Source organism: Octopus sinensis, linkage group LG1 (assembly GCF_006345805.1).
Source record: "Octopus sinensis linkage group LG1, ASM634580v1, whole genome shotgun sequence".
Lineage (NCBI taxonomy): Eukaryota > Metazoa > Mollusca > Cephalopoda > Octopoda > Octopodidae > Octopus > Octopus sinensis.
In genome coordinates, this window is record NC_042997.1 from 176,586,156 (window position 1) to 176,696,557 (window position 110,402).

Sequence of the window (110,402 nt, forward strand, 5' to 3'; positions counted from 1 at the left end):
AGCTCACCTGTAATTCATACAGTATTTCCCTAAAATATTATTTTTATGACTGAATATTCTTCCTAATAACAAATTATTGTATGATAACACATGGCTGTTATACTTCTACTTCAGCTAATAATTTCTATAATGAATAATTTTCTGTGCCTATGGATACAATTAAATGTTGGTAGCTAGGTTTAAACCTTTGATATAAACAAAGTATCCAGCAGAGTCTCTGATGTTATCATCTCTTCTATCTTTCATAATTATTTGGTAAATATTTCAGGAATTCCCTGTTTCATGTAGAGAGTAGATTTTAAAGGTAGCAGATCATCATCATCATCATCATCATTTAACGTCCGCTTTCCATGCTAGCATGGGTTGGATGGTTCAACTGGGATCTGGGGAGCCCGAAGGCTGCACCAGGCCAGTCAGATCTGGCAGTGTTTCTACAGCTGGATGCCCTTCCTAACACCAACCACTCCGAGAGTGTAGTGGGTGATTTTATGTGCCACCGACACAGGTGCCAGACGAGGCTGGCGAACGGCCACGTTCGGATGGTTTTCTTATGTGCCACCGGCACTGGTACCACAAAGATACAAATTCCATTGATGTTCATCTATTTTGATTTGGTTTGATTTTGGTTTGATTTTTACTTGCCTCAACAGGTCTTCACAAGTGTCACAAGAAGGAAGGTATGCACAGGTGGACTGACTACACATATATACATGACGGGTTTCTTTCAATTTCCGTCTACCAAATTCACTCAGAAGGCTTTGGTTGCCTGAGGCTACAGCTGGAAACATTTGCTGAAGGTGATACACAATGGGACTGAACCCTGAACCATATGGTTAGGAAGCAAGCTTCTTATCACAGCCACACCTATGCCTGTATATATATATATCATCATCATCATCATCGTTTAACATCCGCTTTCCATGCTAGCATGGGTTGGACGGTTCAACTGGGGTCTGGGAAGCCCGAAGGCTGCACCAGACCAGTCAGATCTGGCAGTGTTTCTACAGCTGGATGCCCTTCCTAACGCCAACCACTCCGAGAGTGTAGTGGGTGATTTTATGTGCCACCGACACATAACATATATATGATATATATATATATATATGTATATATATATATATATATATATATATATATATATATATATATATATGTATATATATATATATATGTATATATATATCATCATCATTGTTTAGCGTCCGTTTTCCATGCTAGCATGGGTTGGACGGGTCAACTGGGGTCTGTGAAGCTGGAAGGCTTCGTCAGGCCCAGTCAGATCTGGCAGTGTTTCTACGGCTGGATGCCCTTCCCAACGCCAACCACTCCGCGAGTGTAGTGGGTGTTTTTTACGTGCCACCTGCACAGGTGCCAGACAGAACTGGCGAACGGCCACGAACGGATGGTGCTTTTACGTGTCACTGGCACGGGGCCAGGCGATGCTGGCAACGGACACGAACGGATGGTGCTTTTACGTGCCACCGACACGGGGCCAGACAGAGCTGGCAACCGGCCACGAACGGACGCGAACTGATGGTGCTTTTACGTGCCACCGACACGGTTGCCAGACAGAGCTGGCAAACGGCCACGAGCGGACGGTGCTTTTACATGTCACCGGCACGGGGGCCAGCCAGAGCTGGCAACGGACACGAACGGATGGTGCTTTTACGTGCCACCGACACGGGGCCAGACAGAGCTGGCAAACGGCCACAAACGGATGGTGCTTTTACGTGTCACCGGCACAGGGGCCAGCCGAGGCTGGCAACGGACGCGAACAGATGGTGCTTTTACATGCCACCGACACGGTTGCCAGACAGAGCTGGCAAATGGCCACGAGCGGACGGTGCTTTTACGTGTCACCGGCACGGGGGCCAGCCGAGGCTGGCAACGGACACAGACGGATGGTGCTTTTACGTTCCACCGACACGGGGCCAGACAGAGCTGGCAAACGGCCACGAACGGATGGTGCTTTTATGTGCCACCGACACGAGGCCAGACAGAGCTGGCCAACGGCCACGAACGGACGGTGCTTTTACGTGTCACCGGCACGGGGCCAGGCGAGGCTGGCAAACGGCCATGAGCGAATGGTGCTTTTACGTATCACCGGCACGGGTGCCAGACGAGGCTGACAGCGGACACGAACAGATGGGTCACTTAACCCCTGCTTTCTGATATATGATTTGATTTTGATTGTTCTCACTGGTCTTGCCGGGTCTTCTCACGCACAGCATACTTCCATAGGTCTCGGTCTCTGGTCATTTCCTTGGTGAGACCTAGAGTTCGAAGGTCGTGCTTCACCACCTCGACCCAGGTTTTCCTGGGTCTACCTCTTCCACAGGTCCCCTCAACTGCCAGGGTGTGGCACTTTTTCACACACCTATCTTCATCCATTCTCACCACATGACCATACCAGCGCAATCGTCTCTCTTGCACACAACATCTGATTCCTCTTAGGTCCAACTTTTCTCTCAAGGTACTTACACTCTGTCGACTATGAACACTGACATTACACATCCAACGGAGCATACTAGCTTCATTTCTCGCGAGCTTACGCATGTCCTCAGCAGTCACGGCCCATGTTTCACTGCCATGTAGCATGGCTGTTCGTACACATGCATCATACAGTCTGCCTTTTACTCTGAGCGAGAGGCCTTTAGTCACCAACAGAGGTAAGAGCTCCCTAAACTTTGCCCAGGCTATTCTTACTCTAGCCGTTACACTTTCAGCACACCCACCCCCACTACTGACTTGGTCACCAAGATAACGGAAGCTATCAACTACTTCTAGTTTTTCCCCCTGGAAAGTGACGGAAGTTGTTTTCTGCAGATTTTCAGAGGTTAATGCTCCCGAGCATCTGCCACATACAAAAACCATCTTCCTAGTTAGCCTTCCTATGACATTGCTGCACCGGAATAGTCAATTATATTAACCACCAGCATTTGAGATAAATTAGCAAAAGAAACACACAAAAAAACGTAGGTTTCCCTACACAGTTCAAAATGTTTTCCTTTTACAAGGAATATACATTCAAATCCCACCCCCGTCAGGAGGGAGGTAGAGCTCAAAGAAACCTGAAACGGCTTTATTTGAACTTAGAAAGTAAAAGGATGTAGCTAAATACTAAAAGTATTTTTTTGGTGATAGTCTTACAATTCTTCCAATCCCCCATCCTTAGTTCAATGATAATAATTTAAGTTCAATTTATACACACACACACACACACACACACACACACACACACACACATGTATATATATATATATATATATATATATATCTTAAAACCAAGGTGCTACATAAAAGCATTGATGTAAGTGAGTGCTGGTTCCACATAAAAAGCACTGGTGATAGTGCCACATAAAAAGCATCAAGTAACTCTGTGGAGTAGTTGGTATTAGGAAGGGCATCCAGCCATAGAAACCAAGCCAAAACAGATTATGGAACCTGGTGCAGCTTGTGACCTTACCAGTTCTTGTCAAACCATCCAATCCATGCCTGCATGGATAATGGACATTAAATGATGATGATGATGACAATGGTGATATACACACACATGCCCAGTACATGTTGTAAGGACATTGGCATTAGGAAGAGCATCCAGTCATAGAAACCATACCAAAGCAAACATTGGAACATGATGGGGTCCTTGATCCCATTGGACCCTCTTAAACCATCCAACCCATGCCAACATGAAGGTGATACATATATACAGTGTGTTTGGGTTAAATTTGATAATTTTTTATGTCCCATTTTTTCTAAAAAAGCTTGATATATTGGTGAACAGTCAATGCCACCGGAGAGCATAAAGATTAAAGATGTAGCTGAGAAAAAGTTAGTTGACATGTAGGGATGGAACATTGGAAAATATTTACCTGTATCATGATGATTTGCACTGTGTATCAAAATGCTGACATCATAATTGCTGCCGAGTACTCTGTGAACACTGTAAAGGCTGTATGAAATGACATGGACATCATGAAAACCAAGTTTCCCAAGACTGTGATGGTCTTTAGGTGTGTCTCCTGTGAAGGTGACATCATGCTATCCCATGTGGGGCATAATTGAGAAAGACATCAACCACTCTGCTTACAACATCAAGACCAAGCAGGCAGCCAAGATTAAGGTGCTTGAACGCAGTGAAGAATGCGTGTGCCAGATTCTGGAGCCATCTTAAGACTGAGATGGAAGCTGAGGGAGGCTGCTTTGAGTAACCTGTTATTGCCACAACATAATTTAGCTGATATTTTTTGATTTTTAAAAGTACTTTTATTTTTGATGAGATATTGTATTTTCTTTTCCTTTGATACTGACTGTCAAATTTAGCCCAAATACTGTGTGTGTGTGTGTGTGTGTGTGTGTTATGTATGTACACACACATATACATTATTAGCATACCATTAACAATATAATTTAATTTTTTTTCACATTGATTTGATTTTAATGAGTTTATTCTGTTGTTGGGTTAGTAAAAGAATAGTAACTTTTTCATCAGTAAGAATGGCAAGCTTGTCTAGTTACTTCCAACACTTTTGCTGTACCTTTCTTAGTATAGTTGCTTTTGCTTGGCCCCAGCTTATCTCTGATTAAGTAGACCTATAGTCAAAGGTAGTCCATCCATGAGCATTTGTCCTTTTCCCCAGACAGTGTTTTCAGGACCACGTTATCCCATGTGGTTTTCTTTTCTAAGACAGTAGAGTATGATTTGAGGGAGTTTTTACTGACATTTCAAGTAGATCAAGTAGCCATGTAAAGGGTTATTTCATTGGCTTGTTACTGTCATAGTAATCATGTAGCCAGTAAATTTACTTTAAGCACTAATATGGCAGTGGTATACACTGACACCTGATCAGATTCACCAATTAACAGGTTTTTTAAAATTCTTTATGAACTGTTGTGTGGAGGTGCAATGGCCTAGTGGTTAGGGTAGTGGACTCACGGTCGGAGGATTGCGGTTTCGATTCCCAGACCGGGTGTTGTGTGTGTTTATTGAGCGAAAACACCTAAAGCTCCACGAGGCTCTGGCAGGGGGTGGTGGCGACCCCTGTTGTACTCTTTCACCCCAACTTTCTCTCACTCTTTCTTCCTGTTTCTGGAGTAACACTGCAATGGACTGGTGTCCCGTCCAGCTGGGGGGAACACATATGCCACAGAAACTGGGAAACCACGTCCATGAACCTGGCTAAGCTTGAAAAGGGCGCATAAATAAATAAATGAACTGCTATACACAAAAAATACTTCATCAGCAGAAATTAAGCAAAAAGCGAAGTTCGTTATAAAGCTACCACAGTTGGGATTCATAAATAGTTCATCCTCTCTTCTACTCCTTTAACCCTTTAGCATTTAAACCAGCCACACCCAGCCCAAATATCCTACTGTTTTATGTTCAGACTAGCCAAATTTGGCCTCTCACACATGTACAGTCCCTTCTCTCTTTCTCTCAGAGAGGCACACGCACCTACACACACATATACACACACAGCAGTAACTTCCACCTACCAATTTCAATCACCAAGTATCAGTCGACTCGGAGCTATAGCAGAAGACATTTGCCCAAAGTGTCACACAGTGGGACTGAACCCAAAACCATGTAGCTAGGAAGCAAGCTCCCTAACCATACAGCCATGCTCACCCCTACTATGTCTTTGTAAAAATAAGTAATCACATCATTGAAATCTCAAAGCTTAGAAATTTCAAAGATAGAGATAATTCAAATAAGAATTACATTTGACAGAATAATCTGAATGCTTTAGGGTTAAACTTATACCTACTTACCTACCTACACAATCTTCTCATACTTCCACAAAATATACATGCATATGCATATGGGATCACAGTCATGTCTTAGACTTTTAACTAGACAACTGTACAATTAACTGCAAACCTACACCAACTTCTTTGAAATCTGGCTTCAAACAAGTAGACAAAATGGAGCTGTCACCAAATCTGTCTCCATTCTAACAGTGGTACTATAGATCAAATACTGCTGACCATCACACTCAAACAACAAAAACATAGTGTATGTGTGTGTGTGTTACTGTCTCTATCTTGACATCATGGGAAAACTGTAACGTAGGCAGTGTTTTTCTTTTTCCAATTTTTCATGAAAACATATCTGGTCATCAAAGAATATTACTTTACTTGGAAACAGGTAAGGTCTGGAAATAGGAAGGGTATCCAACTGTAGAAAATCTATCTAAAAAATTTGGACAAACCCATGAGCATAGATAAGCGGATGTTAAACAATGATGATGGTGGTAGTAATGGTGGTGGTGGTGGTGATGGTGATGACGATGATGATGGCGATGATGATGATAATGATGGCAATGGCAGTGGCAGTGATGGTTATGGTGATGATGTTGATGATAATGATGATGCTGTCAGATTATTCCACATTTAGTATATTCCAAATTTGGGCCCCATTTCTGACATTCTTGCTGGTCTGTAAGAATTTTCTAATAGATTAATACTTAAAATTATCTAATTCAAAAATTTTCATTAGAATATTATTTTATGTTTCCCTTTCAAGAAATTTAAGAAATGAAGTAACCAAAATTTGTGTTCTGTTTTTTTTCCCTCTACATATGTTTTTTAACTAAGAGAGGCAAATGACTAAAAAATGAGAGAGGGGAGGAAAAGCTCAGAGAGAGAGAGGTAGGATTTGGTTTCTGTCAGTTTGAAGGACAGCAATAAAATTAATTCCCATAGTCACTTAGAAAACAGGATAACCCTGTATGTGTGTAAGTATTTATGTATATATACATATAAGTGTGTATGTAAACATGTACATAAGCATGTATGCATATAAGTAACTTAAGTGTGTACATATGTAAATTAAATGGGGATGCAACCACAAAGGAGATATGAAAGAGAATCTACAGTAATTAAAAGATTGGAATCAAATCAACGTCTCATTGCTGATGTTATAGTGCATTAACCACTATGCTAGTTCCACTGACCTAAATTCAACAGCTAAGCAAACCATCTTTTGCTTACGTATTCAAGTACACTATTTTAACCATTTGGCTAAAATAACTGACTGATGCTACTACATTTAATAAGGTGGTATGATTCTTATAAGAAACAAATAGAAAAGGGTGTTTTGGGCAGCAGGCATGGCTGTGTGGTTAAGAAGGTCACTTTGCAACCATGTGGTTTGACGTCTGGTCCCATTGCACAGCTTGTGGCAAGTGTCTTCGACAATAGCCCTGAGCTGACCAGTGCCTTGTGAGTGAATTTGTTGACCAAAAACTATGTAGAAAGGTGTTGTGTGTGTGTGTGTGTGTGTGTTTGGGTATGTGTCTTGATGGTTGTCTCCCATCACTGCTTGATAACTGTTGTTGCTTTGCCTACAAGCCCAAAACTTTGTAGTTCATCAAAAGATACTGATAGTATAAGTACCAGACTTTTAAAAAAATAGGTACTGGGGTTGATTGCTACCTAGGGGACCCAATTAACAGTGGATGGGAGGATATACAGAAAGTGCAGTTGCTAGAATAAGAATAGGATGGAGAAAATCCAGAGAGCTTTTACCTCAGTTGGCAACCATAGGTCACTCTCTCCAAGTGAAAGGAAGATTGTATGATGTGTGTGTATGAACAGCAATGCTACATGGTAATGAGACACGGGCTCTGAATGCAGAGGAGATGCAAAGACTAGAAAGGAATGAGGATAGTATGCTCCACTGGATGTGCAATATCAGTGTACATGTGCAACAGAGTGTTAGAGTATTGAAAGAAAAGTTAAAGGAGTGGCTGTGTGGTAAGTAGCTTGCTTACCAACCACATGGTTCCGGGTTCAGTTCCACTGCGTGGCATCTTGGGCAAGTGTCTTCTGCTATAGCCCCGGGCCGACCATTACCTTGTGAGTGGATTTGGTAGACGGAAACTGAAAGAAGCCTGTCGTATATATGTATATATATGTGTATGTGTGTGTGTATATGTTTGTGTGTCTGTGTTTGTCCCCCCACCATCACTTGACAACCGATGCTGGTGTGTTTACGTCCCCGTCACTTAGCGGTTTGGCAAAAGAGACCAATAGAATAAGTACTGGGCTTACAAAGAATAAGTCCTGGGGGTCGATTTGCTTGACTAAAGGTGGTCCTCCAGCATGGCCGCAGTCAAATGACTGAAACAAGTAAAAGAGTAATAGGCATAGGAGTGGCTGTGTGGTAAGTAGCTTGCTTATCAACCACATGGTTCTGGGTTCAGTCCCACTGCGTGGCACCTTGGGCAAGTGTCTTCTACTATAGCCTCGGGTCAACCAAAGCCTTGTGAGTGGATTTGGTAGACAGAAACTGAAAGAAGCCCGTTGTATATATGTATATATATGTGTGTGTGTGTGTGTGTGTGTGTGTGTGTGTGTGTGTGTGTATGTTTGTGTGTCTGTGTTTGTCCCCACAACATGGCTTGACAACCGATGCTGGTGTGTTTACGTCCCTGTAAATTAGCAGTTCGGCAAAACAGACCGATAGAATAAGTACTAGGCTAACAAAGAATAAGTCCTGCGGTCAATTTGCTCGACTAAAGGTAGTGCTCCAGCATGGCCACAGTCAAATGACTGAAACAAGTAAAAGAGTATAAGAGGAATTAGATGCAGTGTGCAAGAGAGAAGACTGTGCTGAAGGGGATTTTGTCTAGCAAGTCATTCAGTAAGCCTGTCAGTGCCAGTGGTACACAAAAAGTTCTGCTACAGTTGCCTCATAAAAGGCACTGGTACTGGTGCCATGTGAAAAGCATCCAGTACACTCTGTAAAGTGTTTGGTATTAAGAAAGGCATCCAGCTATAAAAACCATGATAAAACAGACAAGGAGCTTAGTATGGCCCTTAGCCTTACCAGCTCCTATCAAACTGTCCAACCCATGCAAGTGTGGAAAATGATCATTAAATGATGATGATGATGATGATGATGATTGTGGTGATGGTGTTGTTGTTGTTGTTGTTGGTGGTGGTGGTGGTGGTGGTGGTGGTAGTGGTGGTGGTGGTGGTGGTGGTGATGATGGTGATGATGGTGATGATGGTGGTGATGATGATGATGATGATGATGATGATGATGATGAAGCAGATTTCTTCCAAGAATACCAAACATGTAAATGAATGTTAATATTTTTTTCCACACAAAATGATGGTGAAAGATGAGTGTACCAATAGAGCACTTGACCAATGATACAAAGGATTTCAATTTTCTATTTTATTCCATTTCGGTTAATTTTGCTTTTTCATTCACCATAGTCAATAAAATAAATTCATTCAGTATACTTCCCTCAAGCAAAAAATAGTTTTCATCTCAGTCAATGAATGTATTTAATGCCTTTCTGGGTAAGTTGTAACTGTTTACTATATTTCTCTCTTTACAGGGACATCGAATGTTTCGCTGGGTTTAAAAAGCATTTTTTGAGAGACTGAGTCATAAAAAAAAATTATTGAAGATATTTGTAAAACATGTAAGAATTTTTAATTTGTCCACTTTAGAATGAGTTATAATTTAGGATAATATCAGTATTATACTTCAACAAAAGAATGGATGGGACATTTGAAAATTTGTATGAATGTGAGGTGTAGTCATTCATTTTCCAGTTCATTATCTGTTTATTGTTAAAAGCTTGTCTAGGATGCAAATGTCCAAAGAAAAATAACAGAGCAGTGCTGGAGAGTTCTCTTTTCAATAATTGTAGTATGAGTGTTAAGAGTGAAGCAATAATATTTCAGTGAAAGAGATGATTGTGCTAGAGTTAGTGTAGACAGTTCTTTTTACAGTTCATCATCTTGACAGTTGTAATGGTGAAGACCTTGCCAAATACAGGAAAGGATAAATGGTTTGCAGAAAGAATGCAAAAAGCATAGCTTGTTTCCCTTACTGAAAATGTTATGAGAATACGGCAAATGATCTAGTCAAGTAAGCTGCATGATAAATTCAATAGCTGAAGGAAAGTAAAATAGTACAGTGTGAGCTGTTACTAGATGCAACATCAGACAAATAATATTAGAATTATGACTTATAGTTGACACAGGTCTAGAAACAATCACTGAAGGTGTTGAATGTACACAAGGCGGTGAGCTGGCAGAAATGTTAGCATGCCGGGCGAAATGCTTAGTGGTATTTCGTCTGCCGCTATGTTCTGAGTTCAAATTCCGCTGAGGTCAACTTTGCCTTTCATCCTTTCGGGGTCGATCAAATAAGTACCAGTTATGCACCGGGTTCGATGTAATCGACTTAATCTGTGTGCCTGTCCTTGTTTGTCCCCTCTGTGTTTAGCCCCTTGTGGGTAGTAAAGAAATAGGTATTTCGTCTGCTGCTATGTTCTTTGTTCAAATTCTGCCGAGGTCGACTTTGCCTTTCATTCTTTCGGGGTCGATTAAATAAGTACCAGTTATGCACTGGGGTCGATATAATCGGCTTAATCCGTTTGTCTGTCCTTGTTTGTCCCCTCTGTGTTTAGCCCCTTGTAAGTAGTAAAGAAATAGGTATTGAATTACACATGCTAGTGTGTTGCAACATCTCTTAAGCAAGAAAAAAAAAATTGCAGGAAACATTGAATACCCTGGGAAAATGAAAACATTCGTGCAAAAATACAGGTAAAGAAAACCAGAGAAAAGTGAAAAAACAATGTGTGAGTGTATGATGGATGATGTGTAAACAAAAGAAGAGAATAAGACAACATGAAAATGTGTATCTACCTGAATTGAATGCTAGCTGCATATGACTCTGCAGATTGTGAATGAGTCATTATACAAAAAGTGGACAGCAGGAATTTGTAAGTTTTATATACATGCTACTATGAGGTTAAGATGAAGTTTACAGGGTGAAAACTATTGTCAATATGAAATGTAAAAACCAGCTGATGTTTTTGCATTTGAAGTGTGCAGGTGACAGTGAATAAAAAAAATGTACAAAAAAAAAATAATGTGAGGACAAGTTAACATTTGTATTGGTGTATGAAGTAAAGAGTATTTATGTTCATGACAAAAGGGGTGTGGTGCACCTTAGCATTGTATGCAATAATTTTATTATTATAGTAAAGTAGGTGCAATGCAAAAACGAAGCAAAATCTTAAATTGCAAAAGAAAATGACATGCAAGGTAAACAAATGAAAGAAATGGGAATATTTGATGCTAGGAATAGCAGTTACAAAAGAAAACCAAGTGTAAGCAGTAAAAAATATTGCAAGAAATAACAGTGTACTATCTGGATTTCTCTTTCCCTTTCTCTTTTACTTGTTTCAGTCATTTGACTGCAGCCATGCTGGAGCACCGCCTTTTAATCGAGCAACTCGACCCCGGGACTTATTCTTTTGTAAGCCCAGTACTTATTCTATCAGTCTCTTTTGCTGATCCGCTAAGTAACGGGGACATAAACACACCAGCATCAGTTGTCAAGCAATGCTAAGGGGACAAACAAAGATACACACACGCATATATATATATATATACATATATACGACGGGCTTCTTTCAGTTTCCGTCTACCAAAGACATTCTTTTTTTTTTTTTTTTTTTGCTTGGTAAAATAAGTCTTTTATTTTTTACAATGAAAAATTTCATTTTAGTAAAATGCACTTGCAGGTAAAAGATTTGCAGGCAATTTATAGAATCAGTTACTTATTTTCTTTTGTATTTTCATTCTTTATCTTCTTTGTTATGCATCTAGCAAAAGGTTTCTGCGTGAAAAATATCAGGGGGGCATATTTTCCAGATACTGGATGTCATAAAGCATTGGATGTCACAAGCTTTGTGTTGTGTATTTACAGGGATGTAAGGCAGCTGCACAACTGCTTTTCAGGGAAGGTCATCAGTTTAGACATTTTATATGTTGTCAGCTGCACATTTTTTTCTACATCAAGATCATGTGTTGGAAACAGGGCTGCATAGTTTATTTCATGGGTGTCACCAATTTAACAAATCAAATGAAAGGAGTGTTTGAAAAGCTGGATGAATGATTAAAGTAGTGATTCATTTTTGATTCATTACCCATTTTATTATTAAAAACTTGTATTGGATATGATGGTCTAAAGAAAAATGACAGAGTAATGTGAGAAAGTCCTATTTATAGTAGTAGTAGTAGTAGTAGTAGTAGTAGTAGTGGTGGTGGTGGTGGTGGTGGTGGTGGTGGTGGTGGTGGTGGTGGTAGTAGTGGTTATAGTAGTGGTTATAGTAGTAGTGGTGGTGGTGGTAGTAGTAGTAGTAGTAGTAGTAGTAGTAGTGGTTATAGTAGTAGTGGTGGTAGTAGTAATGGTGGTTGTAGTAGTAGTAGTAGTAGTGGTGGTGGTGGTGGTAATAGTAGTAGTAGTAGTAGTAGTGGTGGTAATAGTAGTAGTGGTGGTTGTAGTAGTAGTAGTAGTGGTGGTGGTAGTAGTAGTAGTAGTAGTAGTATGTGTATTAAAAGAGAAGTAAGAATATTCCTGCGGAGTGTGCTAGTGCCAGGGTAAACAATTCCTTTTACAATTCAGCATTTTGATAGTCACAATGGTGGAGACCCTGTCAAACACATGAACTTACCTGCCTTTACACTTCACTGCTCACATCACTAAGCTCCTGTCTGTCTGCCTCTATAAATCTGGCCTCTTCTTATACTTTTCATAACAAATCTGACTAAATGAATCCACAGTGAAGTCATCCCTTGACAATTTAAAAGATGTTTACATTCGATTTTATAGGCCAAATTGTAGCTGGTATCATTACTCAATCTGCCCAAACTCTTGTTGTTTACAATGAATTTATCGGATTGAAAACAACAGATCTGGTATTTGAACCAACATGTAGACCTGTTACATTACATTGCATCACAATACTGCTATTTGATAATAACAGATACACTCTACTAATTTCCTACTTTTCATTTTTGCATGGCTTATGGTTATAAGAAGTGTGATATAATCAATCTGACAATACACAGTTCTTAAATGTTATTTGCAAATAGTTTAAAATCTGTCAAAGCAGGGAAAGAATATGAACTGCTGAATGTACAGTTGTGATAAAGACTGAGCAATATAAATGACTGAAAGGATGGCATTTCTCTTAGATAGAGTAACTTACATATAAAGTTTCACTTTTCTCTATGAAATTAGTATTTGAAGTCAGTGTTTCAAGTCGAGGAAACACTTTTCACTTTAGATATAAAAAAAATACTGACATTGTTTTTGTATTTAGTAAAGTTTACAAATAAATAAAAAATTCAATAAAAGTATTTTATATCTATGTTATTTGCTAAGGAAACATATACATCCTGCAACCAGTTTTGGTATCTGTTGCAGACTCTTGACCATAAATGCTTTATTCTCTTCTTTGCCCATGTATTGTAATTTTGTGTTGTTTTGTGTTCAAAATAAAATTATATTGATTGAATTTAATTAAATTGTATCATACTTAATGGAAATTATGAAATATTACATTATTAGACAAATCAACTTCTGCAATAAACTACTTTAAAAGTGCACTGTATTTCTAGATATATCAATTAAGTAGATACATTTCAAACAAAAAGTTTATACTGCCTCTAAAATATTTTGAACTTCAGACCTCACAAAAGCAAAAAGCAGGTTTTATGAAAATGGATATCCAAGCTGTAAGGCATCAAGCATGAATTACATAAGAAATTGCCTAATTTATCTAGAAAGATGCATTTGAAGACAGAAGGATTGCTAAAGTGCCATAAACCAATGTTGAAGAGAGAATTAAGGACAATGAAGAATGTGTGGTGGCCCAGGATATCCTCTATCAGTGGTGGACTGGGTCTAAAAACATTGGTTGCCAGGAGACTAAGGAGGTCACCCACAACAACAATGCTATCATTTAATTTTTTTTTTTTTTTTTGTTAAAAGTACTCTTTTCAGCTGTCTACAAACACAGCCAGGTTGAAATAATTAATGCATTCTTCTAGGAGTGAATAAAAAATTCTCAAACTTGAGGGGATGGACTCCTTAAATACTAACATGGGCCCCCATATATGGATTGTAATGGCGCAGGGGCCTACTTACCGTCAGGCAAGCTGGCAACTTGGCCACTCCACCACTGTCCCCCATATTGAACTTACCTTCAATAAATAAGAATCCCAAACTATGTATAATTTGTTAAAATAAATAGTTGGTCCTCACCAATTAACTTTCACTCCCCCTTCAAAGAGAGAGATTCATTTTGATCAGTGATGCTGAACATATTCTGAAGCATTGAATAGAGTATTTCACACACCTTTTTATAACCTACCCACAATAGAAGAGAATGTAGATTGTTATAGAAGACATTCTACAACACAGTGTATTGCAGAAAGAGGAAATGGATAGAAATTCTAACATAGGCGTAGGAGTGGCTGTGTGGTATGTAGCTTGCTTACGAACCACATGGTTCCGGATTCAGTTCCACTGTGTGGCACCTTGGGCAAATGTCTTCTACTATAGCCTTGGGCCGACCAAAGACTTGTGAGTGGATTTGGTTGACGGAAACTGAAAGAAGCCCATTGTATATATGCATATATATATATGTATGTGTGTGTATATGTCTGTATGCCTGTGTTTGTCCCCTCAACATCGCTTGACAACTGATGCTGGTGTGTGTTTACGTTCCCCGTAACTTAGTGGTTTGGCAAAAGAGACCGATAAGTACTAGGCTTACAAAGAATAAGTCCTGGGGTTGATTTACTCAACTAAAGGCGGTGCTCCAGCATGGCCGCAGTCAAATGACTGAAACAAATAAAAGAATAAAGAGTAAAAGACTATACAAAATATCAAGCGAATAGAAATTCTAACATAGAGAATACTAAAATTACCATTAAACAGATCAACTCAAGAAAGACTCCAGAAATTGATGGTATACCAGCTGAAGTTAGTAAGAATAATTGGGTTTGAAATTGATGATCTTGTTACTTTATAAATTGTCAATGTGTAGAATGTATCACCAGTTCCACAAAATTGCAGAAATGCAATAATGATTTTATTGTTCAAGGGAAAGGTGTCAAGTCATAAACTATAGTAACTTTCATGGTATTTCCTGGCTTGTAACTGTTGGAAAAATTTTTGCCTGATTTTTATTGAAGTTTGCAGACATAAGTGGCATCATTTCCACCAGAGTCTCAGTGTGAATTCATATCTAGTAGAGACATTACACACATGAACTACAGAAGGGGACAGTTACAGAAGAATTGCATTGGAACTCTCTCTTTATTAAATTTTTGTTGAACAGAAATGGTGAGCAGAAATACTCTGTGGAGAATCCTGAAAAAGTTAGAGGTTTTTTTGTGTGTGTGTATGGTGAGGTACCTATGTCAGTTGGTGGATTTGTCCAACTTCATACTGGTATAAGACCCTACTTCATCTGTAAAAGTGTTCTGTCAGAATCAATCTTTGTGGACAATAGTACAAGTAAGGGGATATATGCATACCAACTTAATTTTCCACATACTTTGTAGTTGTTTTGTTGTTATTGCCAATGCTTTTCTGGACCAAATTAGGTATCTTTGTATACTACCATAATTGAACAAGTAAGCTGTTAATCTGAATTATTTTAAACTTAAATCAGTGACCTTTGTAGCTTTAATTTCTGATTTATTGTTTGAAGTTGACTGTGACCTAGTGAGTCACTCAGAGTAAGATAATCAGAAAGTAATGAGCATCTGCTTTAGGGATTACAATAAACCTTAAGAAAACTAAGGGAATACTTACATCTGCTTCAGGTGAGCTGTATGGAAAACCAAATATACTTGTTCAAGGGACCAGATTTTTTTGTTCTTTGGAAGTTCTGTCTCAAGACATTTTTTGTGCATCTCAGCAGCTCTGTCTCTAAAGATAGATTCCTAGATTATGAGATCAACTTGAAGATTAAAGTTTCCACCAAGTTTTGCATCCATGGTGCTTCCATTATCACATTTCTGCTATATTCCTCTGCAACATGGAAACCATATTGATCCCATGTTAAAGTCCTTGAAAGTTTTCACCAGAAGTGTTTAAGGCATCTAAACATCAGTTGGAAATCTTTACAACAAACCTTAAAGTGCTGGAAAGGGTGAGCTGTCTTAGTATGGAAACTCACCTTACCAAGTATCATGTGAAATGTGGTTTATGTCATCTGTCATGATGAGTTTAGGTTTCTCAAGTAAAGACCTCATGGGAAAATAGTTCTCAGTAAGTGTCTCCAGAACAAAACCCTAAGTCTTTAAAAATTAACACTTTAATGAGTTTGAGAAAAATTTTAATTCTCATCAAATAGAGTAATGTAACACCTGAGAACTGAAGGCTGTTGAAGTTCTGAATGGTAGAGGGTATAGGGTGAGCTCATCTTCTCTGTCTATGATTGTATTACATTTTCAAAACAGTTGCATATCCAGAGACCAACATAAAATGTTTATGTGCACACAGTTCTATTAGATCTACCTGAGCACTGCTGTCACTTATGTTCAAAGGTGTGCTTATTTACTGCTGAGTCAAAAGTCTATTTAGGGTGAATGCACTAGTGTGGAGCTGCTGTTGACAAAGTTCTTGACCATATTCCAGGCTACATTTGTCATAGAAAATTTAAAACAAAGTGGGGACTATGTATTTATTTAGGGCTGATATCAGAAAAGCTAATATATCTGATACAAACTAATGATTGCAATTAAAAAGTGGTTAGACTTGAAGGTAAGTTGATAGCCATTATTGTAAGAGTAAAATTGATGTACAACATTTCATATACTAGTAAATACAGTTATTCAAAACTCTAGATTGAACTATCAAGAATGAATGTTTTACATCTTATACCTACTTTCAGACATTGTAGAGAAAGATCTCTACAAGATTGGTTTTAAATTTTGGCACAAGACCAGCAATTTGGGTGAGTGAGTAAGTTTATTACATTGACCCCAGTGCACAATTGATACTTATTTTACTGATTCCGAAAGTATGAAAGGCAAAGTAAACCTCAGTGCAATCTGAATTCAGAACATAAAGATGGACACATTCTCATTACACATGTTTTTAAGTGTCAGCTACTTAAAAAGTAATTTGCTCGCAGGATGATTTATTATATAGGCTACATATTAAATCCTGACTTCATTGTTAAACAGACAATTGTGCTAACATAGGATTCACTCTCCTTATTACATATCACTTTCAACTGGATGTTAGTAACAAGAACTATAATGTACTTATTGTTACTCTGGTTGTAACTCTCCTTTCTCTATTCTTCTAAGTTCATCTACTGTCCATACTTTAATATTAATCAACACTAGTTTGGCTAATCTCTTGTGCCTCAACAAGTCAGTTATTTTAGTGTCTTTAGTCACTCCTGATCTATCTAAGACAACTAAGAAGATGAGGAAACCATCCACATAAATGTCTCCCCATATGCAAATGCAGTCTAGACCCAATAACCCACATGCTTTGTATATAACTGCACAATATTTACACTAGCAGAGAACACTGTCCTCAACAAAAGGTGGAAACTACCCACATCACCACCTGAGTGACACCTGTCCATTGTTGCAATGCATGCACAACATCAATTGAAAGAGTAAAGAATTCTTTTTACTTCCCACAACCTGCAAACTTTCTTATATCCCAAATTACAACTGATCAGTGTAGTCCCTTGCCAAGAAAGTCTCTACAAACATGGCAATTTTCAACCTACATACTAATTTTCAACCTAAATGTCCCTGTAAGCACTATACCTGCAGTTTTGTTTCCAACTCCATACTGCGTAAACCCAGAAATACTTCTTCCAAATTCTTCTTAACTCCTGACTGTCCCATTATTGTATGTACCTGTTTGCTATATGCATAAGCTTCTGCAGTCACGATCCAATAAGGGAGCATCTATGCAGTTGTTTGACCAAGTAGAGATATCAGCCAAATCTCACTCAAACCACACCCAAGAAAAAGAACCCATTAGATAATGTGGTCTTCAGTATACTGTACTAGAAAAAGAAAGAAAAAAAGATGAATGGTCTAGACAGGAATGACTTTCATCATAGGTCAGCAACAAATTCTGTGGTCACTTTATATCTTAAAATTAACTGCTGTAATACTCTCTGCATCAAAATCAATGTTGTACTCTTGAGCTGGCGACCATTTGTACCAAACTTTCTATCTTTTTCTTTCAATGAAGTGTATCCCACCAATAAAAAGAATGATATCTCTGACTCTGCCAACTACTTGTTTTCTTTTACTGTCAATATCTCAAAAAATATTTTTTTAAATGTTGTATGCAATAGAAGCAATATTTCATTAAAATAGTCATCTGTATATCATCACAGTTTTCTATTCTGCTAGGTAGCTGTTCACAACACAAGTGACTCGTTATTTGCTGCTTTTCCCTTATTGATGGTAGCAAATTTCATTTAAGCATGTGGTTGGTTGTAAGTAGATGCTATTGACAACTCTTATTAAGGCAGAAATGTGCATCTAGCATTCTCACCAGTTGCTACTACTTGATTTTTATCTGTTTCTCATATAAATCTCTTCTAGCACTCCATCGGTTATGATGACATTAACGTGCAAGTGGCTGAGCATTCCACAGACATATATATCCTTTGTGTAGTTCTCAGGGTGATTCAGTGTGACAAGGCTGGCCCTTTGAAATACAGGTACTACTCATTTTTTTCATTTTTGCCAGCTGAATGGACTGGAGCAACATGAAATAAAGTGTCTTGCTCAAGGACACAATGTATCACGGAGAATTGAACACACGTCCTTATGATCATGAGGTGAATACCTTAACCGCTAAGCCATGTGCCTTCACTGCTTCTGATATTTTTTGTTCTGATATATCTTGTTTTTAAATGCAGTACATCCATAAGGGATATCTCTGGATGAATACTGCTGTAAATTTGCCTTTTCTGATGTATTTTATATTAAGTATGATACACAGATGGCTATTAAAATTAAAATATTTGCAAATAGCCATTTCTATTACCACTTTAAGATTTCTTTCCTTCTTTCAGTACAACTCTTGTTTTGATAAATCTAATACATACCTGCCTTTCTATATCACGCACATGTGGTTTCTCACAATTTTGAACTTTGGTGGAAGAGATTTTGCATCTAATGTCTGCAAAATGTTTGACAGCATCAAGTATGAGAACTTCTTAGCCTGGCTAAATTTCCTATCCAAAACATTCTTGCTAGACTGTTTCAATGTAACATGTATCAACTAGTCAACATCCTATCAACTCTGATGCACCAAACATTTTACTTATACCTTATGCATTCTTCATCCCCTACATTTTTTGACTTGCTGGTTAATTCTAACCAAATACTTCAATACAAATGATATCTTCTTCCACTATTCTGCAAACAGACATGCAACATACACACTCCATATAAATTTTCACTACTTTGGACATGTCTGGTAACAAAATTTAAGATAATCTTGTTTCTACCAACAATCCACAACATACAAATGATATGTATAAAGGAATCATTCAATCACTAGTCATGAACAGTGATCATCGTCACTATCAGCCAGTTAGGTAACTTGCTTGAACCAATGCAACTCTTCTATGCCAGATGTCATGATTTTGCATTGCAGTCTTCATATCCTCAGTCTAATATCCAGTGTTTTCCACAAGTTGCTCTTATTTCTTTATTGCTCTTCTTGTTTCTTTATTGCCCACAAGGAGCTAAACATAGAGGAGACAAACAATGATAGACAAAGGGATTAAGTCGATTACATCGCCCCCAGTGCATAACTAGTACTTTATTTATTGACCCTGAAAGGATGAAAGGCAAAGTTGACCTCAGTGGAATTTGAGCTCAAAACGTAACGGTAGACAAAATACCACTAAGCATTTCGCGCTAACGCTTCTGCCAGCTCGCTGCCTTAAGTGCTCTTCTAGGTCTGATGATATCTATATGTCCATGCATGGTTTTCCAGATGATATCACTGGATATTTCATCCTTGCTTCTCCAGCAGTGTGATGAACTATTCACTACTAAAACCTTTACATTCCCTGAAAATGCTTTGGCTTACAACATCTGATGACCTTTCATGGTAGGTTTACTTTCATAACAGAGCCAAAATTGCTTTCCAAAGATTAGACTCTTTCTCAGAGTCTGAAAGTACTCTAAATACTGTTCCCTTTAATTCTTATTGTGGGAGTTGCAGAAATTTGCAGAAATTTGATTGTGTGCAAGTTTTGTCTTTTTATGCAAAATATGTGCCCATTCACACAAGCAAACACCTACAATTACATATAAAATCTAATTCCATCTCAAAAGCCTTGTGTGCTCACATTTTTTCCTTTGTGCACTAGTTGTAAAACGTATGTGTGCATACAAAAGAATGCAGTTCAGAAGGAACATTGTCTCTGAACTGCTTATTCTCTACAAGACTCAAGAGCACCCTACCATTGGAGTTGTGTTTACATATTTGGATGGATGCAATTGTTGTCCACACAAACATGTTATAATGCATCCAATCAAAAAACAAGGCTGACTAATTAATCTTCATTCACCAACATGTATTGTTACAACAATTTCTGTTCCTCCAAAATATCAAGTTGTCTACCAGTCTACCAAAGCACATTCAGTCAACCCATCACTCATAATTTCCACTGTATCTCAGTTTCCAAATTTGATATTAAACACTTATTCTAGAACTTTCTCAGAAATACGACCCTCTAGAATTCTCACCCCCAATCCATTACCTCCTGAGAGATATCAGTTTAGAATGAATTGCACCAACCTCACTTATATTTGAGGACAAGTAAATTCTTTGAACACTGACTCTTCACAAAATCATATATATTTTGATCCTAGTTTTAAAATATTTTGAAAGCAATTCTGTATGATGTCTTTAGTTTGTTTTTAAATTTTTACATCATAAAACTGTAGAGGCTGGCTAAGTACAGGACACTTTTCACACTTTTACTTTGAATGAACGTTAAATTTACATAAACTAGGTATGATTCTTATGAGTGGAGCAAAATATCAAAAAGAAACTCTGTCTCAAACAAGTAATTTTCAATTTTCTAATTCAAAGTATATGAAACAGATACCAAACAAATCCTTGCACACATACTTTTGAATCAAAACACTAACAAGACTACTGTTATATTAAATTACAATGAAAATCATTACTACTTTTTAAAACTATTTCTCTCTCATTAAGATCGTTTTCACCGCATCTCTATTTAAAGCAATTGTTTAATTGGAAAATACTAATCCCGTACAAAACAGAGCTATTTAGTTGACGACAACAATCGGTAGATTCTTATCAAATTACACACTAACTACATTCCTATGTACATATTATTTTAGTTTATTGTAATTGTTTTCTCTTTTTATAAAGTATATACATATCAACTCGTAGAGATTGTACTAACCTACTATATCTAATGGAAAGTAGAAACTATATTATTATTCTAAAACATTCGGTGAGTGTTTTTTGTCCTTAAGGGAGGTAATATTTATTTGTTATTTTTACTAAGGAGTTATTTCTCTTGCAGCTATGGCAGTCTCCTTCCGACGAAATAAAATTGTTGAAAAAGTATTCGATGGAAAATAGAAGATCCACTTAGCGATAAACTGTTGATAAATAGTTTATTTTAATAATAAATTCTCAGAGGAAAATAATAATAACATATCTCACGAATCATTTCCATTACGAATCGATATTATTAAAAGTTGGGAAGATTTCGTAGTTCGCTGTCAATTCCTGAATTTAGATACAACCAAGCAGTACAGCTCCTTGTTCAGGAAAGTCAATATGGCTTCTACCAGCACCGTTGAAGGTAAGCATTTCAACTTTAATTCTTTTTCTCTTTCGTAAATTCTTGTTTTCCTTAAATATAGTACATAAAAACTAGTTTATTTTATTTCATTTATTATTCTCACATATGTTTCGAAAGCTGGCATATAACTCTCTTATTGTTGTCGTATTGTTTGTAGGCGCCATTTTCTCTATTATTTCAACTTGTATATTTTGTCTCTTATCATCATCATCATCACCCCCTTTACCGTATTGAAAATTACATTTTATTTACCAGTTTTTAGCTTTAATTCTTTTTATATAGTAAATACGTAATAAAACGGACGTGTTTTTTTCCGTTTTCACCCTCGCAATCTTTTAAACATGGCTTTTAGTCCAGTACAAGCTCTTCAGGAACATTTTCTCCGAAAGGAACGTTTAAAAAATTCCTAATTGACAAAAGGGTAATCGTGTCTGTTACCCATTTCTTTTTAAACTACGTACTTAGCTCTTTATGATGTTTGTTTATTGAGTGACTAACACCAGTTCAATGTTTCACATGTTGCATTTAACAAAACACTATGCTCCGAGGTTTTACAAATTTTTTTTAACCTAATTGCTCATTATTGATTTTCGTATGACCAGTCTTCTAGTACATCTGTCATTTACAGAAGGCGACATTTCACCGTCGACAGTCCATCCTTAATTATTTTTCCTCATCTAGAAGACTTTCCGAACGTTGTTCTTCCTCTGCAGTATTGTGGGTGACGATATTATAGGAAAAAATTGTAATTTCAGTCTATTTGGTCGTTGTTATTTTCCCCCATTTCTCTGTATCTTGTGTGTAAATCAATGACCAACGTTCATGTTTTTTTTTCCATCCCTTATTAATAGAAAATTGAGATATTTTAATATTCTCCAACTTCAACATCGGCAGTCCTTTTTTTGCCCGGGAGAAGGGATACATGTCATATTTCCTTGTTTTATTTGTTTAGTATCCTGAAACCCATTGTTACATACCTTTGTTACTGTGTTTTTATTAAACTCTCTCCATCCATCTATCTATACTCTTAGTTGTTTCTAATAGTTGTCAGTGATATAATGGTTTTAGTACCCTTTCGTTTTAGGACTACTTTACAAAGACATTTCTCTGAATTCTATTGTTTTTATCTATTTTCATACAACAACTCATTCTCTCTCTCACACACACACAAGCTTTTTGGGAAATATCTACTCCGTTCTAAATGGCCTCGGCTGCCTTGATGAAACAACGTTGCTGAAAAACATTAACATTTCTGTGTATGTCTACAAATCATCTCTTTCACAACAGTCGCTGTTTTCTAGAATGTTTCAGGCTTGGTGGGTCCACTTACTAGGGAACTTAATATTTTTTACTTCACTCTCGAAAACGCATTAAACACACCAGCCTGGAAATTTATAAAACAGGGGGAAAACAGCAGAAACAAAAAAAAAAAAAAAGCAAACCACACACAAAACAAAATATTACTCACACACATGCACATATGTGTGTGTGTGTTTGACTTTTTATTCGTAACAGTGAATGATCAGAATAAAAATTTGTGCAAATTCGGAAATTGATAATGGCTCACATGATTTAAATAGGTTGTCAGTACAAAATATTAATCTAACTTGGTCTTAGCTTCACAAATTTAAAAAAAAAAGTGTAACTGCGAAGAGAACTGAAATGTAAAACATTTAAATATTTTCATATTCTCCTATAGCCTTGAAATAACTTTCAAGTATTTTAGAAACAATTCTTAAGAACGGCTAATTCAGTGTAGTGTTTGTGTGTTTATACACATACGCATCTACGTATACAAACACTTCCTACTTTGTAAAATAATTTTAGTATTTTATTAAAGTACGTAAGCATTTTTTTTAAATGCGATAATCATTTCTATATTCCCTACTTTGATTTTAGTTTTCGTTCTGTTTCTTAAATTTTGTATTGACATTTGCGTATTTTTCTAGTAATTTCGAAATAACAGCTTTCTCATAATTTCGATACACCGAATATTTTTACCACCTTGAAATTATTTTAAAAAAAAAGTATTTTTTTGAATTCTGTCTGTTTCCAGATGGAGGAAGATTTCATTAAAGAAATTATGCCTTATGTTTATAAACATCGCTTAAGTGACCTTCATTTATTTCCCAGTTCATCATTGTCTAATGATTTGATTAAATAAATGTTCTCTAGATCATTCGCTGTATTTCATTTATATTAAAAAGAGAAGGAAAAGAACGAATTGTGGATAAACGGCTAAACAAAATTGCTGTTTCGAATAGGAATGCTTTTCTCCAGTTCAAAATTTGGTTCGTTTAAAGTGATTATTCTGCTTTTTATTACATATTTTCGATTATTGAAATTTACTGATAAAAAGATAAAGCAGACAAAACACGTCAGAGAATTATAATCAACGCTGTAACATTTGGGTTTGGGGTTCAACTCTTATACGTAGTTATCGTTTAGTTATTCCTTCTCGTGATATTTTAAAAACTAATTTGTTTTTGTTTTAAATTTTTTTAATATATTTATCCTAATTAACGGGAGGTATCGTTAAGAGTTCTTTACTTGCTGAGAACAAGTCGGTTCTTACGTTACTTAACTTTAAAATACAGTATTACTTATGGCTTATATATTAATTTTCATTGTTCACTTATATCTTAATTCATTGGAGATTTCTTCACCCTCACTGATCCTCAGTTTTGTTTACGCCTTTTATAAATAAGTAGCATTCTCTGTAGTTTCACCTTGGATAAAGTCTTATTTCAGAATTAGAAACCACTTTCAGTTGTTAAATTAGTGCTAATAAAAGGGTTACAAAATAACTTGCTTCGTAGTTGCAAAAAGTAACAGTACATTTGTCAACATGAGACTTACAACATCCGAAGTTGGTTTACATCAAATGGCTAGGCTCTCGTGACAGTGTTTCAAACTTCAGTCGTTGAACGATAGGTTGTAATCACCATATTTGCAAAATTAGCCGCTTATGATTTAGCCAAAAGTGTCTTGGATCTATGTACTGTGTTCTGGCTCTGTTGTTGAAGCAACAGAATAATTTGTACTTGAATTGTTTCTATCTGAATTACAAAACATGTCATTTCGCAATTTTACCTGATCTGCTTGTTGTTTATTGATACTACCATCTTCTAAGTTCATTTCATTCATTTTCTGAACCAATGCTTCATTAGATCAAAAGTTCATTTCTCCAGATAACCTTGAAAAGATTCAGTTTGTAGAGATATATTGATTTAAAATTTTGGCACAAGGCCAGCAATTTCGAGGAAGGGGATAAGTTGAGTACATTGACCCCAGTGTTCAGTTGGTATATATTTTATTGACCTCAAAAGAATGAAAGGCAAAATCGACCTTGCTAGAATTTGAACTCATAACTCAGACGGAATGGTGCTAAGCATTTTGCTCCGCCTGCTACCAATTCTGCTAGTTTGCTGCTTTATACTGCAATGTTTTTCTTTAGTAATTTGGTGGGACTGTATCACAATAAGCTTCATTTCCATACCATTATTAAAAATTATCTTCAAATCTGTTATAATTGATTGAAATTAGTGATATCATGAGATTTTTTTATGTGTAGATGTTTTTTGCAAGTCCACTAGTAATTGTAGATGACATGGTGCAGGGAAAGGTAACTGATACTTTCTAAATATTCTTTTCTTTTTACGAAATGCAGATTGCTGCTAAAAAAATTTCTTAGATTGACCATTCTTGATGAATGTTTCAGCAGCAAATGCAGTGTACCCTTGTCTAAACCATGATGGTAGCTGAAAAGCAATGGTATTATCATTAGCTACATTAAGGCAATTACCACTTGTCTAACTTCTAGCATCACATTAATAGCCATGTAAAATTTGAGAGGTTTGGCTTTCCCTCATCCTCGCATAATCTGTCACTCAAAAAAGCAAAGGGAATACTTTTCTGTACTAAAAAGTTTGGTTAATACCAAATTTAAATGCAGAATTGGTGCAAAACTTTTCTAACCATTTAGAATAAAAAGAAAACAACAGTTAAAAGATTGTTTTCTTAGCTAAAGCATATCTGTATTGATCTCAGATCATCAGCTAACTGTTAGCAATTTCATTTTATTAGTTTTGTTGTTAAACACTGCCATAACCTAGATATGTTTCATGATAAAGCCAACAGACGTCAGAATGTAAGTTTGTACTCTAGTAAGTGTAAATGTGATCTACTTTTTAAAGATGTATTCATTGACCTGAGGAGAAACAACTGTTCATATATTGCTTTTCATCAGTCTTGGTTATGTAATCTACAAACTTGTGGCCCATCCAGCATTGACCGTGAATGCTAAATGATGTTGTTTGTTTGTTTGTGTGTGTGTGTGTGTTTATATACACATACATGCTTACATGATAGATTCATTGCATTTAATCAATCATCTGAGAGCTTTCTCTCTATCAAACTAAATTCTGAAACCTTGGGAGACAATTCTGTTGCATTAAAACATAAATATTGATGACAGCTAGAGAAAGAAGCATTTCGATTGATGAGTGAAGGCTTAACATATGGCTTTAAGATGCTGTATGGAAGAGAATATTGTTTTCAAGATGATATAGTGAAGAAAATTTTAGACTAACACAGTACTTTAAACTTACTGAAAAAGAGCTGAAGGAAATGTCCACTAATGGCATTAAAAGTATCAGTAGTGAAAGGAGTTTGGTAAAGTTCAGAAATGAGGATTTTAATATTATAATGTAGTTCTGTTCAAATTGTTTAGCTTCCATATAAGAAAGCAAAACATTAGGAAATATCAAACACCTGATATACAGCTTGTATCTGATGATCTGGTCAATCTTTGTATCATTGGTGAATGGAAAACTTGAGTGGCTGTGAGATTCCATCTGCAAAGTTCTGAAGTTATTAATAAAACTTTGCAAAAAAATGTTATTTACCAATGAATTTACCTTTCAAAGTATAACCAGGCCCAGGTTGCAAGAGTTGCCAGAGTGTGTTATTTTGAGTGTACACCTAGTTGAACTCTTGTATGATAAGTGGTTGATGTTAGGAAGGATATACTGCTGTAGAAACCATACCAAAGCAGACATTGGGACTTGATGCAGTCCTCAGGCTCATCTATTCATATTGAACTGCTCAACCCATGTCAGGATGAAAAAAATGAACATTATCTTTTACTTGTTTTTATCATTAGACTGCAGCCATGGTGGAGCAATTCTTTGAAGAACTTTAGGCAAATAAATTGACCACTAGTACTTATTCTTTAAAGCCTGGTACTTGTTCTATCAGTTTCTTTTGCTGAACCACTAAGTTATAGGAATGTAAGCACTAACACTGGTTATCAAGTGTTGTTGGGGGACAGATTTATATATTATGTCATCATTTAATGTCCATCTTGGATGGTTTGACAGGAGCTGGTAAGCCAGAGAACTATGCCAAGCTCCACTGTCTGCTTTGGCATGGTTTTACAGCTGGATACCCTTCCTAATGCCAACCACTGTACAGAGTAGACTTGGTGCATTCCACATGGCACTGATGAGGTGCTATGTGAAAAGTAATTTGCAACACAAAAATCCCTTAATTGAGAGAGGGAGGTGGCTTTGTGTTAGGTAATGATAGATTGGAATATGACAAAAGGACAAAAACAAGTGTCTTATTGTAAAAGAGATACATGGTTACTTGAGTTAGAGGAAGAGAGAAGGAGATACATGACTAGTAAGAGATGGTGATGTGCCAGAGCATATTCTCGAGGTACAAGGATGTGAATATAAATGGACTGGTAGAGGAATGAGTTGGGGGGTTCATGAAAGTGCAAAAAAGAGAGGAGGGAATATATATATTGGGTCATCCCATAAATAATGCAGTTTTTTTAATACTAATTTTATTTTTCAAAATTAAGATAAAGTTCTTTTTTAATCTAAAATATACTCTCTTTCATTTTCTACATTGCTCTTCCATTTATCTGGTAGACTTGCAAGGCTCCTTCCAAAATTCACTTGTCCATCACGAAAAATACTCCTCCAGTACTGTTCTGATGTTGTCTACAGAATTAATATTTTTCCCAGCCAAATGATTTTGAAGACTGGAATAAATAATAATCAAATGGTGAATATGGTAGGTGGGGCATCATTTCCCATTCAAACTGCTCCAGCTTTTAGAATGTCATCCTTGCTGTATGTGGGTGAACATTATCCTGATGGAAGAATACCTTTGGTCTTGAAACCAAAGATGGTTGTTTTTCTTCTAGCAGCTGACTTAAGCTGCTCACAGATCTCCTTTGTTATCATATGGTTTGGGTTTAAAAGTTCAAAGTGGATTAATCATTTCATATCCCACCAAACGCAGCAACACCTTACTTGGGCAAAGACCTTCTTTACCCTGGGATGCTGGTGTTTCGCCTTTCCTTACCCACTGTCTTTGGTGCTTGAGATTTTTATAGAGAACCCATTTCTCATCACCAGTCATGATTCAGTCCAAAAACAGTTCATTTGTGAGACATGACAGCAAAAGAGAGCACACATTCACTCTCTGTACACGATTTGACTTGGGCAGTTTGTGAGGAACTCATTGACTCAATTTACTGACTTTTCCGATGGCACGCAGGTGTTGACGACTGGTTGAATGACCAAATCCAAGCTTCTCTGCTAGTTCCACCAAGGTTTGCAGGACATCCTCATCATACTCTACAGATTTTCCAGGATGAGGCTCATCTTTTAGGCTGTAGTTTCCGTCTAGGAATTTCTGGAACCACCATTGACACCGGTTTACACTTATTGTCTGATCCCCATATACTGCATTAATATTCCTCACACTTTCCATTGCATTGTTGCCTTTATTGAACTCAAAGCAAATTATGCCAAATATGCTCCTTTGTCACTTCCATTATAGCTTTGAAAAAATAACTTTAAAATGAACTGCACTCTTCAAAACTTGCACTAAGAAATAAGGTAAAATTACTACCTGCTTGTATAGCAAGTTGATGCAATTTTCATGCAATTGAAAAAAAAAACTGCATTATTTATGGGATGACTCAATCTTATGAGTTTCTTGCAGTTTCTACCTATCAAATCCTCTCACAAGGCTTTGGTTAGCCCAAGGCTCTATTAGAAGATACTTGCCCTACATACCATGCAGTGGGACTGGACCCAGAACCATGTGACTGAGAGAAATAAAACCATAAAATACAAAAAGAAGGAATTTTAGTAAATGTGTAAAATGTTAGATCAATATAAGACCCTGGGCAGTTTTTGTATTCCCTACTGATGAATTTTTGGTTAAAAAATTGTCATCATCATCGTTGTCCTTCTTAACACCAACCACTCTGTGAGTGTAGTGGGTGCTTTTTATGTGCCACCGGCACAGGGGCTAGAGGAAGCTGGCAACGGCCACAATCGGTTGGTGCTTTTTATGTTCCACTGGCACAGACGCCAGTCAAGGCGGCACTGGCATCAGCCACATTTGGATGGTGCTTTTTATGTGCCACTGGCACGAGTATCACAACTGCAATTTCCATTTAATTTTTATTTTGATGTTGATGTACTTGACTCAATAGGTCTCCTCAAGCACAGCAGGTTGCAGGGAGCCATGAACTCCATTTGTTGGGTCTTCGCAAGGTCAAAACTCAACCAGAAAGAACATTGAACAGTGTCTACTTTCTTTAGGCAACCTGTGTTCAAAGCAATTCATGTTAGGATCTGGGTCTGAAGAAACTCATAAGCTTGAAGAAGTAGTTGTAAAGATTAGGACAAATTTCATGAGATTGTTGGATTTCTGTGTAAAAATATCTAAACAATTGTTTTAGACTTTTAAATTTTAATGGCAAATGCTCATCACTTAATGATAATTGTTATTGAGTCTAAGGAAAATATGTTCTAAAAATAAAGCAATATCTCTGAGGTAGTTCTGAAAAGCATACAAGCTCTCCCACTCCCAATACTTGAATATTTTAAATAATTGATAATAATATGCATAATAATATGATGCATTTACTGGAAATGGTGAAAATATCTTTTCACACACCATAAAGAAAAATAGTAAAACACTGAATTAATAAAAAAAACCCAAACAAAATGCTAACATTGTAGAAAGTAGTCTTACAGTATATTTCCAATTTTAAAATGTATTTCATAAATACGCTGGCTTTATTTATAAATTGGTGTATATAGCTGGATGCCTTTCCTTAAAGCAATCTCTGAATTTATGGGGACAGAATTTTTATATTAGGTTGTTGTGAAAATAATGGCCAATTTCAGAAACCTAATTTTATTCTGGAAAAATTAACAATAGAAATGTTTTGATTAGTCAAAGTATGAGCCGTGAACATCTATGCATCTCTGCCATCAATCAATGAAATTATTTATGCCTTGTTGATAAAAATTGTTGAAGAGAAAAATGATGAATACATTTTTGCTCCACAGAAGGTTACAGTGAGGTCATTACAACCTGCTTGAGATAAATCTCTCTTGAATTACGCTACAATAAGGAGAAGACACATTAGACAATGTAGTGCTACAAACTTTTGAAAATGACAGAAATCAGGGTTCACTTAGTGCTAAACAACAATGACAGCTGGCCAATATAGAGAAGTATAATTTTGAATGTAATTAGGGAATCAACTCTACCTTACCTCTGTTGGCTTTGTGCCTGATTAAAAGGAGGAAATATATTGAATGCTTTTTTTTTTTTTGTTGCAAAAAACTTGTTTTGCTAAATATAAATTGTTTTTAATCTGCTTAGTCAAATGACCATTAGAAAATAATTTTTGAGTTAATTAGTAAAATATATATTTTTATATTTGAATTTATAAAATACATTTTTATTGTTTGGTTATTATATTTGTTTTAGAACAACTTTTGTTTTCTATTTTATTTTATAATGATTTATCTTTATTTAATGTAGTAAACAGGAAAGTAATTAGCAGATGGAAAAACAACATGGGGTAGAGAAGACCTTTTGGTCTTGTTGGAAACAAAAGTGCTGATGTCAATGAAATGCATCCATTTACACTCTGTAAAGTAAATTAAGTGATAGATAGAAAAGGCACTCAACCATTAAAACCATGTCAAAAAAATGGAATATGCAAGCAAGATGGAGATCTGTGATGACCCATCCAATCCTTAACCAGCTTGGGAAGCAGATGTAAAATGATGATGATGACAAAGTTTTGTCTTCAGTATATTTCTAATTTTAAAATGTATTTCATAAATACGGTGGCTTTATTTTATAAATTGGTGTATATAGCTGGATGCCTTTCTTTAAAGCAATCTCTTTGAATTTATGGGGACAATTTTTATATTAAGTTGTTCTGAAAATAATGGCCAATTTCAGAAACAATTTTATTCTGGAAAAATTAACACTAGAAATGTTTTGATTACTCAAAGTATGAGCCGTGAACATCTATGCATCTCTGCCATCAATCAATGAGATTATTTATGTCTTGTTGATAAAAATTTATTGGCTTTGATGCTAAGAAATCTTTGAAAGCTGATTTCACCTCTGGTTTGGACCTGAAAGTTTTATCACTTAAAAACTTGTTTGAATGCTTAAAAAAATGGTAGTCAGTGGGTGAAAGATCAGGAGAATATGGAGGATGTGTCTTGTATCCCAAGTCTGTGAGTTTCTGCAACGTCATTCTGGCAACATGTGACTTTGCATTTTCGTGGAGCAGAATTGGGCCATACTGATTCACCATTGCATTTTTTTAAAGTGAGCATGCATTTCAGCAGATTGCAATAAAACTCTGTTGTAATGCTCTGATTGGCTTCCAGAAAACTGTAATGGACAACACCAATTGCAGACCACCAGACAGTTACCATAATCTTTTGCTGATGCAACTTTGGCTTTGGGAAATGCTTAGGGGGACTCATTACAGTCAACCCATTGAAATGATTGTTTGTGGTTATCATAAAGGATCCACTTTTCATCGCAAGTGACTATTCGGTCAAGAATAGGATCATTGGTGTTTCGGAGAGAGAGCATCAAGCACATTTCAAAACGCGGAACTTTATTTTCATTGAGCTCATGTGGTACCCATTTATCAAGCTTTTTCACCTTACCAATCTTCTGCAGATTGCATGAGACCGTTGCAATACCGATACCAAGTGCCTGAGACATTTCTCTGACACACTTTGATGTGGGTTTGGTTCAACAATTGCTTTCAATTGTTCATTGTCAAGACTGCATGACCATCCTATATCTTCTTCATCTTCAAGGCTCTCATCACAACTTTGGAATTTCTGAAACCACCTTTATACTGTGCGATCACTTGTGGATCCCTCTCCCTATGCTCTGGCAGCAGTTTTGGAAGCATTGTGCACAAGCTTGAACTCATGCAAGAAAATAAGCGAAGGTCCTTATTTGCCATGTTCATAATTAAGGGCGCTTATGCTTCAAGTATGTTTTCTGTTTGAAATAAGTAGAAAATTGTTGAAGAGCATACATCAATTATTAAGTATGTTGAAATTCACCTAAAATATAATTAAAATACTATGATAAAATTGTGTTTCAAACACAATACTTACAGCAGCCATTATTTTCAGAACAATCTAATAATAAAACAGTTCTGTCATTTAAAGTCATTATATGAACCTAGCACCCAGTACTCTAACTTGCAGACAAAACGTATTAGTGTGGCTACTGTTTTCAAATCTTTTTGTGGCATGCAATTTTTTTGTCCTGTAAAAAAAGCAAGCAACCATTCCTTTGTTTTAGTCAGTAATTCTAATATTTGGCAATTGGTTTCATCTCTACTGAACCAATTTAATTCATTTAGGATTTTGCCTGGATTACATATTTTACACTAACTGCATGTTTTAAAATTAATTTTATTTGAATTGAAACACACTGCTACTGCATATGCAGAATTAAATGCTATACAAACCTTTTGTGGGTGTTAATATTGTGGTATTGTAGTTTTCAAATAAAACACAGAAAACATATCTCTCTCACTCTCTCTCTCTCTATATATATATAACAATTTATGGAATACACTCAAAGATAACTAGTATTTCAAACAAAAGAACTGTAACACTTATTGATAAAGTTTTGCCGATTAATTGAGTTTATGTTTTAATTCAGGAAATGTTTTTCACTGTGTATACAAAGCTTTGAGAAACAACATAAATTTTTTCAAGTTAAAATAAGAGAGAATTTTATAGTGACCATTATTGAGTTACATTCAGTGTGTTCAACCTGTGGGCAATAAAAACAGGACTATTTTATTCCAAGATCATCATTTCTTACTATAATAGTGTTTAGTAAATTCATTGAGAGGAATTTCATCATGAAGTAATTATATCGTGAGCTCATGCAAGTACATCATCAGGTGTTTTGTCTGCAGAGTGAATGAATCTCTTGACCTTAAAGCTTTTATTCACAGGGAAAATAAGTTACATTTCATAAGCAATAGAAAAAGTCATTCAAAGATTAAAACTGGTCCAATTTATTCAATATAACCTCATTTAACAATCTGCTTGTCCATGCCTGCATGAGTTAGAATTTGTTGAGGCAAATTTTGTATGGTTGGATGCTCTTCCTGTCACCAACCATCATGTTTCCAAGCAGAGTAATATTTTCCATGGCCAGACATGTTTTCTGCAGAAGATTGGAAACAAACATCATTGTTAGTGTGACAGTGATGTTCACTTAAAACTATCCACTGATGGCAATACAAGAGTATACACACACACATACATGGCAGGCTTTTTTTTCAGTTTCTGCCTACCAAGTCTACTAAATAAGACTTTAACCTTTTAGCATTCAGATTACTTTGCCAAATGCAATGCTTATTCATTCATGTTGTTTTGAATTGATTATGCACTATCTCATAGTTTTGGGACTTTGATGATGTGATTATTTATTTTTAAAATGACATTGTAGGATACCTGTGAGAAGCCAGATCTGGCTGATTTGAAGATAAAACAGGTAAAATATTTTGGCTGGATATTGCTGGTTTGAATGCTAAAGGGTTAATCAGTCTAGGGCTACAATGTGCCACAAGGTGGGACTGAATGGTGAACCATGTGATTAGGAAGCAAGCTTTTAAGCCACATAACTATGCCTGCATTTATACATTAAAAATGTCAGTTCATCATCATCATCATTATTCAGTGTCTTGTTTTCATGCTGGCATGGGTCAGATGGTTTGGCAGGAGCTGGCAAGGCTGGGAGTCACAGTATGTTCCATTGTCTGCTTTGGCATTGTTTCTACAGCTGGATGTCCTTCCTAATACCAACCACTTTACAGAGTGTACTCGGTGCTTTTTATGTGGCTCAGCACCAGTGTTTCTTAAGTGGCACCATCACCAGTGTTTTTTAATGTGGCACCATCACTACAGCTTTTTATGTAGCATCAGTACCAACTGGGCATTGAGGGTGATAGCAGGAAGCAAGGTGTTGATGATAGAGGGCAGTACAGGGAGGTGAGAGAAGGCACTCAAAGGAGGTGATTATTGGAGACAGGAGGTGGGGGTAGCAAGGTAACTGGATAGGGAGGTAGAAGTAACTGAAAAAAACCAGGGGATGTAGTATGTGCCTATTATGCTTTCAGATAAAGTGATGGGTGTTAGATGATGAAATGTGGGAGAGGGAGATGGTTGACAGGTGGTTTTAGGATATCAGTTTTGTTGTGGTGGACAGGTCTTGACAAAGCACCAGATATCTTGCTCCTTTGTAAAGCACAGTGTCTTGAGATTGGCTTTCAGTACTTCAACCCATATCTTTCTGGGTCTCCCTTTTCCATGAGTTCCATCCACTTCAAGATTGACGCTTTATGCAGTTGTCCACATCCATACGCATTACATGACTAAACCATTGCATTCTTGTCTTGCACACTGCATCTAATTCTACTTATGCCTAACTTCCCTCTCAATACTCTAGCACTCTTTTGCACATGTATACTGACATTGCACATCCAGCAGAGCATACCAGCTTCATGCCTCTCTAATGTTTGCATGTCCTCTGCATTCAGAGCCCACATCTCATTACCATGTAGCATTGCTGTTCATACATACACATCATGCAATCTTCCTTTTACTCTCAGGGAGAGAGAGACCTTTGGTTGCCAACTGAGGTAAAATCTCTCTTCAAATTTTTCCATCCTATTCTTAATCTAGCAATAACACTTTGAGAGTAGAGTCTTGTCCGATTTCTTGCTTACTAGGACCTTAGTCTTTGCTAAGTTAACTTTAAGGCCATTTGATTCCAGGTTTTTTTCCACACCAGGAATTTCTTTTCTAATTCTATTACAGAATCTGGTATGAGAACAAGATCATCAGCATATAATAGTTCTCTTGGACTTCCAGTTTTAAAATTCCTGTTATGGTCTGAAGGTTGATGAATAAGCAGGGTGTTGAGGATTGTGCCTTGGTGAACACTTACCTGTGCATTAAATTCATCAATATACTCATGGCAAATTCTTACCTTACTAACAGCACCCCTGTGCATGGCCTGTTCTGCTTTCACAAGCCTTTCATTTTCCTTTTCTTCAGAGACCACCATGTCAAAGGCTTTCTCCAGATCAACAAATACCATGTACAATGGCTTATTTTTAGCTAAATACTTCTTGTAAATAATGTAAAAGTATTTTGTTTGAAGGAAAAGAAGAAACATTCTAAAAATCCTTATGAACAGTGCATCTTAAATGATCTAATATTTCATGATTTTGAAATTCATGATATATTGAACTTTCATCACTGCACTTCCCACAACACAATTTTTGTGTTGTAGAAAAATCTGCACTAGTGATGTATTGTTTCTTTTTCAAGATTTCTAAGAATTTCCAAATCATAGGATGGAATTTTTTTTGTCTTTGAATTGTTCTCATTGTTAATGAAATACCATGTATTCACTTAGTGAATAAAAAGCACTATGAATTTACTTATGATGTATTGTCTTATCTGACAGTGATGGATGTATCTACAGCAAACTTTATATTAGAGCATGATATTGAAACTAATAGAAGTTATCCGTACTGGAGATTTTCTGTCATTTAGTTTGTTGCTTCTCTAGTTTTTAGTTCACATGCTGTCTTGTCATTGGCCATACTCATCATCATCATCATCGTCGTTTAACGTCCGTTCTCCATGCTAGCATGGGTTGGACGGTTCGACCGGGGTTCTGGGAAGCCAGAAGGCTGCGCCAGGCTCCAGTCTAATTTGGCAATGTTTCTACAGCTGGATGCCCTTCCTAACGCCAACCACTCCGTGAATGTAGTGGGTGCTTTTTACGTGCCACCTGCACAGGTGCCAGGCGGGGCAATTGAAAAAATAAAATGAGCTAAAAGAAATGATTTAACCCTTTATTGTTTAAACCGGCCATACCCGGCCAAAATATTCTACCTATTTTATGTTCAAACTAGTCAGATATGGTCATTCATAGCTACCTTATTGTGTCATTTTAAAAATAAACAATCACATCATTGAAATCTCAAAGCTATGAAATGATGCAAGATTAATTTTACATGGTGTGAATACATAAGCTTTACATTTGACAGAATAATCTGAATGCTAAAGGGTTAAATAACTGATTGACCTGATCCTGGATAAGTTAAGGGTTGATGTAATGAATGCCAAGCTGAAGAGATTTTTAATTCAAATTTTGTTTTTAGTTGGTGAAAGAAAAAGGTGAACAAAAAAAATCTAACACCAATTATTAAGGACTTTTAAAAGGGAAGCTAGTTTCAAGAAATTGAGAATTTCTCTCTCATTTAATGCTAGGTTTGAATACTAATGGAAAAGTCTGATTTTTGTATGCAGTGAGGATAGTAGCTGACAGCTATTTATACTATACATAAATTCAGAAGTAAATTTACTTGATCTAATTTGCATAACAGTACAATCATTAGCAATGAGTATTAATTAATAGGAGCACAACATGGTGCTGGGGTAAATAGAGATGTGTGATAGACTTACACTGTATTATAATTGTGCTCCTATAATTGATACACTGCCAATGATTGCACTATTATGTGAAAGAACTAAACTGGTCTGCCCAAATTTGTAAATTATGGCAGACTAATTTAAGTTTATTCCAGTTTGTGTGTATCATAAATAGCTAGAAGCTACTATTCTCCCTGTAGTTAGGAAAATGATTAACAGACCTGGTGATATAGTAAAACACTGAAACCTGTCAGAGAAAAATGGTTTATTAAAGCATATTATCACAAGTTTATCTTAAATCCCTATTAAAGTAACATTATCCTTAGAGAAACTAGTCTTGTACATGAAGTAATCAATATGTTGAATTAATTTCTTAGTTTTGTGAATTAAGTTGAATTTGCTTTGATATGCTTATCTGCATAGGCAAGAGCTCAATCTCTTGGGTCATTCGCAAAGTATATGCTTCACTTAAAGCTTTCTTGTTTTATGAGCAATTTTCATAGTTCATAGATTGTGACTTGTTTCTTAAGTGAAATTATGTAGTTTTCTATGTTAATATGAAATAATATATATTGATGTGATATGCTCTAACAAAAATATTTTATAATATAGTATAGTATAGGAAGGACAACATCTGAGACAAGTCCTCTACCATAGCCTTGAGTAAACCAAAGTTTTGCAAGTGAATTTATCTAGACAGAAACTATGTAGAAGCCTGTCTGATGAATAATATTTGTTCTTAATCCTACAATCATTTTAATACTATCACCTGACCCTTGAGTGTCCACTAATAGTAAGATCCATGTGCACTAACAGTAAGAAGCTAGCTAATTTTTTTCTTGTATTCATTGCATATCCTTCATATTCAATACCCTTGTTTTACTACTATGCTGTATCTTATATTGTACATGAGCATCATGAAATCTGCCCTTTAATCAAAGAAGAAAGTTATTTGTTGCTAACAAGTAATATTTCGCTGTCCTTACTCTGTGCAGCATCCATCTCCACTGTTGAGATAAAAAGCTGTCAACTATTTCTAGTGAGCCTTCTGGGCAGTTGAAAGAATTCATGGGTGCTGTTACTACTAATTACTTCTATGTATCTGCCCTATATGAAGTCTGTTTCTGCCAGCCTGCCTGTGATCCTACTGCATCTTTTATTCATCTTTAAGTTACATTTGCTACACAGTATAGAATTCCTACTGGTTCCTTTTCTGTGCATTGAGCATATCCAATCTCTGTATTCTTTCTTGCTTACTGAAACTTTTGTCTTTGCTAGGTTTACTTTTAGGTTTTTTAATTTTAGTTCTATTGTTCAAACTTTTTGTCTAATTCTTCAACTGATTCAACAAGATGAACTAAATTGTCAGCACACAGGAAATCCCATGGACAATTGGTCTTGAACTTTTAAAATTCCTCTGTTATGGTCTGGAGGTTGATGAATAAGGGAGTGCTGAGGACTGTGCCTTGGTGAACACTTACATGTGCATTAAATTTATCAATATACTCATGGCAAACTCTTACCTTACTAACAACACCCCTGTGCATGGCCTGGAGTAAGCTCAGAACTGTACTCTGATGGACATTTATCTGCACACTAAATGCCTCATTGAACTTGTAACTCTCACCTTGCTAACAACACTCTAATATGTGGCTTACTCCCAGAAGTCATTCATCTGCATTCAATTTTTTATATCAAATCTCTCTCTCTCTCTCTGAAAGGCTTCACTGGGTTAAAGAGTGCTAGGTATAGTAGCTTGTTTTTGGCTATGAAATTCTCTTATAACTGCCTTTATATGAAAAGGGCATCAATGGTTTTCCATCCTGGCATAAACCCAAACTGTATCTCACCTAAGCAAGTTATCCTAATTATTTGTGCAAATTAGTTGCTCCTTTCTGGAGCATACTTTTGTAACAATTGATGCTACTGCTGTGTTGCCAGACAATTTTAATAGTTGTTTCTTTGTTGGGTTATTTACACTGACCTATTGCTTCATAGTCTTGGACACTTCTCATTTTTGATTCTTACAATGCAGAAGGGTATACTTGTCATCTCGCTACCTGGTATTGTTCTTTGATAAACACTATTACATCTCACAACTTCTCCAACCTTAAAGACCATAGAATAAACCAATTTCTTATGTAGTAGAAAGGGCTGGAGCTCTTTCTGTAATAGTATTTATGGTTATGATGAGGTTACAAAGAATGAAGGCGTATCAAGTTTCTTGGAATTCGGTGACAGATTCAGAGTATGGCTCCATTTTCTTCCTTATCTAATAAATGTTGCCTAGTATTGTATTCATTTGCATTTACACACAAGAGAGATTTTTCAGCTCTATACCTTCCTTTTTTTTTCTATTTTATTTTTGAGATTCTTTAGCACTTATCCTGAAGTCACTAATCATAAGTCAGTACTGAAGGGTACATTCTTTATGTTTAGTGTTCATAATCTGTTGTTTATCTGACTTGCATATTCACCGGAGTGGTTGGTGATCAAGTGGTTGTCCATTTAAAAAAAAATTAAAATTGCTACAGATGATTAGGCCATACTGTATTGCACAATTCAAGGAAACTTGACTTCCCTCTATTCTTTGCATCTTGTCTATAGTTATAAACAAACATATTAAAGAAACTGCTGAGTTTCACTCTGTTGAGTGAAAAAGAAACAGGTTGATTTCTATTGTCTTTGAAGTTGTGAAAGCTTGGAAATGTGATACAGCAACATGTGATCAACAGTTAGGAATGCTGCTGAAGTTAAGCAGAAATGGATGTGTGTGTGTGATGAGTGTATTCTGGGTTGGCAGGAAAAACAATTTGGAAGTTCATAAAATTTATGTGTAGAATGTGAAAAAGATTTAAATGGTACTTTTACCTCTTTCAAAGATAATGAGTGCTCCAGTTGGTGTTCATTAATGAGGTATTTGTATTTTAACTTTTTTTTCATACTTCAGAGTCTTTATATCATGGACTATAAAATTGCTTTTGTCATATGAAGCAATTTTATTTATATAAATTTGATGTAGAAACTAGTTGAAAAATCCTGAATATGTTCAACGAAAGGCATATCTAAATGGCATGGTTGTGGCTACATTGTTATTGAAATACTCTGGACATCTTAATTTGAAGTTTTGAGGTTAATGTGCTACATTATCAAGTAAAATGTTCATGAACTTAAGTATAATTACAGCATTTTCTTGTGCTTAAGTCTTCAGAGTTGGTCGTTTCATGGAAGGAAAATTTTTCTCTGTAGGATAAAAAAAAAATCAGTCCTGAACTATTGCTATGGATTAATGATTCTGAATTATACTACTCAATTGTTTACTGCTCATACATATATGAGGTGTACATATATACACATTACACCCAAGGAGAAACTACTTGATAAGCAAGTTCCCATTTGTCTCTCAAAATGACCCACATTTGAACAGTGTTCCTATCTTACTCCTCAAATTGGTCTGTATGACTGGATCTCTTCCTATCACCAAGTACTTCATAGAGTGTACTGGGTGCATTTTCTTGTGACACCAACACTAGAGAAGTTAAGTCCTCATTGTGACAGAACTAAAAGGCTTCACAGTCCTTAACTTTCTCTTCTCATTTATGTACTGGGTACATATTTCATGGTGTCAGCATTACAGAGGTTGTCTTATTCAAAAGGAAGCACAATAATGGTGGGTGTCTTAATGTGATTGCACCAGCACAAGAGGAGTATGCCTTGTACACAATAAATGTGAAATCTGCTGGGGAGTGGTTGGCAAAAGCAGAGATGGATAAAGTAAGAGTTAGCAGTGGGTGGCTAACTATCCAAATTAGAGCTACGTATGCATTTCTTGCAAACTTGTACACTTCCATTTAAACCAGGAGTTCTCAAACTAGGGTGCATAAATCCCTAGAGGTATACAAAAGAAATTACATAGGTGTATGAGATTTGTTAAAACTGAAATTTTCAAGGAATCACCTACAACTATATTTCATTGTTGCAACCTCAGGTTTAGTAAATAGTATCATGAAGAATACATTGACAAATGTGTTGTTTGAAGGTCTTGACTTCCAGATATAATTAATAGCAAATAATACATTGTTTTATGGTGTCTATAAAATCACACTTACTATTGTTGGTTTTATAGCATCCAGCTTTTTAACATATTCTTCACAAGGAGTACTCCATTACTGCCAGGTGTGATGAATGGGTTCACAGGGAGAAAAGTTTAAGAACCTCTGATTTAAATGAAACCTCTTGACATTTTAAATTATTTTTCTAAACTTTTTATTGTAAAAAATATTTCAGAATAACACTATAATTCATTATTTAACTGTACAATTTTTCTCTCATCTATCTTGCTTGAAAGATTAGCCTTAGGGATCATCATCATCATCGTTTAGCGTCCGTTTTCCATGCTAGCATGGGTTGGACGGTTCTACTGGGGTCTGTGAAGCCAGAAGGCTTCATCAGGCCCAGTCAAATCTGGCAGTGTTTCTACGGCTGGATGCCCTTCCTAACGCCAACCACTCCGTGAGTGTAGTGGGTGCTTTTTACGTGCCACCCGCACGGGATAAAAGATGATAATCTGGAAATTTTCAGAGTTTGGTTTTTTTCTTAATAAAATCATGCATATCTTTGTAAAACATATTTTACTCCTAAAGTTACAGTTAGTAACTGATATTGCAATGTTTGGATTAAATAACCTATATAAATACTACATTTTAATATGCCAAATTTATGAAAGACTTGTTTGGCTCTTTTTTTTTTTCTTAAATATCCAAGAATGTCTGTTTCCCATGCTGGCATGGTCAGGACAGTTTAACAGCATCTGATGAATCTGGGAGTAGTGTGAAATTCCTGTCTACTCTGCCACGCTTTTCTATGGCTGAATGCTGTTCCTAATGCCAACCACTTTACTGTGTACTGAATACTTTTTCATGGCACCAGCTTTAGTGAGGTAACCCTAACCACTTTAGTATTACTACAGTGCAGAACTAGAGGATGATTATGTTGGCAGGGGATGTCAATAAACATCAGTTTTTAGCTCATCACTTTTCATGTAAAGCAAGATATATAAACATTTACACATATGACTGGCTTCCTTACAGTTTCTGTTTATCAGTTTCACTTGTAAGGCATCAACTGACTTGGGGCTTTGTGTATACATGTATTCATATAAATGTGAAACCATATGCACATGTAGTAAATCAAGTTTTAGTTACTCATTTTAAAATTTCTCTGTATTTTGGAAGCCATTTTTCTTAGATAGGAATGCTTTTCATTTTTGAACTTTGGTAGTTTCTCATTTTAAAATTTCTCTGTATTTTCGAAGCCTTTTTACTTTTGATTTTTGAACTTGGATATATTTTCATTTAAATCTTTTGAATTGCTTCACTAAAATGTTCCATTAAAGTCAGTACTTTTTTTTGCTTGGTATACAAATTATTAAAAAAATATCTTTTAATGTATATATATATATATATATTCCATCTCTTTGTTTTGAATTTAATGAGTACAATTTGATAATTGTTCTTATTGTTATTTAGTTCCTAGAAATTTCCGGCTACTTGAGGAATATGAAGAAGGCCAGTCAGGTGTAGGTGAGGGAATAAGCTGGGGATTGGAATCAGATGATGATCTTTTATTTGTCCATTGGAACGGGACCATTGTAGGTCCAACTAAGGTGAGCTAATATGTTCATTTCTGTATTAATAATTGATTACTTGTTTTTAGAGTAATTTAAAATCTTTTTTCTAATATGTAATATTTTTATTTGGAAAAATTAATCAATGTGATTTCACATACACACACGTTATTATTTTTATAAAGGCAACAAGCTGGCAGAATTGTTAGTGTGCCAGGCAAAATGCTTAGTGGCATTTCATTTGTCTTTATGTTCTGAGTTCAAATTCCACTGGGGTCGATGTAATCAACTATCCCCCTCCCCAAAATTTCAGGCCTTGTAGAGAGGATTGTTATTATTATTATTATTTCTTTCATTATTTTCTTTGGATAAATTACTGAAATCTTACCATTTAAAGTCAGAAAATGGGTTCTTGTTTTTAGATAAATGAAAATTATTAAGAAATCTGTCTTCATATTATTCTTTAGACAGTCTAATATAACTCTACATTGAAAACCTCTGTGGTTAATTCATGCATAATCCTTCAAAATTTAAGGTAAAATGGAAAAAAAAAAAAATACAGGAGCAATAACTTTTGCATATTTTTAAGAAGTTTTCTCTCTCTAAATGTCTCCATTATGAGAGCTCTCTTTTGCATTGCAAGCTGCAAGGTAAACCCACTAGTGATGATGCCACAAATAGCACTCAGTAGGCATATGTTATGTTTTTATGCATGTTTTTCCATGATTGTATGGACTAGGTGAATATATTATTATGGAATTGTTTTCCTGTTGCCAACACCTTTATCTCTTTTTCAAGTAATAAATTTTATTTTTCACACTTTCGAAAGTACAAAGCAAGGTGATTTGATAGTTACAACACCACCACCACTTGTAGCTTGTGACTTGTATAGAATGCAAATGTAAACAACATGGATAGGGGAAACACACATGTTATGTATATGTGTGTGACAAATTTCTCTTTTACTTGTTTCAGTCACTTGACCGTGACCATCCTGGAGCACCACCTTTAGTCGAGCAAATCGACCCCAGGACTTATTCCTTGTAAGCCTAGTACTTATTCTATCAGTCTCTTTTGCCAGACTGCTAAGTTATGGGGATGTAAACACACCAGCATCGGTTGTCAAGCAATGTTGGGGGGATACAGATACTCAAACATATACACACACGTACATATATATACATGCATAAATATATACGACGGGCTTCTTTCAGTTCCCGTCTACCAAATACACTCACAAGGCTTTGGTCGGCTCGAGGCTATAGTAGAAGACACTTGCCCAAGATGCTGTGCACTAGGACTTGAAACAAGACTTGTTTCAAGTCCTAGTGCACAGCATCTTGGGCAAGTGTCTTCTACTATAGCCTCGGGCCAACCAAAGCCTTGTGAGTGGATTTGGTAGACGGAAACACTAATCTACCTTCATGAACTTTACAATTTTTGCATTATATGTGTGTGTGAGACACATCAGGACTCGGTTTCATATCTAGGGGTCTAGGATTTTGAAATATCAAAAACACCTATGAATTGTTTTCTTATGAAGTTTTTAGTATTGCATTCTGCATTTGAAGATCTGATAAGAAACGTAACTCATTACATATCGATTTTTTCATTGTTTGAAGTAAGTTATTTCCCTTAGGTTGATTAAAATATATTTCAAGTTAGACTTACAAAGTATGGCATGGTTAAGGGAGGTGTTTCTGTAACTGCGATGTAGTAAAAAGTAAGAAATATAATGAACTACAAGATAAGTGAATTGCTGGCAAGGATTGACACTATAAGACTATAGGTAAAGTAAATGAGATAACAATATGTGGGTATAATTGAAGAAAATTTGAACAAAGATTTGTCAACTATACTTTTTCCTTCAGAAATTTAGCAAAGAGAAATGCAAGCAAACTATCCTATTACATCTGTTGTTTGAATGGAGTAGCGTTCTACTCCATTCTTCAAGAGCTGCAGACAAAACAAATAGTACAAAAAGCTGTGTGTTATGCACTGCTTAAAAGAGCCTCAGGATATGTGGATTTAAGATTCTTGAATATCTGTCAGCTCAGAGATCATCACCAAATGTTGCCACTTTAGTAAATATTTTATCACAAGGCTTTGGTTGGCCCAGCATTATAGTAAAAGATACTTGCTCAAGGTTCTGTGCAGTAGGACTGAACTTGAAATATCTACACTATCGTATATACAATACTGAAAAGAATTGGAATTTTGCATATTGATGGAGGATAAGGGACTATGAAATTCTGTTTTCTGCTTATCAAATATTGTGAAGAGGTATTACTACATTTATAGTTATTGTTATCTGAGTTCCAGTATATGTGCAATAAGGCTTGTTTATGTAATTTTATATCCGCAGCTGGTAAACAGTGCTTATTGGACCTCCAGGAGATCAAACACCAGTACTTATTGCAAATCCACGTGGAACTTCATAAAGCATTAGTTTTTCAGTTACCTTACAGATATACACCTGTATAGTCTCTATCTACCAGATTCCACTTACAAGGTATTGGTCAACTCAAGGCTATAGTATGTGCTGCACAGTGGATTCAAATTCAGAATCACTTCTTGTGAAGTAAATTTCTTGACCACAGAGTCATACATGTAAACATTGATTTTTGACTGATGAATTTAAGGGTCATTATAGTTATATTATAGTCTGATTTGACAGTTTATTGAAATATCATTTAATGTTAATTGGTTCATACATTATCTGTGCTACACATCATCTCTTCAGTATACAGTTTGATTCCACTGGTTAGAAAGTGTTCTTACAATAGACTATTATCATTTGCTTTCTTCTCTTTTACCTATTCTGGTTTGGTTATACCTTAAGAAATTTGTTTTGCCTTGAGATACTCTATCGTCTTGTAATTATCTTGATAAGTAGGTGTTTCCACTGTTTACATCAGAAATCACAATGAAATGGGGATAATGAAAAATATTACCAGTTAGCTCACATTATACAACAATTGCAACATGGAAGGTGTTTATAAGCCATTTAAAACACACACAAAAACCGTTAGATTCACTTCCACATATTTAATTTGCCGAAATATTTTTGTGTGTTTTATATGGCTTATAAACATCTTCCACACTGCAATTGTTTTTGTTTCAGCACACGATCTCCGATCAGGTGACGTGCTATGCAAGTGCATCACATACAGCAATTGAAGAAACAAGGGAGGCAACTCGAAACGTTTTTATTTATTAAGCTTCATTAGCAGATGTATTGTTGCTATTGCATCTGGTTTGCTCTCCAAAATGTTCATAAAAAAAAAAAATTCTATATAGCAATGATATTAATTGGATATTTCATTATAAAAGGGGCACTGATCATATATTTAAGTAAACGGGAAAAGGTGTATTATCTGAACTGATTCTTTTTCTTTTTTCAATTCCCCCACACATTTCTCTCAATAGATGGTTAGTAATAGTGTTGATGGTGGCTGCATTGAAACTAGTTGGTTCTGAAACAATCTTGCAGTCCCATATATTTGACATTAATATATAAAATTGTTTGTATTGGCTTTATTTAGTTGAATGTTTACTTTTTTTTGCCTTCTACACATGCAGTGAAGATTATAGCAGCAATCACTACCGAGAGAGCTAATTAAGTATGAGTGCATTAAAGATTTTGTTTCTTTTGTAATTTTAAAAAATTGTATGGAAAATAGTATGTGGATTAACTTTCATAGTTTTAATATTTTATATTTAATTAAAATAAGTTGCTCAGTTGGATTTGGTTTAAAATATTTCAGTTTAGTGATTAAATACCAAAATACCAAGTGATCATTTCAAACTATACACATTGAAAAACAGTTCATTTCATAAAAATAATAATCCGTTGCCAAAAAGCTTAAAATACTTTTTCCAAATGTGTCATTTTCTAGACTTGGGCTAATGTATTGGGCTGGTGCATAATTATTGTGGCTTTTTTCTGCAAATTTTATTCAACAAAAGCAATAATATTTAACAAAAACATCTTTAAATGACGGTCTGACCGTCTGCCAAGCAAATGGGAAGCAGTAATTGAAGTAGATGGTGAATATGTTCTGGAATAATCATTAAAAGATGTTTTTGTTACATGTTGTTTTTGTTGAATAAAATTTGTTGAAAAAAGCTTGGATAATTTGTTTACCTTCTCCATAATTTAGGTGGCAGCTCCTCTGTAGTCTCTCTGTTGAGATATTATCTATACCATAATACTGTTCTCTTCTTTTGTAGCTTTAGAGCCTTTAGTATCTTAAGTACTGAATACATTTTTGTAAGGAATAAATGCTTAATCGCAAAGAAAATTCTTAAAATAGTCACTTAGTTTTTTAAAATATTAAGATATAATCTTATGGTAAATTAGAGATTCCTGTGGTAAGGCAAGCTTGAGGAAGAATCAGAATATCAGGTATTATTATATCAAGTCTTCTAAATAGTTGCGTTTATTATATTACTCATCAATTACTAATTGGGCTCTGTTCATTAATTGTGGAGAATTGAGATTTTTAATGTTGCGAGGACTTAATTGTCAAAAAAGATCACATTTTATTTTGAAATTCTTGTGTGTTAAGTGATTTTGCTCATTTTCTACAACTACAGGTTTAATTTGTCCAACACTTTGTATTTCTTCAATTTGTTGATTTTGTAAACTGCTGTAGTCAATCCATCTGCCTTTTATGCTGCCGTCATGTCTTGTCATGCTCTTATTACTAAAAATAACTTTCTGTAATGTTTTGTTGTTGCATGTTTTCCAGGTCTTGCACTGTGCCAAGATATAATTTATAAAAAAAGGTTGGGGCGGGAAGCATAGGACATAATATATTAGTGAAAATGTAATTGAAAATAGAATGTGGCAGATATTTGGCATCTCTTATTCTGCGACTATTGAGATGTTTCCTTTTGAATTAACACTTTAAATCTAAATAACATTATCCTACTACAACCACATCACAAGGAGTAAAACATAGTTTAAAACACATTAAGTGCTGCAATATAGAAGTTTATGGGGATGGGGAGGTGAAATGGTCAAAGTATTGGATAAATATCTCAGGCATTGAGCATCATCTTCATGTTAATTTGTCTCACCTTTTACTGTTGAAAAAATGACTGATTTATAAAATTACATGTTCTTTTAGTGGTTTCAGTCATTAGACTGTAGCCATACTAGGGTACCACCTTCAAGGGTTTTAGCTTATCACATCAATCTCATATTTGTATCAATTTGTATTTACTGAATCACTAAGTTGCAATTTTTTAACACATTACCAACAAACAGATGCACTTCTTCACTGTAATTTGTTTACTGAATTCTGCCTACAAGATATTGTTCAGTCTGAGACTATAGTAGATCACATAGCCAAGGTGCCACACAATAGAATTCCACTTGGAACCACATAGTTACAAGGTGAATCTTTTAACTATATGGCTATGTTAATATATATATATATATATATATATATATATATATGCATGCATGCACATAGATGTTTTTAGGGAATATTTACTTCTCTATAGTCATGGACTTATTTACATTGTTTCTGACCATGGCTAATTAGCTTATACAATTTGTAATATTTGATATAAAACTAAATTGTGATGTTTTTGTTTGCATGATTCTTATTGATTGAAATTGATTGACATGGAATGTGGCTTTTTTTTAATATATATATATTTTTTTTCCCTTTCAGACTCCCTATGAGGGTAGAATATATAATTTGAAGATAGAATGTAGTCCTAAATACCCAGAAGAACCTCCTAATATTAAATTTCTCACAAGAATTAAGATAAATGGTGTTAATGATACAAATGGAGTTGTAAGTTTAAATTCTTTTTCACTAATATTCTTTATGCTGTTCTTTGATTGTGATATAATGACCAGTTAAGCATTGCTTATTATTTTGTAAAATGTTGTTTGTGTACTATTAGGTCAGCTCTGATTGAGCAGGCTTAAGTAGTTGGCTGCACAACTAGATTGCAATCTACAGATCTAGAGCTTTGACTATTCCCTACCACTGCATGAGGTATGGCATGTATGAGGGTCTTGCTGCACATTCTGACATGCAGGTGTTAATTGTACTTGGTGCAGTATTGCAGTATGGGCAGCTTGTGTCTAGTGTGTTTCTGTATGTTTAGATTCTGGTGGCTACCACACTAGATAGCAGTAAGCTGAAGTCTGTCTGTTTGTCTGGCAAGTGTCTTCTACTATAGCCTCGGACTGACCAAAGCCTTGTGAGTGGATTTGGTAGGTGGAAACTGAAAGAAGCCCGTCACATATATATATATATATATATATGTGTGTGTGTGTCTGTGTTTGTCCCCCCAACATTGCTTGACAACTGATGCTGGTGTCTTGATACTTAACACTGGTGCCTATCAGCAGAGTATATGGGGCTAATGAAGCTGTTGATGCTATTTTTTAATCTTTTTCCTGTCTTATTACTATGTGAGCGAAATAGGGTTCTAAGAATGATGTTATAGATATTTTTGCTTGTTTGGGAGTGTTGTAGCAGGGGCAGTGAAGGTTGGATCTCAGAGCTCACATAACCAAGTCTTCTATTTTTAGTATTTTTGTTTTGTTGTGCAGGTAGTTGGTTCTTGAGAAAATGAACTGTAGCTATGTCGGGTCACTGCCTTGAAGGGTTTAATTGAATAAATTGACACAGTACTTATTTTTTAAGTCTGCTACATATTCTATCAGTCTCTTTAGCTTAACCATTAAGTTAGGACGTAAACAAACCAACACCAGTTGGGGTACAAAAACAAAGACATGCACACATGAATACACACACACACACACATGATGGGTTTTTCTCAGTTTGCCTCTAACAAATCCACTCACAAAGCTTTGGTCAATCCAGGGCTATAGTAGAAGACTCTTGCCAAAAGTGCTGTGCAGTGGAACTGAACCCAAGACCACATGGTTGGGAAGTAAGTTTCTTAACCACACAGCCACACCTGTGCCTGTATGTTTAATTTTTTTTAGTTTCGTTTAAGTGGTGAATATTTTTTTGTTGCCATTGTGTGTATAAATTCACTGTAGAACTGCTAATGTTTGAAGGGAGATAATGGTAGCACTTCTGGCTTTTTATGGTCTAGGTTCATTTGTGTGTTTTGATATTTTGTGTGCATGTGTGTGTTGTTGGGTTGTAGTTTCATTTCAAAATAGTTTTTGTTTCATGCAGAGCCATCATGTGTTTGATGTATAATTGTATGGTTTTTTCATGTTCAACTGCTATGACTTTCTGTGATAAATCTTTAACCACTAATCAGCCATCTAGCTGTGACCATACCATCTTTTCTGGTATATTATATCCAGGACTGCATTATCTTGTAATTGCAGTCATTTTAAATACATTTGGATGAAGTTTGAAGGAAATTCAGCTTCTCTTTCTCATAGGTCAAAGGACTACACAAGGGCTTCCTCATTGACTCGTATAAAAATATTTTATGAAATGTAGGCAAGTTTTATCATTTAAGAACTAACTAATGTAAAAATTATTGCTTGTGATTGCATAAGATTTTACACTAAATGTATTTGTAACCCTTTAAGCTCTGATCTCAAGATTCCTGATAGCAACTAAAATATTTTTGTGACTTAATATAAAGTGATTAACTGGTGCAAGAAAAATGCTTGTTAGTAGCAATCCTGTGATTGTACTTTTCCTTGCAAAACTTATACTTCTTTTGTTTTATATATTTGATTGTTATGGAAATCTTTTCATCTTTATCAGTCAAAAAATGCAGTTAGGATGTGAAAGAACCTTTTAAAAACACTCAAAGCTGTGTTAGTTCCACATAAAATTTATTTGAGGTGTCAAAATTTTTGTCACATAATTGTAGATTTGATCATTGACACAGTTCCATCATCTGTGTCAGTGACTAGTTCACAGTTGTACGATGAAAATTTTCATATCACATTGATTATATTTAAATTTAAAAGGATTTTTTAACTGCTTTGTGACTCCTTAAATGACTCCTTCACTACATAGTTGCTTCAGTTTCAACACAATCTCAGATCAAGTCACTTGTTAGTCAGGTATAACTCAGAAACATTATTTTACAATTTTTAATTAATTTTTATCTAAATGTGGAAATTTCAAACTTTTAGTAGGTTATTGTTTTATTAAAAAATATTCCACCAGTTCTTTTAATTTCGTTGTCTTCTCATTTGCCCTCGTTTTGCAGGTTGATCGGAAAAAAGTGTGTGTTCTTAATTGCTGGCAGAAAAACTACACAATCAAACATTTACTAACTGAAATAAGACAATTGATGTACATGAAGGAGAATCAGAAGTTATCACAGCCTCAAGATGGTTCTATGTTCCAGAATTAGCAATTTTTCTCTACCTCTCTTTTTACAAATCTAGCAGTGGGCTGAACGAAAATCTATTTCTACTACTATTACACAACACCTATTATTTTTCTTTTCTTTCCCCCCAGCTGCAACCAACATCACTTAGCCTATCCACTTCCCCTCTGTTTCTTTCTCTTTCTCTGTCCAGTTGACTGATGTAGTTATGGTCACATTCCTGTTCCCTCTATCTTTACCAATCCTTTATTACCCCCTTTTTTTGAGGACCCATGACTAAAATTAAGTCTCTATTTGTTCCCTCTTTCAATAATGCCAAGAAAAGAAATTCTGTTAACATTATGGCTTGTCTCCATTATTATATGTCTAATTATTGCTTCTTTCTGGAGAATTTAATGAATTTATGTGCATAATTACTGTGCACTAGGCAAACCAGTTTCAATATACGAGTAAAGTTTAAAAGATTAGAAGAAATATCTGAGTGTAACTATGACAATCTTTATCTACAACAAAGTAATAATCCTCTTTCTCTTGATTTAAAAACAAAATCCTTTGTTCTTTCTTTAATCTAGTGATTCTGTTAAAGGCAGTGATCGGTAATTCTTGTGTAGGCTTTCTTTTTTTAAATTCTGAGCATTGCACACTCTGGATCACTTTAATCTTTTCTGGAATTTCTGGTCTTTAAAATGAAAGCAACTCTATAAGATAATCCATTAAAAAAAAAAAAATTTGTGAAAGATACTCTGAAAAGAAAAAAAAAATTTTTTTTTTTATATTTTATATTTTGCAAATAACAATAGAAAAGTGTGAGGGCTGGATGAAAGCAAACCTTATTTTGTGAATATGTGCTTCAATTGCTTTAGAGATGGCTTACATTTTTTAGAGCCTAAAAACAGCACATTCACTCTGGGAAAAATGAAGTTAATGAAATAAATTCAACTTTTCAAAGATAGTGGTTCGTTATATAAGTTATAATTAAAGATAGAAATATTTTTCTTTCTCTTCTTCTTCCTCTAATCAGCTTAGTTGTTGAAAAACACATAACTCCTGGACATTGTTATTCTGGACAAAAAGGAAGAAAGTCAAAACAGTTCTTTTATTTGTCCAATAATCTGAATCAATAAATTTGGTATAATAATAACTAATGAAAAGGAAAAAATCATTTTCTTTCAATAAAAATGGTTTACTGTTACTTCAGATTTAAATGAAAAAAATATATTTTCCCTAACATTAATTTTGGCATTCATCTTTTCCTCTTGCTAATGCATTTTTGTGTTAAGTTCCAGGTGTTGACTTGGCAATCTCTGTACAAGTGGATAATAGCTGATGTAATTCTCAAATTAAAAATTATGAAGCATATAATCTCATGAGAATGTAAACGATTATAACATTGACATGTATATCTCCATAAACACTTTTTAATGCATATGAATGCATGTCCTAATGTGTAGATTTTCAATGCAGGAGTATTGCTTGTGTAGACGTGTAAATACACATCTTTAGAAACATTAAATATATAGCCCTGTGCACTCTTCCATTTGTCAGCATTGATGTACATTTGTAAACTATATTGTTTGCCAAGGTGATTCATTTTATTGAGGATGTAGTAAGATCTAGAAAAATGTCATTTGTAACAGCTAAGTTAAAATGATTTCCTTTTTTTTTTTTTTTTCCATTTGTTTCCTAAAAAGAATACTAGGTTGGTCTGTTGGTTTCATATTTTATCTGAATGGACCTGTTAAAAGATATTTTTGCTTCGCTATCAAAAAAGCCACTGCAAATTTGGAGAACACTACCAAGACTCTTCTTCACTATGTTGGACTTGGCTTTTAGTAATTTTGATTACTCTTCCAAATAAAGCTTAAAAGAACTAAGTTTTGTACCTCATGTGTCAGTTTTTATCAAAATGTATCCTTGGTACGGCTACAACAGTTCTACCTACTTTTCAAGTTTAACTTTTTAGTTCTTACTATCTTAGTTTTTTTTTTTTTTTTAACGATTAAGCAAGCTTTTTTTTTTTTTTAAATTAGATTTGTTTTGAATAAATTTATTTCTAGGTTTTCAAGAAATAAAATGTATGTCTTATAATTTGGAATAAACATACTGATAGTATTCTATAATGACTCTTGAGTGAAGCAATCTACTACTGTTTCCCAGCTTTCTGTTTCTGTATGATGATGTTTTATTGAACATGTCATTTGATTAATTAAAACCTGTTGTTAAGCATTTTCTGTAGTTTGCATATTTAAAATTATCCTTTAAGGCAATATAATAAAAATACAGTAAAAATATCAGGTTTTAATGTATGCATGTATGGCACTCTGTATGGGACTTGTTTAACTGTCTTTTCTGTAGCCTTATTTTATTTTTGCTTTAGATTGTCAAGTATTTCATTTATTTGAATAGCTAAATCTAATTTTTGTTGATTTTTTTTTTTATTTATAATAATCTTAGTTATCTATTATGGTTTCTAAAATCAGGTTGCTTGATATAAAGAGTTGTGATTTATTGGAAATGGTCATTTGATGAATGACATCAAAATAAACATAGGAACTTTTTCAATCTCCTTGTTTTCTGATAGTTTTTTTTTTTATTACACTTGTCATATAATACAAGTATATACATCATTACAAAGAAATATGTTGTCATTACTTCCTAGTCCTTTCAATGAATTTTTTCGCAACTGTTCTCTAATTGAATCTTAGATGTTCAGTTGGCCAAATGAATCATCTGTAAGTAGTCGAGCTGCATAGATATTATATAACTAACATAGGAATTATGCCATTGTTCAGTATCCTGAAATCTATTTATGTCTTTGCTTATTTTGGAAAGTATACAGTTTCATTGGTTTGATGTTTTATTATACTCTACTATCAAAACTTAAATTATTACCTTAAATATAATATATACTAATCAGATGAAACGTTTTATAGATATTTTGCTGTATGTAGCAAAATCTTGATGATTGACTTATTGTGTGAGGAGTTGTGGGTGATGTCTGTATTCCTCAATTGAATGTTTGTAGAGATGAGTTTGGGAATTCTGGTGTTAGATTTTGATTGATATCAATGATCCCGTGTTAATTTATTTGGAAAATGACATCTTTACATACCTGCTATTGTAAATTGACTTCTAATTTTTAAAAACTATTCCTTACCAACTTAACCCTCATATCGTGTTTACTATTTCAATATTTTGCTTTGATTTGCAAGTTATGTACAGGGTGTCTCAAAGGTCACTGAAGGGTTAAAATTTTTTAATAACTTCCTTAACTTTACAAATAAATGCATGAACTTTTGATACAATATAAAGGACATAATGGCAATTAATATGCACAAGTCAAATTTTGCAACACCACTACATCACATGAAAATGACATTGCTTAGATGGTAGCCATTTTTGGCTTCACATGCCTGTACTCTTTCCAAAACTTGCACCATAACACCCTCAAAAGTTTGACCTCACTTCTCTGATTTCTTTATTGATGTTCTTCAGTTGCACCAGGGTCTCTGGTTTGTTGACATAAACCCTCTCTTTCAGGCATCCCCACAAGAAAAAATCCAGACTAGTTAAGTCTGGGGAACATGAAGGCTAGTTGACATTGACATAGAGGGAGATTTTTCTCTTGCCAAAGCACTGCTGTAACAACTACATTGTTTCTCTTGAGGTATGAGAAGTTCTACTTTACTGGAACCATGTGTGAGGTCTACTTTGAATGACCTTCACATTCCCCAGACTTGACTAGTCTTGCTTATTTCTTGTTGGGATACCTGAAAGAGAGGGTTTACCTGAGATCCTGGTGCAACTGGAGAACATCAATAGAAAAATCAGAAGTGGGGTCTGAAACTCTTGAGGGTGTTATGGTGCAAGTTTTGGAAAGAGTATGGGTGTGCGAAGCAGAAAATGTGATGTAATGGTGTTGCAGAATGACTTGTGCATATTAATTTCCATTATGTTCTTTATACTGTATCAAAATTTCATGCATTTATTTGTAAAGTTAAGGAAGTTATTAAAAATTGAAACCTATCAGTGACTTTTGGAACACCCTGCAGATAATAAGTCATATGCTATTTGTATCCTCTAATTCTGTCTAGTTTATCTTCCAGCTTTAATAATCTGTTCTACGAACAAGGCTAGTCCTAGTAGGGATGCTAGAATTGTCAGACCAAGCAATTTAAAATGGCACCATTATTAAAAATATACCAGTATCTAAAAACATCAGCTGTTACCATTATTACTGACTACTATGCTTCTCTGTATGAAACAGCAAGTGATTTTGTATGCAAGTTACACATAGTATTAGATAATTGTGAACTGAGATTTCAAACTCTTTAAGGTCATAGTAGTTTGATAGTTTTGGAAAGCTAACTTTGGTGTTTTTGTTTTTTTTTAAGACCTTATGTCTATACTGAACTAGTCATATCTTCATGTAATGGTATTGTGACAGTGGTTAATTTATTGGGCTGCTGACTTCATCCATTTTAGTGGGAAATGATTTAATGTGGGCACTGTAAGTCTTTCCCCGTGCTGGTGGGTTGGTTACCATATTACACAGCCATCACTTTTTGTGGCCAGATATGACAGGTTTTAAACAACTTATTGCATCCTGGACCATAATTTCTCTGAACAGAATGAAAGCATAATGCTTTTTACGTATTGGAAACCAAATTTGCTCTTTGGAATAACCATAAAATTCATATTATTTAGAATTCATACCTACCTGCTGTGTTTATCTTTTGTTCAGCTTACTTGCTAACCCTAACCCTTATCTTGTGCTATGGAGGTTCCTCCCTACCATCATTTAAATAGTTTCATTCTTAGCCATCTGCATTTAGCTCATAAAGACTAATTTTGGCAAACTTCAGTCTCAAATGAGACAAGCTAGTAGTTATATATCCTACACCGAGGAAATGTCACACCACAGTACCCGAAGCATGATCAGTAAAGGAAATCAGGTCACTTTATTCAGAATGTCTACCTACATAAATTCTCACCCTATCATCACACTGAGTACCTTCAGAAGAATGATGCCAGGATGAGGGACTTGACAACAACCTTCTGGGAAAGCAGTAACTTTAAACACAATGCTTCATGGGACAATGGACTCTGCAGGCTAGGTTGGTAACTTAAATGGACATATTGGGAATATTGTAATGATTATTCTGATGTATATGGTGGCTATAGTTATAGTACATAAAATGAAAAGGGATCAAGGTTCATGGAGTTCTGTGACATTAACCCTTTAGTATTTAAACCGGCCATATCTGGCCAAAATATTTAATCTGTTTTATGTCAAAACAGACCAGGTCCAGGCTCTCACACCTACCCTACAATGTTATTCTACATTAAGTAATTACACCATCAAGATCTTGAAGATATGAGATAATGCATGATTAATTCAAATCAATAGACATTATGTTTGATTGAATAATCTGAACACTAAAGGGTTAAACACCTACTATTTGCAAGACTAACTTCAAAAAATCAGCCAATCATGATAGGAGAATACCATAAATCAGATGAACTTTCAAATGCCTCATGAAATGGAAAAGACATGTGAATACCGTCTTTTGTTCACTATCATTCCCCATAGATTTGTGATGGTACTTGTCCTTACTGATGTCAAAGAAGCACAGACATGTTACCACAGATCACTAAGAAAACCTAACCATTTGAATCCTGTGCCTGGTCTCTTGAGCCATTTGTGCTTGGTTTTGACAGGGATTAGTGGCATGGCATATATGATACAATTTACAAACTCAGTTGGCTTAGACTTGCCATTTATGCTAGGCCTGTGCTGATTGTATCTGCATTGTCTTTGCTGGAATTTAGTTTTGTAGTGCCATTGCTGGATTCATTATCTGAATCATTTTTGCTGTCACTCACTGCCTTCGCTTCCTATACTGTACCTCTCGTTGTCATGAACAGATTTCAAGTCACTATCCAGGTAATCTGCATCATTTTCAGTGTCTAATTCACTCCAATATTTCAAGCAGTGTATGGCTTCTGGCTCTTGCATTTTGATCTTGACAGCCCTTGCTCATGTTCACACTGGGACTCATTTCATTGTGAAACTTCTTATTTTTACAAGAACATACTGCCAAAACAATTGCACAGGGTGCAGATATATCTTATTTTTGGGTATAACATGTTCTGATTGGTCAATCAAAACAGGGTTAAAACCTGCATAATCAAACACCTGTGGCACTCAATGATCCTGCACAATTTTACTGGTGCTATGGTATGTGCAGGCCTACGATTATCATAGCTATACCAGTGTTACAGGTTCTAAGGATTAAATGAAGATAACTTGTTCAGTTCTCAGAAATCATTTTTGTACAGATATGCTGTTAGCAAGGTGAATCATCTGTAAAGAATTTTGGAATGTAGGTTGGCATCTATAAGGGCCCAGTTCTGGTTGTAAGCTGACGTAGTTTCCATTGCAAAATCATTTAGAGAATTAGGGAAGTCATAAATGTGGAAGTAAAACCTAGGATTGAGAGATCTTAAAGGAAATCTAGCAAAGACAGAAGTCATACTCAGAAAAGACTGGAATTTATTGCCATCTTGAAAGTGGCCATGCTCGATGTGCAGTAAAAGAATTGGTAGAAGTTCCATGTATGGGTGTAGTGGAACAACAAGCAAACTCATAGAGTATGTAGTAGATGCACAGGAGTAAAAGTAGTTAGCAATGAGGGCACCCATGAAATGCTTGGAGGGTCCTCCAGCAGTTGAATCTTCTGTTAGGTGATCTAATTGACAGTGGTTGAGAACATTTTGAAAGCCTTGTGGTCTAACAATATAATAGAGAAAGTTCAGCAAACTATTACCTCTTTAGCATGATGACATAGGGTGGATGTGTCATCCTGGTGAGTCCACAGAGTTATTGCCTGCCAGGATGAAATGGAGGACTGTGTGTAACTTGTATGTTCCATTTTTTTTAATGGCTTCTATTGCTGGGTGCCCTTCTAACATCAGCCATTTAGCTATATACTGCATCATCATTAGAGAGGTTATGATGCCCCAAGGAGTCCTTGATCCTTCATTTGTATACCATTTACTTAACAGATTGTACTGGGTACATTTTATTATGACACCAAGCACTAGTGAGGCTGCCTTATATTGGGTTCACTAAGAAAATTTTTTTCTCATATATTTAATGCTTTATCAAAAATTTTAAATCATTGATACATTCTCCATTGTTCATGACTTTTCGCCCTTGTTCCACTAGCTTGTCAATTGCAATGGTAGAAATCACAGGGTTTTGACTCAGAGAATTTATGGAGGCACATTTTCCTCACTGACTTTTGGAGAGCAACTGAAAGGTGTTAATTGAAGGTGCTATATCAGGAGAATACAGTGGATGTAGTAGAACTTTCCCACTAAGAACTTGAATAGCAGTTTTGATCAAATTAGCAACATGGGGTTTATTGTTACTATGTTGAAGAAGCATGCAATGTTCTTGGTCAGGTTGTTTCAGCTGGATTGCCTTGTTGAGCCAGTGCATTTGCTGAACATATTGACCATGTGATTGTTTTTGAGTATTTCGTAACAAATAAATATCAAATGGCAATTGTAGTTGTGTTACCTGTGTCGGTGGCACGTAAAAAGCACCATCCGAACATGGCCGATGCCAGCGCTGCTTTGACTAGCTTCTGTGCCAGTGGCACATAAAAGAGCACCAACCGATCGTGGCCGCTGCCAGCCTCCCCTGGCACGTAAAAACCACCCACTACACTCGCGGAGTGGTTGGTGTTAGGGAGGGCATCCAGCTGTAGAAACACTGCCAGATCAGCCTGGTGCTGCCTCCTGGTTTTCCCAGACCCCGGTCGAACTGTCCAACCCGTGCTAGCATGGAAAACGGACGTTAAACGATGATGATGATTATCCCTTCCTAATCCTACCAAACACAGACAATTGCCTTGTGTGGATGCAGCTCTGGTTTGGCTTGCTTTTCTGTCATTTTATCATCTACTTCATATTGACATAGATGCAGTTTTTCATTGCCAGTGATGTGGTAAAGAAATCTGTGTGTACAAGTAACCAGCTGTTGAGCGAGCAAATTGGTGATAAGAGAGCACTGGAATTTGTCTCGTTCAGAGTGTGTGGTACCCATCTACAGAGTTTTGGAGCCTTACTCTGAGTGAAGGTGAAGGGTGATGTTAACATGAGATCATCCCATATGCTGGGCCACTTCACTAGTGAATTGGTATGGATCCTTGTGGATGAACTTATTCGATTAACCTTCATTGAAGTGAGCAAGTCAGCTGCAATGTAGAGTACTTGAGATCAAATTTCTGTAATAGTACCTTCTCTGTATGCAACACAAATATCTTGAGTGACTTTGGCAGGTTTGGAACCTTGATTCGAAGAGAAGAGAAGCAGGTGTTGGAAATGATATTTTTTTTTTTTTTTTACTTGGCACTCTATTATCATGTCTAAAAAGAGGTAAAATTTATTCAACTTTTCAAAAATGATTAATAAGTGTTGTAGAGGAAGAACTGAGCTACAAAGAAATCTATAAAACACTGATAATAAAAAAAAAAATTGTATTTATTCAAACAATGCTAAGAAACAAACCATTTTATCTGATAAGTCAATATCTTCTAAGACTAAAGTGTACTCTTCTGCACTGTTATGGCCTTTGCACAGTGGTTCCCAATTCTTTTATTTAAATGAGTTTTTCCATGGACCCCTTTTAATATGCTTATCCTTATGTATATATATGAAATTTTGAATTTAGTTTACAGACCCCCTTTGTGGACCATCAGGGGTCAGCAGACCCCAGGTTGAGAACCACTGACCTAGAGGATGGATAGCCAACTATGATGAGTGTGATAGGAAAGATAGAGTAATTGGAGTGAGAGAATGATGGCTAACAGTAGAGAAGGGTGATGATTCGGTGTATCAAAAACAATCTCATATTACATGTAGAAGGGTATTACCTAAATCTCAGTTGATGGGTAATCAAATAATGAAGACAAAAGACTTGGAGTGAATAGCTTACGATCTATATCAGCAAAGTCCCAAGGTCAACATGCACAATTAATAATGATGGTAAGCTTGATGGTGAAGAACTAAATTTCATGATGAGCAAGGTCAGTTCAATAGTTTGAGAAGATGAAACAATGAGTTATGTTATGGTGCAAAGTATACTTCGCAATAGTATTTGTATGACCTGTTGTATGAATTGGAGGCTTTAATGTAACACTGCAAACATTAAAAAAAAAATGAAAACTGCACACATTCATGCTGAGGTGTTAGGGGCAGATCATGAAAATCACTTGAAAAGACAACGTCAACAATTCCATTATTCTAAAGAAAGCCAAACTCCCTTGCATGGAAGAAGTATTGGGTGGAATGAAACCTGCTGGTTTGGAGTTATCCAAAGAATGGCCAAAATACTCTTTTTACACTGGATTAGGAGTATGAAAGAGCAGAATAGACTCTAACTGAGAAACAAGAATGTATTTAAACACACCATGAGGAGATTGAAGATTTGAATTTCTACAGCTGAACCACAATGGTTCAGAAAAGAAACTTGTGGAGGAGAGTGATCAATTTTTGGCACTCAGACTCATAACTATATATTAGTCATAAGGTGGTGAGCTGCCAGAAACATTAGCATGCCGGGCGACATGCTTAGCAGTATTATGTCTGCCTTTACGTTCTGAGTTCAAATTCCGTAGATAAATTAAGTACCAATTACGCACTGGGGTCGATATAATCGACTTAATCCGTTTTTCCCCTCTGTGTGTAGCCTCTTGTGGGCAGTAAAGTAATAGATATTTCGTCTGCCTCTACGCTCTGAGTTCAAATTCTGTCAAGGTTGACTTTGCCTTTCATCCTTTTGTGGTCGATAAATTAAGTACCAGTTATGCACTGGGGTCGATGTAATCGACTTAATCCCTTTGTTTGTCCCCTCTTTGTTTAACCCCTTGTGGGCAGTAAAGAAATATGTATATATTAGTCATTATCATTGACAGCCTATGATGATTGATTTCACTAGTTTGGAACATGACAAAATGCTTCTTGCATACAATTATGATGGAAATTCTTAATTTACATACAGAACATGTTAAATTTGAATAAATATTCACAGCACCAAATGTATGCTATGAACTCATAAGAGATGCAGTAGAATCACAGTTAGATTAACAGATGAGGTCACCTTTGTGTGTGGCTTATGTGCAGGAACAATAAGCATAAGAGCACATGGGACTTGAACTCTCAAATGTCCAGGAGGCTCTCTTGAGGTAGTAGAGTTTCTTGTTACCTAGGTGACCAAATTAGCAATGGGAGTGGATGCTCTGGAAGTATTGTTTCTAGAGCAGCTGGTCTTGGTCACTGTATGCATTAATGATCAATAATATATATGATATGATATAATACATGCACAAATGAGAGAGCATAAATGAAAGAAACTGGCATTCAATACATCAGATAGGAGTTATATATATTTTAAGCAAGTTTTACTCAGTTCCATATGAATAGGATGGAAAAAGTGTGCAGAGAGCTACTACCTCTGTTGGCAACAAAAGGACTTTCTCTTAGAGTGAAAGGTAGACTGTATGATGCTTATGTACAAATGGCTATACTCCATGGTAGAGAGACATGGGCTTTGAATGCAGAGGACATGCATAGACTAGAGAGGAATGAAGGTAGTATCCTCTGCTGGATGTGCATGAATGACAGCATAAATGTGTTGAGAGATAAGTTGGGCATAAGACGAATCAAATGCAGCATGCGCGAAGAGACATGATGTGTATGAATGAAGACAGCTGTATAAAGAAGTGTTAGTCACTGAAAGTGGATGGCACCTGCGGAGGAGGGAGACCCAGAAAGACATGGAATCGAATGTTGAGGACTGATCTGAGGGTGTTGGGGCTCATGAAGGAAATGACAATGGACTGAGATGTCTGGCAATATGAGGTTTGAGAGAAGACCTGCCCACATCAGCAAACCTGAGCTCTAGAAGCATTGTGTTCCACCCACACATCACAATAAAAATTTTCACACACCCTACCGCAACAAACCAAACTCCTTTCATGCTGGCACGGGTCGGACGGTTTGACAGGAGCTGGCCAGGCAAGCTCCTGCATCATGCCAAAACAGGCACAGAAGCATGATGCAGGGGCCTGCCTGGCCAGCTTCTGTCAAACCATCCAACCTGTGCCAGCATGAAAAGAGGATGTTAAACGATGATGATGATATATTGTGTTGAAAGCTTCAATTGTATCTAAGGAAAGTAAAATTGAAATAACCAGTTGCCAAATATTCTTTATTTTGTTTGATAAATTCCATGATATTTTGATAATCTAAATGTGAAAACCTAAAAGAAAATTTTGGTTGATATTAAACTTCCTATGCTGAAATAATTTCTTTGCTTGTTGGGACAAGGAATTATCAACATTAACCCTTTCATTACCAACCCGGCTGAAACTGGCTCTGGCTCTGAGTACAAATGAGTTTTCATAAGTTTTGAATTAAAATTCCCCACCAAAACTTAGTTGCAATTTATGTTCCTAACACTAACTTAATGATAACTAAGTTATTTTACTAAATTCTTTGTTATAGTAATTGAAAGAAACACAGAGCATCTCAAAATAAATACAGTAACAAAAGGGTTAAAACTGTTAATCTTAATTCAAAAATATCTAAAATATGAAAGAAGTGAAGAAGTATTCAATGTTTTATTGACTGGTGTACAGTTTTAGTAAAACAAATTAAGAGTCAAAAAAAGTTAGTTACAATAATAAAATGCTTGACGAACTTGAACAGGGAATTACTTGAGTGATAGTCATTGCATACACATTCAAGTAAAAATACACCAAAAGCCAGTGTTCTTTTCTTTATAAAAATTCCAAAAAGAAAGGTTTTTGTGTTAAAAAAAAAAAATGTAAATAAAAAGGAAAACACATTCTTTTAGCAACCAATATCCTAACAGAAGCAAGAAACAAATTAAACCCTTGCTTAATTGTTTTAGAAGTGTAGATGTGAAGATTAAAAAATTTAAAAAGAAAAAAGTTAATTTATTTTTTTAGTGCACTTGGGAAGTGGAGGTTCTCAAGGAAAGGTTTAAAAATCACTGTTAAAACATAAAGTGATATTGAAATCTTGCAAACGGAATAAATTTAAAGCAGCTTTACTCTGATAAAGTTGGCATTTTCAAAATAAACAATTCTTTATAGTAACAGCTTTAAAAAAAGTGAAGATATTACAAAGTGTATAAAATAGATTCAATATTTAAAGAACCTCATCAGTAAGTAAAAGCAAGCTGTCGTAATAATCAATGTTATTCAAAGACTCTTTAGTAATGTAGCTGCCATACAAAAGATGATTACAATTTAAGAGTCAATATCAAGAAATATTTTTCTTTATATAAGTAGAGATTGTTTATCACATAACCAGAGTCATCATATCTTTGATAGGTTCTTCAATAATATAGCTGTCAAAGAAGCAAAGAACAACAAGGAATCAACAGTGTTGTTGAATATTTTTTTTTCTTAATCCCCATTCTAATGTCAATATGAAAGATCAATACTATAGCTGTCAGTGAAGTTTAAAAGAAAATTATTTACATGTTCATTTGTTGGCAGCTCTGCTAACTGCAGACAGCATGGTTTAATAGGTAACATAGATAAATTAAATTGGAAAGATTTAAATCATAGATCATAGTACAACCATCAGCAGTCCTAAAGTTTTCCCAGAGAAGGGTTGAGCAGTTAAGACATTATTTTTCAAAATATAAAGTGTAATCAGTTTGGTGCCTCACCACCACCTACATGAGGAAAATAAAATTTTCATACAATCAATTACATTTTATAAAATACAGGGTGACTTGCTTATGGCCTTTGCTGGCCTTCTAGACTGAAGTTGATGCAATCAATGTGCCTCTTCCACCTTTTGAAAGTCAACACTTGTGGGGAAAGATATGAGCTGGGAAGGAATTCCAGAGGGCTAACATTCTTTGGAAGAAAGGGTCGGGTATAGTGATTAAAGTGAGGCCTGTTGGAAGGAGCACAAACCCAGCCCTGCCCAGGTCTTGTTTTAATCACTGCACCCAGATTTGTTCGTTCCTTCTCGAGCCATGCCTGGCTCATTAGGGCCGGTTTCATTGGTGTATAGGTTCCCCACTTGGACGGGGCACCGGTCCGTTGCAGGTGAACTGCAAGATGCAGGAGGAAAGAGTGAGTGAAAATTGTGGTGAAAGAGTTAGCAGAAGTTCGCCATTACCTTCTGCTGGAGCCGCGTGGAGCTTGGGTGTTTCACTCATAAACACACACATCGCCTGGTCTGAGATTCGAACCTGCGAGTCCGCTGCTCTAACCACTAGGCCATGTGCCACCACACTGCACCTAGATGAGAAGAGACAGACAAGTAGGATGGGAATATTTGAATGGAGGTGGCATGTGGTTAGCTAGATCCAAGGAGCAGAGGTTATTATAGTAGTAGCAGAAAAGGCAGAGATAGGAGACAGCAGGATTGTGGACCAGTAGCTGGAATATATCTATGAGAGACTTCAGGCCGATTAGTTGAGTAGCTCTTTTCTGGATGCAGTCGCTTGGGCAACCCTGATGGCTCATCTTGGTCAAGTACCTTTACCAAACCTTGTGAATGAATCAAGAGTAGAGCAAAACTGTGAAGAAGCTCATCAGATGGACTATATCTATAATTCAAACAGTCCAGCCTAGTCATACTGTATCATACTGATTCCATTTGTGCATTAGAATAAGTGTACATATGTCTGGGATAGACTAAGCCACTTCACATGCTAATTTTCAATAAGTAGGTTCTTTAGTTGATTGAACAACTGGCCACTCACATATCAAAATTAACATCATCATCATTTTTTTAATGAAATTTTTTTAATCTTGGATGATTTGACTGAGGACTAACGAACCAGATGGCAGCACTAGGCTCCAATCTTGATCTGGCAGAGTTTCTACAGCTGGATGCCTTTCCTACCGCCAACCACTCCGAGAGTGTAGTGGGTGCTTTTACGTGCCACCGGCACGAGGGCTAGTAAGGCGGTACTGGCAACAGCCAAGTTCAAATGGTATTTTTTATGTGCCACCTGCACAGGAGCCAGTCCAGCGGCACTGGCAACGACCTCGCTTGAATGTTTTTTCATGTGGCCAGTCAGGCGGTACTGGCAACAGCCATGTTCAAATGGTGTTTTTTACGTGTCACCTGCACAGGAGCCAGTCCTAGCGGCACTGGCAACGATCTCACTCAAATATGAAAGTATATATTTATTTTTTTTTTACTTGCTAGCAAAAGTTAGATGGGAAGGTAGTAGAAGTAAGAATTTTATGGAATGCTATTCCTGTCACCAACCCTTACCTGTGTTTCAAATAAAGAAAAAAAATTTCTATTTCAGAACAATTTCAAAGCAAGGAGTTAACAAATGATTTGTTGTCGGAAAATGTCAACAAAAGTCTCCAGTTGCAGTCTAGCCACAAATGGTGACATCATCATCTACAGCTCAGCCGCAAATCATGAAGTCAACATATGTTGCATAACTAAGGTCTGTAAATATTTGTAGACACATATATGTAAAAATACTTGATTCAAAGAGAAAGGGGACCAAAAATAAATATGTACAATACAATGGTATAATTATGCGTACGCACAACTGGCAGACTTCTTTCAGTTTCCATCTGCCAAATTCCATCACAAGGCATTATTTAGCCAAAGGCTATGGGACTGAACTTGAAGTCACATAACTGAGAAGTAAACAATATATGCATGCATATAGATACACATACACACATCTGAAAACAAAATCGTCATTTCATGCCTATTGTTCAAGCTGGCAGGGATCAGGTGGTCTGATTTGGCATAGTTTCTATGGCTGGATGCTTTTATGTGGCAAACAGAAGGAATGGTCTTAAAACTTTTGCTGTGGAGTATGATATATATATATATATATATATACACACACACACACATGCAAAAACAATCATCATAGTTAGCTGAACTTACAGTGCACTGGGAGAAAAGACCTGACATTTCTCACCAGCTGAAGGAAACCAAATTTCAGGACTTGGTTCATGAGACACTAGTTAAGGGATGGCATGCAGCCTCATTCCCTACTGAAGTCAGCTACTGCAGCTTTCTAGCTGCATTGGTGCACTATTTCCTGCAGAAGATTGGTCTGGGATCCTGACAAATAAAGAAAGCCACCAAGGGGAGAGGCATGGCAGCTGAAACCAGCTGTGATTAAACAAGAGACCACAAGAGAAATCTTCCAAAAGCAAAGACTAATTCAGTCCCCACTGCCCCTTTCAAGCAAAGCATACAAGTTAAAGAGTAAAACTCTTGTGGTCCTGAGATACCTGCTGATGATACAGAAGAGTTTCCAACACTGATAGATTCAGAGAAGGTTGCAAAGCATCTCTGATGTTTTTTTCCACCTGTATATATATTAATATATTAGAGTGTTTGTAAAATAATTGTGTTTTTTCACCATTATGAAATACGAATCAACCATTCACATCAGAACCATGGTCAAGATGGGCGGGTGCTGTCTAGAAATAGTATATCATCTCTTCTATTCGGCAGTTTGTCATTCATAATCATTTCGGTAATTAATCCCATGGAGGATAAGAACTTTATGAAACAAAAGTACTGTTACAGAAGCAATGAAAAACATTTGTGAAGTGTATCTGAATGCAGTGAAATCTCATACATGTCAGCTGTGGTTTAAAGATAGTGATTGTGGCATATCCAACAAACTTTGCTCTGTTACACGATCATTAGGACGGGAAGTTCTTCTACATCTTCCATGCTCACCTGACTTAGTACCTATGGATTTCCATCTGTTCTGATCACTAGAACCATTTTATAAAAGGCAAAATATTCAGAATGAGGAAGTTGAAAACAGACTTTCAGACTTTTTTCAGGAAAAGAAATAGGTTTCTTTGAATGTGACATAAAAAAGTTACTTTCCCACTGGGCTGTGGTCATTGCAAACAATGGTGATTACATTCTTGATTAAAACTATTCAGATAAATGTAGTTTACATTTGTCCTTTCTGGTAAAACAAACTACTTTCCGAACACCCTAATACATACATACATATGTCCACTATAATTTCAGAAAGATCCCGCACACAATATAATATTTACTGAAGTTGGAAAATATCCTATTTAAATGTTGTACCATATAAACATTTCCCAAAAATACATAAAAGATTGGATAACATTAGAAAGTTAAACAAAATTCTCCATAAAAATTATAAACAAACAATGCAGGTGGATTGTGAAAGAAATACTGTTCCTAACAAATGAAAGTAATAGCCTTAGGCATTGACTTAGACATTTATTAGTGAAGCAGACAATTTGACAGAAGTGATGGCCAATATGAATTTATAATCCAGATAACATACAAACATGAAATTTTAAAAATCAATTCCTAGTCATGAGTGAAGAACACACAATGTATGCATTTTGAACAAATATTGTACAGCTTTATCACATAGTAAAAAATATAATCTCTTATTTGAAGTTTCTCTAAAATTAAACAACCAGATAATTTGTCAGGACTGAAAGCAGAAAGGTGTGTCCTGCTTGCGCACACAGACAGAGGGTCTGGCAGGAAAATCTAATGATTTTTAAAAGGTAATAAATTTAATTGACTGTGATTGGTGTTTGCAAGCTTGGTGATGTCGAGCAGCAAAAATCACACCATTTCAATAGCTGTTAAACAATGGAATGCATACTGTCATGCCTCTGTGATTGAGATATAAATTTTAAGAGTGGTAACTCAGTTACTCAAATGCAACAAAATTTTTATTTGTATTTCAATACGAGTCATCACGGATAATTGTGTAGTGGGAATATAATACCGTTGTTGTTGGTAAAAATATCAGGAAGAGGTCCAGCTTTGATTTAAAAACCCCTACATCTACTTTGTGCAAGTTCCTCAGACTCTTTGGGAGAATATTAAAAAACTGTGGGCCCTTGAAACTCAGGCTGTTGCAGTAACTGGTCTTGAAGCGTGATGGCATTGCTGGGACCTTTGGCACTATGCAGTGTCGTCCCGTTCTGGCATTGGTGTAGCTTTCAATGCTAAAATTTGGCACAATTCCTTCCAGGATCTTCCAGATATATATTACTGCATACCTCTCCCATCAAATATAGTTAAGCTGTGTACCTATTGCATAACTTCTTTCCTCCAGAACTAAATAGATGTGGTATTAGTATCATTCCAACATGTGGTATTAGTATCATTCCAACAACATGGTATCACCACCTATACAACAAGAACTCCCATGGCTTCCATACAGCTACAGCTCCTAATTCCAGATAGGAAAACATTACAAAGTTATATTCAAATTCTCTATAAAAATTACAGATAGGTAATGCAGGAAGATTGTGAAAGCCATTGTGATTAAAAGAAAGAATTACTGTCTCTAACAGGTGATGGCAATATTTTTATGCATTAAAGTTGACCATCACCATCAACATCACGATTGTCATCATCTTCCTCCTTTAACATATTTTCCATGCTGGCATGGGTCAGACGGTTTGACCACAGTTGGCAAACCAGAGAGCTGCACCAGGTTCAAGTCTGACTTGGCCTGAATTCTATGGTTGGATGTCCTTTATAACTTCCTAATGCCACCCAATGCTGGGTGCTTTTAACGTGGCTTCAGCATGAACAGTAAACATCAAAGAACGTCTATAATTTTCATGGACTTTATAAAGAAATTTTTACTAAGCTTGTAATTTTCCAGTGTTGCAAAATAATCCTAGACTTTTGTGAATATTTCCTTTGGGGTTACCTCAAAGAGAGAGTCTTTATCAATGAAAGAGATGGACTGAGCAAACTATTATAAATTTCAGCAAAGGTATAAGAATGTATGTGAAACAAGGCAGGCATCTGGATGATATCTCTATATATATAAATGGCAAAATGTCTGTGTGCGTGTCCTTTATACAAATCCACAATTTTTCAGTTAGAGGGCTCGCACTTTCTATGGTCATTCAAAACTGTCCAAGGGTGGTCATGCACATCTTTACATTTCCCCAGTCACCCTGCAAAGCCATTAAAAAATCAATAGAAGTGACTTTTTTTTGTGAATTTTCTATCCAAAACCCAAACAAAATGCCCGAAACTTGATACGCCAATTGAATGCCAGCCAGCTGTATGTGATTGGTGGGAGATTTGGACAGTACTCGCGTGTATGTGCGCATGCACGCAGCTGTATATGCATGCACTAGCACTATGACCCGGCAACGCCGGGTCATAGTGCTAGTATTTAGACTAAATGAGTAGTTACTTATGTATTCCCTACACGTTTATAAATGGCAGACACCATTCTGTACCTTCAGACAACAAAGGTTGTCAAAATCTATTGGATCTTCTTGCTGGACCATATGTATGTATGTGTGGTAAGAAGTTTGCTTCCCAATCACAAGAGTCTGGGTTCAGTCCCACAGCATGGCACCTTGGGCAAGTGTCTTATTTACTATAGCCTAAGGCCAACCGAAGCCTTATAAGTGGATTTAGTAGACGGAAACTGAAAGAAGGTCATTATATGTGTGTGTGTGTGCATGTCCCCCACCATCACTTGACAACTGATGTCGGTGTATTTACATCCTCATAACTTAGTGGTTCAGCAAAAGAGACTGATAGAATAAGTACCAGGCTTAAAAAAAAAAATAAGTGCTGGAGTAATTCATTCAACTAAAATTCTTAAAGGCAGTGCCCCAGCATGGTCAGTCATTAGATTGTGGCCATGCTGGGGCATAAGTAAAAGATATATCATCATCATCGTTTAACGTCCACTTTCCATGCTAGTATGGGTTGGATGATTTAACTGAGGTCTGGCGAACCAGATGGCTGCACCAGGCTCCAATCTGATCTGGCAGAGTTTCTACAGCTGGATGCCCTTCCTAACGCCAACCACTCCAAGAGAGTAGCGGCTGCTTTTGTGTGCCACTGGCACGAGGGCTGGTCAGGTGCTACTGGCAATGGCCGCGCTCAAATGGTGCTTTTTAAGTGTTACCTGCACAGGAGCTAGTCCAGTGGGGCTGGCAACGACCTCGCTCGAATGTTTTTTCCCGTGTCACCAGTCACCAGCACAGATGCCAGTAAAGCAACGCTGGTAACGATCACGCTTGAATGGTGTTTTTTACGTGCTACTGGCATGGAAGCCAGTCTGTTGCTCTGGCAACGATCACGCTCGGATGGTACTCTTAGCGCTCCACTAGCACGGATGCTAGTCATCAAATTTGATTTCGATATATATATATATACACACACAAACACATATATACATTTATATACACATAAATACATACATGTCTTATTCTTTACATCTGCTTATATATATATGTAACACCTATAAGATATATAAATATATATATAATTCTGGTTCATTCCCACTGCGTACACCTTAGACACGTATCTTCTGCTGTAGCCTTGGGTTAACCAAAATTTTATTTGTGAGTGGATATGGTAGATAGAAACTGAAAGAAAACTATCACATACACACACACACGTATATATGTATGTTTATATATTTGTACATACATATATGTGTGTATTTGTGTGTGTGCATAAATGTATATAGGTAAACGTGTGTTTGAGGCTCTTTGGATAGTTGTAAATGTGTATCACAATCATATAATTTGGTCATTCATTTTCACTGATCTGTGAGTAACCTATTTGGAAGTAATACTCATTCTTGAAAATAAATGAGGTTTGGCAACAGGAACAGCATCTAGTTGTAGAAAAATCTGACTCAATGAATTTTGCCTGACCCTTGCAAACATGGCACAAGTACATGCTAAAACAATGAGGACGATAATATATAATTAGTAATAATAACAAACTGAAACAAGAACTCATTACCATTTTTTCAGGTGAGTAATAGAATTGGCTGAGAGAGAAATGTGGGATTAAAAAGAATAAGGGCCGGGGGATAGATATGAGAGTATGTCTTTGAAGGTATAAATCAGTAGATTCAGCCTCTGTAGACCAATAAATAAAGCTTGAAAGGATCAATGAGATATGTAACAAAAACCATTTACCTGTATGTATATATGTGGAATTAGTTAATCCTTAATCATCTAAATTAATCATTTAGATGATTAAGGATCATTTTGTAAAACTTGATTCTTGGAGGGTAGGCAATAGCAAGCAGCAATACCTGTGTGTGTGTGGTGAGAGAGAGTATGTGAGAGTGACATTGTTAAGTTCAGATACTGAACTTTTCAAAAGTCTTGTAGAATATTACTTGTCCACTGATTAACAATGGACATGAGTAAATTTTTTTCTTAACACATACTCACACATATAATGTATGTATGTATGCATATACACAGATATGTATGTATGTGGAGAAATACAACAATACAGATATTGGAGAGTATAAAAGTAGTTAATTGCTCGTATTGAATATATCTGTCACAAACACTCTTTCAGTGGAGAATACTGCATGTCTCTTTGTTGGCCTGGTATACGGAATCCACTAGAACAAGCACTGTTATTACCATCATCAAATTCCTGGTTATTCATATCAATGAATCTGATGCCAGCTTGGTCATCTTTCCGTTGATTTCTGTTGAGTCGTTTGACTTTGGTACAAATACGATGGTAGTATAAACAGACAGAAAGGAAAACTAACAGGAAACAGACAAGAACAATAAGAAAAATCAATGTGCCACTCAGTTTCTGAGATTCCACAGATGTCTTTTTTTTACCAAATCCTGAAAAAAATTAATATAAAGGATATCAAAAAATTCCACTGTTAGAGAAATATCAGAATGAAAAAAAGCAGAAAAGTTATACATTTTTTCTTTTGTTTAATATTAAATAATATAGGCGCAGGAGCAGCTGTGTGGTAAGTAGCTTGTTTACCAACCACATGGTTCCGGGTTCAGTCCCACTGCATGGCACCTTGGGCAAGTGTCTTCTACTATAGCCTCGGGCCGACCAAAGCCTTTGAGTGGATTTGGTAGACGGAAACTGAAAGAAGCCCGTCGTATATATATGTATATATATATGCGTGTGTGTGTTTGTGTGTCTGTGTTTGCCCCCTAGCATTGCTTGACAACCGATGCTGGTGTGTTTATGTCCCCATTACTTAGCGGTTCGGCAAAAGAGACCGATAGATTAAGTACTGGGCTTACAAAAGAATAAGTCCCGGGGTCGAGTTGCTCGATTAAAGGTGGTGCTCCAGCATGGCCGTGGTCAGATGACTGAAACAAGTAAAGAGAGTATTGTAATTTTCATCAACTATATTGGCACAGGTATAACTCTGTACTTAAGAAATTTACTTCCCAATTTTACCAAAATCTGGGTAATCTATATGAAAAAAAACAACAAAAAAAGCCCAACTTCTTTGTTTTTCTTTTTTTTTACAATATCCAGTTTCATACTCTGACCAAGAATTAACTAGGTATAAATGATCATACATCATGGTTTCAAAATTAATGTTAATTTTAAAATTGCCCCATGAAGTTTGATACCTACACTATACACTGTGTAACAAAAGTTTCATTTTCTTTTTATCTTTGATCAGTAAGTGTTATATCTTATTTGCTTCTATCTAGAAATCAAAGGAAATGACTACTATTCCCTTCAAACTTTGCTTTTGTGACCCGGACATCAATGTTTTGAAACTGACCTATTTTCCATTGCAGTTCAGACGGGTTCAGCATTGAGTTGCTGAGGCAGAAATATCATTATAGCAAATATTCTGCTCAATACCAGAGATTTGCTTGTCAGTTACTTGACCTTAACCTCTTGAGCATTTCCCTTAGTGGCTGACAGTAAGTGCACCTCTGATCATGTGCAGGCGTAGTAGGGGAGCATTATAGTCATGTGCCAAGAGGGATTCTTTGGGGTTTGAATAAATGTAACAAAAGCAAATTTTGAAGGAAATATTAGCTATTTTTCATACTTTCTAAGGGTAAGCAAATAGGAAAAAAAGCTGCTACCCAAGGACGAAAATTGTGTTATGCTGTGTTATAGAGGTGAAACATAGATTAGAATTAAAAATAAAGAAAGAACTCAAACAATAATAATTCACCTTCATATGTGCAGTTCTTGTGTAGAATTGGGTCACCAACAAAACCAGGAAGGCAGTCATCACAAGCAAAACCAGTAGTATTACGAAGGCAATGCATACATGCACCTAAAGAAATATAAAACACAGATATTTTCTTTTCACCTTCAAAGACTGTAGAAAGGAAATGACTACTATTCCCTCCAAAGTTTGCTTATCACTTGGTCAGGATGTATGAGCTTTTAATAACGTTTAACACAATAGATTTGGACCAGGCTGAATTTAACTATGTGGCTGCAAAACCACTTTAGCCAATCTTCTGACAAACCATCAGTGTGTCAGTCTGTTCTACAAGGCTTTATGTTTGGTTCACTTTTATTCTATGTTTTTGTACATTATTTTGTCAACACTCGTGAAAAATCTGTTGAAAACATGTGTTATTTGTAAAACTAAAAGTGAGCGAGTGATTTTAAGATAGACTGTTTGAACTAAAACAATATCAGGATGAAAGCTTGGTTGAATATCAGATACAGAGGAAGAGTTACAACAAAATTCCTAAATTATAAGAATATTAATAGAGATGCAGCACGAAGTTTTGTCAGTGAACAGGTCGCGGTCTCAAAGCGACGAAAATATTTTGACAAATTAAATTTAAATGTTGAAGTGAATCTAACGGTTTTTGTGTGTTTCTTAAATGGCTTATAAACACCTTCCACGCTGCAATTGCTTTCGTTCCAGCACACAATCTCAGATCAAGTCACTTGCTATGCAAGTACATCTCTATAAGAATATTATATGTCAGAAAATACAAACATTGCCAATAGTAACAAAGGTGAAAAGCTTAAAACCTTACCAGTGCGGGGATCGCAAATCTCGGGGGAGTTAAGGTCAACATTGTCATTGCAAATGCACTTGGCACACTTGTCATAATACGAGAAGTAGCCATTGTCACAAACTTCACAATTTTTACCATTATAACCCTTCTTACAGTAGCAAGTAGCTACTTCTCCCACTGAAAGAAAAATAAGTTAAAAAATAATAAGTAGTGTAAGAAAAATTAAAGCAATATAATAAAAAAAAATCCATTTTAAGACAAAAAGATTATTATTATAAAAGTTCATTCTTTTAGTTGTTTCAGTCATTTGACTGCAGCCATGTTGAAGCACCGCTTTGAAGGGTTTTAACTGAACAAATTGACCCCAGGACTTATCTTTTAAAGCCTAGTCTCTTTTGCCTAAATGCTGAGTTACAGGAAGGTAAACACACCAACACTGGTTGTCAAATGGCGATGGGAGGACAAACACAGATACAAAGACACACACACATATATATACATGTGCCGGTGGCATGTAAAACGCACCAACCGATCGTGTCCGCTGCCAGCCTGCCCTGGTACCTGTGCCGGTGGCACATAAAAAGCACCCACTACACTCACTGAGTGGTTGACATTAGGAAGGGCATCCAGCTGTAGAAACACTGCCAGATCAGACTGGAGCCTGGTGCAGTCTCCTGGCTTCCTAGACCCCGGTCGAACCATCCAACCCATGCTAGCACAGAAAACGAACGTTAAACGATGATGATGGTGATGATGGGCTTCTTTCAGTTTCTGTCCACCGAATTCACTTGCTTTGGTTGACCTGAGGCTATAGTAGAAGATACTTGTCCAAGGTGCCATGCAGTGGGACTGAACCTGGATCCATGTGGTTAGGAAGCAAGCTTCTTATCACACTGCCACGCCTTTACCTATGTGCTCGTGTGGTAGTATTTTACCAAATTAAAGTCTAGACTTGGAAAACAAAAAAGGCTTGAAAATATAGTCAAGTGGGCAAGTGTTTTCATAACATTGAGTTGACCGATGCCTTGGGAGATAAATTTAGCAGGTGGAAACTCTGTGGAAGCTCATCCTGAATGTGTGTGCGTGTAAATTGGTCCACTGAACAATAGCTTGAAATATCTAAGTGATGAGTAAGTGGTGAGCTGACAGAATTTTAAAAGCACCAGCAAAATGCTAATGGCATTTCATCCACCTCTATGTTCTGAGTTCAAATTCTGCTGAGGTCGACTTTGCCTTTTTATCCTTTTGGGGCCGATAAAATAAGTATCAATTGAGCACTGGGGTTGATGTAATCAACTGGCTCTCTCCACCAAAATCATTGGCCGTGTGCCAAAACGTGAACCCAACATTTAAGTAACAAGTTATGTCCCTTTATGATATTCATTAAATATAGATAGATATACCAAAGTACAAGGAACAATGTAATCAATCATAACAGTTGACAGTGGTGCTCCAGCTTGGTTACAGTCCAAAGACTGAAATCTGTACAAGAATAAAAAAGAAATATAACAAAATTATCTCTGTTGTTGTTAGCAATTTATCTAGTCACATTCATTTCCATTCTGAGTTCAACTTGCACTGAAATCAAGTTTTGTCTTATATCCTTCTTTAGTGTCAACCAAATAGGGTATTAGTCAAACACAGATGTAGATTAAATCACCTTATACCCTCCCACAAAATCTGCTCACATGTCTGTATAAGAAATCATTGTAATATTTAGTGTTCAAATTACACAGGGGTTGAGAGCCTGCTTTCTTTATTTCCAGAGTCGACATACAGGAGTAGATTCAGTTGATTAGATACTCCCTACAAATTTATAATTTTGCCCCAAAGTATGAAATCATTATTATAAAAGGTGCTAGAACAACAAATTATAGGAAGTCAGATTAATATTCAGTTGTGTCCCTTTTTTGTTTTGTGTTTAAAATTCTGTTTCATTCCTCGTACCTCAGCAAATAATAATTACTATCATATCAGGCACAACAATAATAATTCTTTCTACTATAAGCACAAGTACTTATTTTATTGATCCAGAAATTTGAACTCAGGGTACATAGCTGGAAGAATCGTTGGCATTCTATCCAGCATGCCAACAATTCTTCCACAAGATATTTTTTGCCAAGCTAGCAGAATCATTAGCACAATTGATACTTGATGAAAAGCAAAATCAACTTCAGCGGAATTTGAACTCAGAACGCAAAGACAGACAAAATACCACTAGGCATTTTGCCTGGCATACTAACGTTTCTACCAGCTCACTGCCTTCTGAAGCATAAATATTGTTATAGCAAATATTCTGCTCAATACCACAGACCTGCTTGTCACTTGCTTGACCGTAACCACTTCAGCATTTCCCTTCGTGGTTGACAATATGTGTGTCTCTGATCATGAGCAGGAGTAGTGGGGGAGCATCATAGCCGTGTGTAGAGAAGGATTCTTTGGGGTTTGAATAAATATAACAAAAGTAAAGTTTGAAGGAAATATTAGCTATTTTCCAAATTTTTCTAGGAGTAAGCTAATAGGAAATAACAGTTGCTACCCAAGGACAAAAATCATATTACACTGTGTAACGGACAGATTAACAGATTTGGTTATGTCATTGCTGAAGAAGAAAACTGATATAAAAAAATGGACTTACCTAAGGTACAAAAGAAACTCGAGTCTGATTTGCAAGGGCAGGACAGGCAATGGCCATCTTTTTCATAGAAAAAGTGCTTACATTGATGACAAAACAAACCAGTGTATCCTTCCCGACAGTGACATATATCTAAGGAATTCAGGTCACATTTCTCATCGCCAGGTTTAACTCCAGGAGGGTGACAAGAACAAACTGAAATATTAGACAATGTCAGATTTTGAAATAAGAGCAATTGTGTAAAAGTGAATGCCAAACAAAGAAATATATAAAAAAAAAGAAAGAAAAAACTTCAGAAATAAAGAAGAAATGTGTAATTATTAAGTATTTGGCTTACTGACAAATTACTAGAAACAAGCCTTATATTTGGCCACATCATATCTTGACCAATTTCTCTAAGATATTATATCTATAGTTTTAAAATGAATAAGGTTGTTTCCAAATAAGGCAATATTTACCCATGACCAGACATATAATTCAACGAAATTATCCCTAAGTCAGCTTCTACATGCCAGGATCAGATGATTCCTGTTTGTGCCACCTACCACAGCAGCTCCCAGACAGTCCTTGGAACAGTAAGGCTAAAGTCAACCCCCCACCAACAATTCCACACTCTAGAGGATTCAAATCAGGAGAGTAAGAGAGTCAAATGATCATAGAGAATATTGTGATCTTGGATTTAATTTGCCCTCTCCTCATAACATAACATTTGTATTAGATGTCCCTATGCACCACAAGTGAAAAAGTGAACTTCACAAACTTGATCTGTTTAGTAATGGCTTTCATTAACCCGCTGGAGTCATTGTTAATGATATCCTGGGCTTACTGGATGAACCCAGCCATCCTGGAGACATCTGGCCATTGAGAATGCTTCTTTCTTTTGGCCTTGATAACACATTCTCATCAGAGGTTCCCAGCTCTTTTCTCACCCTGAACACACAAGACTTAGCCACATTGAAAAACCAGTGATCTCCAAAGGACTGTAATCAGTAGCTAGTGTCATGAGTATAGTGTACCTTTTTATTTCTCAGTTAAGATCGAAATCTGCCATATTTATGATGTTTATATGTTTGTAAGTGAGAAAGTCAAATTTGACACACACCATGTAACATTACATCAGACGATCTTCCATTTATGGCCTATAAATTCGTTCACAAGTACTTATAACATTCTGCATAATTTACTGCATGTTCAAGATGCCATACTGCAGATTATTGGTAAGTTCCCAACAAGCTAGGTCTGTGATACTATTTCTACTTTCATTTATGCCGCATGTTTAATTTCTGGCTGTAATGATGGGCTTTGGCCTTGGCACATTATATGAAAATGAAGTCTTAAGTGGTGTGATCCAATGAGCTTTTAGGATTTATAAGCAGCCTTTTGTTTTACACCTTTGAAATCGTTTGGTAATCGGTAGCAGCTTTACTAATAATTTCCCCATATATCTTTTATGGTGATTCCTCCAGAAAAGATTGTAAAAATATATACATGGTTCTACCACATGTTGATAAGAACACAGGAAATTGCTCTCAAGACAATTTAGTTATTGTATAGAAAACTTTTAGTTTCCTACATTTGAATTTAAGCTGCCTTTCTTCCAAATCTTGTCATTTTCTCAATATCCATGTTGTGCTTCAAAAATATGCAAATATTTTTTTTCAATTTGTGTTAGTTAAATGCTATTTAACCCCAAGTTCACACTGGTTGAACAGCCTACAATTAAAGCTGTCCTATCAATGACTTTCCCATCAATTCATATATATATTTAGCACTATATTGTCCAACATTTCCTTTAATTTTTAAGGCAGTTGGCTGTAATTTTAAGATTTGGTTGCTAGATCTAGCAGGTTGACCATGTATAGACTGCTCTACCCTCATCACCACTATCTTTTTAGTAGGCTTAAATCTGAGCTTGGCACCAGATATGTTGTGCATGGTGCCTGAGAAACTGGCAATCCAGCCATATGCTCTTTACAAAGTAATATGGACTAACCGTTATGCTAAACTAGCCAGAACTGGCCTCTCACACCTACCCTACAACGTCATTCTAAGAATAAACAATCACATCATTAAAGTCTTGAAGTTCCAAGATAATGCATGATTAATTCAAAACAATGAATAAATAAGGATTGCATTTAACAGAGTAACCAGAATTTGGTTTATTTTTACTAGGTACAAGGATGATCCATGCAGAGAAAGAGGTTCAGTTTATCAGGTTGAGAATTTTTCCTAAAGACCAACTTAAATTATCTATTTGAACATTTAAATTCAGAATCATAGAACTCATATCATCAAACAAAGAATTTGATAAAAAATGAAAAAATAAAATAAAACAAACAAACAAATACAAAATAAACAAAAATTAAAAGCTCTACCATTTGTTTTACTTGAATTATTTTCATCTGTGTACAACAGGAATTCTGCTGACCGAAAAGAGGAAGTGGAATAGTTGGCTGATACATATATAGAGTAAAATGTGTGATTGAGAAGACCTTCAAGGCAAAACCACGTGACATCTGCTTTCACAGTTCTTTTGATGCTGGCTGAAATTGATAAAGAAAATTCCAAGATTGATAAAAACGCAATTTTATTGCTTGTGTGTGTGTGTGTGAGATAATATATATATATATATATATATATATATATATATATAGAGAGAGAGAGAGAGAGAGAGAGAGATGTATTTGATAAACTTTGTGAATGGATTTGGTAGACAGAAATTGAAAGAAGCCTTTCATATATATATATATATATATATATATGTGTGTGTGTGTGTGTATGCATGCATGTCTCCTTGCCATGACATTATACAACAGTCGTAAACAAGTGTCACTGTTGTGCGAGTGGTGTCCCTTCATTTCCAATTCCCTGTCTCTGGTCATGAGGAAATTTTAACATGTCTGGAAACAAGGTACAGTTGGCAAAAGGTGGGGCAACCAGCCATAGAAAATCTGCTTCAAGAAAATTCTGCCTGACCGATATGAACATGGAAAACTGGACATTAATCTGATGAGGATGATGATATGATCATCCTACCCTGTATTTAGGAAGTTGAGGCAAACATTGTCATGTTTTTTTCTAAACATTGTTATAGGTGCAGACATGGCTGTGTAGTAAGAACTTGCTTCCCAACCACATGGTTTCATGTTCAGTCTCACTGCAAGGCATCTTGAGCAAGTGTCTTCTACTATAGCCTCAAACCGACCAAAGCCATGTGATATTGGATATGGTAGACGAAAACTGAAAGATTGTTGTGCATATATATATATATATATATATATATATATATGTATGTATGTCTTTGTGCCCCTCACCCATCACTGCTTGACAACCAATGTCGGTGTGTTTACGTCCCCCTGTAACTTAGTGGTTAGGCAAAAGAGACTGACAGAATAAGTACTAGGTTTAAAAAATAGTCCTGGGTTTAATTTGTTTGACTAAAACACCTCAAGGTGGTACTCCAGTATGGCTGTAGTCAAATGACTGAAATAAGTAATATAACAATAAAATTAACAGAATTAAGAGTTTGAAATATTAAATTAAAAACTCAATGTTTTTGTTCAGTGTAGGTTTTCCAAAATACTCATTTATAACTTAAGCATTATCTACCAAATTTGGGGGAAGGTTATAATCAATTATCCCAATTCTAATACTTGACTGACATTTTATCTACCCTAGAGGGATAAAAGGTAATAATGATGTTGGTAGTATTAAAACTCAGAATGTAAAAGATTATAAGTAAATACTTCATGGGATTTTGTCTGATGTTCAAATGATTCTGCTACACCAATGCCCTAAATATAAATGATCCAAAATTATTTTGATATAGTTGGAAGATTTGGACATAGAAGCAAAAACATCTAAATGTTTGAATGAATTGCCACTAACCGCGAAGTTCTTATCATCGTTAGGAGCTCGTTCATCAATGTGTCAGGTGATACATCCTTCAAAACTTCCACGCTTCTTGAGATTCGCCAACACTACACCTGATTTTCTCCCCTCCATACACACGCAAACATGTATCTGACTCATACACTGTTCACTTTCCAGACATTTGTACATTACTGCATATGCTTTATACACACTTTTGACAAGTTGTGGTGCACCTGAGCACTGTATACAATAATTTCATTATTATTATTATTATTATTATTATTATAAGATTATCAATCTCATTCTAATAAATGAAAGGTTATTTTCAATTTATTCAAGCTCAGTGGTTGAATGGACAGTTTACCTTGAAATAAAGTTCCTAGTTTGAATCTAGAACATATCAAAAAGTAAGAGCCCTGATGATGATTGTAGATCAAATTAATGTAAATTTTGAAAAACCACTTTCATTTCTAAAGATGAGGTAAAACAAAACAAAACAAAACACTGCCATCTTGCTGGAACAGGAACATCAGGTACCAAATTAGATTCTAAAAATCCTTTATCCAAATTTACTGTAACCAGCATAATCTTCAGCAATCAAGTCAGCTTAGATTAAAACAAAATATTTTACCTTCTTCTGAATCCTTTTGTTTGTATTCAATTATATATTCATGTATATCACCAAATAAACCAATTTTGTTATTAATCTTTCCATGGTGGGCTTTGTATGAGAATCCCTTGTTTACAGAATTCGTACTGTTTTCAATTGATTGTTGTTCATTTTTTCTAAAGTTAACAGGTTTATTTTCTGCTGTTTGATATGATTGATTTGGTTGACTTTCTTCTGGTAATGGAATAGTAAGCTGGTGCAGTAATAAATCATTGGCATCTTTGTCAATGTTTGCATGGCTAATATAATTGCTAGGTAGAAAGTACACAGGACGTTCCCAGATGAGGTAGTATTTATTTGAGGAATCGTTCTCATTGGAAAATTGGAATGCTTCAAGTTCAAATGGAGCCAAGGCAGATGATATAGCTGTAAAGAAGAATAAAGAATTAACAAAAATGAGACAAGTGAAATCTAACAATGTTCTTTTTAGAAAAAAAGAAAAGATATTTACTTCAGAAAATAAGATTACTAGATTGATTGCTCCTGTTATGCCAAGAACACTAGATTTAATACAAGTTTATTACCCAGTATTGTACATGTTGGTCAGTTTTGCTATAACAAGTTCATGTCTTTGAGATTCTTTCACCACTTGCAACGTAGCAAGTAGAACTTTTCTTATTAAGTTGCCAAAATATATTGTAGTCCCTATATATATATATATACACACACACACAAAGTAAGATAGGGGTTATGGGTGTAACCCACTATGGGATAGTATTTATCCAATATAAAGTACCCAGATTCTTAATACATAAATGTTTTTAATTGCAATGCAATTAACTCATTTATTGTATTAAATGGGTGAAGGTAAAGAAATATTTTTACCGTAAATTTATAATACAAATAAGAAAATGGAGAAACAAATTTAGTTTGTTCATCAACTTTCGGATATTAGAATGTTGGATTATTTATTCATTCAACAAAATGGGAACCTTAATATTATACATATATATCTTATAATTCCATACATATATATATATATGTATAGTTCAAATTTACAGAAAATAAAAGATGAAGACAGGTGAGGGAACAACAAGATGCATTAGTTTAATGCTTGGGAAGAATGGAAAAGTCTTTGATGTTCCAAGCCTACACTCTTCGACAGAAAGGATTGAGAAGAAGAAAAGGAGAGAGAACAAAAAAAAAGTGTAGGAATCAATGGTTTAATATGATGAAACGAACCCCTATACAGTTATCACAAGCATATTTTCCTTTCCTTTTTTGCCTAATGAACATTCTTATTATTATCAATCCCCCCTGTGTATACTACAAAGTACTTATTTTGCTAACACAAGAGAGCAAAACAATCACATAATAATAAATGTAGCATTCAAACTCAAGAGTTGCGATCTGGAGTAATTTGTCAATTATATAAATCTGCTCAAGTGTTTGACATTTAGGTGTGTTGTGTTGTCTTGTATTATAATCTCATTCAAATTTCAAGTTTACAGTAATATAAATCAACTCAGTACTTAATTGGTGTTACTTTATTGACCTCAGAAGAATGAAAAGCAAATTTGACCTTGATGGAATTTTGAACAACAAATGTAAAAAACTTTAACTAAATACAATATGGTATTTTGTCCGATGCTCACATAATTCTGGTGTATGGCATTTTACTAACATTCTAACAATGTCTATACTATGTATGTTAGACTTCGAGCTGTAGATTTTAGCATTATTGTGGGGCTTCTGATAGACCAAAAAGGGGAAAACAATAAAAGAGTATGATGGTATTAATGCGAGATGGCAGAATCGTTGGCACGCCAGGCGAAATGCTTAGCGGTATTTCGTCTGCCTTTACGTTGTGAGTTCAAATTCCGCCGAGGTCGACTTTGCCTTTCATCTTTTCAGGGTCGATTAAATAAGTACCAGTTACGTACTGGGGTCGATATAATCGATTTAATCCGTTAGTCTCCTCTGTGTTTAGCCCCTTGTGGGTAGTAAAGAAATAGGTATTAATGCAATTAATATGAAATTTGCAGTCAGTGCATTCTAAAAATACATGGTGGAAAGAGGGTCCTAGGAATAAAGGATTGCATATATTAAATGCAGAATTTATGGCAATAAATGCTAGCAAGTGTAAGGTGAGAGAGACAGAGAAAGAGAGAGACTGGGGGGAAGGAGATAGAGAGGGAGAACAGTAGTTTTTAAAATGAAGATTTGATCACTATAAACTAGTCAAGCAACTTATATTTTGATGGTTCAACATTTTCGTTTGAATAAGATAACACTTCTAATTTTTCACATATGTATAGTTCCCCAGACAAACTCGATTACTAATAAAAACTAATTATGTACTAATTATAGAAGTGGTTCCCAATCTTTATGACTGTCATATACTGAAAATGAAACAAAAAAGCATTACTGGTAAACTTCATATGGGGTTTAGGCATGGCTGTGTAGTTAAGAAGCCTGCTTGGCAACCACGTAGTTCTGGGTTGAGTCCCAATACATGACACCTTTGGCAAGTGTCTTCTTCAAAAGCCCCAGGTCGACCAATTGCTTGTGAGTGAATTTGGTAGATGGCAACTGTGAAAGCCTGTTGTGTGTGCATATATGTGTTGGTATTTGTCTCCACTTTCACTGTTTGACAACCAGTGTTGGTTTGTTTACACCATATAACATAACGGTTTAACAAAAGAAACTGACAGAATAAGCACCAGACTTAAAAAAAAAAAAGAACTGGGTGTTAATTGGTTTGACTAAAAACCCTTGAAGCCAGCGCCCTAGCATGGCCAGTATCTAATAACTGAAACAAGTAAAAGATAAAAAGTAAGGTGAAAAATAGAAAACTGTTGTTTATATATTGTTTTGTTAATTCTAACAAAATTCTTGTAATATAGAATTCAATATGTTATCTTATTTCCTTATTGCCCACAAGGGGCTAAACATAGAGGGGGACAGACAAAGGGATTAAGTTGATTACATCGATCCCAGTGTGTAACTGGAATTTATCAACCCTGAAAGAATGAAAGGCAAAGTTGACCTTGGTGGAATTTGAACTCAGAACGTAACGGCAGAAGAAATACCTATTTCTTTACTACCCACAAGGGGATAAACACAGAGAGGATAAACAAGGACAGACAAGCGGATTAAGTAGATTATATCGACCCCAGTGCGTAACTGGTACTTATTTAATCGACCCCGAAAGGATGAAAGCAGAATGTAATAGCAGAAGAAATACCGCTAAGCATTTCGCCCAGCGTGCTAATGTTTCTGTTAGCTTGCCACCTTAATTCAATGTGTTATCTATCCATATTATGAATATGAATTTTCTAGTTTAACCCTTTAGTGTTCAGATTATTCTATCAAACGTAATGCTTATTGATTCACATTAATTTGAATTAATCATACATTATCTCATATCTTCAAGATCTTGATGGTGTAATTACTTAATGTATAATAGCATTGTAGGGTAGGTGTGAGAGCCTGGATCTGGTCAGTTTGAACATAAAACTGATTAAATATTTTGGCCGGATATGGCCGGTTTAAATACTAAAGGGTTAAATTATATTATTAAAAATCTACAGTGCACCAGGATAACTTTTGTGACGTGTGGAATACAAAAACATTTCTGTTTGACAAACTTGGTTAACCTTTTCAAATATAATTTCATTCAAAACACATTGATGTGCAGGTATAATTTCAATGATGCCACATCACACACATACACCATTACTACATTTGTTATTCTTATGTGACATAGAGCACTTAGTGAAAATCAGGATATAATTGTAATGCAACATGTCAAATAAAACTCAAGGTAAAGGTAAACAAAACAGCTTTTATAAACACACAGGCTTTATATACATACAGCCATGCACAAGATAGACACTTATTAAAACTGGAGCTAAAAGGAGCGCCTCTATGTAGTCAGTCTGCAAGAAAGAGAAGCTAAATCTTCCTTAAATCATACACTGTTATCTTAGAAAAGGATACATTCCATGTGTTCCTAGGTTCTTTGCTCATAGGAAGACTGGATGTTGCCAGCTGGAATGCCATGGATTATAGATCTGCCCCCCACCCATTCTTGACCTCTGGTACAAAATGAAGCAAAAAGAAGTAATCTAAACATGCAACAAAAACAACAAAAAATTCTTTCTTATATGACAACATAATGTCTGTTCACATACAGGCAGACACACATATATACACATACATACACATGTATATATATATATATAAATACATAGTAAAAGAATACAAATAGTGTGGAAATGCTCAAATCCTGCTACACATGTTTTCATATTGTGGCTATTAATTTGTTCATTAATGTATCACACAACCAAAATATTTTGTCTAGCATTTTGAATAACTGACAGGTAAAACTGGTCTATATACATACATACACACACACACACGTTCTTTTATTCTTTTACTTGTTTCAGTCATATGACTGCGGCCATGCTGGACCACCACCTTAAAGAATTTTTTAATCAAAGAAATCGATTTCAGGACTTATTCTTTGCAGTCTCTTTTGCTGAACTGCTAAATTATGGTGACGTAAACACATCAACATCTGTGGTCAAGCGATGGTGGGAAGACAAACACAGACACAAAGACACACACACACACAAATATATATATATATATATATATATATATATATACACAGGGGTTGGACAATATAATGGAAACACCTAGCATCATAATTTTGAAATATCTATAAAACCATCAAAAGCTTCGTCATTTTTATGTTTTTGATTTATTATTAGTGTTGCTTAATACGTCTTGCTAAAATTGCTGTTTCTTTGCAGTTATCATCAGAAAAAGGTAATTAAAATTCATTAAAATGACAGATCTATTGGACTTTCAAAGAGATCAAATTGTTGGTGCTAGTATGGCAGGTATTAGTGTAACGAAAACAGCCAAAATATATCTGTTAAAACGAGAGGTCATGGTTATTTTTATTTTTGCATAATTTAGACAATTTATTCACTGCACCCTGTATATATATATATATATATATATATATATATATAAAAGATAAAATAAAAAAGCAAGCTGAGTGTTGAATATAGCAGGCCCTTACTTCAATACTAAACTTGTCTCTGAATTCATTACTGATTTTCATCTTGCTGACTGCATCTCTGTACATGGCTTGTAATGGCTCTCAAAAGCCACTCATCTACACTTAGTTCCCTTATTGACCACCTTTTCCAGGTCAACAAAAGTTAAGTATAGTGGCTCGGTCTTAATTAAGTACTTCCCATGTAGGTGGTGCCTCTGCTATGTATAAATATAGTCAAACTACATTTCATTTGGGCTAATTCTCAACCTAATTAGTTGAGCTATAACTCTTTCTGTAATTTTCATAACTTAGTCCAATAGTCAGATACCGCTGTAATTACCTCTCTTTAACTCTTTAGTATTTAAACCGGCCATATCCGGCCAAAATATCTAATCTGTTTTATGTTCAAACTGACCAGATCCAGGCTCTCACACCTACCCTACAATGTTAATCTACATTAGGTAATTACACCATCAAGATCTTGAAGATATGAGATAATGCATGATTAATTCAAATCAATGTGAATCAATAAGCATTATGTTTGATAGAATAATCAGAACACTAAAGGGTTAAAGCATCACTATTGCTTTTGCAGCAGTTGATGATGATACTGGTATACCAGTCATTGGCTAATTCCATTCCTAATCAAATGTGCTATGATTTTTTCTCAATAACATTCATGATGCAGTCCAACACTATGATGTCTCTGTAATTGCCTCTTACTACTGCATTCCTTTTGATCTTGTAGCACTTTACAATGATACTTATTTCTTTACTACCCACAAGGGGCTAAACACAGAGAGGACAGACAAGGACAGACAAATGGATTAAGTCGATTATATCGACCCCTGTGCGTAATTGGTGGAATTTGAACTCAGAACGTAACGGCAGACGAAATATGGCTACGCATTTTGCCTGGCATGCTAACGTTTCTGCCAGCTCGCCGCCTTACAATGATACTGCTACACCAACCATTTGCTATGATACATCCTGCATTAGCTGATTTACCATTTCAGTGAGTCGCACACACCCTACTTTGCCATTTATTTTCGGTATATCAGCCACTATTCCTAATAGACAAGCAGCTCCCCAACCACATTGCTGTCAACTTGGATGCTTGTTTGTCTACATCAGAAGTTCTCAATGAATTTTTACCTATGGACCCCTCTGATTCCTATTTTGCTCAGGTGAAACATCATAACCATTCAATGTTTAAAAAATCTTATCATATTTTCATAATCAAACATTAGGAATTGTATTTTAAAAATGTTAAAATATTTTGTGTGTTGTGGAAGTATAACCAGTTCATCGCACAAAAACTTTAACAACAATATCTTATATGGACCCTGGTCGAAAACCACTAGTCTGCATGATATAGGCCAGGCATGAGCACTTATGTATGTGATATAGCCCATCATCAAACAGGTCAGATGACTGTAAAAATTCAAGGTAATTTTTTGTTAGGTGCGTGCGTACTCGACAGAGTGTAAGTACCTTGAGAGAAAAGTTGGACCTAAGAAGCATCAGATGTGGTGTGCAAGAGAGACGACTACGCTGGTATGGTCATGTGGCAAGAATGGATGAGGATAGCTGTGTGAAAAAGTGCCACACCCTAACGTTTGAGGGAACCTGTGGAAGAGGTAGACCCAGGAAGACCCGAGATGAGGTGGCGAAGCATGACCTTTGAACATTGGGCCCCACCGAGGCAATGACTAGTGACCAGGACCTTTGGAAATATGCTGTGCTTGAGAAGACTAGGCAAGTCAAGTGAGACCATAACCTCATGGCCTATGCCAAGGGTGTAACCAGCCTACTTATGCATACCTTTCCTTCATTAGACACTAAACTCTGCTTGCGAAGACCTGTTGAGGCAAGTGAAATCGAAATAAAATTCGATGACTGGCATCCATGCTAGTGGAGCACTAAGAGCACCATCCGAGCGTGATCATTGCCAGAGCAACAAACTGGCTTCAGTGCCGGAGGTATGTAAAAAGCACCATTTGAGCGTGGCTGTTGCCAGTACCACCTAACTGGCCCTCATGCCAGTGGCACATAAAAGCACCCACTACACTCTCGGAGTGGTTGGCATTAGGAAGAGCATCCAGCTGTAGAAACTCTGCCAGATCAGATTGGAGCCTGGTGCAGCTGTCTGGTTCGCCAGACCTCAGTCGAACCGTCCAACCCATGCTAGCATGGAAAGCAGACGTTAAACGATGATGAATTCAAAATAGTGTGAATAAATAAGTAATACATTTGACAGAGTAAACTGAATGCTAAAGGGTTAAAAGTGAGAATACATTGACCAGTCTCAATACATTCCCTCCTCACTGGCACCTTAGTTTTTATTTTTATTTTTAAGGCACACTGTCTTACGATCCAGGAAATCACATGATCTTCATATTGCAGAACATGTGCAAATCTGTTTACTGCTTCTCCCTCAATTGAGAGACAAACATATAGAGAGAGTGGGGTAGAAAGTAACAATACACATGCTTTGGACAAAGACAAAACAATGTCCATACATATACAGACATACACATGAAAATACAAAGACAGAACTACACACAGACAAAAAAACACACACACAGGTACAGAGACATATACATATATATATATGACAGAAACAGGTATACACATATACATACACACAGGCACAAATATACCCTGACACTCACATGCACAAACGCACTTAGATACATACACATAAACATACTTACATATACATGTACATACCGATGCATACACAAAAATAGCACACACATACAAGCTTATACACAGACAAATACATATGCTGAAGACTCCTACAGTTTACATTCTTCATCATCAAGCTGGTTGTTGTTTTTTCTAACCACAGTGCCTCCTATAGAAATGAACATTAACAGGCTTTGTCTGCAAACAAGTTTAGTACTTCTTGCCAAATATACATTTTGCCATTTCCATTGAATAGAAACTGGCCCTTTGGATAAGGATAAATATCCAAGTTTCACTTTCCTTCTGCTATGAAATCAATATAGCCAATCAAGCTTTGATGGACAAATGCAATCTTCAAAGGTCAAGCAGTTGATATTGCCTATCACATAGTCAGTGCATTGAAGAAACAAATCTCAAAGTAAACAGAAGCGATGCCATCAGACATATGGAATGGTAGGTAGTGTATATACGAATACAGAAAGAATGTAAATATTTTGTCTTAAGTGGGGATAAGGTATTTGAAATTATAATCATTTGTTCTAAACTAAGGGAAAAATAGATCAATGGTTTCTCTCTTTTTTTTTTTTTGCATTTGTTATTACCCAATCAAGGAGACCTATGACCTGAAGATGAACAGTTGGGGGTCATCCTAATTTTCTAAATAACTAGAAGATTTTTTAATAATAATAGTAAATATAATGGTACCAAATTTTGCCACAAGGGCAGCAATTTTGGGGAGTGTTCAAATGGTGCTTATTTTTTTGACCCCGAAAAGATGAAAGGCAAAGTGGACCTTGGCAGAATTTGAACTCAGAATGTAGTGATGGGCAATATACTGCTAAGCATTTCGTCCAGCGCACTAACGATTGTACTAGCTTGCCACCTTAATCATAATAATAATGATTTCATTTATTTGCCACAAGGGTGAAGGATGAGGGGGACAATATAAAGACAAAGTGAGAGGGGTTTACATATAATGAAATTTAAAAAAAGGGGGGGGAAATGGAAAGAAAGAAATTCAGTATACACTGAAAAAGAAGGGACATATTCATAACATATAAAGGTTAAAAAAAAAGTAGCAGGGAGGATGATAGAGATGTGACCCTTCCTGATACAGGAAGGTCTCTAGGGATAATGGAGGAACCCCACTGTCCGAGATTTCCCTGAAACTCCCAAGAGCAAGTGCCCTCTCCAATTCCTTCTCCCCAACTCACAGGTCTACACTTAGAGAGGTACCATCCACTCTTACGATTTTTGCAACTTTCACCTACCTTTCAATAAACTCACTCGAGGACAGTACTTCCCTCTCCACTCTCAATTTCCTTTTCAAGTGAAACTTGAAGAAGTCAATGAGAGCTCTACTAATGAGGGATGTATCTGTCCTCATGCCTTTCAGTCTTGTCCACCAAACAACCTCTTTTGCCACAGCTATCAAGCAAAGGAAAACTGCCTTGCTTGCCTGATTGAAGGAGGGCCGCAGTGCGATCATCACTAGACTTGGCTGATAGACGGATCTGTCCCACACATGACAACAACTGTTCAACATAACCCCACAAGTCAGCAATGCCCAGACACTGAACGAGGGCATGCAGAATAGTTTCGACACTCTGCATGCACCTTGGACAAGCCTGTCTGTCAGCACATCTGTGCCTGTAGAGTTTACCTCGAACCAGTAGTGCCTCCTGGTAGAACTGCCAGGCCAAGCACATCTGGAAATTATCCATGATAGTTCCCAACTGGAAAGTCCTCCGGAACAGACTAACCAGTTCATTCCAGTAATGTGAAATGGGCTACTCAACCTGAAAAAAATTCTAACTGGGCCCTACCTGCAAAGTCATGCACTGTTTATCTTGATATGAGATCACCATGTTGCGCACATATGGATGTAATGCATGGTGTACCCTTATCAGATGGGTAGTTATGATGGGTACATTGGGCTCCATATATTTGTACCCTAGTGTCACTTGGATGGCATGTGCTGCTCTCTTTCACTCAATAATAATCATCATCGTTTTAAATATCTGCTTTTCCATGCTTGCATGGGTTGGATGGAATTTGTTAGAGATGGATTTTCCAAAAGCAGGATGCCCTTCTTGTGCTGCCAACCCACTTCCGTTTCCAAGTAAGTTAATATTCCCTATAACCAAACATGTTTTCAAGGGAAACAGGAGACAAAAGTTACTGTTAGCATTGCATGATGGTAGTGCCATGCAGTGGAAATTAACCCAAGATTATGTGGCTGGGAAGCAAACTTCTTACTACATAGCTGCATCTACACCTATAAGTTCTCTTTTTTTTTTTTGAAAAGTAAGGTATGATTTAAAGTAGATTTGGTTGGTATTGCTAGCAGATGAAGTTACTGTGTTGAGTTTTGCTAGTTGGGTCATAGACAATGGACAGCCACAGCAAATAATCAAACTCAAATAACAATTTTCCTAGATTGGCACAAGGCTACAAATATGTAAAGCAAAGGTGAGCTAGCAGAAACGTTAGCACGCCAGGCGAAATGCTTTGCGGTATTTCATTTGCTGCTATACGTTCTGAGTTCAAATTCCGCCAAGGTCGACTTTGCCTTTCATCCTTTCGGGGTCGATTAAATAAATACCAGTTACAAACTGGAGTCGATATAATCAACTTAATCCATTTGTCTGTCCTTGTTTGTCCCCTCTGTGTGTAGCCCTTTGTGGGCAGAAAAGACATTAAAAAAATATGTAAAGCAAAGGTTATAGTTAAATGAATCGACTTCAGTACAAGACTGATATGAATGAATGAATGAATGTCAAAGTCAACACTGGGTGAAAAGTGGACTTTTCATAACCATTTTCTTCTGAACTTGCTTCAAGCCAGACTCCTCCTTTCTTCACTTTCGAAAGGGCGAAACTTGAAATATTACAATCTACATATATCTACAACTGACCATATGAAACTGAAGATTAGCCAGATTTGAACTAAGAATGTAGGAGACAAAATGAAATACAAGCTATTTTGGTGTGGTGTTCTTATATTTTCTGTCACTATTTTTCTCTTTCTCCTCCTCCTCCTCTTCCTACTATTAATGTCGACAATTTGCTTCTAACAAAAGCACAAGGCGTGAAATTTTAGAAGATGAGCTTAGTTGTTTATCATCCTCAGAGGGATAAAAGGTAAAACTAACTCCAGTGAAATTTGAATCTGGAATGTAAAGAGTTGAAAAATTACACTAACATGTTAACCTTCTCCAGCAGTCTCTATACTCTTCCCTGTCACCATTAACCCTTTCGTTACTGTATTTATTTTAAGATGCTCTGTGCTTCTTTCAATTACTTTAAATATAACAAAGAATTTAGCAAAATAACTTAGTTATCATTAAGCTAGTGTTAGGAATGTAAATTGTGACTAAGGTTTGGTGGAAGATTTTAATCCAAAACTTATGAAAACAAGGCATTTGTACTCAGAGCCAGAGCCAGTTTGGTAACGAAAAGGTTAAGTAAACTACTTGAACTACGGCCATCTATGACTAGACTTGGGATGACTATGGGAAAGGTTTTTGGTTGTCTTCTCCAAGCAGGTGGGATTTGAACTCAGAATGTAGAGAGCCGGAAAATATACCTGAAAGCATTTCTGCCAGTGCATCAATGACTCTGGCACCCTTCCACCCACTAGAGCAATGTGAAATGAAATGTTTTTGCTCAAGAACACAACATACTACCCAGCCCAGGAATTGAACCCATGGTCTAAAGAACACCCTAACCACTAAGTCACTTGCCTTCACAATACAAATAATAATAATAATAATGATAATTTCTAACATTTACACAAGGCCACCTTGTTGGTGTGGGCTAGCCAAGGGTTTGGAATGCAGTAAATATGTTTCTTTATTAACCACACAGGGCTGCACATGGACGGGACAGATTACAAAGTAGAGATTTTCTTTTTTGGGAAAGAGAGAAAAAAAAAAAGTGGGATAGGTTTTCGATCAAAAGGGATCGTAAAAGGGAAAGAAGAAAGAACAGAAAAAGGAAAAGAAACAAAAGAAAAAAAAACGATCAACAGGGATCGTGTATCACAGTGTCATGATGTAAAGTGTAAAGGGAGAAGCAGATAAGGTTTATCCATGGGAAAAAAAGCCTATGGAAAAATCCACGGTAACCTCGGTCAATATTGTTACATGTTACCACATTTGTTTGCAAGTAGGTGGTAACCCTCTGTTTTAAATTTTCCGGGATCATAGGATTATGCTCTTGTCTAGAGCCTGAGTTCTCTTTTCTTTGATGTCCAGTATCTATCTTAAAAGGCTTTATAAATTTAAAAAGAATTTGCCATAGACTTGTATTTTTATGCATTTGGTAATACATTCAGTCGTGTTGTTACTCAGAGAAATATACAGAAATGAAGTAAATGTTCATGGCGCTTTCATTCTTCACAATATTTTGTATTACTAACATAAAGGCGTATAATTTGAACTATCCTTTGATACTTTTGGCATTCACATAATTTAATTTTAATGAGACAAGCAGCAGTGAAACTATTGAAAGTACAAACTTTAATAAATCTTCTTTGGAATTCTGTATAATTTACCCAGCATAACTGAAGCTCTAAGCAAACAGTCATGTTCATTTTTATGGAGTATAAAAAATAAAAAAAAAAGTAAAAATGAAGAATTGAACTTTTGCAAAAGCATTTCATGCTTGAATTTCTCTCTCTCTTTAAACTTTTCTACAAAGATATTGTCAGTAAATCTAATTTCAAAATTGCATTTCTTCAATTTTTTCTTTTTTCTTATTCTCCCTTTATATATTTTGACATTTCGTTGAATGTCAATGAAAAATTCTGACATATAGGAATTAGAATATCAAAATGAACTTTCTATCTTTTAACATTCCTCATTGGGTTATAAGTCTATATTCGTAAAAATGAAGCTTCTTTTGAATAGATACGAAGATTTAATTAAGAAGTAAGTCAACTGAACTAATAACCCTAACTTTAATAAGCTTTTGGTTTTTAATTTATTTATCCAGGAGTGACAGCATGGAAAACGTCTAGAGCTGGACAAAATATCTTTTATTATCTATGTGGCTATGCAGAAACGAAATTTGCTTAGTGGGTACAAACCCAGGTCCAAAATTTCTCTTAGAATCAAGGTCGATTTTTCCAACCTTCGTATCAAAAACAAACACAGGAATAATAATAATAACTATTATTATTATATTTGTACATTAATCAAATCATATAAATCCAATTATGGAAAAGTAATGATTCAAATCAGATCAAAAACGTTTTCACTACCCCACAAAAATTTTCGAAGGTGCTTCAGTACCCGCTGTGTTTTCGAGCCAATGATCGATGTGGACAGAATTTGAACTAAGAAACATGGGACACAAATTAAAGAGTAAATAATAAATATGTAGTCTTGTTTTCAAACTCCACCAAAGTCTATTGAATCGGAGTTAAATAACAAAATAGGGCAGATATACAGTCTAATTATACTATCTTCATTATTTACACTCCTGTTCAAATAAATGTTGTATAGAAACACAGTTTGAATAGCTTTTAGTTAAGTAGTACCTAGTTTCACGTGCTTTTCTATTTGTTGAACATCTGTCTACTTGCGAACAAATAAGAGCACTCTGGGAGTATAACGTACCATTCAAATTTTCACAGAAACTTTTCGCCCTCAACCTCTAAAACATAGATATTGTAGTTGCCGGGCATTTGAAAAGAATAATGTTGATATAGCTAAATATTATTAAGAATTGTATTAAGATTGTTAAAATATTTTCTGCATTGTCTAAGTATAACCAACTTATTGCACATAAATTAACAACATCTTATAATGATACGGTTAAGAACTAAGCATCATCAATATTTGTGGAACTTGGTGGTGGGGTGTTAAATTTTACGAGAGAATGAAAACGGTATGTCATGCTCCGTTAAAAAAAAATTCTTTTTGCATATTCATAATCTCTGACATCTAAAACATAGAAATCCGAAAATTCGTTTAAAAAAAAAATGTATTTTCAAGGAGAGGTGCGAAACTGCATTAGCACCGGAGATTTGGCTGCTATTTCTACCAGATGGAGCAACAATATAGAAGCTCCTTCGTTGGTGTTTAACTCCAAATCCGCCTTGTCGAAAGCCCTATAATTAAACGTCCAGCCATGACTATCCTGTTTCATATAATTTAGGACTGCATTCTCCTATGTGGCATTTACTTTTTGAGAGAGTAGCCGTGTAGTTTGTGCGAAGGGTGTTCGGACTAGCAGGTCGAGCGACTGCGTAGGGTAGCTAAGATACTTTCTCGGTGGTCCGATTTATAGTTTCAGTTATAAATAAATGTGCAGGTAGTACTTGAGATAATAATGATAAACAATTGCAGCGTGGAAGGTATTTATAAGCCATTTAAGAAACACACAAATCCGTTAGATTCACTTCAACATTTAAATTTAATTTGCCAAAATATTTTCGTCGCTTTGAGACCGCGACAAAACTCCGTGTTTTTGTCAGTGAACAGGTTGCGGTCTCAAAGCGACGAGATATTTTGGCAAATTAAATTTCAATGTTGAAGTGAATCTAACGGATATTGTGTGTTTCTTAAATGGCTTATAAACACCTTTCACGCTGCAATTGTTTTCGTTCCAGCACACGATCTCAGATCAGGTCACTTGCTAAGCAAGTACACCTCCGCAAATAATAATAATAATTTCAAATTTTGGTACAACACCAGCAATTTGCGGAGAGGGGATAAGTCCATTACGGCGGAGATAAAGACAATGGACCGCATCCCCTTTTCGCATGTTTTTTTTTTTTTTTTTAAAGGAACCCACTTTATCGAGTGCGGAGATTCCGAATCTGCATTTCAAAATTTAAATCACCACTACCACCACCACTAATTTCTTCAATTTTCACATTAAAGAAAATTTCTTTTCTGGCGAAATACGTAGAAAAATACGAAGATTATGATTCTGAAAAAAAATTTTTGTAAAATTTCAATTTTTCAAAAAATAAATAAATACCCACCCCTCCACCCTTTGACAAGAAGTGAAATTAAAGTTCCTGACGAACATAATAACCCAACATGTTGTCAGGGGCTTTGGGAATTAAGAGAAGTATGTAAAAATTAGATTTTTTGTTCACATAAACACAACAAAATGACATTAAATTTTTTTTTCTCTTTCGGTAATTCGTATTTAGAAAGTTGATCCTTGGTTTGGCTGTTGTTTCTAGCTTGTCTTTTTCTTTGGTAATTCGTATTAAAATTTTGAAAACGTGTTTCTCGCATTTCAGCTTTTCTGTTTAGACACTTTTTTGCGTCTGCTAGATAACACTTTCATTTCATTTCTTGTCATAGGGCGGAGGGGAGGGGCGTTTATTTATTTATTTATTTTTGAGAAATTGAATTTTACATAATTTTTTTTTCAGAATCATAATCTCCGTATATTTCTACGTATTTCACCAAAATTTTTTTTAAAGTTAAAATTTAAGAAATTCGGGAGGGGGGAATTAAAATTTTGAAATGCAGATTTTTTTTTGCAGATTCGGAATATCTGCACTCGATATAGTGGGTTCCTGTAAACAAAACAAAAAACAAAACAAGAAAAACCACCCCAAAGGGGATGCAGTCCATTATCTTTACCTCCGCCGTCGATTACATCAACTCCAGTGCTCAACTGGTAATTTATTTTATCGACACCGATAGAGCTCTAATCGACTGTGCGAACACTTGGATCCATAACAGAGTGGATAAAGCAAAGATATATATATATATATATATATAGAAATATATAAGCAGTCATGAAAGATTACATCGGTATAGAAATCAACAGAAATGTTACCAGGGAAAATACCAAAATATAACTGAAAATTTGGCGATCTTTAGTAGTATCACCAAAAATGTTCAGACAAGTTCATAATAAATTACAAACTTACTGTACACAAGACACTACTGTGTATATATATATATATATGTATGTATATATTGTATACCTCTGTGTGTGTGTGTGTGTGTGTGTATATGTGTATATATATATATATATATATATGTATATATTGTATACGTGTGTGTGTGTCTGTCTATCTAATTTAATGTCAAAATTACATAACGTTTATTCCAGCTGCAAAACTATAAAGAGGGTATCTATCGTGGCAAGTGCGCGCACCGGGATCGCTTTTCTTAAGTAGTACCTTATATATTTAGATTGTATATGTTTTCTCTCCCCCATTAGTCACTTTAACACAGTCTATTGATATTAATCAAATGACATCGTGTAAATGTCTTTAAAACAATGCTGGCTTCGTCTGAGGATTAAGTGATATAACAAACTTCAGTTGCTCAGTAAAGAGAACACTGTAACATGCTCTCCCATGTTAATTATTTAGCAAAATAAAAGATCCAGTAGCTTCGTAGTGAACAAGACTCGTTAAAAATTATACTCACTGATAAATATATAAATATATATCTATAACACTATTTGAAGGTTTTAAACAATATCTGCCTTATGTGTATACAAAACGTAAACACCATTTTTTTTCCATGCATACAAACATACACACGTACATATTATGTATGTACAGTTTTATTTCCCGTTGCATCAAGAGATAAAACCACTATGAATATTTGCTGTCAAATGTGTGGAATGCCTTTTCCGATTAGCAGTGCATTATAATAAAAAATATCTTTATATATATATAAGTAAAATTCCGCTAGTATTAAAACCGAGACAAAGGGGGGGGGGAATTAAACACGTGGAGGCACAATATCTATCAAATGGAAAAAAGCACAGTTTTCTTCCTTTTAAAATATTTTTATGTTGTTCAGTCAGACTTAGGGTAAAAAGTGCAAAAGCGTTCCAGCCGTGACAATCTCGTCTTTTTTTTTCAGGCCTTGGATATTTTAGATTACATTTTTCAATGGGCATCTCCTTTTTTCAAGATGGTAGGGTGTAATTTAAAGGATATTTGGCTGTAGTTTCTAACCTTTTAGACATAGAAGTTCCATCGTTGGTTCGATAATTTCTGTAAAGCTAAACAGAAGCAGTCGCCCATTTATTCAGACACATAATAAATAGAGATTATATAAAGTATCCCTTCCTTTACCTAAAAAGTTTTTCCAGGCAAAATAAATTATTAATATTGTTGAAAAACATTAATTCCACCTTAAGGATTTTTGATTCATAGAACGTAATGTTGCTAAATAGAATCTCACAAATAAATAATAATTTAATATTTATATATATAATTTGATTACATATTACTTTAATTACGAAATTTCTATAGCTTCAATAACAATAACATTTCGTAAGTAATACACAAAACAGCAACAGTAGTCCGATATAAAAAGAAAAGACAATCATACCTGCATTTTGTGCTTTGTAGCAAGATATACAGCAGAGATATAGTAGAGAAATGACAAAGTTCATGGATATAAGAATATTAGACATGGTTGCGGTAGTAGTTTCCACCGACTTGCAGAATGAAATGGATCGACGATCCTGACGGCTGGTTCAAGTTTGGTTAGCAGGTGATAGTGATTTGCCCTTGATTTAGTAAGACAGTGAAAAAGACGACTGGGATACATGTGATGCACTCTATGTCTTAATGTTCTGTTTGCAATTTCATTTCGCTCACTGTTCTCGTTGTTCAGAGAGATTTGTGTAGAAAATAATGGTTTTATTGTGTAACCCCTCACCGCAATTTGAACGTGATGTATCTCTTAAAGCTGCCACTGCTTGATAATTTGCATTCTTGATTGAATTCGTTAATGAAAGAAGAGACAATATATTTTATTTATACGTTTCCTTGGGTATCATTCACAGACAATTTCAAACCAATAATTTTTTTTGTTACATAAGCGTAATACCTCAGATTTATTGCAAGGTGCGCTATGAAGACGCAACATTTGCATATTTCCCATGGCTAATGATTGAAACTGATTCTCAGCGTTAGCTCGTCGGACATAATCCCCAACACCCAACTAAATAACCTACAACCTCACACATTGTTTACGAAGGTTATATAAGGATCAAGGCAGCAGTATGCGGTTATTGTATTTTATTTGGATAATTTAGCATTTTTTTTTTCTTTTGCTTTAGCGTGTTGAACTTTCTCTTTCAGAAGTTGCGACGTCACTGGTGTTAAGCCGTATCAGCTTTTGCCTTTCCCTTACACAAAATTGGTGGCGCGGAATGGGGAGAGCGGTATGCATGGGCGACTGCTGCTTTTCTACTAACAATTTGCTGGGACTCGTGCCTCAGAGGGAAACTTTATAGGTGTAATTTCATGGTCATTCGTGACCGAAGTGGGTCTTTACTTACACACACACACGCATATATATATATATTTTTCATTACCCACAAGGAGCTAAACATAGAGGGGACGAACAAGGACAGACAAAGGGATTAAGTCGATTACATCAACCCCAGTGCGTAATTCGTATTTAATTTATCGACCCCGAAAGGATGAAAGGCAAAGTCGACCTCGGCGGAATTTGAACGGCAGACGAAATACGGCTACGCATTTCGCCCGGCGTGCTAACGTTTCTGCCAGCTCGCCGCCTTTGACATATATATATATAACGTATGTATGTATAATTGATAGATAATTGCTTCATCTTGAGGGATAATAGCCGTCCCATCAACACACACACCACAGTACAATCACTCCTTTGATGGGCCCTTAGATAACTTTTAAGACGAGCTGCTGACTGACACTTGAATAATATCTGTCACTTGAGTTTAAAACACAAGTGACAGATATTATTCAAGTTTCTTCTATAACTTTGCTCGCTGGGCAAAGTTATAGAAGTTATATATATCGTTTGTAGAAAAACAAACCCGGATAAGAAGCACACTCTAAGATGTATTGCCTTTAATATATTATAACCGGCCTCCTCCAATTTAATATATATATATATTCTTTTATTATAATCTTTTACTTGTTTCAGTCATTTGGTTGCGACAGTTTTAAAAAACCGTTAGTTTCACTTCACAATTTTCATTTGTGTCAAAATATTTTCGTCGCTTTGAAACCACAACCGTAAAGGTTCTTTAGAGGTCCTGGGCTCACTAAAAAAATAATGTCACCAGTAATTGAACAAAGATTCAGTGGAGATTACCAATCGTATCTCAATTGTAATGAGTAAATAAATAAACAAATGGGTTTTCTTTAATCAAATGGCAGTCAGTAAAACTATTGTTTGCAGAATTAGTCATGCGCTTCGGTGAGCAGTGTGACCTGAGGAAATAAGAGAGTTGCACGACGAAAGTTTGTTGACTCAAGAAATAAACATTTAAGTTTCTTCCCATTCATTTTGTTTCATATATCCTTTTTTTTAAAAATAAACTTTAAAAAACATTAAACTTCAAGATTTTCTATATATATATATATATATATATATATATATATATATATATATATATATATTGGCAGAGCAAGACTGCTAGGTAGTCGGCCGTATGCTAGAAATAGATCATTAACGATCAAACTACAAAGAAAGTTCTCTTTTACACTGAACGATTGTACTGATGAGGCCACGGACATTTGAATTATGTTAGTAATTCTTTTGTTAAAGGCCGAAACCGAGGTATGCTTTAATTCTGTTTTTTTATATAAATTTTCATCTGTCCTGCCCGCCAAATTTGGTTCTGGTGTTCACTGAATTTTTCCTCTAGAGAACTTTCTTTGTAGTTTGATCGTTGATGATCTATTTCTAGCATACGGCCGACTACCTAGCAGTCTTGCCCTGCCAATAAACACATATATTAGAATTTTCTCTGATTTCTCAGATTTTTTGTATGCTAGACTACTGGTTTTAAATTGATATTGAAATTAATATTAATTTATCTCCCTCATTATATATATATATATATATATATATATATATGCGATTTTATCGCATTTTGAATTTGTTTACATATTTCTCGATAAATTTTGAGCGTTAGACTATATACCAGAAATCCCTAGTTTGTCGGGTTCGTTCTGCGTCTGCGCAGTGATCTGATTAGTTAGAAAGAGCAAATTAGTAGACGCACATGTGTCTATCGAGTTGCGCTTCATAATAACAGGAATCTTACTGAAGAGCCTACCTGAGTAAATAAATATTATTTTTATTGCTGAAAAAGGTGAAACTGCAGTCTAAGATGAACAGAGTTAGTAAAAGTTTTTATTTTCACTTCACTAAATTTATCAAGCTTCTGTGTTTCTAGTACATACTTCGCCTTTAATGTACTTATATATGAATAATATATGACCTGTGCTAGAAACACCAGCAATAACAATTAATTTGATTTTATCGCATTTTGAATTTGTGTATATATATATATTTATATATATATATATATATATATAAAATAAATTCGCCATGATAGATAGATAGCCACCACACATACTTTATTTTCTCTCTTTGTTTCTTTCTGTGTTCCTTTCTGTGGAAGAGCGTAGGCTCGAAACGTTAAAGACTTTTTCACTTCTCGGGCGTTAAATTAATACATCTGTTTGTTGTCCACACCACCTGTCTTCGTCTTTTTTTTTGTGTGAATTCTTCCTATATATATATATGTATCAAATGAAATCAAAAACAGAGCACAAAGGATGTCGCGGTACACGTGTTTCAAGCTTTATAAACGACCTATTCTTACATCAGTGAATAATAGACATAAAGAATGGTTTAAAGCTCTCTTCAGCTGCATGCAATTGTTATTCCAAAGAGTTACATCACACTATGAAAAATCCGAAAGGTACATTTAGTATTATTCATAATGATAGGTATATCATGTCTCCCTGAGAGAGTGTATTTGTAAAATTTCATAACCAAATAGGCGTGTAGGGTATCATTGGATTTCGAAAATCTGTCCACCAGTCAACATAGAGTGAATGTTAAATATTGAACTTCAAGATTTTCTTTTATATATATATATATATATATATATATATATATATATATATATATATATATATATATATATATATAAGGAAGCCATGTCAGAAAGACAGTAGTCTTCCTTCAAGTGTGGACGGCTTTCCTGTCTCTCTCTCGCCGTCCTCAAAAGCGTTCATAATATTTTTTCTTTCGTTTTGGCTTAACAGCTCTCAATGTCTGTGTTACTGTTATTCTCCTTGTCATGTCTTTTACTGTTTATATTTTGTACTGTCTTTACTGTCCAGTTTTTGTTACCATTTTTACTCCTCCACAAAAAAATCTTTTGCGGGAAGGATTGTTTCAACGGAGTCGTGTCTCGCCTTTACCTTCGTAACGCGGAGTAAATGAAACAGAGGCGGCTGAAGAAGGGGAATTTTCCTTGTGTTGTATGTCTTGTACCCTATTTTTTCGTTGTTTAAGAAAAATGTCCATTTCCTTGGTTTTGTGTTTATGTTTTCGTTTCTCATTGTGTTCGACGTTTTTTTGGTGTCCTGTACCCATATATGCATGTATATATACATATAGATGTAGGTACGTACATATATGTGTGTATATATGCATATGTTTTATTTATTAATTTGTTATTATATGACGGAACGCACGCATCCATTTCTAAGTAAGTTTTATCTATATATGTATATATACATACATACATACATACATACATACATATATATATATATATATATATATATATACGTATGTGGGTATGTGTGTGCACATATATATGTGTATTAAGATTTACATGTGTGTGTGTACAGATACCTATATCTGTACATATCATTAGTTGTATGAAACATGTTTATATATGTGCGCACGGGTAAGTATATAGACACACGCACACACACATACACATCTTAAAGCATGTAGTGGCAGATTGCTGTAAACTGACCACTCACTACAACAATATCAAATTTCATTTCCCCTCTCCCCCGGAAATAAGAAGTAATTTATGACACTTATCACCACATCAAAACCAAAATCTTAACCTCAAACCTTTTAACATCTTATCTTTTTATCTTAATTCTTTTGTTTTTACGATTACTTTGTATCTTTTTATATTTCCTTATTTTTCTTTATATCTTTATTCTTTACATTTTTATAATTTACGTTTTTTTTATACTTTACGTTTTTATATTTTCGTGTTATTCCAGTTTTTTAATATTTATTATATTCATATATATATATATATACTAGCAGTATCGCCCGGCGTTGCTCGGGTTTGTAAGGGAAATAACTGTATAAGCATTTTTAGAGATGTAAAGTATAATAGCCATCTCAATATTGCTAACCACAAAGAGGGCGGGGGTTGTAGTTTTTTACGTTCTGAGATTTAATAATAAATTTTTAGAGAGTTACTTCCCTTATATATGCCAAAAATGCATTAAAAATGGGAAAAATTGATGGTAAATTTTTTTTTAAATCGTAGACTCATCGTAGACGCACACTAATACCCAGAAGGGCTCGAAATGAATCATGACTATAAGATACCCGGTTTTGGTTAAACTGCACCGCAAAATGTGGGAGTAGTTAGGAATCTAAATCGTAGGAGACAGACAGCACACAACCTCACTTTTATATATAAAGATATATCTAACTTAGACCCAAGGCTCCTATTTATGTATGTATGTATGCATGCATGTATGTATGTTTATTCATATATCTTTTATCTTTTATTTATCTCAGCCTTTGAACTGTGGCCATGCTGGGGCACTACCTTGAATGGTTTAGCCAAATGAATCATCCTCAGTGCCTACTATTTTTACTAAGACTAATACTTTTGCTATCAGTCTCTTTTTGCTGAACTGCTAAGGTGTGGGGATGTAAATAAACCAACACTGGTTGTTGAGCATTTGTGGGGGAACAAACACAAACACATAGACATACACACATTGGTACACAAACACAAGCACAGACATATGCATATTGGAACTCAAACACACACAGACATACATATATTGGTATGCACACACATACACACAAAACACACAGACACACAAACACATAGACGTACACCTATTGGTATGCACACACAAGCACATGCACATATTTATTTACTTGTTTCTGGCATTAGGTTGTGGCCATGCTGGGGCACAGCCTTAAAAGATTTAGTTGAACAAATTGACCCTAGAACTTTTGTCACAGTGCTAAGTTATGGGGACATAAAGAAACCAATACCAGTTGTCAAGCAGTCATTAGGGACAAACATAAATACAAAGACACTACTGCTTGACAGCCGGTGGTGGTTTATTTACATCTATGTAACTTAATGGTTTGGCAAAAGAGACTGATAGAACCCACACACATATGATGGTCTTTTTTCAATTTCAATCCACCATATCCACTCACAAGGCTTTGGTCAACCCAAGACTATAGTGGAAGACACTTGCCCAAAGTGTTGTACTGTGGGACTTAAACTCAAGGCTGCATGGTTGGGCCTTTTCTTTTCTTTGTCTTGCAAGTTACTTCGTGTCATGAAAAGAACACCCACTGCACACTGAAAAGTGGTTAGCATTAGGAAAAGCATTCAGCTGTAGAAACCATGCCAAAAACAACATTGGGGCCTGATGCAGCTCTGTGGCTTGTCAAATCCTGTCAAACTGTCCAATCCATGCTAGCATAAAAAACAGCAGTTAAATGATGACACACACACATGCGCGCGCACACACACACACACACACACACACACACACACATCGGTGTCAGCTGTGGGGTCACTCCGAAAAGCTCTATCTGCAACGATTTCATCTCAATCGAAAGAGAGGGGCTTTCTCCGTCCGGGTTGCGGATCCGTGGAATAAGCTGCCGAACGAGATAGTGAAGATGCCAACGACCGCTCGGTTCAAAGTCTCTCTTGACCAGAAATGGCCTGAACTCTTTGCATGAACACCCTCCCTGTACATAACTCAATGTCCCCCTACATGGCCTTGCTTTTTGCTTTTTGAGCCAAAAAATTAACTTAACATCAGACCTGGGCACCAAACTGTTAAACCATTAATTGTTAATTAATGAAGTTAACATTTTCGTTAATGATCTAACTTTTAAGTTAACTTTGGAAATCACTGTTAGGCTAATTAACTTCCATTACATTTAACTTCTGCTAACTCAAGTCTGCTTGAGTTAACTTCCATTAGCTCAAGTTGCTATGACAATCAATAGGCTCAAGGTCTTGAAGTCCAAGGGCCTCATCTACTGCAGCCCCTTGGTTGACGCACTTTTGGCAGGTATTGAAAAAAGGTTTAGAACCCTCCTGGAAGATGGGGAATGTCAGCTGGCTGCTGCCTTCCACCCCAGGTTTTGCCTCATCTGGTTGAATAAATATGACAACACCAAGGTGGGGAAAAGCATGGAGGGTAAAACCGAGGAGACCAGTCTGATGAAGTGAGCAGCAATGGTGAAGAGGAAGATGACTTCTTTGGTGGTGTCACCCAGCCAAAAGAAAGCAGCAAGAGCCACAGGTCACAAGGCCCAGAATTTGGTCAAGACCTGGTTGGAGACCAACTCCAAGGACTTGCTGACAGATGCTGCCTTCTTGGGTGAGCAAGTGTTGGTAAACTTGTTCATCATGTTCAAAACAGCTGTCCCCTCCAGTGCTGCAATGGGGCATTTGTTCTCTATGGGCAAGGACATCTTGAGTGCCAAGAGATTATCCCTGTCTGATGAAAACTTTGACATGCTAATTTTCATGAAGGGCAACATACATCTCATGAACAAAATGGAGAATGAGAAGAGGCAAAATTAAATTATGTATATATTGTGTTTTTCATTATTTTTTTATGGCCAGTTTATAAATAAACTTTTTTCAGTTTAATACTAATATTGTGTTTCATTTGAGGGTTTTTTTCTAGCTCTAAAAGCCTTTAAAAACCTAAAAAAAAGGACCAAAACTATAAAGTCAGCATTTTTTAACTCTAAAGGCAAAAAAAAAAAAAAAAAACCAAAAAACCTATAGTTTTGGGGTTCTAAAGCTATTAAAAAGGCCAAAAAAGGTTGATTTTATAGTTTTGGCACTTTTTGAAGGTGTTTTTAGAGCAAAATCTGATTTTTTTGTTTTTTTCTTTCGCAGAAATTAACATTAATGGTTTATCAATAATTTCCATTACATTCTTAAAGAATTAACTGATTAACAGTTATCAAAATTAGCTTTTTGGTTAACTGATTAACGGTTAACATAGTTAACTATTTGATTAATGGTGTACACTTTTGATACATATATATATATATATATATGGTCTGTGATGTGTATGGACAAGGACAGCTGTGTGAAGAAGTGCTGATCTGTAATGGTGGAGGGAACTGTGGAAGAAGCAGACCCAGGAAGACATGGGATGAAGTGGTGATACATAATCTTTGAATGTTGGGCCTCACAAAGACAATGATGAATGACCGAAACCTTTGGCGATATGCTGTGCTTGAGAAGACTTATTAAGCCAAGTGACATTGTAGTCATGGTCGATGCTGGTGTTATGTAACTGGCACATAAAAAGAGCCCCTTGAATGTTGGGCCTCACGGAGACAGTGACAAGGGACTGAGACCTTTGGCAATATACCCTGCTTGAGAAGACCTGTCAAGCCAAGTAAGATCACAGTTGTGGCTGATGCTGGTGTAATGTATTTGGCACCCATGCTGGTGGTACATAAAAAGTACCCACTACACTCTTGGAGTGGTTGGCATTAGGAAGGACATCCAGCTGTAGAAACCATACCAAATCAGGCTGGAACATAGTGTAGCTTCCTAAAAAAAAAATTGTTCCTTTTCGAGCCATGCCTGGCTCATAAGGGCCGGTTTCTTGGCTTATAGGTTCTCCACCTGGATGGGACGCCGGTCCGTCGCAGGTAAGCTGCAAGATGCAGGAGGAAAGAGTGAAAGAAAGTTGTGGCGAAAGAGTCAGCAGAAGTTCGCCATTATCTTCTGCCAGAGCCACGTGGAGCTTAGGTGTTTTCGCTCATAAACACAAGCATCGCCCGGTCTGAGATTCGAAACCCGTGATCCCTCGACCGTGAGTCCACTGCTCTAATCCCTCGGCCATGTGCCTCCACTAGCTCCCTAGCTTACCAGTTTTCAGTCAAACTGTCCAACCCATGACAGCATGGAAAACAGACGTTAAATGATGATGATGATATGTACATATATATCATCAGTAAATAATAAATTCGAAAGTGAAGCAAATTCTATGTTATAGAGCAGCAGAATATTTAGATAAAGATATGGCTGGTTCATAGGGTTACCCAAGATTTTGCATCCTTAAGGTGCTCAGCTTTACACAAGTCACATTAGACCCTAATGAACTAGCCATAACTATCTTTAACTAAATATATATACAATATATATATATAACTAGAAAATTACTCAGAGCGGTGTATCTTCAAGTATTTATAAATAGAATTAACACAAAGACAAATAAGGCAGTAATATTTGTTTATATTAATATAATAATATATTTACAAATGGGAAGTAAATATTATCCATTTATTGTTATTTTACAAAGATGAAGTGCAGACATAGAAAACAATCATCGGTACATCACTGCTATTATGTTTATCATAATGGGACCAGAATTTATATAATTGCATGCTTTCACAAAGATAAAATAGGTCATTTTACTAACTATTACTACATGCTTTCTTTCACAATGTAATTGATCATAGTAGCATGTATTTTCAATGACTTGCTAGAAATAGAAGCCTAAGTAATTTTTGGTCAGCAATGTGCCAGAAGCAATGCTACTTCAATAAAGAATCCCTTACTGATATGTATATATATATATATATTTTCTCTCTTTTTTTCTCTCCTTGTTTTTTCTGTGTCCCTTTCTGTAGAAGGGCATAGGCTCAAAACGTAAAAGACTTTTTCTATTCCTGAGTGTTATACTAATACATCTGTTTGTTTTGTACACCACCTGTCTTCGTCTTTTGTTTTTTTCGTAAACTCTCCCTATATATATATATAATTAGACAGATAGATTGATAGATAGATATTTACTCTCTAGGTATTTACTGTCATGGAGTAGACTGTAAACTTTAGTTGTAATAAATATATCTATCTAATCTACCCAACATACTGAATTCTATAACTGAAAATGTTTGCACTACACAAATCATAAATTTATATACTTTATAAATCTAAACACTTTATAAATCATATGCAGATATGGCTGTGTGATTCTCTCTGCAACCACATGGCTTTTGTTCAATTGATTGGCACTTTGAGTAAGTGTCTTCTATTATGGCCTCAGATCAACCAATACCTTATGAGTGGAATGATAGGAATTGGTAGACGAAACTCTATGGAAGCCTGTCATATATACATACATAAATATGTATGCATGTATGTATGTGTATATATATATATACACACATACAGATTCCTTGGACACTTCCACAGAAACAATGATATTGACAGGCTCTAAGAAGAAATGAAGAGAGTAGCAGCTTGAGGTTAATGTAGATAGTTTTTGACTGTCATATAATATCTCTTAGGTAGCACATGTTAAACAACAGTAGTAATAGACACACACACACGATCTTCCTCATAGCTTCTATCTACCAAAGTTTCTTCAGAAGACATTGGTCCACTGGAAAATATGGTAGAAAATACTTTCTCAAGGTGCTGTACAGAAGAATTGAACCCTGAACAATATTGTAACGAAGTGAATTTCTTAACACATAGTTACCACACAGGAACATTTGACTGTTTATTGAAAATCATTATTAATATTATTAAAACCCTAGTGTCTTGAAAACTGGGATATGTATATTTGTATGATATTGCATGATATTGATTGTATTGTAGTCTATGATCGGATTGTTACTATGTTGCTCTTTGAAAAATAAGAAATTATAATTATTTATTTTAAAATTCTTTTTTCATCTGTCATATGATCATCAAAATCACGGGAAGCATTCTCAGAAATGTTTTTTCTGTATTTAAGTCTTAAGATTGCACACCTTGGTATAATTAAGATAAAAAATGAGTATTTGAATAATTTTCTATCAGCTTTTCAATGTGTTCAGATAAATATATTTACTTACTAAATACTTATAAGTGACAGAGGCAGTATTAATACAAAGGGGTAATAATTATCTCCACTTAAACATGGATATTCTGGTACAACAAATTATACTGTGGTTGTAACCATGAGAGAAACTCTTGTATTGACTTTTGGTCAAAATGCACTCTTGTGGTTGAACATCCAACATTGACAAGACCAAGGAAGGCTGAAATTACATGATCCGGTGTCTTGGTGCTGGAGGCTGTGGGAATTTATCTCCCTGCTAGCAATATCAACTTGAATGCATTTTGCACCAAAAGCCAAAATGAACTTCTCTTATGGTAACTACAGCAGTATAGTTTGTCCTAACAGAAAATCCACATTTAAGTGGAAATAAATGTTACCATATGGTATTCATACTGCCTCTGTTGCTAATATATAATTTTTAACAAGCTCATTGGCTAATTGTAACACCAGTGTCTGTTTTGACACTGTTATTCTATATATTGCTGGCAAGGGAGACAAATTGCTGCTATCTCTAGCAGTTGAGCACCCATCACTGAGAAGGCTAAGGAAGGTGGAAATCACATGATCTGATTATCTCTGTGCTGGAGGTGTGGAGATTTACCTCCCTGCTAGCAATATAAAAGAGTGCATTTTGCACCAGAAACCAATGTGGAAATTTCTCTCATGGTAACTATTATAGTAAAGTTTGTTATAACAGAACATTCACATTTAAGTGGAGATAAATATATTTATTTACATCTTATGTTGCTTTTGTATTTGGTTTGCAAGATTTTTAATATAAACTCATATGTTGAAATAGATTTTTTATATCTCAGGAAGGTTGTTATTAACCGACTAATAATAATAGTTATTCTGCTATAGCACAAGGATGGAAATTATGGGGAAATAGGCTAGTTGTTTACATTGCAAAAAACAAAGCAAAATCCCATGCTCAACTGGTAATTATTTTATCATTCCACAAAAGGAATTTGAAACCAGAAGAAATGTTGCTAAGCATTTTATACAGCCTGGTAATGATACTGCCAGCACACCAACTTCAAAGAAGTGAAATCTAACCAATGTGGGTGTTTTTTAATGTCATAGGGTCCCTCTCAAGATACAACATTTACATCTTACACGTACTTTTATACCCTTTAAGACAATGCCCCAGTATGGCCACAGAGCAATAATGTGAAACCAGTAAAAGAATAAAAGAACATACATTAAATGGGTGAAGGCACATTTGATGCTTACACCCTTAGAAATGCAAAGTAGTATTAGATATGCAGTAAAAAAATAATAATTTCTTACATAGGCACAAGGACAGGAATGTTTTTGGAGGTGGGAGAGAACATTCGATTATATTGACTCCAGTGCTTGACAAGTACTTATTTTACCAACCCCAGGTGAATGAAAAGCAAAGCTGACCTCAGCAAGATTTGAACTCAGAACCTAAAGAGCACGACCAAATACAAACCCACAAGGCATTTTTGTCCAATGGTCTAATGATTCTACTAATCTAATATTATTGACCAATATTCCTCTTACATTTGTATTGAAAAATATGGGAGGAAAAACATGTTTCACTTTTATTGCAACTCTTCAGCGGGAGTGTAGAGTGTAGTCTCTGAATTTACTAAAGAATGATTGATCAAATTATAAAAATGTAGACTCTTTTTGCTTGATATGTTAGACCTCTCTTCACCACAACAACATAATTTAATCTACTTTGCAAATGCTCTGTATTTACTATTTGCTATCAGAAACTATCCTTAATTTTCTGGGTTTCTACTTTTTCACTCTACATAAATGTGAGTTGTTGGTATAAATTAAGTGAATTAATGGAAAAATAGAAAATAGAGAATTATTTTAAAATATCAGCCAAATATCAATTAATAGCTAAGTGATTAAGGTTATATTTAGTGTTTATTGCATAGATTTTTTAAATGACTAAGTAGGATTAGATGACATATATATGTATATATACATATCTATCTTTCTTTCTATCTATCTATATATATGCATGTGTGTATACACCCCCCCACACACAGTTGTTTTGCCTAAACAAATGCATAAATTGAGAAATTTAAAAGTAATGATGCAAAAATCTTCATCATTGAATGAATAAATAAACTCTACTACATGTATTGAGTGCTATATCTCCCATTTCCACACCCACATGTGTGTAATATACATACATATATATATACACATACGTACATACATACATACATACAGACAGACAGACAGACAGACAAACATACATATACATATACACATACATATACATAAACATGCATAT

The 110,402-nt window shown here is 35.6% G+C and overlaps 2 protein-coding genes and 2 long non-coding RNA genes across 4 annotated transcripts; 2 read left to right on the plus strand and 2 right to left on the minus strand.

The window, feature by feature from the left end:
- Nucleotides 1-21,409: 21,409 nt before the first annotated feature.
- LOC115209655 (ubiquitin-conjugating enzyme E2 variant 2) lies at nt 21,410-53,030 on the plus strand. The gene is made up of 4 exons (XM_029778125.2): nt 21,410-21,689; nt 42,064-42,200; nt 47,849-47,974; nt 50,346-53,030. The coding sequence occupies exons 1-4, from the start codon at nt 21,665-21,667 to the stop codon at nt 50,490-50,492; spliced, it is 435 nt and encodes a 144-aa protein (XP_029633985.1). The 5' UTR covers nt 21,410-21,664; the 3' UTR covers nt 50,493-53,030.
- On the minus strand, nt 48,302-48,552 carry LOC118765336. Its single transcript, XR_005001173.1, has 3 exons — nt 48,495-48,552; nt 48,381-48,386; nt 48,302-48,345 (listed from the first exon to the last, which is right to left on the minus strand). It is a non-coding gene; the product is annotated as an uncharacterized LOC118765336 (long non-coding RNA).
- Nucleotides 53,031-58,356: 5,326 nt separating the features above from the next.
- On the plus strand, nt 58,357-76,537 carry LOC118765333. Its single transcript, XR_005001172.1, has 3 exons — nt 58,357-58,767; nt 75,745-75,746; nt 76,527-76,537. It is a non-coding gene; the product is annotated as an uncharacterized LOC118765333 (long non-coding RNA).
- Nucleotides 69,936-98,476, minus strand: LOC115215530 (laminin subunit alpha-1). The gene is made up of 7 exons (XM_029784715.2): nt 97,542-98,476; nt 80,467-80,871; nt 78,338-78,505; nt 75,966-76,157; nt 73,346-73,504; nt 72,517-72,621; nt 69,936-71,191 (listed from the first exon to the last, which is right to left on the minus strand). The coding sequence occupies exons 1-7, from the start codon at nt 97,624-97,626 to the stop codon at nt 70,890-70,892; spliced, it is 1,416 nt and encodes a 471-aa protein (XP_029640575.1). The 5' UTR covers nt 97,627-98,476; the 3' UTR covers nt 69,936-70,889.
- Nucleotides 98,477-110,402: the final 11,926 nt, after the last annotated feature.

What these genes read in the sequence shown, in the direction of transcription:
- LOC115209655 (XM_029778125.2), top strand. Translation starts at nt 21,665, where the DNA reads ATGGCTTCTACCAGCACCGTTGAAG. An exon ending in TTCTACCAGCACCGTTGAAG is followed by an intron (nt 21,690 to 42,063) that starts GTAAGCATTTCA and finishes ATTGTTATTTAG; the next exon opens with TTCCTAGAAATTTCCGGCTA. An exon ending in CCATTGTAGGTCCAACTAAG is followed by an intron (nt 42,201 to 47,848) that starts GTGAGCTAATAT and finishes TTTCCCTTTCAG; the next exon opens with ACTCCCTATGAGGGTAGAAT.
- LOC115215530 (XM_029784715.2), bottom strand. Translation starts at nt 97,626, where the DNA reads ATGTCTAATATTCTTATATCCATGAACTTTGTCATTTCTCTACTATAT. An exon ending in CTACAAAGCACAAAATGCAG is followed by an intron (nt 80,872 to 97,541) that starts GTATGATTGTCT and finishes TCTTCTTTACAG; the next exon opens with CTATATCATCTGCCTTGGCT. An exon ending in GATTTGCGATCCCCGCACTG is followed by an intron (nt 72,622 to 73,345) that starts GTAAGGTTTTAA and finishes ATATTTCTTTAG; the next exon opens with GTGCATGTATGCATTGCCTT.